This window comes from Filicampus tigris, chromosome 1 (assembly GCF_054856515.1).
Source record: "Filicampus tigris isolate MCC_2025a chromosome 1, RoL_Ftig_1.0, whole genome shotgun sequence".
Classification (NCBI taxonomy): domain Eukaryota; kingdom Metazoa; phylum Chordata; class Actinopteri; order Syngnathiformes; family Syngnathidae; genus Filicampus; species Filicampus tigris.
The window spans coordinates 37,433,711-37,577,346 of NC_141217.1; the positions used below are offsets into that span (position 1 = coordinate 37,433,711).

Sequence of the window (143,636 nt, forward strand, 5' to 3'; positions counted from 1 at the left end):
TTGGCCTAATTGAGGGCTCTGTGATGCGTTGCCCTGCTTGGCTGAATTATGATGTTAATAAGTCACCACTGGTTCATGCATTCACATGCAGACATTTTTTCTCGTTGGCCCAGTCACTGGTCGTGTTTTCAATGAGGCTTACATTTCAATCTTGTCAGCTTTCTGTCATTATTATCCTCAATGTTTTGTCTTTTTTTTTTGTGACAATATTTAAAGCATTCTCTATTGAAAATATAAACAGAAAATCATTTTTTAGTGCAAAGTAAAAAGGTTAAAAAGAAGAGGAAATGTCATGGGTGCGTGTTAGAGGACCCAGATGCAGGGAGGCAAGAGAAGCAGGGTGTACTGAAAAAAAGATGTATTAACAAAAGAACCAGCATAAACAAGTCTTGAAAAATCCCAAAACAAAGAAACACTAGGAAACAAAACACAACACCAGGAGAAACCCCCAAAAAACATGACGACGATCCGACAACGACTGAACGAAAACTAGGAACTTAAATACAGGCATACTGACAAGACAACAAGAAAACACCTGGACGAGACGCATAAGGTAGGAGGAAGCTGATTGGCTAATACTAGGGGGGAAAATGCACATGTGGACACAATAATGATTGAGGAGACAGAAACAGAAATACTGAGAAAACAAAACAAAAAAAAACAAAACAAACAAGCATAGACCAAACGTGACAGAAAAACAATTAAAAGAAACAACAGATGATCATCATTAAGCAATGTTTACATGTTCAGAAAAGAGTAGGAAGAAGTATCTGGTCCTACCCCTTCTTCTTAGTGTATTTTTACTTTCATATTTTATTTCATATTAATACAATACAAAGTCATTCATGTAGAATGTGCCAACAAGAAAAAAGAAAAATGTCAATATATAAACTTACTCATTAATACAACTGCACTTGCACTTATGCATACACATGCCTACATACATGCAGTACATAGGCACACACTCTGGCACATTTATCGTTATGCTCTTATACCCATAATCAATATTTTATTTCATTAAAATCAATCGGACAAATTCAAAAATGATGGAACAATTGAGTGACTTATAGCAGATTTATATATTTTTTTATACTCTACTTTTGAACCTGTTTTTGAACACAGCAAGTGATTCACACCTTTTCGTGTCAGTTCCAAAATAATTCCACAAATTAACACCCAGAGATGAGCATTTTTATTATAAATTGAGCATCTGTTATTCGTCATCCCTCTACAGCGTGGGTAACCTTCCGTTGTCATTCGCCTTTTTTTTCCGGGGAGGTAAAAATAGTACCCGTCTATAGGCCGGTCCGAGTGTAATTTTAAACGGCCGTCCAACTTTCACTTGTACTTTTGTAGTTTAAAAACAGGGAAAGTATTAGTTTTATAAATGTTTCCTCATATTTCCACACAATAGGTTAGGTATGAATAGTTTTGGGCTTAGCACAGATCCTTGAGGAACTCCATGAGTAATCTTTGGTTGATTTGATTTTGTGTTGTCGAACTGCGCATACTGATAACTGTTATCTAAACAACTATTTATCCATTTATATGCTACACCTCATATGCCATATCTCTCTAATTTATTCAGTAATATACCATGATCTATAGTATCAAATGATTTTTTTTCTTGATTATCAATACTAGTGGCTATTGCTTCCACACGCTCCATGACTGCCATTGAGATGGACCGTTTTTCTCTGAAGGCATATTGATTTTCACTGTCTTAGAATATGTTTCTGAATAAAGTTATGAGTACAGTATACATGAGAATAGTTTTTCTAAAATCTTTGAGAACTGTGGCGGTAGTGATATTGGTCTATAATTTGTGAATAGGTGTCTCTCTCCATTTTTATAGGTAGGAATGTATGAAGAAGTTCTTCACTTTTTTTGCTTATTTTTCGGCCATAGCCTCCATCATCAACAGTTTGTAATACATTTGTAGCCAAAAACCCATCTGCTAAATGATATGAATGTCATGCCACTAAAAGAAAAAGACAGGTAACATGATTGTACGTATGCAGGTGCATTTTGATGCATTCTGAATGGCCACAAGCATGTTGACTGAGGCCCGAAACAAAGAGTGAAGATGTGCCTTTTGTCTCGGTACTGATGTCCGTTGGCAAATGAGCAACAGCTACACAGAAGCCTGTCAATGTGAATAAATCAGAATAATACTCAATGAGAAACAAATATGCACAGCCACCAAACGGCCCTGAGCTTAATCATTCAGTACGTGTGTACGCTGTTAAAGTGGCAAGCGGAGTCCTCGCTGTGACGATGAGTTTGTCACACACTCTTTGCCAAATGCCAACTTACTGTATTGCGCTCTCTGCTTGTACATGTAGTATGCAGACAGTCAAATGACTATTGGTGCTTCAAATCATGATGTACTGTCAGCAGAATGTCGTCAGGATTTGTACTGGAGGAGCTGCATGGCCAACACTCACAAAAGTTGAGTTGGGAATACAGTATTCAGTCCTTTTAGGGAGAGTGTCAGAAGAACCTTTACAAGATCTTGATCTTCTCTAAAATGTTGAATGCCCAACTGTCCAATGTTTCAGTACATTTTGCACAACTTGTTGTTCTTTACAAGGTCACGAACGGCTAAATTCACAGCAAATGCCCCCCTGACAATGGCCCGGGTGAGATTTTGGGACGATTGCCTTATACTGCCGGTCAATAAATGCATACATTCAGTAGACGGAGGGCTAAAACAACCATTGGTGTAGAGTTTGCTGTCGGGGTACGAAGGTCCTGAAGTTGAATAATTGATGAAGATGGGTCGATGGTGATATGTATATCATTGTTTCTTAATAAGCGGCAGTATCATTTGAAGATAGCCCAAGAGAAAATCTACCAGTAAGAGTAGACTATTGATCAGTGCATACATCTTGTTGAAGGTTGTACAACTTGCACTGATAACAGTTCCATCCGTGTCGTTGCAATGCTCAGAACAATTTCACTCCTTATGAAAAATCAATGCGGAATCCTCATAAGCCCGGTTAAATGGGATCAAATTCTTCATTCATTATCCAAACAAAGAAAAAAAAAAAGCCGCATAGTTTTGAAGCTTTTTGCCACGTCAATCCACCAAACATTTTCACACATTGATGACGTTGGTCAACAGCAAATTTTAATCAGAGATGGCTTCGTGTCCCTAAACGTATCTGTGACACTGATTTCAAAATGGTCTTTATTTTTTTTCTCTAGCACATCAGGTTTGAGATATTTTTATTTTAAATTTGAACTCTAAAAGCTGATTTGAGCATGCGTTGCAATTTATAGAAATGACTATGTTTGTTGAGAGTTGTTTTTGGTTTTCTTTCATGTGATGCCTTGTTTTCTTGTGGTTCACGTCTTGTCCTATTCATTGGGTCTATTGTTTACACCTGTGCTTGGTCCCTTTAGTCAGCTCCCTCAACCACTTGCGTCTCGGCCAGGTGGTCCTCATTGTCTCGTCGGTTTGGTTGTATTTAGTTCTCTGCTCTCTTTGTCAGATCATTGTTGCCGTCTTGTACCCTTGTCCAGTTGTGTAACTTGTAGTGAAAAGTGCTTTTGTTTCCCAGTGTTTCTTTGAATTTTAATTTTTATTCAGACTTTATTGATTTTGCGCTTAGATCCTACCCCGTATTTTTGGTAATCCTTTTTGTTCCGTACACTCTGTACTGCTTCCGTGCAAGTGTCCTCAACCCCCACTAATTTTGGCAATGTTTCAGGGGGAAAAAAATGTACCTTTTGCCAAACCTAGCCCTTAATTCATAAATATTATTAAATGTTACTACCTGATGTGCTCGAGAAAAAACAAGGGCAGGTTTGTAGTTAGCACAAAAAAAATTGTCTTGCATCTTTGATTGACTTGCATCTCGATTAAACTTGCATCTTTGATTAAAAAAAACAAAGAATTGTAAAAAATGTGTCAATCAGTGCTATCGTTGAATTCCATCCACCCCAAGATGAGTGATCGTTGTCAAATGTCGGATTGCGAAATCCCAAATTGACACTAAAGTGCTACTGTTTGAAAAAAATGCTGAGATTTTTTTTTTTTTTTACTTCTTTCAGTGTACTTACAGACAAGTGTAAGTGCATGTTTAATTGTAGAAAGAGCTTGGGTCCAAGTTCGAACTGGTATATGCTGTTTTAATCAACTAGACATATTTTTTCCAACCTTTTGCTTTTCAAGCCTTCAAGGATTCTTCTTTTCTTTTTTTTTTAATTGTTATCCCTTGGCAAGAAGCGTGTTGATGTTATTGACCATACAATCAAACATGCTTGGAGGCTGCATTTAACGGTACCTCCAGCACATCTACAGCTGTTGTCATTACACTGCTTCCATTGTGTTTGATGTACAATTGCTATCAATCTATAAGGATAGCTTATGAACATTTTGATGCAGGCGACAAGGACAAGGGGTGATATGTAATCTACCAATACTGCTTGAATTAATGGCTACATAGTTCTTTTAAGAAAAGGTTTAGATCATCTATGTTGTTATTTTGAATGCCCAAGAGTCATTAAAAGCTAGAGTAATGCATTAAAATAGCAGACAATATGTCCCAGCGGTGGTTGTAGGAAGTAAATTGGAAGCAGAAATTTCGGGGGCCATCTGCTCCGTCAATAATGACCGGTTTGGGAAAGCGCTTTGGTGGAATCTGGCGCTACGAGCGTGTAGCCGCACACAACAACCTGCTGCCATCTGCGTGTTAAAACAAGTCTGATTATCAAAACACTTATTTGCAACACTCCAAAGACAAGGAACTGGGGGTACCGACTCACGGCTGAAATAGGAAAGTTTCTTTGTATTTTCTTTGGCGTTTTTGAAAAGTTCTGCTTTGCCGAAGAGAGTTTTGTCAAAACACCGACCTGCAGAAGTCACTGTTGTCACTGCCAGTATATGTATGTATATATGTATATATATGCATGTATGCATGTATACATATATATACACACAGAGCTGGGCATTTTACTAAAGATTTGCGGTCCATTTATCGCCCTCCGCTTTCAGACGGGGTACCCTTTTATCCGCCATTTTGTCCGACCGGACCAAATAGTAATCGCCGATAGGCCAGTCCAACTATCATTTCAATCGGGCTACCGTCAGCGTTTCCGACTACCAACTTCGACAGACTAAAGTTGGGCATTCAAAACAACCAGATATAGTACCCACATATTGGGAAATACTATAGATGTGCTAACGAGTAGCATCTACGTGCCGGTGGTATAATGCTTCCGGGACTGAATATTTGAACAAAAACAATGCAGCTACACATGTAGACTGACAATGTAACAACACTCACAGACATAGATTTATCTGTGTTAAAAAAAAAAATACTAATAAGACTGCAGATTAATGAGTGACTTACAATAGTTGAGTAAAACGTTTCTTCGGTTTTCTGTATGACTATATTATACTGCCTAACGATGGCCAAGTCATGCACGCCAGATGGAGCCGCGATGAATGAACTTTTGAATTCTCTACATTGTCTTGAATTGTTATTTGATATCTTTTCATAAAGCCCAATAGTATAAAGTGCTAATGAGATTTGTGTTTTGAGTTACGAACGCGGTGACAGAACGAATGAATGTCATTTGTCAAAGGACCACTGCATTCATGTACCCTCAGATGTGAGGTGTTGCGTTTCCTGCACATTAAACTCCTCCCTCAGATGGCAATTAGCTGAGCTTCATGGCACCTCGGAATAAAAAGGAGGCTGCTGTGCATCAGCGGCACAGCCCGGTCAACCATTTTCCTCTCTTCTCTAACTTCGTTACAGAAATATAAAATTGCAGGGCATTAGGGCAAACACATTCAGCATCCTTTTATTGAGAGATGCTTTTAGAGCAATCTAATTCCCCGTAAATGTTATAGCACTCTCACAGTAGGCATGCAGGCTGGCTTTTTCCAATGTGACTGGGCTGCGGCAGGAGAAGGAGATGTACGTGTGGCAGTGCGTTTCTGATAAAGTGGCTTCTCAAATGACTCCGTCTGGTCCCCCCCGCCCCCGCCTTATTAAACGCAAAGAAAGAGAGCGAAAAAGCAAGAGACAACTAAGATTGCCAAACAGACAAATTTGCACCTCACGCTCATTTTTCCTTTGCCCATCTTTCATCCCTCACTTGCTTCCCTCCTCTGGATGCGCACTTCCATCGCTCTCATCTCTGTGTGAATTATTAGGGATGAGAGGAAGTCATTCTCTGTGTGTGGTTATTAGTATTGATCGAAGCGCCATTCAGCGGACGTTTCTTGCTGATTTGCTCGCATTGGTTCTCCCTCCCCTGCTTATACACACACACACACATACGGTATATTCTGGAATATACCCCCCACGTAGCCCGGCTCATCCATCTTTGCTCTGCAGGCCCGCTCCGGTCAAGTTTGAACGTAGTGCTTTGTCTGCTCTGTCGGACTGATTTACTGATTATTGTGGCTACTACTAAAACTCGCACAGACACGCACACACACATACAAATCCGGTCAGTACAAGCAAGCGGCCAAGAAAATCACTATATTTAAGTCTGACTCGGCCAATGGATTTTATTGACGAATAAAAGACTCAAGACAAACATTGCATGTTATAAGCAGTGGGTCATACGTTGTCATTGAAAAGATCACTACTTAATACAGGGCTCGCTGACTGCTCACAATGGGTAAAAAAAAAAAAAAAAAAAACAATACTTGTGTTGTTTGCAGATTAACACAACAGAAAAACGCTAAACCGTCACATAAATGTCTGATCAAAGTGCCTTAATCTTCCTCTTACACCCTTGCTAGTGTTTTTTTTTTAAATAGGTAACACAAAAGAAGCTTTCTTCCACATAGTAAAAAACAGGCATGATGATTGAAATCAAGTGCAGCTGAGATAGCCTGCAGTTCACCCGTGACATGAACAGAATAAGCAGTAAAATGTGTACGAATGAATTTCTAACAATATTTTGGTCTTGTAATGCCCTTGCATGTGGGCAAGGAGAGCCACAGTCGCTTGAGGCGTTTCTTGAACGGGACAAGCAGTCAAAACAAAAACAAAAGGACTAGCAATTAGCTGCTGTCGGCCACAACTCACATTCACATGCAAACTAATTGGCCAACCCGACTCCAGTGCCTGATGGCCCGCACTAGGCCACGCCTCTTAAAGACACACATCCAACACTAATTCGACAGTACATACAGTTGTCTGATATATTTTACGTGTTTGCACAATACAGTGCTTTTATTTATTAAACACGTAACCAAAAACTGTGGCGATTTGGAGTGAGAGAATGCAACCGAATGACGCATCCAGAGCAAAGAAAGACTATCTCACTTTGTGCACACACAGTAAGTCTCTCTCAGGTTGCATTACATGAGATAAATCACCCCATAATGGGCTCCATTAGCCATTTTAATCGGACGTTTTGCAGGTCACTGTCTGTTATGGGCTCTGGTATCCCAGCGCTCGCTCATATTCTGCCCCACTGCGTAGAAATGGCAATGACATTCAGTTGCAGGTTCATCTGCTTTGGATATTAATTAACATTTAATAAATACTTCCTAGGTGGGTTTGCTGCTGTGGGAACTGGGGGCCTTATCAGAAATTAGGCCTTTAATTGGCCTTCCACTGCACAAATGGCTTTTTAATTAGTGTGTAGTTATCATGTCTGCAGCAACCGCGCGGCCCCGGTTGATCACTACACGCAGATGTGCCACTTTTTGCTGAATGAGGGCATCTTTAATGACCCGAGGTAGGCCACTCATTGCATAATATTTCATTCTCATAGCCGAAGGAGGCAATCTGTGGTCTGCTGGCTTCAGTCCAGCATCAAGTGACGACTCTATATGCTGGGAGTGGCGTTACAAACACAAAGGTCTCTGCACCTGCCTTGACAAAGAGCCTGCACAAGTACATATGGAGGAGTCAGCTCCTGAACTTGAAAGCTAGGGACACAAAGATTGTATTGTTGAAACCACCACCAACAGCAGACTTCAAGATCACAGCATCGGAAGTGTCAGTGCGGAGTCTGTTCTCCTCACAAATGCTATTATACACTAGTGCCTCATTTTTATTCAAGATCCGTGCATAATCCCAATACAAAACATGAAGGTGAGGTGCAGGTATTATTTTTCTCCACTTTCAGAGTTTACTTTCCTCTTTGCAGTGCAATTGTTCCTATCAACATAGTATACATGGCAGTTGAACCAAATAATGCATCAATGTAACCAGGCGATGTGTATTTTTTGTTTGGCCTGGTATCGAGACTTCTTGGTGTGTCCATCACAAACAGCATGGTCATTGAGTTAACATTTATCATTGAATTTCCATTTCATTTGTTTGCGTGATATCCGTATTAATAATGTTTGCACAATCATTAAAAGCACTAAGTTCCAAAAGAAAGTCATGTTTTGTGTAAATGCTGTAGTAAATGTTACTTGGTCCTTGCTTGAGCTTCCTTGTGGCATGTATGTGGAGAAAAGGAGAGGCCGCATGGTTCTGCTGCAGAAACGAGCAAAAACACAAACGCTTGGATGAAATACTGCTGGACAGTGACAAATTCTACTTTAGAAGGGGTAGAGCTCCCTCTAGAGGTTGACCTGAGTTTGTTCTAAACACAAGAGCCTGCTTTCCTTTTGGGATGATGCAAATGGGGACTGAGAGACGTAAACATTATTTTTGGCTCTAAAAAAAAAAAGAGGAGACCTTGACTAGACACATTACTTGATTAAAGCATGTAAAAAATGCTTACATCAGTAGACCATGGGTATTTGCACCCGTGTGATTTGTTTGCTCATTTAACTTTCATTCTTCCATCCATCCATGCATCCATTATCCATTTTTTTTCAAACATTCGTCCAACTCTGTTTTTGTTTTGCTGTTTGCCAAATGCACATATACAGTACATACATACACGTACACCACAATCTACTGTGCCTTCCTCACAGACATGTAATTATTGTATCTCACAAAAGTGAGTACACACCTCACATTTTTGAAAATATTTTTGTGAAATATTTTCATGGGAACAATGAAAAAATGACACTTTGCTTCAATGTAAAATAAGCATTGCACTTCTTGTATAACAGTGTCAATGTACTGTCCCCTCAAAATAATTCAACACAAAGCCCTTATGGTCTAAACTGCTGCCAACAAAAGTGTTAATATTTATTTATTTATTTATTTATTGCAAATTAATGCAAAATAACGCAATGTTATATTAGGAGGAGAACAAAAGACTTCCACTTCCGGTTTGTAGCTTTGAGTGTACTGCGCACAAGGACGGAAGCGCTTTAAAAGGACGAGGACGGACGGGGTCAGAGGACGATTCTTTTTATGAATAAGCATGGAGGGACGATAGCGGAAGGGTACCCAGGTCGCAGGTCGGAGGATGGAGGAAGGACCGGATATTAGCTCTGAGGGAAAGAGCAAGTTTGGGAATTTTTTTTTCTGCATCCTCTAAATCTGTTTCTCAAACTTTTATTGAGCAAAGACACATATTTCATATTTGAAATAATCTCACGACACAGCACTTAAAAAACGATTCGCAAAAACTGGCTATACAGGGTCATTATGTACGTTCTGTCATCAAGTGGAAGAACATTTTATTGTTTTGCCTGTTACGTGGTTGACAGAAAAAAATTAACAAAACATTTTCTTCATTAGAAAATATCTATATTTTGTCAAAATAATTGACATTAATTTAATTTAATTTCCCACGGCACACCTGATGATCTCTCACGGCACACTGTGTCACGGCACACTGGTTGAGAATTACTGCTCGAAGTAGTGGTGATGAGATGCACACACACACACACACACATATTTGAATTATTCACACCCCTTATTGGAGGCGCCAATAACATAGCTGCATTGCAGTTTATGTACATCCTGAATGATAATGGATGTGCATCCTGCAGTCCCAAAAGATAATAGCACCTCTTGTGGTATTACGCCAAGTGCAAACTCATTTTCAAGCACTTTCAAACTCCTCTGCACTCTTCTCCACACAGCCGTCTCCGAGTTCTGAATGTGTTCAATCTACTGTGTCCCTCTGCATTGCTCTCTACTGCTGTCCTCTATCGCTTTTCTTGTTCGCATATGTCCCCTCAATGCTTCTCAATCTATCCTGTAAGGGGCGGGAGGAGGCATCACATCTCAACGGTCATCATGACTTGCACGCCTCAGCTGAACACGCCTTCAATTTCACCCACCTATTTCTATGTTTTGAATCTTTAATGTAACAAAATTGATTCAGAAAAATAGGAGTGGGAGGTCATGTCGGGTCATTGTTACACATTTAATAATACACATGTACACAAATTTCCAGCGAGGGTGTGTTGTCACAGTTACTCTCTGCTCAGGCCTCTCAGTGGAGTACTCAAAGTCTCTATGCTTGTTCGGCTTTTCTCCAGGTAGTCCGCATTGCACCCACATTTTAAAATCATGCAGTTTAAGTGAAGTCAACTCAAGACTAAATTGTCGGTCTGTTTGTGCCCAGTGATAGACTGGCGACCAGTCAAGTGTATGCCCAGCCCCTTGCCCAAAGACAACTGGGATAACTCAAGTTCACTTATACTCCTAGTGTCTGTTTCACAAAGCAGGTTTGGTGAAAACTCAGATTGCTAACCCTGAAATGAGGGAAACTCAGACTTTTCCGTTTCAAAAAGGAAGGTAACTCAAACCAGAGAAAGAAGGGTAACTCTTGCCGGTTTCAGAGAGAGAGGTAACTTGGTCGGTTTCCGCAGTAACAGACTCTCTGAACCTAACCTGGTCGGGACCAGGTTTATCTCTTTGAACCTCGAGTTTCTCTCTGTCTCCGCCCTCTTTCAAAACCACACACTCCTATTCAATTCTTCATTCCTTCAGTTCGCCCAGGCGAGTTTTGTCGTAGCATAGTTCTGCCGTCTGTCATTAAAAAAAAATTGGAGTCAGTATTTGAGATGTCAATTAAGCACAGTATTACTGAAAAAGGTTTCTGCTGAATTTACTCAATTTTATTTCGTCAGGTGGTTGCATGAAATATAATCATCTGGATTCAGATACATTTTTGAGTAGACTATACATCTACTTAATAAATGTATCCATCTGGATCCAGATGATTTTAATTTGTGCAACTACTTGATGAAATAAAAGTGAGCAAATTCAACACACCATTTTTTCAGTGTAAGTGCAGACAAATGTGAGATTATGATAATGATCCCGTACGTGGATGAAGGTGCGGCATTACTACGCAGAGAATTAAATATTTGTCGGGAAATCAGACCACACAGTGACGTTTTAGCGTTTCCAGAAAACTTTATTTTTGAGCAGTACCGTTTCACGTGACAGTCCATCATCGACATACACTGAAATAAGTTTCTGTTGAATATTTACTCAATTTATTTCTTCAGTGTGGTTGCATGAAATATAATCATCTGAATCCAGATGTATTCTTTAAGTAGACTATACATCTACTTAAAAAATGTATCTGGCTCCGGATTATTTTATTTTGTGCAACCACCTGACGAAATATAATTCACTAAATTCAACCATGATTTTTTTTCAGTGTACCCCATGAGATTATGCCGAGGTCTTAACAGTTTGAAGAAGGTTTTTATATTTCATCAGCTGTTTAGTGCGCTTCTCCGCCGCGAGATTGTACCTGAATGAAATAAATAGGTGGAAGCAAGCAGTTGTCCTCTGTTATATTATTGTGATTGTAACTTGACTTGAAACTTCCACAAATATTGACCCGAGCAACAATGTTTTCCTACGCCCCGCCCTCGTTGCCATGGTGACTCAGCGAATCGGGGCTCCATTCATGCTGTCTTTTCATAGTTGGTTTGCACACGCTTAACTCCAGGTGAAAGAACTCCGAGTTGATCAACTCAGACTTCAGGATTAGACTCAGAGTTTGATGAACGTGTTTTGTGAAATAGACTCCGGAACAGGATAAGCGGTAAAAAATGAAAGGATGGATGGGATTTCTCGGTTAAGCCATTGAGCTGCTTTACTGGTATTAAATAGAAGTAAATAAACATTCACTTACAGAGACCTACATATAATTATCCATGTCCTAGGTGCAGAGGCCAGTAAAATTAGGACAGAAGGAAATTTACATGTAGTGTCACTTGACAGCATGAGAAATGTGGCCTGCAAAAATGTAAATATGAGTTGAATGGTGCCCCATCTACAGCATAGTAAGTCAACTGCACTGTGCACAGTGAAATTCACAACACAATACAGCTGTTGAGATGTAGAACTAAAATAAGGGGACTACTGTCTCGCACTGCACTCTCACTTGCAAGTTAATAACAATAAATCGTCGCTGTCATGTGAAAAACACTTATCTCCATTTTTTTTTTCATTTTCTTATTTTTACATGAATCATGTTTCTGCTTTACAGACATCGCATTAAAGTGAAAAATAAAAAAGTTTCCAAAATTGGAGATAAGCGTTTTTCACAGTACAGCGACGAAATGGTAATATCCACTGCAGGCTGAGAAAATTGATTTATTCAGACAGGTAATACACACAGTGGCTGTGTGTGGATGAAATGGGTTCCCGAGGATTTTTATTTCAAACAAAGCCAACATCTAGCTAAGAATGAGGTATTGATTTGTCATTTCCCAGAGCTGAACCTGGTAAACAGCCTCTGCAGTTGTTTTTCTGGGATATTTTTTTGTTTGTGGCCTCACCTAAACGTATAGTAGAGCCCTTATTAACAGGCATTAACCGACGCAGTAATAGTCGCAGTAGCAGTGCTAGTTATCGTTTGTATTTATGCATGTCTTTCAAAGTAGTTCATGTCAACCCATTTTTCCCTTTCATTGGTAAACTTGTGTTAATTGTACCACACAGTATTTATTTATTTCCACTTCTCACCCGAGTATACCTTAAGGTTCGCCCTTCTTTGCCATGATTTTGGATTTCTTAAAGGGATTGATGCTAATAAATATGGTTAATAGGAGGCCTTTCTCAATGCAAGACATGCGGGTACATGGAACAGGTGGGAGTTATCAACACACGTTACTTACTGTTATGCGTACGACAGGTGTCCACACATTTGACAAATATTGACGGATTTCATTTCTTTGTACTCACGCACACTCTGAATTTCAGTCATACAAACGAATTTACGACCTATTATACACGCTACTTTGATAATTGAGACAACCAGTACTGATCTTGGAAGTGTGTGGGGGGGAGGGGTCCCCGTCATGTGCCTTCTCAAGATTTCTACTGTTTTTCCCACGTATGGCGGTTTTTAGTTTTATCTTGCCCTCTTCAGATCAGTTTTGATAAAGTCATGACGTTTTAATATTTGTCCATTGTGGGCCATGAGTGAAGCCTTATGAGACTCTTTTGTGATTAGGGCTATGAATAAATTTGACTAACATTAGGTGGTGCTTGGCAATGTTGCTTTTGTGGTTGTTCAAATGAATAAACACGAATGAAATGAGTAACAAAATGAAATCTTTAACACATAAGAGCTGCATAAATGTCACGTGGGCAAAACAGCATGTATTTAATCAGGTAGTGTCACACACATTAAAGAAAATAAAACAATTACATATACATAAACCCAAATAACTAAACACAAAAGATGTTATTTCATTTCAAAACGATAGCTCGATGAGTAGCTGATTTTTAACAGCCACTAGATGTCACCAAAACCCGACAGCCAGTTATACAATACAGTGGAGTAATAATCATATTGTCCCATAGTTTACTCATCCACCCTCTGGATAGAAGCACACACTATGACTGCAAGAAAAAATACACATTACTTTTTAGCTTAAATTATAGCTAGCAGAAAGTATAAACGAACAAAACTGGAAAGCGTGAATAATTGTCTTGTTCTGCTTGTTAAATTTGAAGGTTTATGGTTGCAGTACTTAATTATGGTTGCATTTATTCAAAGATAAAGTATATTAATTTAAAAAAAATTAAAAAACTGTGAGCTGTTGATGACGTATGAGTTCATGAATACCGAGTACTGTTTGAGTGTAGGAACTACTGCATGTGTGAGATTGTGCTTGGTAATGGTAACTTCGATATTATTCTAATAGTGAAGCTATTAGGGATTTTAGGTTTGTTTGTTTGTTTGTTTGTTTGTTTGTCCGAAATAAAACCTCGATACCTTTTGTACCCCACTGTGTATACTTTTTGTGCCATTTTAGTTTGGTAATGTGCCGTGACTACTTTCTAAAGTAAAATATGTGCCTTGGCTTCTTAAAGGTCGGTAAATACAAACTGTTTTGCTCAGCGTGAACCCTGACGTCATCAGTTCCTTCCTAACATGGCCGCAGATATCGGCCTTCAAAGGCAATCACGTGGTTACGACTGAAACCAATCAGAGCACTCGCGCGGGGAGCACTTCCGGTAGCGTTTCCTGTCAGTGTTTGTAAACTGAGAAAAAAAATTGGAAGTGCGTCAAGTAATAATCCACAAAACTGTGAAAAATTTAAAGGTAAGTACTCGCTCCAGGTGCACAGTTTAGCTGTTCGTGCACAATCGTTTGACTGGTGGGCTGCTTTCGGGTTTGTGAAGGTTGCAGCGCAGCCTGCGGTCGTATTTTGTGTTACTCTGTGAGCCCGCACGCCCAGCTGCTGCCGCCTGCCTGCTTGCTGTGCCTTGTGTGCGCCTGACTCTTGTTGTGTCGTCTGGGGTGGGGGAGGGTGGGGGTCTTCTCTGTCCTGCAAGAGTTCCCCCCAAGCCGAACAACTAGCTAGCAAGCTAACCGTACGCCTTTTCGGTTTCGTTCAGGTCAGACTCTGTCTTTTAGCGTCCGACTTGTAGTCGTCGTCTTGAAAACAGAACTGGCGACCCACAAGCGCCCGTTTTGATACAGTTCCGCTCGGGCATTTATTAACGCCAACCTGTTCTCCGGTAAGTTGCTAGCTAGCGAACTTGCACAATTATAAGCTTCAGCAAAATCATCGATAGACAAAGGGATCTGTAGATAAAAGGGATGGCCGTGAATTATTCAGAGGACGTGTGCTTTTAGGAGATGATTTACCATTTGCTAATAATAGAACATGGTTTAATGAAGCACGATTGACACAATGTGGAATCAGACTAGTTTGGATTAAAACGGAAACTCTTGTAGGCATATTAGAGCATTTCTGGCGATAACGTGACTAACATTACTGTTGGAAGAAGTCTAGGAAGCTGTGCCTTTCTGAAAATTGGTACGAACATGTAATGTGCTGCATTAGAGGAGGGGAGAGAGAGAGAGAGAGCCCTCTTCTGGATAAGTAACCACTTTAAACTACGAGACTTCAGCTATCCATTCTCCTATGCAATATACTGTTGTCAAACACTCCGCATATGAGGCAAGTTGTCATGTACTTTTTCCTTGTGGATTGTTGACTTATTCTTAACATATGCAGTTCAATTGTGTTTGAGTTCAATAACCACCTTGTCTGATAGTTAGTCGTCGTTGTTGTTTTAGCTATCTTAAAGTGAAAGTCAACCCAAACAAATTGTTTTCAAGATGTTGAAAATGTTCTTTGCATGCACGCCCGCTAGTTGAAACAAGGCTCAGCTGAATAGTGGCTCAGCTTCAGAAAACAGGTGAGCCGTGGTTGGTCGTTACCTGAGACTTGAGCAACTGTGATGTCATTTTCAGTCGACAGAAGTGACCAAATGAGATGGCTAAAATAGGTGGATTTTGCTGCTTAACAAATATTCCACAAAGGCAATATTAATCAGAATGCCGCGTTTCGACTAGTGTTCCTACATAGAACAAATTCTTGGGGAAAAAAATGTTTGGGTTGACTTCTACTTCAAGCACAGCTGTTTTTTTTGTTTGTTTGTTTTTTAACCAAACACAAATTTCGACAAATTGTGAAAAAAATGTCCCTACTTTTCCTTTTGAAGCTCATAAGGATCACAGCAAGCACACAAGGCATTTATCATTTTGTGTAATGCAGTCATGACACTGTTATCATCATAGTACATTTGTATGTTGTACAACACAAGTTCTAAAAGCATGTATTTGAATTTATAAAACTGATTTTTGAGATCGGCTTGTTTTGACATTCACATCCAAACTTCCAACACAATTGTTTTCATTTGTACATGTCTATCTGTGTTCAAGTTCCTCTGAAATTCCTGTCCCTGTGTTTGGTTTACTTCGCTGTTGTGCTCTTCCAAGTGTACAAGGTGCAGCAATCGAAGCATTGGGGCTTTGTTGCCTGATTAGCCGCACATTTTAGTGCGAGAGCTCAATTTCATCGCTGTTGTGCGGGCCGAATTGATGAACTTGCACATGAAAGTAGAACGCTCCTGAGTGAAGCACGCAGCTTTATTTTGTCATGCCTCTACTTTCAGGCTTTGACCTCCATGATTTGGGTGCGTGCGGTCCCTTCTGTTAGCCCTCACCCTGACTGAGGTCAACTCTGCCCCCCCAACCCCCTCAAACACACACAAATTCAAAAGCACGGCGATGACACACCATTCAAACAACTCTGTTCGAGACCATATGAAATGGGTCAGTGGAAGTCTCTTCATCTGCAGAATCCAAATCATTTCAATTTGTGTCCCCAGCCAGAGGGCTGTCCTTTTCATTTTGTACCTCCCTCGTTCAGCCCCTTTAGCCTTCTTTCAAAGTCCCGACAAGGCGTCCCACGACCTGCTCTGACGTTGCTCTTTGTGTTGCCAGGCTGGCTTGCTGGGCTGCGAGGCGGTGCTGTCCAGCATGGCCCTGATGCAAGCCAACAACATTCCAGGTCAAAAGAAGATGATGTCCTCCCTGGGTCACGGGCACCGGGCAACTTCGGAGGGCCACCAAAGCCACTCGCACCACAGCCACAGCCACCATGGACACCAAAGTCACCATTCACAAGGCAACAGCCACGTGGGGCATCTGTCGACAGGGAGCTGTCCACCACTGGTGAGCGAAACCATTCGCTGGTACAATGATTTCATTGGAATGTAAGGGGGGCGGGGGGGGATGAAACATGAATGGAGGAATAAGAATCACCATTTTCTTTCTGTTTCAGCAGAATGTTTTTCATACCCTTTCTCGCAACAGACAAAATCCAGTTTAGTTGATTAGAATGCTGTAGGTCAGGGAGGGATTCTTGATTGGTGGCTCGCGACCGAAAAGTGGGTTGCGCAACCAGTAGAGGTGGGCCGCAGACTAGTAAAATCATGTAGAGTTTGACAGAAGTTGGCTTCCAGCTCTTGAAGTGGCTCAGGTGGACCTCGTGTTGTGGCCGGTGCAGTGATCTAATTTGTGCATTTACTTTCTCTCCAAGTTGATCCAAAAGGATGGGGATTACCACACCTCCAGAATATTGGACGGCAAGAGCATGCATAGCAGCCAGAGTATGCACAAGAAAAAGCACAAAAAATCTGTGAAAGTCAAGGAGGAAGTGCGGGTATGTTTGAGATTCTCAAGCGTGCGCAATAATATGGCACAATTTGAATAATCCACGACTGCGTGGGCTGGGGATGGGGAAAACTCCTCAATTTGTCATCCTTGGTAGCCTTTATTGCAGCAGCTCGACATGGATGACGACAGTTCTCTGAAAGTGCAGAAGAACTTCATCTGTGACCACTGCTACGGAGCTTTCCGGAGCAGCTACCACCTCAAGCGACACATACTGACACACACGGGTGAGGAAAATCAACCTGCTTTCCAAAAAAGAAAAAAGAAAAAGTTTGCACCTTCACTCCCTTAACTGCCCCATACAGTCGACAGCGCAGAATTATCCAAAATGTCTTTATAGGACAAAGATTCAAGTGGAAAAAAGATGATGCTCAAGATGGCTTTGTTGGTTGAGACAGTGATTCCCAGCCTTTATTGAGCCAATGCACATATTTGACATTAGAACAATATCAAGGCCCATAAAAAATCCAACACAAGTTGTTTCCCGTAAGAAAATATCGATCTCTACAATACTATATTTCATTAAGACATTATTAAATCAAATATAAAGGCATTCAACCGTGTTTGCTTAAATCAGTGGACATTTTTCTGTTCCTTCTGGTATATAATTCAAATAGACCTGGAGATGGTCTGAGTTCCTCACTATGTCACAAAAATAGTTGAGTGTAGTTTACTTTATTTGGGCATAGTACATTTCAGATAATGAGAAATCCTGGCGCCACACATTATGGATTTTTAGCATAACTGTTATTATGATGGTTATATTATTTATTTTAGTATGTTTTAACTCATTTACTGCCAGACATTTTCAGACCCTCGTTTACCCTAAGGTTTGAAAAAAAGTGGAAAAAAAGATATGAATAAATTGCTGGGATTGAATGGCTGAACTGTGGGGAAAAAAACAAATAAATTTGTCAATGGCAGTGAATGACTTAAAATACTTATGTAGTTTTAAAAATTAATTTATATTAGCAGCACTTTTTAAGTCATCATATAAACCATTCCATAAATTAACCGAACAATCCAAGATGTGGAGTGATTTTTGGTCTAGTAGGTGTCTACGTTTGCTCATTATAGCAATATTTTTAGCTAATTTGGAATAAATGCTGTTTATTTGAGGTCCCAAGATAATGTTGTGACTCAGAATCACTCCCAGTAACTTTATATTCTTTTACGCTCTCAATAACAACATTAGCAATTTTAATCTGGATGTGAATGTCCTCTTTGAATTTACCAGAATAAATAACTTTTGTTTTAAATAAATGTCATAATAGTTTATTTTTCACAAACCAATCTTTAGGTTGGTGAAGCTCTGCTGTGATCTCTGTCACAAGTAGCTGCAGATTTTGCCCGAGCCTAGTATCATAGTGTCGTCAGCAAATAGTATGTATTTAGATGGTCCGTGCAGAGGATCAAGAATCTATGCAAGAGTATTGTTATATTGTCTATCTACGGGTTGCTCCATTGTTCGTGTTCAAATATCCATTTCTTAAAGTTTGGCTGCTGTTTTGAAAGGAGTGTTTTAAGTAAGCTTCCCTGGAGTTAGACGGAAGCGTCTTGAAAACACAAATCAGCAGCAAAGTCTCATGTTTTCAAACGGTGGCGTACTTTATGCAAGCCATTGATTGGTCAGTCGTGGGAACTGTGCGCAAGTAACTGCGTGTTGTGGATGTGGGCAGGGGAAAAGCCTTACGCCTGTGACAGCTGCGACATGCGCTTCATTCAGCGCTACCACCTGGACCGACACAAGAGGGTGCACAGTGGCGAGAAGCCCTACCAGTGCGACCGATGCAATCAGGTGAGTCCGGCCACAACACGAGATACTACACCGCACAACTGCAAAGAGAATTGCATGGAAGGATCTGCATTTTCAAAATTAAGAATGCTCACTTTTGCTTGACAAGTTATCCATAAAAACTGTATGTGTGTTACTGCGGTTGTGGTCGTGTCTTCAAACTGCACTGCAAAGCTGCAACTTGAACAACAGGTGGTTAGCTTAACACTAACGCTAATCTCGAATATTTGTCCCGTGAAATCGTCCTTATTTATTGCCAGCTGTCTATAGTGTTCATTTTGTCGTGTTTTTCTCAGCCACACTATTTGTAACTTGCTCCAAGAGTGTGACAAGGGAGCCCCAAATGGAACCTGTGCAAGACCAGTTCAAAATGAGAAATGCTGTCAGTCAAACCTTCCTGCAGTGTGCTATGAAAAAATGAAGATAGTTCACACTTGCTTGGCAGGAGATTGTCGAATGTCGTGCGGACAACTCGTTTGTTACATGGACACCAAACTGAGCACTCAAGTGCTACATTTTTCTTTTAATTAATGTACTTATTTTCACACAGCTTCACTGCCGTCATACAAATATGCTGTATGGAGTTGAAACAGTTTCAAATAAATGATTCGCACAAAATGACAAAAACGGTCAAATAAATGATACATACAAAATGACCTCTGAATGGCGTTACTTTGGAGGCACGGCGGGCACCGTCAACCGATCCGCGCTTGCGCGGCAAAGGACAACATTTGTGCAGCTGACTTGCACGCTTTTGAAATCCTGCTGAGTCACGCTCAAGAATACGATAAAAAGCATTTTGCTGAGCAGGACGTATGTGATTACATGCCGTGTTGTCGGATAAATACTAATTCCGAAGTGCCCCACAGGATGTGCGAGGCACAGTCGCGTAACTGTTTGTGTGTAAGGTTGATGGTTCGTTATGTGACCAGTGTTTGGTAAGGCGCGAAAAGTTAACCCTAGCATGACTGACAGCCATCTTTGTCCACTGGGCCCGCAGACCTTCTCACGGACAGACCGGCTGCTGAGGCACCGCCGCTTGTGTACGGCCAGCATCAGCAAAGACGACAGCCAGTGTTGTGATAGCCGCTCATCGGCGTACTCGCAGGGCACGTCTGGCCACACGGCTTCCTGGAGCCCCTTACACCCTTCCAACAGCCGCCTGACTGTCTGACCCCGAAACGCCTGTCGCCCACCAAGACCCGATGGACAGTCGCTGACTCTGTAACGACGAGCCGCAACATTACCCAAACCTGAACACAACTCTGATTACACACCTAGCTAACACAACCAGATTACCTTAGTTCGGGCCTGGATTTTTTTTTTTTTTTTTATATACCTTTTTAACTTCTTCTCTTTGTTGTTGAGATCAGAGGGGAAAGGCAACTTCTTGTCATGTCAACAAGGCTCCGCTCTCTGCTCACAATATGATGGCAATAAGTGGATGATATGCTCTCACGTCTTCTCACACTGAAGACTAATAGCGCTGCTGCCGTGGGATACACTTTGGGTGTTTTGGACCGCATAGGCCACAGATGGTCAGGCAGCACATCTTTTCTTGTCCTGCTGAGCCCACAAATCAAGCCCCGCTTCTGCATTTGGACCTGTGGATCGGTCAAGATCGGCACGATTTGTTGTGTAACTGTCTCCGTCACGCAAGACTGCATTACCTTGCGTTAGTAATTAGCAGCCCATATAATCACGTAGTCGTCAGTGAAAGTCGCCGTACATTTGAATCTGTACAAATTGAAAGTCATTGTTACAATAAGCTGTTCAACACATTAAAACAAAACCATTTCAATGGCAAAACTTAAGGCTCCTATCAAATCCAAATATGCATTTAGTCCTCCACTCTGTTGTGACTTTTTATTCTGCCTTTTTTTTTTTTTTCTTTAATTCATTGTAACTCCTTGAAAGAACCTCTTTTAGCTCCAGTTCAGGATGTCTTGTGTTTGGATGGATGCTCCAGCTCATCGGGTCATCCTTTGCAGACATTTGGCAGGAAGCGGGCCAGGGCAACTGTTGGAAGTTGAGCCGTTTCGTTGTAGTTGTAGTGCGAGACCAGTAAGCAAGCGCTCGCCTCTGGCTCAACATGATTGAATGTGAAGAAACTGTGCCATGTCCTTTCATCTCTAGTTTCAGTTTAGCATCTTCAGTGAAGATGATATGTAAGTAGTGTTGTTTTTCTGTTTTTCTTATTGAGCAATATCCTACATGATACTCTGAGGCGTGTTTCAGTCCAGTCTTTAAACACTGGACTGAGGCAATTATTTGACTCGTAGAACACTTGATTTTTTTTCCCCCTTTTTTAATCTGTCTAGACAGTGTTTTTTCATTCAGTACTTTTCTGTTAGTTGCGTGGCTATTTTTAGACTACATGAAAGCAGTTGGGTGGGCCCATGAATGACATTTGCCTTTGCTCATTAAGTTAATATCTATTTAAATTGTATTTGAAGTACAAATTGTAATGGGTGGGACCTACATTCCCAAAAATCTCAAGATTTACAAAGATATGACGCATAGTCTGATTTCTTCTGTGAGGTGGATTATCCTTTCATTTGGAAACATAATTCAGAAGCAGCCACTAAAATTTCTCCCGTACATCAGCCGCGATTGTTGTTGTTTTTTTTTTTGTCTGCATTTATATAAATGTGTAAACCCCACCTTTTATGAGTAATTTCATTTTTAGGCATTAGGGTGAAATGCTGTATATTTTATAGCTGATTATAAAGCATTGTGCATGAAGTTTTAGGGCCCTAAGTCTCAATAAAAAGATTTTGTAATAAGTGCATGCTATATTTGTTTATTAGGACACATTTTAGCACTTTGTGCTGGTTCCGTTCCCACACAAAGACTATAGATAGATATACTGTGTATATATATACATATATATATATATATATATATATATATATATATATATATATATATATATATATACATACATATATATATATATATATATATATATATATATACATATATTAGTGGCAAATAATTTGAGTGTGTATAATAGTTTTCAAATGGTCAGTGATTTGTACCGGTTCCGTTCCCACGCGGTGACTTTAAATGTGAGTGAAAATGTTTCTCCCTCTCTTGATGTATTGTTGCATAGTTTCAAAATGAACAGTGTCAGATTCCGCTTACCTGTAGAAGTCATACGGTAGGAATATCTTTTGCCCTCTTTTCCTAACCCTAATATCTTTTGTTTGCCATTCACGAACTGTAACCTTGCACGACCACAAACTGCTCATACGCTATGTGACCAGCTACTCATTCTTAATAAGACTACTTGATACATTTCCACGCGTAAATGGCCTGTGCAGTAATAGAAAATCAAAGGTCACACCCGATAACCCAAAAGAGTAAAACAGCTAAGCAATACCCGATTTTGCCACAAGAGGGTAGTGTCTCTTAGGTTGTTGTTGTTGTTTTGGGGTTTTTTTCCTGTGGAGAAAGAAGCGGGTGTTCCATTGACGTCAGAAAAGCAAATATGGTAGTAGCTAGGCTGTGCAGCATTGTGATCACTCCTGCCAAGTAGTTCACATTTTAGAACATTTGAAGGAGATGGAGTCAGGGAGACTCATTTTGCAAAACCCGCGCAGCAGATGACATCAGATTCCTCGAAGGGCAGCAAAGCCTGCGTTCATCGCACATGGTTCGTAGCCTTGAGCACCTTCCCCTTACTATTGACCAATTCTTTAATTAAAGCACAAGGTTCAGCTGAATGAGATCAGCCCGAAGGCTGCTGGGAGTGTGCTGGCTCCCCCCATGGGAGACATCCCCTCCCTCCGCCGTCTGATTTACAGCACCCACAGGCCGCCGGCACTTAACAATGGACCTCTTTAAGTGAGGGAGATGGGGAGGAGATCAGAAAGGGGCTTATAACACTCCATCTTCATACACAAAGTGCAGAAATCATCCAGGTTGGAAATCATCTCCGCGAGACAGAGCGATCATGGAGTCGGCCCAGAGGTAAAATGTACGAGCGCTGCCTTGTGTGCAGGCTGCAGGAGACTGATGGCCGGCTCTCTACCTGCTCACCTCGCCTGTCAAAGTGGGGGGGAGAAATGGGCTCTTCAAAGAGAAATTCCACCCTAGGCGAGTAAATCTCAGCTGAGTGGAGACAGTGAGGCTCTGACCGCCTGTGTGTGTCTCCGAGGTTCACAGAAACAAGATCTCAGCTCCAGAAATATTTGAATGCCCCCCCCCCCCCCGCGCCACCACCACCAACCACCACCACCAAATGGATCACAAACATGCAAACAGACAAGTGAAAGCATGGTAGTCATAGCTGGGGCTATCTCTGTTGCCCAAGGTGTGGGCCAACCTTTCCATGGTGAGCTTTGATGAATCACCAAATGTGGCCGCAGCAAGCATCCATCACAGTGCTAATTAGGGATGATATTTAAGCTCCGCTGTGGCCGCCATTCTGCTTATCAGTCAATTTTGCATCACCCTCACCTTCCCTTCACACCTCAGTCAACACGTCCTCCAAAATCACACAAATGAAATGTTGTTGACAGTCACGCCACACTCATGTAACTGGTAAATGCAATGTTACTGCTTTCCCACCAACACCTCACGTGCATTTTCATGTGAAGCACTTCTTCATACATGCAAAGAAAATGACCTGCCACACTTAATCCGCAGTCATTTCAACTGCCTGGGAGATTTTCCATTAGTTCTTGTCAAACCTTTAGCACAAAGAACGTGAAGGCATTACTTATTAATGATTCCCAAATATTGTAATCTCTAACAGTAGGGACTATTATTCAGAGATGAATTATGGATGTGGTTCAATTGTGGCCTACATTCCAGCCAAAGGCAAAGTATGAGAAAGTCACAGGTACAATATTAAAGCAAAGTGAAGACATTTCTTTCCAAGTTGAACTCCATACGTTAGGTTATGTTGTTTCAACAAGGCACATTTTAAAAGGAAGAGTTTTCAGTGTTAAAACTGCAAGCAAGATTTGGATGTAACCTCACTCACAATCCCCCAGCCCCTGCATCCGACCAAAGCCATGGCTCTCGCTACAAATGAAAATGCCGTTCAGAATGTTTTTCGAAGCGCAAAGTTGTGATAACCACTCACGGAGAACACATATCCAGTTTGCAAGCAAATGCCCTGCCAATACTAAGTTAACATTAGCTCTGTAAACAAGCCGACGTTAGCCACGGGCGCTACTTTGGCTGTTGGCTGATGAGTTGTAATGGAGTATTACCAGAGCTGGCCATTTTGCAAAAATTTCACGATCCGTTTATCACCTTCACCCGGGGTACCCTTCCACGGTCCAACTAGCCTCTTTTTTGTCCGGAAGAAACAAATAGTAATCACCTATAGGCCGGTCCACCTATCATCTTAAACAGGCTTCCGTTAGCATTTCCGTTTACCAACTTTGACCAACTTCCACTAGCTAGCTTCCACTACTGAGTATTAACACCATTATCGGTTTAAAGTTGTATTTTTTTCAAAATGTCATTATCATCAATCTATCATTTGAAAATGAAAAGGAGGTGTTGATAAAATGGCCTGTCAAACAAAAACTTAGTCCGCTGATAGTGTAGTGGTACACACGCCTGAGTTGTGTGCGGGCAGCGTGGGATCGATTCCCGCTCAGTGACAGTGTCTATGTGTGCCCTGCGACTGGCTGGCGACCAGTTCGGGGTGTAGTCTGCCTTCGCCCATTGACGGCTGGGATAGGCTCCAGCAACTCCCCGCGACCCTATATAGGATAAGCGGTTTGGAAGATGACATGACATGACAAAAACTTTGCTAATTCCGATTTGCTTTTGAATCCTCAGCTGACTGAGGTCCCTTTGCTCTCCCTTTTGTTTGCTAGTCTTATGCCCAGTCATTAGCAAACAAGGGTTGGGGATTTCTTATTTTTTCCAGAGGTGGATTTTTCAACATAGGGTGCATTTGGAAAGTCACTCTGACGCCTGTGCAATACTCTCGTCTCGTAGTGTGTGAGTTCGCAGAGGCAAAGCACGCTCTACTCAAATTAATTTCCGAAGGCAGCCTATATGTTCTAAACCAATTAGCAACTCGTGCTTGAACTGTTTCCAACTGGACTGCCTGACGCACCGGCGCACTGTGTCCCCAGTCGAAGCAAGTCGGAGTCCTAAAGCATGCACCGGCACTCCGTTTTTGGGGCACTCTGAATAACCAAATGGCACATTTGAATAACACTCACAGGAAGCCGGCGCGCTCGGAGCGTATTTCCAAAGGCGCCCGTAGTTTCAACAAAGCCCCTCAAACCCAAACTAACAGATGAGTGCAAGGTTTTGGGGTGTGTCGGTGACCGGTTTGGTGCGTGCGTAACAAATTATAGACAATTTGTCGGCCATGCCTTCTGTCTCTGATATGTTGTTCCTCCTCGGGCGCAGTGGTTTGAGAACTGCAAACTCAAGACAATTACTTCAACGGAAGACTTGACCTGTGTACACAAACACACTGAAGTTGAAATGGAACTGTCGAATTTCTGCTTTTATGTAAGAAAAATATCACTTGCCTCATTTTATCAAGGCTCAAAATTATTAACTTTTAATCCTTGGATGCAAATCATATGCAGTCAAAAGCGTCCTGAATTCTAGGACCATGGACATCTCCAAATGTCATTTTTTCCCACTGCTGAGATGCTTTGCTTGGCCTTCACTGCTGTCACCTTGACCCGCTGCTTGGTTGTGGATCTTGCTGCCTTAACATCTGTCTTTCGTAAGTGAAAAACAGGATTGTGATCTGGCCACTGAAGAATATTCCATTCACTGGCTTAAAAAAACGGCTTGAGTTGCTCTCAGTGCAGTCTGTTTTGTGTCATCTGTTTGTGTGTTCCAATAAATAAAATGTAATTTTCTGAAACATGGATGGACTGCATGGATTTCATAAGCAACACACTATTTTACGTGTAAAGATACTGTATTTTACTGAGATACTGTAAAGATACTGTGTTTTCTTTGCCGTGGAAACCGGGTCAAAATGGCGCTTTGAGTGTTAGAGGTTGCCGACCCCTGCTCTAGATAAATTCCTCAAAATGCACACTAAACCATTGAATGTAAACGTTGACATTGCTGTTATACCGTACGCTTAACTTCTCCAGAATAATTGTGAGTTTTGTTGGCATCTTGATTTTCTTTTTGTTTTTTGTTTTTTTTTGTTTTAAGGAAAGCACTTTATCATGCACGTAAGTTTATGGAAGGCCCATAATTTGAATATTCCTCAGTGGCCTGAAGGCAAGCCAGTAGTCAGTAACCTGTTTTCACTTAGTGAAAACGGCAGCAACACCCCTGTCCCACGTGACAGGAGTGCATATCAGGGAGCCGTAGTGGCTTTGTCAAAATGCCTTTTCGAGAGAGGCGTGTTGTGCTTTATGAACCTCACACTGGCTTTACGCCACGCTTTGACACACTGCTGGTTTCGTTTGGACAGGTCAGCTTTTGTAGAGAACAGCAAGCCAGCCCCGACACGGGTGGCTGAGGGGGAGTACTCCGCCAAGCCAGCGCTCTACTCTAGCACTCACATTAGTAGTCAACTTGCAGGGGAGGACGTTTAGGCCAAATGCAATATCATCGAGGTGGACTTTTGGGTGATTAGCCACTTCATATTACAGGCTCAAAAGATGATCTGGCATGGGTCATGACGCTGCTTACACAGGGCACAGGCCATTTTATCACAAGTGCATTTTATTGGACGTCCTTCTAAAGTGAAAATAAATTGTCACACCACAGAGACGAGTGTTGTTAACAACGCTGCCAAGTGGGAAAGATTAACAGGCTGTGGGCGTGTTCACTAAATGTACCGAAACCACACCCTGCCTAACTGTCAATCAAACACCTCGACTACGAAGTGCAATTAATATGCATTGTAACAGAACTGAGGGGTGGCAGTGAATGAATGACACCAATGCTATTTGTTAGTCTGTCTAGATTTTTTTCCCACCGTGTCAGCATTCATCTAGCGGTGACACGTAAAGCAAATTTATGTGGTTATTTTAAAGAGCAGAGGTTATGTGAGGGAGGCTTTTTCTAGGTTTTTTTTTTAACTGATTCAGTATTTACTATTTACTGTCATACATATGTAATTATGTATGATATTGGATGTAAAAGTGTATTTTATTGTTTTTAACCCCCCCAAAAAAGCTTTACCTTTTACACTAATTTACATGTTCATTGTGCTTAAATGTAAGATCGTATCTAAATTGTTGTTCATATATTTGCATCAAATGAAGACTGAGGGCTGAGCTAAAATTCATTTCATGGTCTAAATGGAATTCCTTCACAGTAATGGTACCTATTGTGGTGTAAAATTAAGTGCAAAAAATTATAATGGAAGTATCAAGTTTTTTTTTATTCTTTTGGGGTTTTTTTTCATTTTTTTTCCTTTTAAAAGACTCAGAAAGAATCAAATGAATTTTTCTCTCTGTTCTTTTTACTCAAATTTTACATATTAGAAATATTTCATTTATCAATCAATATCCCTTTGACCTTCTCAGCACCTCGTCCTGGCTGACGTCACGGTTTTATTTCCGCTTTTGGGGTGGCGTGTGCTTGCACCGTGTTGCTGTGCTCATATTTTTTCTCTTGACAATTGACCTGCTCATTTGCTGTTCCTAGCTGTTTGCTCTCTGTTTCAATGCCGTTCTGACTTCTGTGAAAAGTCTACGGTACACCCAAGCACTTTTTCTGATGTTCGGCGACTCACTGTTAGCTGAGCGATGAGCATTGGCTTCATGCGCTCCTTGTCGATGTAGTGGTCACAATGCTTATTAGAAGTGCGTCTACTTTGCCGCAACGGAGGCAAGGATGAGTTACTTTGATGAGATCATCCACGTTTGTGGATGATCACATGAGCGTGTTGTCTGGAATCATGACTGTTCATCAAACTTGAACCGAGGGTAGCATTAAACAGCAATAAGCCTCAGTTTTGAAGATGAATTTCCTTTGAAATTTGTAATATGAGCGTTGCTTGGTTGCAGTGAACTCAACTCAGCCACTTCGGAACAGAGTCGAGTCATATCTCAAGACAAAGCTGTAGAAGACAATTCTATTCCATTTAGGTGCGGCACTAAATTCATTTAGAGCACTCATCTGTTGCTGCTAGCACCTCTGTCTCCTCAAGGCAAAAGCATGTGATGAACAACTTCACACTCTGAACGAACGCCCTTGTGGGGTAGCCAAGTAGGCTGATCTGTACTACCCCTGTCATACAAACGATTAAAAAAATCATCTTTTTCCATAATACGGCTCTTTTAAGTGCAATTGAAGTCACCAAAATCACACGATGGCTCACTCTCAAAGAGAAAGCTGATCATGTCGAGGAGCTCCAATGTTTTGTCACCGGCATGGTAGCCTCAAAGGTTCTCCTTTCTGACTTCATGCTTGCCTATCACAGTTTAACATCAACACTCCGGTTTATCTTGGAGTCACATAAGGATCCTATTGTGGGGTATATTTGTATATATTGTACCTTGAGGGACAGAAATAGGGGTCCTACCCTAGTGTGTACAGAACAGTTTTTTGTTGTTGTTGTTGTAATCTGTCTTAACGCGGCAGCACACTGGAGCAGCTGACCTTACGCCTAATGTGAAATAGCAAAGCGAAGGATGTGATATCCAAGGGAAACGCTGAGTGAATTCACCGGGCGGTTTGATAGACAGGGCAGGGGCAATCATGCTATTTACCCGATGGAAATTTCCACTGGTCAAGGTTGTTCACAAGGCCGGCTTCTTGTGAGGGCGGCCTGTCAGGCAGAGCGATGATTGTGTTGCACGGGGCTGAGTATTTCAGCACCTGAAACAAAAAGCCGTCTTCAGTTATACGGGATGAGCGGCGATGTGCTCGCCATTCAGATTGAGATCCAAGGTTGAGCTTTGGTGTGGGATCGTCCATCGCAAGTTTGATTTTTTTTTTTTTTTTTTTTTGGGACGCCTTCTCCATCCATCGCACATTTTTCTGCTCTTTCTCCCAGTGCACAAGGTCTCTTGTGCCCCTTCTGACGTCAGAGCTATTATGCTGGAGCACCACCTCCCTTCAGGGAGAAGACTTTACGATTGCAACCTGACACCGTTTCTGTGTCCTATAAGCCACTGAGCTGTAACTCACTTCAAAGGCAGGAGGCATCAAATCTCAGTGCGCCCATAAATTAGGATGTCAGCTTTTGGCCAATGAGAGGGGGACGTTAAATCACAGCTGTCACGCTGGCGGCCAATGGAAAGACGATGGTAGTAAATCTGTCATGGCCGTCTCTGTTAACAGTGTTGTGGTGTGGTTGGGGAATCCACGGGGAGGGAGGGAAAGTGGGCAGATGACAGAGGGAGGGAGGAAGGGAGGGAGGGGCCAGCAGGGGGCACAGAGGTATGCCAGACTATATGCTCCTCTTCACATTCTTTTGCTGCTGCTGCAAAAACATACATGCAGATTTGAGTCCCAACAGCAAAGGGCTCGTGGAGGATTTTTTTCTGTATAAAACAAGACTAAACACGTTAGGGGAAAAACTGAGTTGGGAAACCCTCGTAAAGCTTTACGGCCACAACCGTGTCTGTGTGTGTGTGGGGGGGGGGTATGCTGACTGTCTACAATGAAAATGACTGATTGTGGTTCTTTAGTACTGTTTTGCATCATCACTGCTCCAAAAGTGTTGATTGTTTGAGAACAGCAGTAAGCCAGGAAGCCCGGGCTGTCATGACACAGCACCAGCAGGATTATGGCCTGTGGGGGAAGGTGGGGGTCAGCAGAAGGGGCAAGGTCCATTCCAGATGTGCCCCAGTTGCACGTGTGACCATATATACTTGGCAACCTGGGACGCAAGGCTTGAAGAGTCTATTTGGCCAGCTCGGGTGGCTGGGGAGGGGGGGTGTTGAGCGCTTTTGCATCCCGAATGAATCCACGAGCATTCTTCCGAAGCGTGCATTCTGGAACGTACTGCAATGGGAAAAGGAAAATGGAGGGGAAACGCATCACGCCGAATATCTGCCGGATTAACAATGCCCTTGGTGGACCACTTTCATTTTCCTATCAAAGTTGGACATTTTCATGTCATAAATCTTACGAGTATCATAAAATAACTGATCTTGCGAAGGCAAAGCTATTCCCGTCCAAAAGGGGAGGGAGGGAAAAAGCTGTAACTTAACAAAGCCCCCCATTTTTTTTCACCAACCTGTAACGACATCCAATAAACCAAGCACACTCACGCTGACAGTTTTATCTGACGTCAACAAAAAATAAACATTAGCATCAAAATTTACAGTCATTTTTGTCATTACAATGAATGCTCTTTTTTTTCCGGCGGGAGCATAAACAGCTTGCTGAATTATGGCGAAGGCAGGCAAGAGTGCAGCGGCGAAGGTGTTGTTTTTGGCCTGCTTTTTCAGGAGTTGTCGTGATTCTCCGTTCTATGGGAATCCATAAAGAGACCTAGAGAGGCCAGCGGGGGCCATAAAGCACGTCAGGCTGCAGAGCTGCTGCATGCAGGCCCAGGCCCATTCCTCCTCCTCCTCCTCTTCCTCCTCCTCCTCCTCCTGCACAAGCACACATGCGCGAGCACGTGTACTCTCGCATAACCTTTAATGACCTCCTCTTTTTCCCCCCTTCGTTCACATTCAATTCCTCTTTATTCGTCCTCATTTAGTCATTTATTTGGAGTGAGGTTTGTCTCTTTATGTGGATGTTAGTGTTACCTACTGGACGGAAATGTCGGAGCGTAAAATAGCCTTGTTAATTTTAATACGGCACGCCATTAAATATCACGAGGGTCTTGCTCTTTGTCCTGCTCAGCCAATATAATGGCACCGGCTTTCACATATTTATCGCATGAGATCCAAAATGGTGTCATTGTTTATCCTCCGTTTTGTTTCTCTAGCCCGGACCACGTCGTCAGATGGCTGCTCACGCTCGCTGACTATGACATCAAGACTCTAAGCTCACCGATGATGATCATTTATTGACTAATTCGCACAGCGCACTCACGCACGCACTCACACATCACAGACACAAGAGCAAGAGAGAGGGACTCTCTCACTGTATGCATCGATCACGCGCAAGGCTCCAGCCCCTCACTCTCTGACAAGTTAACGGCTTGCTTATGTACAGCGTGTCAAGCCTTGGTCTTTCAAACTGTTCTGCCCATTCTTGTATAATTCATACAAGTTAGTTACCGCGCTTGCTTCTTTTTACGATGGTGCAAGTGTAATTAGCCGATGGAAGCAAGCCACCGAGCTCCCGGTGCTGCCGCAATTAGGCTCATCTAAATGAGGCCAAAGAGGCAAGTGGCTGCATGTGTACTTTTCGCTGCGATGCAGGGTTTCATCTCATCATATTTACTGCTCTCCCAACCTTCATGTCACCGCCCTCATACACAGGCGGGGACATAAGTTGTCCTCGTTCCGCTGGCAAACTGGTGCGCTAACAGTTAACCGCTGCGATTAATGGAGTCCATTTAGAATGATGAGCTCTCCCCTCGCACTGCTCTTTCTCCACTCAGAACACTTAGCATGTAGCAGTGGCAACATCGCGTCCATTCATGCTTTCATTGCAGCTCATAAAGAGGCTCTCATTCAAGGTTCTGAATCAGACTGGAGGTGAGCCAAGGAGGTAATAAGCCCCGCAGGTCAGAGCAGAGCCGATAAGACTTCCATTGACGACTTACTTACTTGTATGGTGCAAAAACATCAAGCCGGCCTTGTGAGTGCGTCTGGGCCTCTGCGTTGGCATCGGCAGCACAACACGCTGCATTGCAACGCGCTCCGGAGCAATCCTAATTAATAACAGGCAGACTGTTTATACACCTATTATATACAAATGCCTGCTCACCACATGTTCGCAACTATATAGTGAAACACTGGAAACCAAATGACAGAAATTGTGCGGGTCAAATAAAAGGGACGGCAATATTTTTGCTTATTTAAAAGATGGGAAACAGCCGTATTCATATTTATTTAACTCATTCACTGCCAAGGAGATATTTATGTGTCTTTTCACAGCCCAGCCATTCAATCCCAGGAATTTAAATATTTAATATTTCAAAATATTTTTCACACGTCAGGATAAAGACAGTCTGCAAATGTCTGGCAGTGCATGAGTTAAAGACAAAGTCAACCCCGCCAAATTCTTTGCAAGAATATGTTCCATGTGCCTTCACTAGTCTAAACACAGCATTCTGATTAATGTTGCGTTTGTGGAATAAGAGTTAATCCACCCGTTTTTAGCCATCTCAGGGGGGCGGCCATTTTGTCGCTTGGTGTCGAATGAAAATGACAGCACAGTTGCTCAGGGCTCAGATAATGACCAATCATGGCTAAGCTTCAGAAAACAGGTGATCCTAACCCCTTTATCCACACACTACCTATTTTACCAAGTCATTCTTCATTTAGTGTTTTTTTTATTCAAATAAATTATAGGATATCTTGTATTGGACCCCCCCCCCTCCAAAAATAAAAATAAAAAATAAAGAAAAATGCGATCTTGTCTAGTTTATTATTATAACTAGTGGGGGTAAGAAAAATATTTTTATAAGATTCCCCTGGAATCGAAACCTATTCGCAACCATAGAGGGTTACTTGTAGTTTTTTGATATAAGACCCTTTTTGGGAATTTTTGCCTAACCTCAACCAGTGGGAGGTATTATGGACTGTAGTATTCATCTTAAAACTTCCATGATATTGGATTTGTCTGTTTACTTTGACCTAATCTCAACCAATGTGATGAATTAGATTTTATAGTACCTAGCCTAAATCTTACACTAACCTCAACCATTGGGAGTGTTCTTTATGGGGGTACTGGTGCCTAAGCTCAACCAGGGGATAAACTAAATATTTCACTATATATAATCCTATTCTTAACCATAGATGGACATAAAAATATAGCTTGGCCCCAGCCTGTGACCTGTACTTATTTATTTATAAAAATAAAACAAAATTCTCCCCGTGGTTTTTGGCCCCAAAATGAATCAAATAGAAACCTATACTCATTATTCACTTGTAATGTAAAAAAGACTATATTTACAGTGAAAAAATGAAAAAGGATTAATAAGAAGAAAAGATGTGAAAGTAAAGAACAAAGTGTCACTTGTGCCAATGCAAAAAGACATTACAGATGTCTTTTTCTTTCTTAACCTAAGCCTGTGATGGCTAGAAACGGGTGGATTTTGCTTAACTCATATTCAACAAACACAATTGCAGTCAGAATGCCAGACTAGTGAAGGCGCAGAGAACATATTGAAGAGTTTTTTGGGGGGTGTTGACTTGCCCCTTAAAAGGCAACACTTCCGTAAACTTGATGTAGTCACTCTGCCACCGTGGGGTATACAAGTGGCTCAGTCTTCTCAATTAAATAAATAAATAAATAAATAAATAAATGAGCCGTTCAGTTCCTAAATGAGTTGGTATAGTGGCGTTTGTGAGCATATTTATATCTATTTCAGATTAGTGATTTATTAGCATAGTGTTTGGTTAGTTTATTGAGCATAGTTTGTCATATAGTGTACAAACAATTTAGGTCGTAGTATTGTAGTTTAGCCAGACCACGCCTAACCCTCTCCCACCCCCTCACCCCCCCACCCCCACCCCTTGCAAGCTCGACGGTCCTCCAGCAAACGCTTCGTTTGAGCGCCGTTTTCAAATATTAGTGAGGGGTGCCGCAAGAGTCTAGTGTGTGTGTGTGTGTGTGTGTGTGTGTGTGCGTGTTGAGTAGTGAAGACTTCTTTAAGCAAACGTGTCAGTGTCCTCTAGTGGACAAATTGGTCAAGACAGTTAAATGTTTCCCTTGTGCGTTTCAAATCAAAACGCCATTTTGTGCAGTTCATTACTGGCGTGTGCTTGGTAGCTTTCCTGCAATACTTGGAAGACTGTAATAGGATTCTGCCTGCCAGACATGAGTGAAAGATAAGCGCACAATATGTTCTTGACATCCATACTGCTGGAGACAATTAGCTTCATTCAAGGATATACAATTTCACGGTGGTGGGGAATGCCAACTTCAACTTTATTTGATCCTCTTAACCAGTGGAAGAGTTACAACATTTTTCCTTCCTTGGGCCATAAAGTTTTATTTCTCACATTTATTACTTGTTGCAGTCTAACATTACCAATAATGTGTTTAAGATGCTTTTGGTTACCTCTCCTGACCGTGCACATTTGTTTTATACCTTGACGTCTACACCAAATTGCCAGGTATAAAAAATAATGCCATGAAGCCGAGAATTTCCATAAGTACTGCTGACTACATGTACTGTATTATTTTTTTATTATGTCAAAGAACATGTTGAGACGCGTCAGTTACAATTTGAGGGAACAGTTTTGTGAATGAAAAGACATCAGAACCAAGGTAGAAGCTGCAATAATACGACGTGCTGACTGCCATGGTTGCAAATTTGGTGAGAACCATGACGTACTACTGCTTTATCAAGTCCAAGTTATCAGCAAGCATGCAATGTGTGGACACCGTTTGGAACAATGGATATCATCATTTCATCTGTCCCCTGTAATATTCATCACATACCATGATGTAGTGCCCATTCTTAATCCAATTCACTCTGCAAGCTGTCCTTCATTTGCATTCAAATGAGTTGTATGAAGCTAAAGTGTGAAGGTGGGGAAGCATTCATGGCCGCATACAATTTATGATGCATGTTGGAGGAGGAGGAATGAATCAATTAAGACTCCATAAAACATGCGCGCATGCATGAACACACTGGTGGAAACGAGCCTGATCATGGCGCATGAAGGGGGGCGTGTCCGTTGAACCGCAACTGTTGCACCGTGGTGAAAACAACAGCAGATGGAGCCCTGGCCTCTATCAAGGCTTGAAGGACAGAAGCCAGTGGAGGGAGCGCTACTTTCGCCAAACCAGCTCAACTACTCACCAGCGCATAGTAAGACTACACAGCGTGTGACAATTATATGTTGGACTGCATCAACAAACATTTATTCAAATTGACGGCAAGATGAAATTCACTTCCGCTCCCAGTGACGACATGACAGTACGTTTTGATCGAAGTATGATGAGAATCGAACGGCATGCGCGGAATGTTGTCACCATCTGAGGCTGGTGAGGGACCATGGAGCGATAACGCTGCTTTCATCATGAAAACATAGAAAGAGATCAGCTTAAGGGAATGTACAGTACACCTGATTTGAACCCGCTATTCTACACACAAGTGGACAGCTAAACAGAAAGGATTTTTTTTTTTTAAGGAAAAGCCTGCATGTGCCAGCTCACAGCGGTGATTGTAAGTGAGGAAGGGGGAGGATGTGGATCAGTGCCATGATGAGCGGGCTGTGCAGCGGCTCTTGTGCTGCGACTACCGTAGAAGCGACCACTTGATCTGTTCTTTGGCAGACTGAAGCACCTGCCAACAAAACATTGTTTGAATCAAACACAAACATATAAGACATTAGCTATCAGCTCTCATTTTACACATTCATTTGAGTTTATTCCTCAGGAAGAGTTTCCTTTAAATCATTTTGTTTTTGGTAAGCAGAATAAGGCATTCTTTTTCCTTTACAGGAGCACCAGGTATTCTATGTTTTAATCTGCAGTCAACTGTTGAGTGCACAATATAGAATACTACTGTCTTGAAAAAGTAGGACTCGTAGGCGATGGTGTTATCACCAACCTGGGTGACAGTCTGCTCAGTCAAAGGCACATCATCCCCCTAAAAGAACCAATCGATTTTAAGATCACAGCAACATCGCACAATGTGTGTGAACAAGCCAAGAGGAGAAGGAGAAGGCTTACTCTTAGGGCCACGCGGTGAACAACTTGCTGAGGGTCACTCTCTAGGATCACCCTGTAGGAGGCGGCACACACAAACTCAACACCACAATAATGTCAACAGTGGAGATGCAAAATCCTGAATAAGACACTCTCGGTTAACTTACCCTCCGTCGACGATTTCATCCACAGCAAGGAAGAGCCCCTCCATATTGTCCAACAAAGCTCTGCGCTCAACATTTTTTCTGTAGTTTCAGAAGAGAAAAAAATGCGTTTACACTTCTTCTGAACCACTTATAGAAAATGACTCATTTTGAATAGCATGAATAGCATACCTCAACATCTGACTGAGGGAGTCAAACAGGCAGTTTAGAACAGCCATGAGCATAAGCTGTTAAAATGAAAAACTCTTCAATTACATTTTTAAACGGAAGCTGCTTTCAAGTGATTCAACAAGAATAATAGATGGCTAATTACTACAAAAATTCGTGCATGTTTGTACTGATGTTATTTGGTGCCAAATCTAAAATGTCGGTTTTCTTTGTTGCAGCACAAATGCATGTAAAACAAACAAAACAAAAAAAGCCTCTCAATCGGTAAAATTGTGGTTGTGACAACAGAGCAGCTTAAGCTTACCTCATTTTCATGTGAACTTCCAATCACATAAAAGAAGAGGTCAATGTTACTCTTGTAGACAACAGTAAGGCCTTCCAGTAATGCTATCTCACCTTGGGACGCACAAAGTAAAAATATATTCTCAACGGAATCCAAAGAGACAAAATGTGCTTATTTTTTTTATTTGGGAGATAGTATGGCATCTCTTACTGTCTGTCCTATGTGTTTTGTTGAATATGTTCTTCTCAAATGCTTTCTGTTCCTTCACTGTGGGGTATGTGTCATCATAATACTGGAGATAAATGCAATTGGTTGTAATTAATGCACAAACAATAGAATTGTCAAATTGTAACTAAATCAAGGCTATAAATTGTTGATCTAAACGATCTCTCTCTCCCTACCATACCTTGGCATAAAGTCTGTCTCCATCATTGTCCAGAATGAGAATTGCCTTCACGGTGTACAAAGATGGTTCCTGTTCAAATAACACATCGTTACAAACAATAAAATACATTTGACAGTTTAACACCAGCTGGTTGTGTCACTTCTACTAGTGGAGATGTAAACAAATAGCCATAATTGCGTAACAGCAACGCAATGGAAAGTAGCGAAGGAAAAGGGAAACAAGTTTGGAATAACAGCATAAAATAGTAAATTGGAAGTCATTGTTTTGGGCGATGTTAAAGGTGAAACATGACACTTCCACATCACCATTAGCCACGAAAGCCAAGCTAACCTCGCGGGGAGATAGCTACTTTGCCAACACTTTGTTTCATTTAGCTCAATGTAAAGCTAACGAATAAACGCCGTCTCTATGCTGGCAATAACATAACGCGGCATGGTTAGAAACCGAAAGCATCTTCGACGCAGCTACGGTGATACATTAAGATGAGAAGCTCCATTACCAATATGGGAGTATCCATCTTGCTTCTTGTTAGCAAAGCCCCCGTACTGGAATCACGTGACACGTTCAAGGGAATGAGGCTCTTTGCCATTGGCTGGCGCGGCTTCCGCTACAAGCAGGAAACAAGAAGTCACCCCGGCGAACTAGCACTATTGTTGCTAGATCTAGCAACTTTTTACTTTCATACTACTTAACTTTTTTTTCTAAAATGCACGAGCAAGAAATGTAGCTATTAAAAAAACGGAAAGGCTAAAACGCATGCATTTCCTTCGAAATGACACTAAATAATTTTGTCTGTCACACATTCAGAATACCAGTCAGCCAGTCTGTCTTGCTGCAAAGGAGCATTGCTTATTGCTAAATATATTTGATACGTACATTTAAACAGTTCAAAAACCACAATCAAAACCAAACAAATATAAATATGAAAATAATATTTAACAATATAATTAATAAATGAATCAAACCTTTACATAAACAACTGAAAAACGTATTGATGAACAAACGGAACTAAATTACCACAAAATATATTTTCTAATCCTTTTTATACTAAATCATGTAACGCCACCTTGTAGTTACGTAATGATTTACGCAATGACATCATCACGTTATGGGTTCGTCATTTGGCCACTTTTGGCAACAAATAGACACGCCTTCATCAAAGTAGATGCTCATTCAGGACATTAGCCTGGTTGATGGTTTGAAATAGCCTCTCTTGTTCAGCCTGATAACATTTGATTAACTGTACGCATAGGAAATCTATTTTTCATATGGGGCAGGTTTTGGCTTACGATGTGAAATAAGAGTCTTTTCCAATTATAAATCAGCACTCAAAATGGATCCCAAGTCAATTGATAAACAAGTCACTGCAAGGATTCCCAACCACTGTGCCGTATTCATTTTCACTTATTTTGTCTGAAAATTATTATTTATTTACTGCAATAATGTATTTTTTTCATCTATCTGTGCCAGCGAATTACAGTTAAGGACAGGCAGAACAATTAAATGGCCTTCCTTCCACTGGATGGCAGAGAGTACAATTAACTGTGCTGCCATTTATACAACAGATTAGTGAGTTGGTGTTCAGATAAACAGGCCCGAAATTGTGAGTAAATTGAGACAAGGTCCTCTTTATTTCTATAAACAGTACAGACCTTTTTGTTTGTTACTTGTTTGTTTATTTGTTTATTTGTTTTTTTGTATGTTTGTTTGTTTGTTTGTTTGTTTGTTTGTTTGTTTGTTTGTTTGGTGGTGTGCTATGAGATTTACCTTTTTTCTACGGTAAAATATGTGCTTTGACTCAACAAAGGTCGTGAAATAGAGAGCTGTTGTGTTGATAAATAACAGGGATGAAAGAGAGACAAGTGAGTAAGATAACATTGTGAAAATTAACAGCAGTGCATCCTCACATGGCCTTTGTGTGAGTGTAATACAATTCTGTAGATGTGCAACAATGGTAAAAGCTAAAATATTTTCAACAATACAATGATTTCAACACAAAGGTTCATCGCTGGCATGTTTTCAATTTCCAAATAGGACAGGGACATTTTTGTGCGTGGAAAGTTTACATGTGGATCACTTTGGGTTTCTTTCTTTCTTTCTTTTTTTTTTTTTTTTTTACCCTCCTACATTCAACCAACTCCAATTATCCTACCTCCCTCTTCTGGGAAGCATTGGGAAAACCAGGCCAATGGGATTTTCCCTCTATCTCGGTCTATAAATGACATCACAGTTTGGCTTGACTAAGATATTTTCAGTTCAGAGTTTAAGAAAAACAAAAAAACAAAAAAAACACAAACATAGCTGTATATTGTGGTGAAGGCAACAGCATTGTTTAATTGTAGAGAACACATATGTATTTGAAGTCAAAACAACATTGCGGGTAACCATGATTGTTCACAATGTTTATAAAGTTAAACCAGGGGCGTCAAACTCATTTTTGGCACGGACCACATTGTTGTTAAGGTTTCTCTCAGGGGGCCGGTATGACTAAGAAAGCATAGAAATGTTTAAGCACTCTGTCCTATCATTACATATAAACAACAAATTCATGACAAGTTCTGAAATCAAAAGTCTAGGATAATAGTTTGTTCGACTTCAATTTGAAGTTCGTGTTCGTGAAGTTACTTTGAAAATGGGTTTGGTAACCAAAAAATGCTTGCAATATCTCAGTTATCATTCATTACAAAAGACAATTTGAAATTTGGTACGGATTTGGACAAGAATCATGGATGTTGACACACATGATTTGCTTTCGTGGGCCACCAAAAATGATGTGGCGGGCCAGATCTGGCCCCCGGGCCTTGAGTTTGACACCTGTGAGTTAAACCATGGATTTCAAATTTAGCTTTCAAAATGTGCGCCTGTGGGCCGAGAGTGTCTCAGAGCAACTCTCTGACCAATTACACAAATATAAATTACTGTAGTTGTTGCTGTCGCCAAGGAGATGATCAGTTACAATTCAGCTTCCTGCCACTAAGTGTCAATAAAGTGTCAGACTGTTATTTGCCTCTACATAAAAGTACTAGTAGAAGAAACCTCAAGTATTTAAATACGATAAATGGAAATCAGTCCTAGGTGATACCAAACCACACCAAAGGCAAAAACACGTGCAACCGTGACTTCATTAAATACGTCTTTGTGAACAGAGGTAACAAGGCAGATCTGAGAGCCTAGTCTGTGTCTGTAAAGTGTGGATTAACAACAGCACTAAGTGCTGAAGAACTTCAAAACTTCTGCAAACATTCAACACTTGGAGGAAAGTCTGTTGAATCCCTGAGAGAGAAAAGACAGTAGGCTGCAGCTTCAGAAAAAGTCCATGGTGACTCCGACTTATCAGCTGGAAAAGTGCTTTGCAAGCCAGCGCCCGCGTAACCGGACGTGTTGCTCCGAGTACGACATGAAGCGTTCACCATAGCGGAGAAGCTGATGCAACCTGCGGCTGTGGAGATGGACTGTGCGACCAGCGGACAGACAAATAGACATAATAAAAGTCAAGACAAATTAGAATTTGTTGCTCAGCCCTGAGCCACTCTGGACAGGAAAAGCTGGGCCGCAAGGTCAAAAAATCTACCTGCACCCGCTGATGAAGGAAAATACAGTATACATAATGTCAATTTAACATTTGCTCCGGCACGCCCGCGACCCTAGTAAGGAGGATAAGCGATTCGCAAAATGGATGGATATTCTTATGAATGCGTGGATTTAAAAAATATATATATCAGATTTAAGGTGATTGCACAATGGTGTGTGATCTTGCATACACTACATCTTTAAAACAATCACATGGTCCTGCAAGTATTTTGTGATTATTTAAACAGTTATGCTTGTTGTGGAAGAATATTAAATATAGAATGAAGTTAGCCTCTCTCTCATCACCTTAAGCCAACACAACCACAACAGTTGGTTAGTTCCCTTCCTTCGAGTCAAGTGTTCATTTTATCAGCATTCAGCAGAACTTCCGGTATGCAACATCCTCCTTTCCCTGCCTTCCCTCTTCATCTCTGCACACAATTATTCCACATGCATTATACTTATTCTATGACTGACACAAATACCTAATATGCAATTTGCAACGTATTTATTCTTTTTCCCATTAGTAATTCAACCCAGTCAAGTTGAGTCAAATTTTGCAGTGATCACATTTTTAATGATGTTGTCTTTATACACCAACAACATGTCTTAGAAATGAAATAAAATGAAATGTGATGATCGCAACTTATAGCTTTAAGTCAAGAGGTTTGCACTTTGCAGATATCAAAAAGGGAAAAGCAGCTGTCTTGGCCATTGGCATTTATAGTAGTTTCAAACAACATGCAGCATGCTTATCGACAACTTGATGCTTTCCTCTGGGAAGAAAACGTACACATCCCAGAAGTCAAGAATATTCTGCAAGGAAAAGGTCAATGTACCATTATAAGCTCTACAATCTAGATGCAAAGAAATGGTAACATTCAAGAATAGGAAAGCAAGAATCGACTTTAACAGAGAAAAAAAAATGTCGATACTTGAGATGAAACCAAGGTCAATTTGTATCAGAATAATGGCAAGTGAAAAGTATGGAGACAGTTCATGATCCAAAGCATACCACATCATCTGTCAAATATGGCAGCATGGGCATAATGTGGCTTCTAAGGTGACAATGTGACAAAACAAAGCAAGGTGTGTCAAGGGCTTTATTATTATTATTATTATTATTATTACCGGTATTATTGTTATTAGTATTATCATTATTATTATTATTATTAGCGGATTAGATAATGCATTGCAGCTTGATATCAAGGTATCATGCGTATTTACAATGATGTCCGTTGATCTACTTTGCAAAAAATCTAATTAATTCCCCAAGCGTAAATGGCATTTTTGGGCGGGAGACTTTTAAATCAAACCTGAAAGTCTAAACTCAAATAGCATATTGCCCGTTTTATTTCAGTTCCATTGGGTATAAGCACTCAAAAACATAACAATTGTGTTACTGTATTTGTAGATAAGATCAACCAACTATAAGAAAATAATTACGAAATCGAAAAGTTTGCAAGCCATTATCTTGATCGAAACACATTGAAATCGATGCAGGCTATCTTGTGACATTTGGCGAACTGTCTACGAAGGTTCCTCATTTGCTGCCACTGGAGTTGTGATGTGTGAAAACCACGCGTGACAGATATTCTCTGAAACAAAACAGAAAAAGCTACAGTAAACGTTGCATGTTGTTCATCAGCAAATTTGTACTGCAGTCAATTATTTTCAATCAACATAAGAGACATGCACTCTTTGTTCTCAGAATCAGATCAAATGTTAAAGAGGAAAAAACAAGCTGACAGACAAACGGGAAATCAGATGCAAAAAAATAATAATAATTGAAGCAAACAAACAAAAAGTCGGAGTGTGGGCGTTGACCTGCATGGAAATGTGTCGGTATCCAAAAGCGCTGAGTGAGGTCACAGTAATCATAAGGTTGTGTCGGCGGCTTGTGGTGTTGGTGGTTGAGTCAGGGGCTTGGTGCGAGGAAAGCTGGGAAGTACTTGCTGGAAGGACTTGGGAAGTCCCTTCCTTGATTCCTGGTAGATGTTCACCTTTCTTGACTCTGTCAGCCGCCTACATCGTAAAGCTTTGAACAAGTTTAAAAAAGCACAACAGTTATGTCTTCACTTTATTTCAGAGGACGAATATGCCACTTTCCTTGTGTGATTAGTAGTAGTAGTAGTAGTTGTATTTTATTTTTTTTATATTAGGCTTTGTGTTTTTTATATGTTGAAGCATTTATACACATTTACAGTTTGCTGTAATGTTATCAAGTACAATGTTTACTTTCTCTGTATTTGTCATAAAAGACCATGAGCGAGCAAACAAGAAAGTCTGAGAAAATAAGAAACAGATTTCATCTGTACTTGAATATTAAAGTACATCCATCCATCAATTCTCTTCCGGGTCGGAGGAGGGGGCAGCATCTTAAGCAGGGAAACCCAGACCTCCTTCTCCCTAGCCACTTCGTACAGCTCTTCGTGGAGCCCTGAACCCTAACCCTCCCGAAGTGTTCCCAAGCTAGCTGGACAGACGTTTCTCCAGCATGTTCTAGGATTTGCCCGGAACATCTCACCAGGGAGGCGTCCAGGAAGCATCCTAACAAGATGCCCGAGCCGCCTCATCTGGCTTCTCTCGATGCGCAAGAACAGCGGTTCAGCTCACTTGAACTCTCAGAGAGAGCTAGCCCGGGCACTCTGCAGAGGAATCGCATTTCAGCCATTTGTAACCAGGATCTTGTTCTTTGGGTCATGACTTTGAAAGTACATATTCTAGCATTTCTTGTTTTAAAATATCCTTGGATTTGCTGTTACCGCATACAGGCTGTGGTCACAAAAGTATGCGGTGAAATAAAAATCAACCAACCGAGATAATGTGGTTGCACAAGTGTACATAACCTCTTATAACTGTGTTCATAATTAATCATTCACATTCAAACTCGTGTTAAATGGTCGTCAGCAGACAACTGCCACCATTTTGAGTGCCTCTGATGAAGCCAAATGCTGGTCTAGTAGACTTTTCTGTACATTTTTGTGCTTTCTATTGCAGAATCCTTCATATTTTTTTACTGCCTGTGACAGATGGTGTCTCTTTTTGTCAATTGAGTTGCGCAGATTATAGATCACATTAACGGTGAGAAAAATGAAAAATGAAATGGTTTGTCTCGGGTCTTTTTATACTCACAAAATGACACGTGAACGGGGGTGTGTAGACTTTTTATATCCACTCTTTGTAACACATCCTCTCTTTTCGGGAGGGCTTGTCCTCCTTCTGTTTGAGCTGGAGCCCATCCCTGCTGACTTTGACGAGAAGCGGGGGTGTACACGCCGGACTTGGCAGGGCTCATATTGGCAAACAACAGTTGAACCATTGAGAATTTTCAGTGAACCTAACATGCCCGGAGTACCTGGAGAAAACTTTGCAAGCATGCTGAGACCTTGCAAACTCCACACAGGAGGTTTGAACGCAGAACCTCTAAATTGCAGGGCAGATGTTTTGACCTCTACTCCGCTAGTCATGTCCATCGTAATCACATGTGAGCGCTGTTACAGTGCAGTTCTGCTGAATGCCACAGACGCTGTGAGAGAGCACTGTGGCTCATGAGGTGATGAGGGGAAATTATTGTTTTGTTTTTGCTGACGGATTGGAATGGTTGCTCTGTAAGACACGCTGTCCCCCATTTTCTCCCTTCTCCTCACTCTCATTCGCCCTCCTTGATGCTTGCTTGCTCTGCCAGCTTGAGGAACAATGCGGCCATTCTTACCTGTCTCAGGGTGTACATTCCATTTGTACTCAACTCAGTCTCAATCCCACCCCTGCTCAAAGAAGTCTTCTTCTGACTCCAGGTGTTCCACCCCACACAACTCCTACCTTCCGTTTGGTAGGACTCGAAAGGACATATCTCTTCAGTCGCATTTGTTTTTGTCGTAGTTTTGTTGTCATCATATCAGCCGGAGTCTTATTGCTCACATATTTGGGAAGGATTTGCAAAGCTCTCTTGAGTGCAGACTGAGTGACTGAATCATTGACATGGTCCGTGCCAGACTGTTGGTTTGTGGTTTGTCATGTGGGCAAAGGGGAAATTTGGAGGTTGGGGTGCAAGCGTGCTATTAAGGATGCAAGACGTGCTTTAGGCGAACATTGCCTTTGAGTGCTCAGAGCCATCCCACTTATGCTCGTGGCACGGTGTTGTCGTCGAGCAAAGACAGACGGACAGTTTGGATAGGAAGTACCGCCACGAGGAGTTCGAGTTGGTGCTGATCCTCTGACATGTTCACCAGCTGAAGACATCCATGAACGCAATGTTGCTCAGGTATGTAGATTCACACATTTGACACACTTTCTGTTGAACAGTCACAATAAATGTGACATAGTGCCTGATGTGAGATGGCCAGACCTTTTGCGTACACAATTCATGGTCATTTGTATTGATTGCCGTTTTTACACAAATGATTAGAGCCACCAAGTAATTTCAATGCGACCCTGATTCCTTTTGTATTTGTTTCAGCATAACTTTCAGGGACTTTGTGGAAGCTGTTTTGCAATATGCAGCATTATCATTATTTATCATAAAGGAATGCTAATTGCATCATTTTAAAACACAATTTTGCTCACTTTCTTATTCAACCAGTCATGTGGTCTATGAAATATTCAAAGTTCATTCCATGAAGCTTTCCCAGTTTCATATTTTGTACAAATAGGAAAGCCCAAACAATTCAGCCGTTAAAGCATCAACAAATTTGAAACCTAAATATTGACAGCAAATGACCAACGACGGCAACTGATCATCAAATATAACTGTACTAACAACATGCAATTGAATAGGTGAGCGTGTCATTTCAATGCTACAGTTTTGGCAACGTGGTGGTCTATTACTAAATGTTTTAATCAAACGTACAGTAGACATAGATAGTATTATCTGGCAAGGCTCTGCAAAGTTGCAAAGCAACTACCAAAAATCTCCACATATTGAACATTCAGATGATAGTGTATAAGAGCGCCAGTGTTCCAAGAAACGTACACACTCTCCCATCAGACCTCCGCCAGTCTTGCAGAATACACTGTTTCCCTGCAGATTGCCTTATCACTGGTTGGCACAGCTGATGGGCGGAGTCAACTGTTCGGGAACCTTAATGTGTTCCAAAAAGCCTTCACAGAAATGAAACGGACAGAAATTAGCGTGCCTTGTCCCCAGAGAGTAAAATAAAGAGTACAAGTGTGATGACATGGCACTGCTGACTTTTCAGGTTTTTGACTCTATCCATGTCCTAACGCTGTAGTATGCATCGAGGCAGATTACTTGATGATCACTGGAAATGTAATGAGAGCTGAACTACTGCAACAAGAGCGCGTCCTAAATGTGTTCAACAGCCAACTACGTGTTCCCACCAAGCAGAACCTGTGAGGTAGGTTTGTCAGCGACTTTGGCTTGACAGCTTTGGCTTGCACCGTCCCGCATCATGCAATGATTTCCCATCTGTTTCAAGGTATTAGCCTGCCCCTCGAGCAGGGTGTGTGGGGGAGTCCCTGCTCATTTCCTCAGCGCTCGACCTCATGGAGCGCAACACTCAGACATGGACGCAGCTTGGCAGGAACTGATGGCCATAACAGAGCTGCAGGTATCTGCAGTAGCATTTTCACAGCCACGTTTATTTGTTGAATGTAGCTTTTGCTGGCGCATAATGCTTCCAGGTGAAAGTACATTTATTGGAAATCTGGCAGTTCTTTGGGTGTTGATTGAGAAAAGAAATATTTCAAAAAATGATTCAACCTTATCTGAGGTGTATTTTTGTATTTTCAAAGGAAACGACTTTCATCCCTTTTGCTGTCATTCTGTTATCCCACTTCATAGTCAGTCTTCATTCTTACTAGGAAAATACATTGTTTTCTTATGGATAGGATACTACACTACTCTCAAAAAGTTTTAGATATTCCGTTTTGTGTGAAGTTTCAGGATGAACCCAAAATGCACTGTAACCTTGACAGGGGAATCTATAATTTAAACTTTTCACGGTTGTGGTCCTTTTTGCCGAACTTGTTGTTGTCCAACAAGAAGCTGATCCACAAAATTCACAAGTGTTTGAGTCATCATTCGACATTTCCGAGGATGTCCACTTCTATGCCTTTCTGTGACTCTACCAGTCTCTCTGTTGCAAACAGCTGTCGACACACTGAGACCCTCTAAGCTCAGTGGATACTCCCCTTTGAGAGCAGATTAATCGTTAGGTGTCATATTTGTCTCACGATGTGAACAGAATGACGAAGATGACAGCTCGTAAATCAATTCTAATTGAAGCAGGAAAAGTATTGCACCATTCATTGGTCATTCCTGCTTTGAATTTGTCTCCTTGTTAGAAAACAGCAAATTGTGCAAAACCTAACAAAACACTGTTTTCAAAAACTTAGAGGTCAAAAAAAGTTTCCTGATAAGATTGTAGCCACCGCGGCACATTTTAGGACCATTTTCAAATTGTACGCAGGAGCCGAATATCCCAAATGTGAGACAAATACTTGATATGTGAGCAGCTCTCCAATGCAGTGGGGCACAAATGAGCAATTAAGGTGGAGCCATGGTATAAATCATTTTCAAAACACATTTTTCGGACACAATTTGATTGGGTTTGGAAACTATGCTTTCCGACAACTATGCAGAACACTCAGCTGTGCTCTCTCTCACACACGGTAAACAGCATTCGCTGCATGCATCACATATTTGAGGTTTCTCTGTTTTTCACTTCAGTATGGCCACCAAAAAAGTGAAAGGTACGAGTGATTGTGCCATTAAAAAGCCGATGGGCACAGTCGGTGGGCTACTGAAACATCAGTTTGGGGAATGGCTGTCTTGCTCAAGGACACCACAGCTTTGTGTCTGGTGGATGTTGGACGAGGATGGTCTTGAAGTTGGTTCCCCACAGTGGCAGGCAACGATTTGAATTACTAATCAGCCACGGTTGCCATTCTTCACAAGCGATTAATTGATTTCACATGGGAGGATCTGGGATATGAGTGGTTTGAGTTACGGGCAGAGTCGCAGAAGTAATGATGCTCATAAGTCAAGGCACCACTTTGTACTTTTATTATAGTTATGCTTAAGGGTTAAAGGTGATAAGGAAAATGGTTTATATTACATTACAAAAATATTTTGAGGATTTTGGGGTGGCTCACCACCGTGCATCCCAATAGAATAGATCCCACCCCATCTCTGAGCAACAGCTGAATTCTGAAACCTCCACATTCAGAACCAAGAGCAAACTGAAGCAGGCACATTGGTTCACAAATCAGACCCATATGGAGCAGAAAGTGAAGCAAACGATTTTTGCATATTAAACGGAATTATCTTTATTCACCATTACGCATTAGCAAAACAGTGCAACTATTTCAGTAGCTGTAATGGTTCTGTATGTCTCAGAGAGAGAGCGAGAGAATCAGAAATTCACAAAACCCTCATTATTGTTATATGACTGTTATTGTTGTTGCAGGGCTTAGAGACATCTGGTGAAAGCTCCTATGAAGCAACACAATATCAAAGCATTGAGCCAGTGACTTCCATGGGCGCCTACTGCCACCCTGAGCCTGCTCCGTTTGAGGGGGGCACGACCGATGCATATGATGGAGGTTACTCTGAAGAAGCTGTAGGCTGTCACCGCCGAGGCACCCACGCAGTGTCCCTCTATGAGCAGTCGGGAGCACAACTGGACCAGAGAATGGTGTCCATCTCATCACAAGCCCACCACTCGCTAGCGGTTCTCACGGAACAGATGAGCTCATCGGGTGGCAGTCAAGGCGACAGAAAGCCCAACAGCAGTCGTTCTCGGGCTACGGGGCCTCACATGATGTGGACGGCGCACGGCCAAAGTTCATTTGCTCATTCTGCAGATGATCTCGAGTCAGACTCTGGCCTCTCGCTTGGCTCCAGTCCACCTTTGGCCTCACCGGAAAACTCTGCCGCCGGTGTACCGGGTTACAGGAGCGTGGACGTGTCGACTGCATACAGTGATGGGGAACCAGAAGGCATGGCCGAACACGGCAGGAGAGCGCATAACTACCCGACAGATTACCAGAGCCAGTCCGACTCTTATCTGCAGACTGGAGCACAACCATCGTATTTCGCAAGCCAACACCACTTGAGCCATTCACAGTTCAACACACTGAATCTACGAGCAGCCAAACATCAGACTTTGGGTGAACTTTACAGCTCACAGTTCTCCAGCAGAGGGAGCTGGCAACACGTCGTACATTCAAAACCTCAAGGAAGCGTCCCGACACCAGCGAGCAGGGATGAGAGGCGGGCTATGGCACTGGAAATCCCCTTCCCCATGGAAAAGATCATCAATCTGCCAGTGGATGACTTCAACGAGCTCCTAACGCAGTACACCCTGACGGATGCCCAACTGGCGCTGATCAAGGACATCAGGCGCAGGGGCAAGAACAAGGTGGCAGCTCAAAACTGCCGCAAGCGCAAACTGGACAGCATCATTCATCTTGAAAGGGAGCTGGGTCAGCTGCAAGCTCAGAAAGACAGCCTGGTACAGCAGAGATTAGAATTCCAGCGCAGTTTGACATACATCAAGTGCCACCTCACTGAACTCTACGCCGAGGTGTTCTCTCACCTGAGAGATGAAACTGGACAACCCTATTCGATAGATGAGTACTACTTGCAACAGATGGCAGATGGTGAGACATATTTAGTGCCTCACAACAAAGAATGCTGAAATGTGGCAGCCAATTTGTATGGAAATGATTGTTCATGTCGGGTTGCCACCTATGGAGCTGTACCATTCAAAACATTGTATTGTACATTTCATGTTCAACAAGTAAAAACACCACTTTATGAAAATAAAATTTATTTTAAAAAAATAAATAAAAACTTTGGTCTCTTAAAAAAATAAAGTTCAAAAATAATTCTGCACCAGTCATTCTCCAGAACCCTGCAAGAAAAACACCAAGTCAGAGCATCAACTTTTGCTTATGAAGGGATTTTAAAAATCTGATTAAGGCCACTTAAATTCACAACAATTGGTGCAGGACCAATTTTCACATTGAAAAACAATTATATAGGCATACATGGATCTTGAATTTTTTTTTAACTCAAAACAATGTACAATTTGGTGCAAATACAAATAAAAACGGTTCTGGCTTCTGTGCATTACTTGCTGTACCTGATTTATCCATTGCCGGCTATGTGCAGTTGGTCCGCCGAGCACAAACTTGTCTGATACCTGAAATTAGAAATAGAAAGTCAAAATCCTCAACATTCACTTAAATTGATTCCCAGCATGCAAATATGATTAGGATGCCCATTTACCAACATTTTTGTGAAAAGACTTTAATCATTACTGTGCCACATCTGACTACCACAGCTACATGACAAAGCAAGTTGTACTATCAGGAGTTGAGAAGTCTGGTCTTACCTACAGGCAGCATTTTAGCCTTTGGTAGCTGCTGCCTTGCTAGCCTCAGGCTTCTGTTCTCACTCTCCCCTGCTTCAATGATCCTGGCGATGATTGCTACTTCTCTCCCTCAGCTGGCTTCCATGGCTAGCCTCAAAGACTGCATGTAAGCTAGCATCCCCCAGATGATCTGTGTTGCACTCTTGGGTGGCATTTTGTACATACTGCGTCCAACCCTTTTTGCATGGCACCTCTCATCCCTCAACCAGTCGAGGCCTACTGCATGGAGCTCAGTCATTCGGGTCTGCTCAAACCACACAGATGTATGCAGCAATTCTTACACCATCCCTCCGCCCAAAACCACTAAAGAAGGCTAACAAGAGTTTGTAAAAAGACTGAAAGGTTGTTTATTTCAGCTCAACTTTGATGCAGTTACAAATAAAACCAGAGATTAAGGACAAAATATCTACATAAAACCCTCATTGGAATGCTTTCTTTCCAGAAACAGATAAAAAAAATAAATCAAAAGACAAAAACGCTTAATTGGAGACCCTCCAAGTTTTTTTTGTTTGTTTTTTTTTTAAATCTAGTATACATCTCTTGCAGCAGCAGTAATCTGCCACGATTGGCTGAGCAGATTTAGGAGGTACACCTGCAGCTGCCCTGTCACTTCCTCTCCTTGCTCTCCTCTTGCTGTCACTTCCTCTCCTAAGTACTCAGCCCTGTTGAACAATACGGAACAACATTGTTAACTGTGCACTGACTTCATATGACCTGAGATCCAGTGATGTTTTTTTTTTTGGTTCGTTTCTTTAATGAGTATGAGCACTGAAAAACGAATCCCTGTGACTACAAAGACTGGAAAGTCAAGAGGCCTCAGTATCAAATACTCACCAATTGTGTCACTTCAAAACCGTCCTTGACGTCCATACCCACTGTTTGAGCTTCCTCCATAGCCACCTTTAAAACACAATGACCACGCATTCAGTTCCTATACATGACAAATAATGGATACATTGCACCTACCTACTTACCATAGTTTCTGCCACCACCGCCGCCACCGCCAAAGTTGTTCTTCATTGGGCCGAAGTTCGAGGACTGGGAATCGTAGTGACCCATGTTGTAGTTGCCACCTCCACCTCCTCCTCCACAGTGGCCTGCAATACACATTACATTAGAATTTCACAGTCCAAATGTATTGAGGTTCCACAAGAAAGAGTACTTACCGTAACCGTTGCTGTCGTAGTTATTTCCACCATAGCCTCCGCCGCCGCCTCCTCCCTGGTTGTAGCCCTGGTTATAACCGCGGCTCCCTCCATTGTTATATCCACCCCCAGGGCCACCGCCATAGCCTAAAAAGTTAAAACAAGTTGTCTTTTTAGTACAGTCGAAAGCTGTGTGGGTTAGGGTTAGTCTAAAATCAACAACTACACGCTTACCACCATCATTGCCGTTGTAATGGTTGTCTCCATATCTACCCCTGCTGCCTGGAAGGAGAGCAACAGGTTAACAAAAAGGACTCCACACAACATTCGCTGTGGTGCACACGGTGCTCACCCTGGTTATAACCTCTGTCATAGTCATAGGGTCTTCCACCGCCACCGCCACCACCACCACTCCGTCCACCTGAGAATCCTGTTGAAGTATTGCCCATAGGTTAGTTAGCAAGGCACACCACACCTAGATGATGCATGTTGTAGAAGCTGTGGGTACCTCCTCGCATTCCAGAAGACTGCATATCCTGCCGTGGGAGGGCCTTTCTGACTTCGCAGTTATGGGAGTTAATAGTGTGATATTTCTGAACTGCACAGACAAAAAACAAACAGGATTAGTGTGCATCCATTTTCATAGTCATTATCAGCTGCAGAAAACTGCACTTACTGACGATCCTGTCGACTGCATCGTGGTCATCAAAAGTCACAAAAGCAAAGCCTCTCTTCTTTCCGGTATTACGATCATTCATAATTTCAATTACTTCAATCTTGCCAAACTGATGGAAATAGTCACGCATGTGTTGTTCCTCAGTGTCCTCCTTAATACCCCCAACAAATATTTTCTTCACCGTTACATGAGCACCCGGTCGGTTTGAATCCTGCAATAGGAGACATCAATCAACCCAAATCCTCACCCCATCCACCCACCACACCAAAACCACAAACAATGTTACACTACAGTTTTTACCTCTCTGGAGACAGCACGCTTAGGTTCAACCACTCTTCCATCCACCTTATGTGGACGGGCAGACATAGCAGCATCAACCTCCTGCACGGATGAGTAGGTGACAAAGCCAAAACCCCTGGATCTCCTATTATTGGAATCTCTCATGACCTGCACGGAAAAAGAGATAGTTTAAAATACACCCTCGTGAAACCACGCACAAATTCATTACAATTCATTTACCTACCACACAATCGGTAAGACTACCCCATTGTTCGAAATGGGCCCGCAAGCTTTCGTCTGTGGTCTCGAAGCTCAATCCTCCGATGAACAGCTTGCGAAGCTGCTCTGGTTCACGAGGAATCTACACAATAGAGACACTAAGGCATTAGCGTCTACGTATTGCATGGCCACGGCGTTCTGCAAGATGCGTCCTGAGGGTAACATTGAGCCCCTGCGCGGTTTGATTTGAGCGAATAAAAACAGCAAGACGGAATAAACGGCGAAGGCTCCGCGTCGCAGTCTGGCGCTAGGTGGGGGAGGGCGACATCGCCGCCATTACGAAGGCAAGGTAGCATTAAGCAAATGTATCCATGACGAATCGTTACTGCCAACACATTTACCAGTGCAACTGCAGTGCTTGTAGTTAGTTAGGACACGGCAGAAACAATTGGTCAACATCGTCAATTACAGCCATTTCGAAATCGAAAGAACAATAGCCCACGCGGATCGGGCTCTTATAAAATGGCGGCGCTGCAGTTCGTGTCACGTACTTAAAATGAGTAAACACGCATAAAAAAATACGGATTGACAACAGATCTATTTTTAGCCTTCTGTGTGATATCAAAGAACGAGGTACTCACATCACACTTAGACATCTTGCTTGCAGAATAATTTGGACGACACGCTTGAATTTCACTGAAGAAGGTGAACTGCGTCAGGCAAGCAAAGACTGCCTCTCAACAGTACAATAAATAGTAACAGAGCCACCTCTTTGACTCCGCGATTGGTCTGTGGTTCCCGCTGCGGACTGCGTCACTCAAACAAGAGTTTTAATTGGACAAAACTCTGTCAATCATCAATAACCTCTAATCACAAAGGAGGTAGGCGTGGGCGCTTTTCCCATACGACCCAAATATGCTTCTCCTCAAGTACATTCACAATCAGTTTTGTAAAATGTATCATTTTAATCACAAACCACGCCAGTGAAAATATCTACACTTTTTTTTGTCCAATCGACTGAGTCAAATGTATTTCATTTGCGATGCATTGAACGTCACTCATTTCATTTGAGACATTTGGGTTGGGGTGGGGATAGGCTCACAGTTGTTGGGAATCTAACATTATCACTGTAATATGTAATGTGCGTGTTTTCCCCTTTATTTTAAATGATCATCAATCATCAGGTTTCGACTGACATTAACAACAAATGGGGGTGCAAAACGCTTGCAATCGGTGTGAAGGGGTGAGGACCGGAGCTGCCGGCGAATTTGGGTCACAAGCTGACTGATGGGCGGAGACGTTCATTGTGAGCTTTAAGGCGCGCTTTTTACGCACTGGGGCAAGCAAGCGAGTGAGTGCACGGTAGCTTTCTGTGGTCTCGGCTACATGCTAAGTTAACCTCCGGAAGCAAGCCTTCACGTTGCAATCAATCGGTCCAAACGGACGCTCGTCGCGTTCACAAGGTAAGCAAACGCGTCAGCATCGCAGCGGCGTGCAACTATCGCAAGGTTTCTCTGGCGCTTCGTTTGTTAGCTAAGCGCTAGCGAGCAGGCTACCTGGGTTAGCACGTTTGCCTTGTTGAGCCCATTGATTAGCTAGCTAGCTTGGATTAGCTTGGTAGCATTTTTATTATACGTCTTGGTGACGCCAATGCAGGCTATTGCTACTTTTGCTTCCGGTAATAAACAAAGTAATGTCGTTTTACCCAATGTTCGGATTGTTGTATTACTCAGATAAAACAAATGCACGTAATAGTTGTTGTCTCCGCAATGCTACACCAGAGTTGGCCTTTTTTCCCCCCCAACTTGGTGGTGTTTGTAAGTCATGTTTTTTTTTCTTTGCTTCTCACCTGGTTTATTTGGATACTAATTGTTGTTTCCACAGTCTTGCATATTATTGTTTGCTGCTTTAACCAGTGAATTTTCTAGCTGTGGGAGTAAGAAAGTCTTGTTCTCTTGTGGGAAACACAACAGCACGGGGGCCTTTTTTGTTTGGAAGCCACTCGCGGTGTTTCAAATTGAATTTTCATTTTCAGGAAGTGAACGTCGTCTAAAGATCTCTGCTAACCACCTTTGCAATGGGCAAAAAGTCTCGCGAAGACGACTCCTCATCATCGGATGAAGAAGAGTATGTCGTGGAGAAGGTGCTGGACCGGAGGGTGACGAAAGGAAGGGTCGAGTTCTTTCTCAAGTGGAAAGGATATTCAGAGTAAGTTTTGTTGCCACATCCGCACAAACAGACAGACACACACACACACCCACCCACCCACACACACACACACACACACACACACACACACGAACAACGGGACTGGGTTAAGGGGGCAATGTATGAGGAAAGAACCAGTTTAGGGCTGCAACCAGCGGTTACTACTGTCGACTAATTAATGAATCTGATTTTTAAAAATGTTTAAATTTCAATCCCTTTATTAAAAAAAAGACACCATTTCAAACATGAATTGATGGCTGGTGTGTTCCGTAAAACAAAAATAATTAGTCTGCTTTCGTAGGGGACTACAGAAATCTCAGAATATTTACTGCTCAGGCTAAAATTCCAAGGATATGGACAATTAAATCAAACAAGGTCGCGAATCGAGTAACCAATTCTCCAAATAACTATCAAATTTGTAGTTGATTAATTGTTACATCTCTAATCCTGTTTATGATGCGCTTATGGTTAGCCTAGTTATGTGCAAGTCGAGGATGAAGCTAACAAGTGTCCTTTTTTTGGAGCCCAGATGCTTGAATTACAACAATTTTTTTTGGGTGCTTACACCATTAATGAATTAGCACAAACTAGGGCATACAAAATAGCTTTCTATATGTTGTATCATTTTAAAAAATGCTTTCCTATATATTTGGGCCAATAAAGCAATAACTCCTTCATACCATACCGTTGTGTCAATTAAAGGCCCTGAGACATTTCTGCATGAAGTTTTTTTTTTTTTTTTCTCCCCGCCAGAACTATAAACCCATATCACACTAAGTGGCGAAGACTTGAGTGTTTGCGAACATAATGAATGTTGATTTATCATCAGAGTTCATTCAAGGCCGTAAACGGTCGTAAAGACGTTCACCTTGCAAGCCTTTGCCGCGCAGTGTGGTATGTGTTTCAGGGTTCCCTGGACCCCCAAAAGCTTGAAAACCTCTGTAGTACTTGTTGTTGTTGTTGTTGTTGTTGTGGTTGTGGGAGACATGGGTCGTTTCGTTCGATCCCTGGCCATTGTGACCATGGCAAAGTGTCCTTGAGCAAGATGCTGAACCCCCAGTTGCTTTTGCTGCTGTGTCATCAGTAGGTAAATGAGGTAACAGTGTGAAGCGCTTTGAGAACCAAACGTAGAAAAGGGCTATGCAAGGGACAGCCCCTTTACCAGCCCGTTGTTGTTTTGTTTTTTGCTTTGTTTTGTTTTTTGCCCCTGACTCACCCTGTTGTGATTTTGTTCTCAGCAAGCACAACACATGGGAACCAGAGAAGAACCTGGACTGCCCAGAGCTCATTTCTGAGTTTATGAAGACTTACAAAAAAAGTGGGAGCTCTACTCCAAGTAGTGCAGCCAGCAAGCCCAGCACAGCCCCCTCAGGACGTGCGAAAGACTCCGGTAGCTCAAAGAAAAGGAGCTCGGACGACGACGACGATGACGAAGGTGCAAGCAAAACTAAAAAGAAAAAGGAGGTAATAACGGCATCATCACAATTGTGACATTCGGCTCCGGTTCTGATTGCAAGTTTCTATTTAACTAGCTGTATTGTCACAAAAAAATGTCCATATTAAGTGTTTGTATTGCTTTATCTTTTAGGATGAAATTCTAGTGGCCCGTGGCTTTGAAAAGGGCCTTGAACCAGAGAAAATCATTGGAGCAACAGACTCGTGTGGTGATTTGATGTTCCTAATGAAGTGGTAAGTGTTAGTTTAGCATGCTCATCTCAGTACGTTTTTTTAGTCCATATTATCCACCCGCTTGCTCTGTTTAAACATGTTATGCCTTCATACTGTAAAAAGACATATCTAGCTATATTAATTGCTTGTGTTTTATTTTATAGTTTCATTTTGCCTCTGTATGCTAGCATTTTCAAACATTTGGTAAACTTTAGCAGTGGCGTGTTGTTTTGAACATTGCTGCCTTGGCCAATTATGGGTTACTAAGGCTGTCACAAGTGAAACGATTTATTCCATTGATTGCTCGAGTAATCTCTTGCACCCCACACTGCCCTTTTTAAAATGTTTGACAAAGATAAGCACGCATCTACAAGTAACTTTACGTTTGCCATAGTTGGTGTTACGATTTATTATTATTATTATTATTAACAACACCATTCTCGCTTAAAAGTAAACATTTTCATATCAGCCATTGTTTGCAGTTGTGCTCTCTCTTGCTCACAGCTGTTTAGTCTGCACCCATGGCCTGCTGTGGATGCGAGGCATGGGGAAAAAAAACTTATGGCTCACAAGCATGACATCAGGTGTTAGTTGTTTGTCTCAACCTTTATTATAAATCACAAACACGGCCACTGTGGGCCATAGCCTGTACAGCACTGTACATTCACAATCATCACTCTCACCACTCAGACATAGGCAGTAAGATATGCTAAGATAAATTAGCTGGAGAGGCTTTAACATCCATTGTACTGTGACCAAAATGTTTTTTCAGTGTTCATTGGCTTCAAAACACCAATTTAAAGCTGTGCTGCGGTTATTACTCCGAGCAGCCGTCGTCACGAGAGTCACGTTACCGCGTTCAAGTCTCCAAGCACCGCCTGTTCTGCGTTGCAGTAATACAAAAAAAACCCATATTTTTCCCAATTTACACTCTAAAGCGACAGCAAACTTTTGGGATCTTAATCTCTATTAATTTATATTGCCAGAAGACAGCATCCGCAGCTACAAATGTCCGTGCGGAAATGCCAACGTGGGCAAACATAGCTTCCGGGTATAACCAAAAAATAAACAGTTTTGAAGCATGCATTTTTGTTTCAGTCAATTTTTGTGGTCACCACAACGAAGTTGTTGTGTGTGTGTTTTTTCTTTTCCCTCCCAGTCCTACGGGTAATTCTTTGGTAAAGTTTGGTCAGGAGTAACCTATGCTAACGAGGGCTTCAAGGTTGAATGGAGGCCCCTTTCCCAAGCGCTTTTAGGATCTGGACAACCTCCTTCCAGGTCATCTTGCTCAGAAGAAAAAAAAAAAATAAAATGTGAAGCGGGCTCACATCTTATTAGTACACCGACAAAAGTTCCTTGTGAGCTTGAGCCTGTCCCAGACAAGTAGATGAGAGTTGGGCCACACCATGGACTGTTCAGCAGCCAGTTGCATCGCAAATAAAGACGCACTCCCGTTTTTGCTTTTCTCATGAATGAGACGTAATGAATTGTCAACTGGTTTTGTCTGCAACAGGAAAGATTCTGATGAGGCCGATCTTGTGCTGGCCAAGGACGCCAATCTCAAGTGCCCGCAGATTGTTATTGCCTTCTACGAGGAGCGCCTCACCTGGCACGAAGATGGCGACAAGAAGGAAAAGGACGCAGTCAGCGTGTGAGTTGCTCACCTCCACAGGAAAGGCAAACTTCACCTCGACACGGACAACCTTGAGTCAGACAGACATTTTTACCCCCCTAACCGCATCCCATACTCGACGTTCCATGTCCAACAAAGACACTAATACAGTGGACACAGACCGTCAGCCCTCTTTAGATCAATCTTTTTGTCAGCTGGTGTCCCTCCCACGCACACACAAGTCATTGCATCCTAATAAGAAGCTGCAGCATCTGTCACCTGCGCTTGTGGTCTGCCACCTTGTGGCCGGAAATGTCCAACTGCTTCATTTCTTGACTCTTGCCTTTGTTGATGGCAAGCCTGCAGTTTTCATTTTTGAAATATTCGTACTGAGATCATGTGACTTATAATGGGTGGATAATTAGTCGTTTTTACCAGAAGCTTGAGAATGTTGCCTGATCAGGTGGATCCTGGCTTCAAGGGAATCATTTGATGAGCAAATATTCTTCAGTGCTTCCTGTCATTTTATCTTTACAGATTAAAAAATGTTTTCAAAGATGGGTGACAATATTAAGTGGGTGTCATGTGTTCCAAAATAGTTTTTAGGGCCAAATATGTTTTTACTGAGCTTTATTTTACTTAGCAACAAAGCCTTCAATAGTTATGGTGTGACAGTCTTTTTACTTTTTTTTTTTTTTTTTTTTTTTTTTTTTTTTTTTTTTTTTTTTTTTTCCAAATATCATTGCAGACTTTTTTAAACAAAAAGTGAGTCGTTTCTTTGTGATGTTACAACAAAGTATGGAAACATACTTGAATAAATTGTTTCGATGTTGAATTTGCTGTTGGATATTTTTTTTAATCTCAATCATTCTTAAGATGCATTCAGCTGGAGGTTTTGGACTTTTCCAAATTCATAGTGCGATTGTGTGATAATGTGCCAAAAATGTCATAGTGATAGATAAATAATACATTTTATGGAACAGTCGACCAAAATGCAAAACAAACAAAGAAACCCAACTTCAGCACAATGATGCAGACGGTTTTACGAGAGGAAATGTATCACCAGCAGGTGTCACTGTAGGACAAAATAAAACATTCATTTTTCCCTGCACGGCTTTCTGGCTTAAATTGGACCCAAACAGCTACTATATAAATCACTGTCTTAGGTTTGAATGCTTTGTCAATATAGAATCACAAAGTGTCACAATAGCTGTCTATATAATATCAGTAGTACAGCGTGTGTATATGTGTGTGTGTGAATAATTTGAACCAGTGAGTACAGCCCGACCTACCTTAAATTCAAATTGGTGCTGTCTATTAGAATATAAATATGAATGTCCATGTCCAAGACTTACTTTTACTTTGTGCTTACATAAATAAACTGCAGCAACCTAAAACCCTTCAGTCTCTCAACAGCCCCCACGATTTTTCTGACTGCCCTTCTTTCATACTGAATCTTTTTCCCTCACACATGCATACAATGAGCTGCTCAACTACATCGAAAGTGATGGAATTTCCCAAGCAAAAAGCCTGTTATGCTGTAAGTATCATGCAAAGGTCAATAGTAAATTTGCAGCCCCAGGGACTATTAAGATGAGCACAGGGATGAAGCAGCAGGCTGTTTTATGGAGCTTGGAACGGAGCTGGCCAACCCTGGCTGGTAGGTTTGGTTGCAAAAACCACAGTGATGCTACTACTCATGTGCAGCAACACAGAGCGGGCATGCACAACCGATGGCTGCTTTATAGCCTGTCAAAATGAGGAAAATGTCACGTATGGCAAAGAAGCAGACGCTTCATTTGGCTTTACAAGGCACATTGATGCAGGTGAACTTTTTCATAGTCAGTCAAACATCGAATCCAAAGGACCTGTATTTTGGCAAAATTATGATAATCCATGGTTTTAGAAAAGAAAAATGAAATTGTTCGTGCGTGTGTGTGTGTGTGTGTTTGTGTGTGTGTATACATATGTAAAATTATGTATGTGTGCGTATAGAACGGGAGAAATAGTGTATATATTATCCACCAAAAAAAAAAATCATATCTGTAATTCAGGTTTGGCATTTTCAGATATCTGCAATGTTGTTTCACCTCGGACAAATGCCATCACTTCTATCATTCTTTTTTTTGGGGGGGGGGGGGGCGTGTCTCATGACAGCTACCTGTAATTAAGGTTCATATATCTACTGTGGGGTCCGCTGATAGTGTAGTGGTACACACGCCTGAGTTGTGTGCGGGCAGCGTGGGATCGATTCCCGCTCAGTGACAGTGTCTATGTGTGCCCTGCGACTGGCTGGCGACCAGTTCGGGGTGTAGTCTGCCTTCGCCCATTGACGGCTGGGATAGGCTCCAGCAACTCCCCGCGACCCTATATAGGATAAGCGGTTTGGAAGATGACATGACATGACATATCTACTGTGAAGTATGGATACGTATTTGCTAATGAAATGTACATGCCTGTAACTCCAGTTTGAGATCAACAACTTGATTGTGACTAGTTATCATTGCAGTTTAATTTTAATTTGCCTCAATTCAAGATATATCTATCTCTGTCCGTTTCAGAAATGAAGTTTTAAGAGGGCCAAAAGGTGCATTCCTTGACAGCTGTCGTGGAATTATGACCGGCAAATGGAAGATAACTCAAACTGGAGTTACAGCAACCTATAATTCAATTGCAGATATTTGTAATTCACTCGAGGATCTTTGCAAATGAATTGTAGGTAACTCAGAAATCCATACACGAGTGGCAAAAGTGACGTCATTAGTCCTCGGCGGTCAGATCGCTGTTGTGTCGCCATCGTCTTTTGAGTATCAAGCATGCCCTGCAGTTGCGCACCACAAAATAAGCAGCATAACGAATACGTTGTCAAATTACGTTCACTGTCAATATAGTACATCATTTTTCCAGAAAATATCCAGATTAAAAATACCGCTAATCGCCATCTGTGATTATTAGATTCTGTAAATGCACTTCCTGATGTGACCACCGAGTGGATTAAACCATCTGAAATTCTTGAATACACCAATAATGCTATAGAGGTCAGTCTTGCATCGCCCTTCGTAAATATCATTCAACTATGTCGGCAACGTCATCCACGGTGTCCTTGTGTTTTGGTGTGCATAATGAAAAGTGACATGCGTACACATGCTTCTTGTCTTCTATTCGATTTCACAGCAGTCTCTGCACTTCAAACACATTCCCGACTTGCAGTGCAAATGAGTTCCACAGGGCTTTGCCGACGGCAGAGGAGGCTCCCCCCAGCAGCACATTACACACCAAACGAGTGTTGGGGGAGCTACTGTGCAGCTGTGGTGAGGACAGCGATTGCTGCGCAGGGCCTAATCAGCGTTACGCGGCGTGTTAAAAAAGAAAAAAGAAAACAGACAATTCCAACCCTCACTGCGACGCACTGCAGCATTTTGTGTTGAAAGGGGCACACGGTGGTCAGTTTTGCTCTAAGCTTGTCAATGTATAAAGTGGCTTTCGTAATGCTGTGCTCAGGCAGGCGCATCTCACCCACAGCTGTGTGTGTCCATTACCTTGTTGCTTGCTGATATAAACCGCAGTGGCGATGACTGGTGCACTGATCTGTGCGAAGGTGATTGCTATGTGATTCTCTCATTTGGGCGGCTATCACACTTAATGTGCGCGAAAGCAGCCGAGACAAAGCTGGTTCATTCCAAATCACCCCCCCACCCCCCCCTCCCAACCGCTGCATCACGGCCAACCCACTTCTGGCTCTGTTCCCCCTTCAGCACCCCCGACCCACTCCAACACCACCCCCACTCCCTCATCTCCTCTCTCCACCAGGGGGAAAGAGTTATAGCTGCCATAAAAGGCAGGTAATGCATTGTTAACTAATTCTGCCTGCTCAGAGCTGATATATCCTCCGCTCTAAATCTCAGCACTTCCAATAAAATGCAAATGCTAATGCTTGCCCTCTATGAGCTGATATCATTTTTAACAGGCCAGAGGTAAATGCTTGAGACGGGCGGGATGGGCCTTGCTAGGTGGCTGCATGTGGAGGCTTTTGGGAACCTGGTCAGGAGACCAGCAGACCTGTGCTTGTGCGTTTAAGCGTGCAGATGTGGCTGAAAATGCTCATGTGAGACCGAAACGGCACATATTTTACAAGCCGGCTGTCCATGTGCGGCATATGTTCGAAACATGCAAAGTTTCAAAGATACTTGACGGTGTTTTTTTTCTTGCTCTTATAGTGCAAAGGCATCTTCAGCCACTACATCAAATGAGAGCAAGCGATTTGCCTGCGGATGTAATTCATCATATTTCCATTTTAATTGTAATGTCACACTTCATGTAACCTTGGGCTTCTAAATATTGATCCACTTCTAGATTTTCAATTATCCTGTGCCATTTTTCTGCCAACCAGTAAGGAGTGGTGATTTGTGTTCCTTCATATCTGGAGGCTTGTCCAGTAATTAGACCATAAATTCATTTGCAGAAATAGAGAGAGAGAGAAAAAAGATTGAGAGTATTAAGTAAGTCCACTCCAGCCATGGCACAGTCACAGCCAATCGCAGCAGTGTTTTATTCAGTAGGTAATAATTGGATTACAAATTCCAGCGCCATAACTTTTGTGTGCCCGCCTGTTTTTCTTTCAGCTCAAGCCAGGCTGTTTCTGCTAATGACAGTTGGTAAATCTACCCTTCAATACATGTCGAGAAATCATCCGCTGGCATAATTGGACCTAATTACTGGCAGGGCAGCAGCAAAGGGATCAGGAAGAATTGGCACGATTAGTGTCCAAATGTGTGAAATCTGCAGTGAAATGTGCTGTGAATCCTTGAAATGAGCCCCACATATGCACCCAGACGAAGACAACAATTGTCCCATCCAAATTTAACTCTTATTTACTGCACAGCTCGAGTGGCAGTCCGATAAAACGCAAAGGCATCTCGATTGGTTTTAAATTGCGGCCACGTGGTCTCCTGCAAGATTAGCTCATTGTCCCCCGCTGCCAAATTACACGTTGTGATTCAGTCTGTTGCCGCACCGTGTCTGACGACCGCCACTGCCTTTGGAAATGCCCATTAGACAAGCTCAACATCCTCACTCGGAGCAATTAGGAGTAAAAATGATGCAAAACAATGGCTTCCGCTTGGGGGTGGCAAATATTAAATCAGCAGGGTTTGCATTTAAAGCACACACGATAAAGCCTTGTTGCCACCGCAGGAGGACTGAATGAATGCAATTATTTGGATTTGCATTGGCAAAAATAACCTGTGCTCTTGGCTACCCTGACGCTGGTGTCCGTCTGCTGGTCAACAGAGAATAGGTCAAATGTGTCAGGAAGGAACAAAACAAAATGTGGCATTTCAAATAATGGTGTAGCATTACAAAGTTTTTTTTTTGTTTGTTTATTTTTGAACAGGGACAATGCACATTAATCAACATTTCTGTAAATGTACCAGTTTTAGCTAAAAAGCTAGTTTCCAACTGTAGTCCCTGCGCAAGGTGTCAAATGCGGCTGCTGGAAATAAAATTACATCTTGAATTATTATAAAATCACATAATCGTATACAGTTTTGAAAGTCTGTGCATTCTCAACGCAACTGGACTGCTCTTGTTTGTTGAAGACATTTGACCTTTAATCAGAATCAGTCTGGCCAAGTATATAAAACACACACGGTAGGTAGAAAAGCCCGTTTACTATTTTTCCTGCTCAACAAGTAGGAGAGTTTTCTTCAATTCACACTTTTAGTTGATGATAGATTGTAATATGAAAAATCATTAATGAGGAATGTTTTTCACTGGAAGAGGAACGTGACAGAACAGTTATGTAACTCAGTACTTGTGCTGTCACATTTTAAAAGAAAAAAAATTGTGTTGAGGTGAAAATGATAGAGTTTGCCTTGGGCCCCCAATTGAGCAGCAACAGTACACCCCTGTTAAACAACTCAAAGTCAAGACTGTCAAAGTGGCCCTTGCATCCTTTGAATTTTTTTTGTCTGCAGTCCTCAAAGCAAAACGTTTGGAAAACTGTGTTGTAGGTGGAAAACTGGAGTAGACGTCTACCTGCTTTGGATGACATCCTGCCTTTGACTGTGTAAGGCCACAGCTGCCAGCAAACTCTCCTCATACCTTGCAGGCCTTGAGAAACAAGGTCGGCCAACGTAGGGCCCACCTGCTCCCTCTTTCTCCATCACGTCGTCCCTCCCCGGAGTAAAGCCGGCGTCCAGGCTGACCGCCTCAGACGTCACGCGTCCCTGAATTTATGATGGCGACTTATTGGCGGCCTTTGCCGTTAAAAGTCGTCTTGAGTTTCCCCGTGCGGCCCTATGTGTGGCGAGCGCTAATCCATTAGCATTCGCAGCAGACACGTTCGCAGGCTGGCTTTCAGCCACGCTTGAGCCCCGACAAGACTTTGACCCACAGCTGACCAGCACTTTGTCCCGCCTCAACATCACACAATGCCGTAAACTCTCTAAACTTACGCTGTAAGTTTGTATTATACTTGCTCGGGGTCTAATATGCCTGGCAAAGAGCCGAGGGGGAAAAAAGTCCAGCTGCTTAAAAAGAGGGGAAAAGCACATCTGTTTACTGTAAAACCCGACACATGTAATATTTGGATCATACTGCATCACATGAATGAACATGACTTCTTTTTTTTTTTTTTTTTTTTTTTTTTAGCCATTTCCAACAAGGATTAGAGTTTAGAGAGCAGTGAAAGCCATCACACTCTCTCATTGCACTACTGATATTCTATATGAATAAGTGATACTGCAATGCTGGAGGCCACACAACAAACATCTCGACTTTATAATTTTTAGTGGCTTATAAAGGCTTGATAAATACTTTATAAAGCCACATTGCATAGCAAATCTACGACATAAAATATGGCCTGGCTGCTACAGCGCACAGGATAAGAGGATCTTGGCAGGTTCTTGAATGCGTTTTATATTTCAACATTACAACCACCATCCTTGTACAGGGCCTGTCATTACCAGGGGCTCAAGGATATATATAGAGTATATATAAATATATGTTAAAGACGTATTCGAGCGCTCACAGTCTAGTCCATTACGCTGATTAGAAGTAAACACATTTGTAATAAAACTCTGTGAAATAGAGGCAGACGATGATTCATGGCGGAATCTTGTTGTAGTGGAATGTCTCGTAGGTGTCGCACTTCTGAGGGCACACGGATGATGCAGAGCTTTACACTCAGGCTCTCTAGCGCATATGTGGCCATTTATCCAAACACTTGCTGTCTAAACATTCACTCCTTCATCTCAACTGCTGGACAGAAACAAACGCAGTGTGGCCCCCTTCCTGGAGATGTCCGGGCAACAAAGACAACCAGCTGTCTTTCCTTCTATGACACAATCCTCTTGGCTGCATTGGAGGAGGGAGTTCGATGTAAAACATGCAAACATCATGCAGCATATTTAGGGTTAAAACAACCACAGTGAATTCAAGTTGAGTTGTGCCGTGCAGCCCTCACTTCCTGAAAACTTCCAATCCCTGGAAAACGTGCACTGTTCATTGGAAAATGTTCAGGCCGGTATTTTGGGTGAAACTGCACAGAAACTTTACTCTTCCCAATCACACACCAAATGTATTGTGTATTATCATGTACTGTATGTAATATGCATTTCACTGTCACCATTTTCAATTGACCTTACAGTATGTGCAATGGTACATGAGCAAACAGGTGGGCGGAGTTCCTGTGTGCGCAGCAATAACTCGGCGAGCTTTGGGATAACGACACGATGCAGATGACGAGCTAACGTTAGAGGAGTAATGTTAGAGGAGTAATGTTAGAGGAGAAAAAGATGCTTTTGATCTAATTCTGTCAGCTCGGATTAGCTGCTTGTTTATCTACAGACACACATAGCATTCACTCTTTACTACTTTTAAATCATAGAAAATAAAATTTAGAACGCCAACACCTTGGTCAGACAAATGTAAAAGATGTAAAACTTTTGTCCACTTTCATGGAAGGAGTTTTCGATTTGGTCCTGCAACTGCGATGGACATGGCAAATTCTCATCTTTGGTAGCTTTTGAAGATGTTTTGTGTGAAACAAGGACACTGTAGGTGCTTTGTGCCTCTCTGATGCCATTGCGCTTTGCCAGTGACCTGAGCTGAAAGGAAGTGCTTTGTCTTGGTTTGTTGAATGTAGAAGTTCCTCGTCCATAAGCCCCACCAATTTTGAGTAAACATTGCTCATGCAGAGACATCTCTTTTTTTGTCACTTGTAAATTCCCTACAAGTCCAAATAAGATGGCTGCTTTACGGTGCATTTCATATTTTTTTATGCGGCTTGGGTAAGGAGTCGTTACTCGTTACGGGGACAAGAAGAAAGCGCTTGGTCATGCATTTCCACTTTTGACCCCTTCCACTGCAGCATGTGCACACCTGGTTCAGTTTAGAACATGCAAAGGAGTCGAGGACGACGCAGCCGGTGGACGTGTGCCTGCTTCAACTGCAAACATTTTCCCCCAAAATGGCAACTTGTGTGCCTGCTCACATGTTGTGATGTTGTTGTGATGGTTGAGGTGTCATGCAGTCTCAAAATAAACTACTCCTTGTGGAACCACAAGCCAGGCAGCCAGTGTGACTCCATGCTGAATTCTCAAGTGAGCTTTTCGTATTGTTGTTGTTATCAACTGGCCAAAATCATCAGCTCACAGAATTTCTAAAGCAAGAGTGCATTTCTTCCACCAGCTATGTGGAAATGTATGTCAGATGTGTTGCCTTGATGATGAGGAGCGCCAACATAGAATGCGAGCAGCTCATCTGTTTCTTATTGGGGTTGAGCAATTCTGGCAGGAAGGCATGGGCAGTAGATGAAGGCGGCCCACCTTGGGACGGCGCTCAAATGAGAGCAAAGGGGCAGAGAAACAGGAAATGACAGCGTGACCCACAGGGCCCACTTAGCGGCAGCTCAACAGAACCCCCTGGCCGCAGCCAGTCTACTGGGTCGACCGGTTTCCATCACCCGCTGCTTCTGGTGCCCCCTCCCGTATCAATCCTGGTGCTCCTGAATAAAGCTGTCCGGCTGTCAGAGCCACAAAAGGGAAAAGGACATTTGAACTTGTGCTTGTTGCAATCCAGTAATTGATTTTTTTTTCAAACACTGTATATAAAGTGGTGCCGGTTTCAATGATATACCAGACTGACTTACATAACAAAAAAAGAGAAGGAAAAAAATCACTGACCTACATTTACAATCTAAATTTCAATATATGCTCCATGAAATTGGATTCGTTTCAGCCAACATTCTTTTGTCTTCTTCTGGTCGCATTTCTCTTGGCTGTACTGCTTTTGTCCAATCATATTTCAGACTTTATGTGTTGCCATGTCAATCTAATCTGCCCTAGGCCTTCAGAATCAGGAACGCTGGCCCTAACCTCAACTATATTATCAACAGGACAGTTTCTTTAACCAATCAGATTTGACATTTTTCCAGCAAGATACTCCGCAATGAATTAAACATTTTCCTGTCGTCTGATTGGTTGGTCAAGGCAAAACTTGTTACAGCCAACTTCCATCCATCCATCCATTATCTGTACCGCTTATCCTCACAAGGGTCGCGGGGCGTGCTGGAGCCTATCCCAGCTGTCTTTGGGCAGTAGGCGGGGGACACAGAGACAAACATCCGCACTCACAATCACACCTAGGGGCAATTTAGAGTATCCAATCAACTTACCATGCATGTTTTTGGAATGTGGGAGGAAATCGGAGTGCCCGGAGAAAACCCACGCAGGCACGGGGAGAACATGCAAACTCCACACAGGGAGGCCGGAGCCGGGATCGAACCCACGACCTCTGAACTGTGAGGCGGACGTGCTAACCAGTCGACCACCGTGCCGCCGTTACAGCCAACTTCAACATGCAAATCATGTCTGCAATTTGCACACATTAATACATTTGCATTTTAAGTGAGTATGATGGATTTTAGAAACATTTTTTTACACTTTTTTTGTGACGATAGATGAATGAACTCCTCCAGTTGCTCGCATCATGTTTTTGAATAGCACTTAGACTTTTCACATCTTGCCACTTACAGTATTTATCCTTAATCCTGCTCCTTACTGCCCCTGGCATGCTGAACGAGCATTACAGTCGCCTTAAGATCAGAAATCATTCCTGTTTCCATCCATAGCGCTTTACAATACCTTCAGCGCTCCCTGGTGATGGATTAACGCACTGTTGTTGTCATTTTATTGCAATTTTATTGCCCTAGTGCAATTTAGCAGGCTTTATGTGCGTCTGCTGTCCGGTCGAGCAACGCGCAGGCGCAGGAGGTCAGCACATTCCTGGGACCGGCAGGCCTGAGCGATGCGCATGCGCAATGGATTGCCAGCACACACACAAACTCCCAACGCACGCACACACACACACGCACACGCACACACACGCACCCCCCCCCCCACACACACACTGAGGGTCTAAATCAAACACACAATTCATTGAAACACAAATGGGCCGCTATACAAGCAGGCAGATGAAAGCCCCAGTAGTGAATCTTTCAACTGGCTGATGGACTTGACGCTCTGCCGTGCTCCTCTCTCACCACCTGAGGGCAACATCACTCACATGGCTTGCAGCTGCAGCCCAATCCATGCATGCAACTTTTTAGAGCGTTTCTAAATTCCAGCTGGATTTTCCTTTTTCTCTGTCCCGCACAGCACTTTTCTCATGAAATAGGCCACAGAGTGTCATGCGCTGTTTGCAAACGTGCTTGCGATGTTCACAGTGATGGGTCAATGCAAAGGTCTCATTTCATCAGCGTATATATGTAAATCCACACAGACTTTCCAGAAGAAGACCCCATATGATCATTATTTTTTTTCACGCTTCTGCTTGCTGCTGAAAGTTCATAATAACAAGTGCTGCTTCATACTATACTACCTCTACTACTACTACTACTACTACTACTACTACTACTACTACCAATAATAATAATAATAAGGAAGAAGAAGAACTTTTATTATTATAGTAATAATAATAATAATAACAATAATAATAATAATGAAGAAGAACTATTATTATTATTGTTGTTATTATTATTATTATTGTTATTATTATTATCATTATTATTATTATTATTGTTGTTGTTGTTATTATTATTATTATTATTATTATTATTACTATTATTATTATTATTATTATTATTATACTCACTTCTACCCATCGATCCTATGAGATGCACCTGATCACCTCCTTTCTGGAGTGGCCTCTCACCACCTTTAAGGTTTCCTGAGTATGCCTTTGAAAAGGGACCTAGGAAAAAATATTTATAAAATGTATATAAAAAAATATATCGTGTCTAATTGCTCTGTAGTTTATTATATGATGCATTTGCAGTTGTTATTATTGTTATTATTGTAGTTGTCTTATCTAAATTAAAATACAATTCTTGGAATGATGAGGTTTGATTCAGAAATGGCATTTTTCCATCGGAACAATTTGTTTAAATAATAATATACTAATTTGATTTTTGATGTCACTGATGATTTAATAGCCGTAATTCTTTTCAGCCGATCTATATGGGAATGCTTCCAAACATAGCAAAACACACGAGATGTTTTGGAGTGTTCTGTGCAAACGCCCTCCCGCAGTTAAATCCACACCAGCATGTTGCTCATTTGAGCTGGCTGTTGTAACATGTGGAGAATATTTTGTCACATCCCTTGCCAAAGTGTTATCTCTACTTTGCGGTGGGACACAACGCCCAACTGCCAACTCCTTTCACTAAAAACAATGACAACAACAAAAAAACACTCTTGGTATGTATTCCGTTTTCCTGCCTTTATGTTTATACAGTGCTGCAAAATAGTCCATCATTCATGGCCATTTATATATGCATAAATTATGACAACTTTTATGACATGTATAATTAGAGTAATAGTAGGTTATGGGCATGATTGACAAAGGAAGGTACACTAAAAATAGTTGGGTTGAAAAGAACACCATTTTGGGTCAAAAATTGACCCAACTTTCTGGATTTGTTTTCTGCAAAAACAACCAAAAAATTGGGTAGTTTTGTACAAAACAACCCCCCAAAAATTGGCTGTTTTGTACAAAACAATACAAGAGGGTGGGTCAAATTGACCCAATCTGTCCCTTTTTGACCCAAAACGGAGTTATTTTTAACCCAGCTGTTTTTAGATTGTATGTCCGAGAACAGTTCAAATGTTTCCTGTTCATATCCACTAAGCTGAAAACATTCGAACAGTCCTCCTGACTTCTCAGCCCTGTGAATGAGGTCTCATGTAGTCGCCATAGCAGGAAGCCGCCACCAGAGGGAGCACAAACACTGTCTATTCCTGTTAGAATTCGCTCAAACTTGGCAAAAACTACTCAAACTACAATCGTTATTGCTGTAATAATATGAAACACAACCAAAACATATTTGAGTTCAAGTGCATATTTGAAATGATTTCAAAGCATCCCTGCCTTGACGAGTCTCATGTTACCTTTCATGTGTTGGAGCTGATGTGGATGTACCCTCATACCTGTCAACCTCAGCCAATTGCTCCCCTTATTAATGATTGCAATTCCCCTTATTAAGCGATAATAAACCTTACAAAGACAACGCGGCACCTATTTACTCACAGCAAGACAGACTATGTAGAATAAGAACAAAGATAATTTGTGCAAACAATTTTATTTTATTTACCAAATAACGTTGTCGTCTGCTACCAGTGACAGAGACGATCTGTATTAGAGCCGAAATGGGCAAGTCGAGATCTGTCTAACAAAAAAAACGATTAAAAAAATATATATATCCCGTACAAAAATTGTTTTATGGTGTACACAATTTGAAATGATCAAAAACGTATAAAATACGGGGATATAAAATACGTATAAGTTGACAGGTATGTAGCCTACACCTGTGTTGTGTGTATATTTCCGTCCCATTTGTACCATTTTTCTCGTCTTTTTTTTTAGCAAGGACCTGTAACCTCAGAGTGTCTTCTGCCCTGAGAGCTGCTGATCCATCACTCTTAATGGAAGAGGATACGTTTCAACCAGTGAAAGAGAGATCAGACAAAGGCAGGAGGATTTATGGCAGATGGAGAAGTGGAACTGGTTGTGGGCCTTGATCTGAGCTGAGCTGGGCTGGGCGAGGCGAGGCGAGGCGAGGCAAGGCAAGGCGAGGCGAGGCAAGGCAAGGCGAGGCGAGGCATTGCCTTGGGCCATGCTCAGTATCGTGCACGCTCACCCAACACACACACACTCTTGGGCAGACATTACATCAGGCCAACCTGGCCCTAATGTACACACCACATCACAAAATCCAAGCCATTTTTAGGCTTTTGAAGTCCCCCAACACACCCACACGCCCCCCCCCCCCACCCTATGCATGTTGCTCTTTCCCAATGAATGGCGAGATGTGTGTGGTGAAATATAGAGAGGGGACCTGTTACATGTTAGCTTAGGAGATGGCCACAGTGTAAATGATGTGGGAGTCCCTGGCCAGCCTTATTTATGAGCGGCCTGTCAGGTGTTTAGGTGTTGCAGTGAGATGTGCGGCTTAGCGCGTTTGCTTTGGTGTAAATCAGCTCGTACGGGCTGTGCCTGTGTTTACATGCGGCCATCTTTGAGGCGGTTTTGTGCAGTCACGGAGCTCTTGGCGTTAAGGCTTTGTTGCACACGCGTGTTTGTTGGCGCGCTTTGTCCGTAGGCCATCGGCGTTTACACAGATGGCTTGAAATACTAGCCCCAGTTATGACACTGTCAGGCGAACAAAGAATCTTTTTACGACACCTCCACCTGCCTTCGCCGGCGTACATTATGAGCACAACGAAAGCAAGACCCTTCCTGTTTCTTTTGTGTTTGCTTTTATGATGTATCCCCCCCTCCTACCTCCCAGACATATCATGTAGTGGTGTCCGTCTGTGAACGGAGCCCATCGGAGGACATCGGGTGTCACTCAGCGGGTAGTTAGAGCTCCGACTCCATGATTGTTCGGCGCTCTCAAGCACGGCAACTGCTGCAAAGCGGGTTGCACTGGCCTGTATTTGTTACAGCTCTGAGGGTGATGTGCGCCTTCCTCTTCTCTTCGCGCCATTGTCTCGCCCTCGTTGCCTGGACGAGGCCACCGGGCTGGGTTGGGTCTTTTTGTTCCTCCTAAGTGGGGGAGAGTATGGGGCCCGAAGTCGCCGATGGGAAAACGGAGCAACGTGGAGACGTGAACTGAGTTGTGGGTGAAAGAGGTTAAGAACATGAGACAATTGTGGAGAGAGATGGCCAGGGAAAAAAAACAAAAAAAAAACGCCAGGGTGGGAAGGGGGACCGAGGATGATGTGCTGCTGGAGGCAGGTACATCTGCATTCTCTCCAAACACAGCATTGGCCTGTCTTTGGTATCTCCATCCCAGCAGCACTCAGTGGCAGATTTACAGCTTCTCTTTTGTGCATGTGTGTCTATGTGTGGCTCTGTGTCGGAGCAGCCGGGATAAATGGAGAGCGTGGAGGGAGAGAGAGCATGCGAGTGGAGGTGAAGGGCAGCAAGCAAATAGCAACCATGTTGCATTCCATCGATATGGCAATCGCCCGATCGCCACCGTATTTCATCATTTCTGTCGGATGTGATCCACCCATCCTTTGCTGGCTCTCTTCTTCTTCTTCTTCTCCTTCTTCTTCTTCTTCTTCCTCTGCTTCTTCTGCTGCTGCTTCTGCTGCTGGCGCTCCCTGGCTGCTTCCATGGCTCAGCTGGCTCCCAGGCCGTAAAGCCCTCTCAGGGGGAAGGGTGTAAATCAGTCTCCCCGTCTCAGGAGATTTCCTGGAGCTCAGCAGACTCAACAAAGCCCGGCTGGTGTGCGAGAGCAAATGTTTGAACACGACACACACATTTATTTGTAGCTAAAGCGTGCGGTTATGTGCTCACATACTCGTTCTTGATGTGTTGCAAATATGAAAGAGGAACGCTATCAACGTTTGTTTGTATGTTTGTGTGCATCTACAAAGAATACCCCCTTACCCTCAGGCCTTTTGTCCAGAGGTGGGGGGTGGGGGGGTTGTCGTCCAGACAAGCTTGTTGTCTCCTCTCTCACCCCCTCTCCTTGCTTTTCTCCACTTCCCACTCTGGTTTATTGCACTTGATTGTAAGCGTGGCCATTCCTGAGATGGCTCAGATAGCAGCTGAAGCTAAATTGCCCGTCATAAAGTATCTGCAAACGCAATGTAGCTCAGCTGCAAAAGGGCTACGGGGCGGTGAGAGCTCGCTCTGAAAATACAAGGTCCTCCTTTTAATCTTTAAATGTGGAATATGAACTCTGTCTCAACATCCACAAATCAGGAGAATCTTCTTTAAACATTAAATGATTCGGTTGCATGATCGATTTCCTAAGTGGCTCCTAAATCACTTTTATGCATACAATTTTCAGGAACATTTGGCTCTTTGAGTGTGAGGCTTTTGGAGAAAAGTGACTGAAAATCAAAAGGGAAATGATCTAGCGGTATTTTGGGACATCAAAATGCTTCTGCATGATACTGCTAATTACTCAGACAAGACAGGCTGGTTAAAGTGAGATGCGATGATTTATGGGCCGGTCGTATATTCGGCCGTGCTATGTACCTGTCAGTTGGCTGACAGATGGATGACTGCTGGTCTGTAATTTCGCTTCCTGTTTGTCTCTATTCTTGTGGGACAACAAACGCACTTGCGGGCGTTTGACTGTAGAGGGGGCACATGGGAAGGTCTGCACGTAGCTAGCATGGCAACCGCAGACTTTTTGCAGCATGGCGGAGGTGCACTGCAGGACCAGAGTGCAAGTCAGGTAAGACAATTTGCAGGGAGGAACAGCAGGTCGGAACCGTTACAGTATGTTCCTGCAGGCCTCATTTACCTTGGCCTGATCGAAATTGTTGCCGTGTAGTGCCAAATGAATGGCAACAAAGATTGAGCACCGTCGTCAACACAACGCCGGCCAATAAAAGGAGATGTAGACTGTCATTTATTCAAGTGAGATCACTCCTCACTGCTGTTCGTTTGCCGAGCTTTACAAAGAGAAGTCGTTGATTGTGTTTAGTACCTAATAGCAATCTAATGGTGCTACAGTCATTTTTGGTTGTAAGTTCTATATCAAATTTGGCCGTGCTGATACAAATAATGCAACAATGCTAACCTACATTTATGTACATTTTGCACATCTATCTGTGTTCAACTGCACGCATGCTGCTAATAATTATTAAGTGTAGTTACACTGAACTTCCTAACTACAATACAGACAGTAAAATTGGTCGAGTAATTTTTACAGAGCCACATTTTTTTCCCCCTCTAATTGAGTTGTACTTAAACATTTTAGTACAATTGGCTCCCCTCAGGAGGGGTAGTAAATCTTCAAAATGGATCAAAATGTCTTCACTCAATAGCCTGCTCTCATCCGTGTGAAATGTGGGTGACTAACTTATGTTCTCATCAAATAAAAGTTGATTTTTATCATTTGGAATGCAATTAATCCACTACTTTGAGTAAAGGTTACTCTAAATATTTTACCATATTCCAAGTGTAAATTTGACTCTCTGTAAACTGCGACCACATACAGTCTTTTTCAGACTACAGAGTATAATTTTCCTCAATGAGAGTAAACTACTCCACAAAATTTACCGTGTAGTTTTAATTATTCATGTATTTATTTCAATAGTCTGTTATTCATTGTAACGCAACTGAAATCTTGCTTTAGCTATGGAGTAGATGCGACAGAGCCGTAGGTCAACACAGTTGTTTTCTTGTGTTCTTTTCCAGGCTGTTGGAATGGCAAAGTGCGTGAGGCTGTCAACTACGTGGCCCTGGACACGCAGCTAGCTCACAGGAACTGGAAGTCAGGCACACACTTAGAGACCCTGTCAAGTGAGTTTCAGTGCCAAGTGATGTACTTTGGAGTCTGCCATGACCTCCTCACCCTCCCTCCCTCACTCTATTAGAACTTGAGCGCTTTTGTTCTCCTCAGCAGTTAGGTAGCGCAATTGGGACGTGCAGTTCGCTAGTTTGCCATGCCTACCCCTAGGCACCTTCCCTTCGGATCATACTCTGGAATTGAGCAACCAAAACCAAAAGTTCACAGTTTGTTTAAAAAGAATTAAAACAGTCGGAACGTTGGCGCCACCGTCGTCTCAGAGCTGAGCCGGGCTGCTACTTGTTACAGCAATTGCAGCACTCGTGTTTTTGTAACAAGATAGCAGCTTGCTGATCACTGAAGTGAAAGAAAGTGGGTCACGTTAGCATTAGCATCTACTGTAGCTTCGTTACGTGAATGATCAGCGCATATGAACGCCTTTGATGGCTTCTTCTTCGTGCCTCCTTACTCCTCTACTGTAAGCTATGTGCGCTATTACGTGGGTGCCACCCAGTGTTCAGACTGAGACACCACAGTTGAATGAAACGTTGCCTCAGGACACAACAAGAAGACAAAGTTGTGTTGCCGTTTAAACGCTAGTAGTTCAAGAGATTCAATCACTATATTCCTGGAAAATAAGTTGTACAATCACATATTTTGATTGGGACTTTTTCTGTGTTTCATTTTATTTATGTATTTATTTCAATTCATGTTATTGTGTGTTCTATACAAAATATGTATTTATGAACAAATGGAAAAGATATAGTGGAAAAGTGCCATTAATTTCATACAATTTTGAGGAAAAATGCTATTTTGGGATATATTATTTATACTATAAAAAGCGTTTACAAATGATAAGCAAATCAGCAATACGACACATTTCGTTTCCTCACATTGATTTCACAATTTCATTGGCGCTCTGCATGACATGCACCATAATCGCTCAAAGGTAAGTAAGCCTAAATCACGCAATCATGGCGTGGTCTGACTGTGCCGGAGACAAACGTGCAGCGACATGAGCGGCCGTGTTGCGGTCATGTTGGCAGCAGGCACGAGGAGTGACACCCTTCACTCGTGCCCGCCTGCCTGCCTGCCTCCCAGCTAGTCTTGCCCCTTGACAGATGAGCCCAATGACAGCATAACGCGACAACCTGCAATTGAACATTCCCATGCCATCTATCATTGTCACTGTGGCGCTTCACTCACAGGAAATCGCACACACACTCAGCCATGCATCTTCACACACACCCTCGCATGAATTCACTCCGAAAGTATTAGAAGAATCAGGGCCTGAAACGCCCTCTCATACTTGGTAGAGGCCTCCGATAATTGTTGAAGTTTTTTTTTTAAAAGATCTGCATTTGCTAGCCTTGCTCTTGATCGCTAGTCGAGGCCGTTCATGTTGAGCAGTCGGCTGCAGTGCTTCTCAAAGTCTGTTGAATTGCCAAAGTGTGTTCAACTAAATTGTAGTTTGTACTTTATAATCTTTTATTCAGGTACAATTTGTATGCATTCTAATTGAATCCTTAGTTCAGTGCAATTTTTCTTTTTCCTTTATTTAAGAGCAACGTAAATTTTCAAACTGTGCATCGTGTTACTGTGGCTCGCGCTAACAACATTCGTCTGCAATAAGAAAAAGTAGCGGAAAACATTTTCTAGGGCCGTTTGGGATGTAGACTCCAAATATCTCATTAGTTTTTCTCCATGCTCCTGTCATTTTGTAGTTTGACATTTTTTCCATTAATTGCAAGAAAATGAAAATCTATTTTTTTATACAGTTGTAAGGCATATTAAAGCAGTGTAGCTAGGAGTCGAAGAGTACTTGTATTTACTTGGCATTCAGTAATGAAGATAATGGATCACTTAATTACTTGATGAAAGGGTGCACATGGACATTTACTCTGAGTTTTTCATGTAAACGACCGTTTGTTCATGCACTTGATACATGTACTGTGTATAATATACATACACTAATGCGAGGAAAAGGAAAGCTCCTAGCAAGCGTGTGAAAGAAAAATTGGAGCATATGGGGCAAAACGAATGGTGCCACTGTCTTCGGTGCAAAAAAGTGATCTTTAGAAAATATTCATGTCATTCTAGTTTATTTATTGATGCAGACCTGTGTCATCATAAACATTGTCACTGTCGGACGCAAATTTGGTCAATTTCATATCTATTCATATACTGTGTCAGTCTCCACGAGGCTCTGTTATTTTAGCAGTTTTCATCTCAAGTGTTGAAAATGGCTTGCTCTCTTTTGGTGTTTATATGGTAATGGCTGAACTATTTATTTATTTTTTTTGTTTCCTGAAAAGTGATGTTTTTGGTGATGATAATATGCGAGGACGCAAGCGATATACTAGCAGGGAACAAAACTCTGGTTTTTTTTTCTAATTGTTTACCTGTTCTGTTCAGCTGCATAGTCATACAGAATGCTGGCTCTGTACAGTATGTCTTCATGCTGGAAATGTTTTTTTCTGGGATGTTGAGCTAACGCCTCTATGGCTGTTTGTATGGTGGTACAGTATTCATTGGTTGTGCGGCAGGACCGGACTAGGTTTGTGATGGGACAGACAGTGAGAAAATAGAAAATGGACCAGAAATGGAAAAAATAACAACAGAGCAATAGCAGTTAAGAGTCACATTCTTGTGTCGTGTTTTTGATGAACACTTAGGCCTACTACGCAGATGTATTTTAAAGTTGCTCATGATGGAGGCAGATGGCCAGCCAAGTATTTGTAGGTGCTACTAGCTGTAAATAATTGGAGAACCTCTGGTCCAGTAAACCGTCGATGCGAAACCTGTCTCCCGCCCTTCTTACCCGTGTGGCGTGTGGGCTGGTTATCCTCTCGTCCTGCAGTTCTCCCCCTTGGCCACTAGGTGTCACCTCACTCACAAAGAGAGCAGAGCTTGTAGCCTGAAGGAGCCTCTATTTTCCGCTTAGGTGGCGGTGCTCTGGTGTAGAAGAGGAAAAATGAAAAGCAGCACCTCAATGTGTTTGCGCCACACCGACTTTAATGAAGTCAGCCTTGCCAGGACATTAGGAGCAAAGACAGCAGAGAGGAAGGCACTGAAGGACAACGCACAAACACTTCCAAAATGTATAAAAATGGGGATAACAGATGAACGGCGAGCCTGCTCGCTGAAAAGCAGCTCGCTGATTGTCATCGTGGAGATTGACTTGCAGTGCAACGAGCTTTTTATGGTCAAGCTTGTACACAATGGCGCTGGTTTGTAATGTGGCATGTAATAAATGGCACGCCAACAAGCAGTCTGCATTTGTCATATTTAAGCGGACAGAATAATGGCCATTGACCGTTTTGTGCTTGAGTTGCTCAAACTGGCTTATTTTTGTGTGCAAAATGCAGGATAAAGACAAATGGACGTCATTTGTGTCTTTTGCACTGTCCAAGCGATCATAACATAACTCAAAGCAAGAGCGGCTGCCTTAGCATGATGCTAAGCCTGAAGCATTAGCCTCTTCTTCTTTGTTGTATTCCAGCGGAAATTAGGAACCAAAATGAACCAGCTGTCCTCGGTCGCTTGTTGCAAAGTAATGATCGCTGGGCTTCGCAGACATAAAAGCATGTGCTAAAATGAATTGCTTCAATCAATCTGTTGGTCAATTTCAGAGCCATCAAGCTTTTCCCAAGATCATGTGCATTCTTCCGCCTTCTCCGTCAGGTTGGGCCTGGAATCTGCCACATGATTTATCACCGCTGTGTGTGTTGCATACATATACAAATACTACACACACATGATGACAAGCGCACTCACTCTGCGTTTTGCACATATCGTACGTGCGCACATTCCGAGAGGATGACACACAGCAGGGGAGTGCGTCATGTGAGGAAGCAGGATGAGCACAGGGGGGGAACTCTTCCGTGCATTCTGATCATGACGAGAAGCTGAACATAGCACAGGAAATGGAATGGCCGTAGTTGCCATAAGGACTATAGATGCCTCAGTCATGTAAACACGTGACCGGCTCCCTGCACACCGTGCATGTGTGGCGCAAGCTCATCTGCATACAAACCACAAACGCACACGTTTGCCTGTGTGCGGCGAGGGCCAAGTGCACTGGCTTGTTGTTAGCGTGTTGTTCCTGTGCTGTGGCTTGCGGACCTGTCTGCAGGGCTGATCGATGGTCCTTTACTGCTTCCCCAGGATTATCGGTCGAGTTCACCGGGAGGGGAAGGCAATTCATCAGAGCGCGGGGAGAGAGGAGAGGCGACGGGGAGAAAAAGAGCGAGGGATGTGAGGGGGCATCTTTGTGCAAATGGAAGGAGAGATAGGGGAAGGTAAAGGTGTGAGTTGGGGGGGGGGGGGGGGGGGGCACGATGGCAAGCAAGATGGGGGTGCAAGATGGAGACCAAAGGCTGGAAATGTGCTACAGCATCACCTGGAAATGTTTGTAAGAGCCAGAGGTGCAGACTGATGAATATAACAAGATAAGCTGATGGAATGTTAGCACAACCTCACACTGAACCCTCCGTATATTGTTTATTGGACATTCAACGTGACACAAGCTCCGGGAGGCAGTGCCACTTGTAGACAAGACAAGAGTTTTATTGGCGTTACAGTATTGCGCAAAAGTCTGGGGCCACCACGAGCTCTTTGAGGGCTTGAATGACTAAATATTGTTTGTAGTAAACACTAGTGTGATGAAAGTCAAGTCAAAGTTGATCAGTCGCTGACGTCATTGATATTTTTTTCACTACGGTACTGTGGTCCCTCACTGCCCAAGCCTTTTTGCCGCAGCCCGGTCATGTAAAGCCATTTGTTTGTGGGACTGGCACAGAAACAAAGAAAAACAAAGGGATACAAATTCAACAGACTGTTTCCAGGAATGTAGTTGTTGGAATTAATGAGAGAGCCATGCATGTTTCTCTTTAACGAGTCACTTTGTGATGGTGATTGCACCACATGACATGTGTAGCCATGCATTCTTAAAAAAAAAAAAAAAAAAAAATCAATGATTCCTCTCTTCCCCTGTTTCTGTTTCACTTGTGCTTTTATTGCGTTTGACGATAGTCTTGTGTGCCCTGGGAAAATATTTCCACACACTTGTAGCATAACACCGCTGTATGCTGCACTGTGACAAGTGACACAACTGGGCATGGGCTGGTGTCTCATTCTGATGGTCTGATCACCGTGAGCAAAAAAAATAAATAAAAAAATAAAATAAAATTGCAGTTTCACAATATTACTGTATTGCAATTACAGCTCTAAAAATATAATTGGGTAAAAAACTTTTTTCCAGACTCCATTTGTGAACATAAAAAAAAACAAAACCATTGATTTAAAAAATAAATAAATCCAAATTTAGTACAACCGTATTAAAGTGCTTATTCCTCACCAAAATGACCAAAATACCAAAATGAATCTCTTCTCATGTCCGCTTTGTGTGCCAGAGCAGTAAGGAACTGATGCCAGCCATGATAGTTAGCTAGTTAGATGGTGATCTGGCTCGGTAGCAAGACTCTAGTATTTATTTCACCAATTGCAAAAAAAAGTAGCTGGTTGCAATGGTTCATTTTCTAATATTAATACATTAACGTTTCCTTGAATTGTGGAAAAGTGGCGCTCTGCTAAATGTGATATGGTAGTGGATATATTGCCTCCTGTAGCGTTTGTATGCCCTTCCTCTAGAAAGCCGCAGTGCCCCAAAATGTTTCCAAAAGAGTTTTTCAACAAGCGGAGACCTTGCTTACTGACTGCTCGCACCAAAAACAGGGGGGGGGGATGTCGCTTTGCCTGAACTGGTGACTCAATTGAAAACAACAACAAAGAAAAATGAGCTCAAACCACTGATGTAAAGTTTTATGGGTTTCGAAAAAGTGACTTTTTCAAACCGCAGTGGACCGTGAAACTGTTAAGTGGCCCATGCCAAGTTACGACACAGTACCATAAAGTGACACAAGTACTGCAAGTTGGATCACACAACTTCTATGATGAATACTTCAGAATAATGAGAATCCTTCTCATTAGTTCGCAGTTGTTGTTGCGCAATATTGGACATCATTTTTGGATTGATGAACATGGACTAGCCCTGCAGTTCTGATGCTGGGAGTTAATCTTTAAAGACGACTACCAGGCCGTAGCCAAAGCTAGCGACGCGAGGCTAACCGCGATGCTAACCGAGATGCTTATCCACAACCAGCCTTCTTTTCGTACTTTCATACCCACTCAGACGTATGTAGACTGTCGCCTTTTAACCAAACATTTCGGTGCTCTTGTCACAGTTTAGGCAAGCAATTTGAAGGTTTGAAGGAGTAACAACTTTTCATTACTGACACAATTTAACATCCAACTTTAGGTCATTCACCCATTACACTTTAAATGTAGCCTGTAACACAAGGCATTTAGTAGTTTTAAAATAAAACAGTTGCAGGACGACTAAAGTGACACATCCTGACATGCGGCTGGCTCTGCACCGAGTGGGAGATGAGATGAGATGCCAAACTCATAATCGCTAGGCTCTTTTTCAATAATAGAGGCAGCAAAAATGCAAATATTTGAAAACCTGCAGCGATGTGGAGGTTCCTGCTACTGTACGTGCCTGTCCGAGTGTGTAGAAAATCTTTTAGCATGGCTACTGTATGCCGCACATGTTCCACCTCATTCAGCCCACAGGAAGGCAATGGAAAATGTGCAACGGCGATTGCACACGGCCGCCTCGAGCTCGAGTGCGGCCGACTGTGATGAGACAAACGGATGAAGTATGAAAGTGCTTTGCACTCCCTGCACATGCTTGTCAGCTCCAGCAGCAATCTGCCAGTCATCACTTAGCGCCAACAACGGCAATAAAAGGGATCTCCTGCAAACCGCACACAATGGAGAGCTGAAGGTATTTTCAAGTCGACTGTTTCCGTACAATCCGGTGGGATTGTTACATTTTGAACATTGTTGTCAGAAAATGCAAATGCTTGTTCCTTCGCGCTTCAAAGGACCTTCCATCCCAATTTGTCTGCCATTCCTCGCAGCTCTCTCTTTCCAAACAGTGCCGCTTCGCTCGCTCGCTCTCTCTCTCTCTCTCTCCATCTCGCCACTGATGGATGGACAGATCATGTCTATCCAATCTAGCAGTGTTGCTGATGCGGTTAGGGGCCGTGACAAGTCTCGGGGCGGGAGAACCGAGCGGAGCGCAGCGAAATGAGGGACCGGGGTGACGGAGAGGACACGACATCTGGCGCCTTCGCACAAGAAAGACAATGCAGCAGTGGCGGGGACTGCGCAAAGTGTCGGCATGCGGGCGTGTGCGTTTTTGTGTGGGCAAAAGTGGCCGCTCTCTGGGCCGCTGTACAGTGCTGGGGCTGAAGGTCCCAATGGATTGGCTGACACGTTGCAATAATGACAAGGTTGATCAAAGCATTGCCTTAATGGCCCGTCGCATGCCGAAAGAGGGAGAGAGCGGCCCTTCCCAAGCGACTGTATGGAGCAGTTGCAGTGTTTCAGATGGAGATGGATTGTGTGGGTGGCTGTTGATGCTCACTCATACCCCTGAGTTTAGAGTGCCCTTGCAAACATTGGCCACTAGAGGGTAGTGTTTTCTTCATGGAAGGTCAAAGCAGACTCAGCTCGCCATAAGGGGCTTCTTGTCAAGTGGACAGGCAGTAGATACAGTACCCTGGGTCTCACTGGCAGCAGAGAATGGCGGGTGCGCGCGGGCTCGTGTGTCTTTCTGTACAATCCCCATGGTGGTTGACGTCATATACGCCATATCTGTGTTGCCCAAACTTTTTCAAGGAATACAGAAAAGTCCAAGGATGCAGGAACCACTGATATTCTTGGGAAAAAAAAGGGGGAAAAAAGTATGTGTGTGTGTGTGTGTGTGTGTGTGTATATATACTGTGTGTGTGTATATATGTATATATGTATGTATACATATGTATATATATGTATATATATACATATACATATATATATACATATATATAGATATAGATAGATATATATCTCGTCGCTGTCATGTGAAAAACACTGATGTCCGTTTTTTTTTTCAATTTTCTTATTTTTACGTGAATGGTGTTTCCGCATTACAGACATTGCATTAACGTGAAAATTATTATTTTTTTCCCAAATTGTACATAAGTGTTTTTCACAGGACAGCGACAATGTATTTATTTATGTTATTAATAACAAATTGATCGAAGGTCATTGAACAGTGCAGAATTATTATTCTTATTTTTTTACAGGAGTTTGTTCAAATGCAAAGTAATTCATATCCCTTTGCATTAATTACTAATGAGACATAAGTGAAGGAGAAATTATTTTGTTTTATTTTGCATACCATGCATTTGGTAAGATGGGGAAAAACAAAGCCTAGAGTTTGTCACAATCATCGCAATCTAGGCGGCACTTTATGAGCAGAAGAAAACCTTTTTCCATCCTTTCATTTTCTAAACCCAACAAAAAAAAGTCATCTGGAAAAAAATGGTTCTTCAGTTACAAATAATATATTTCTTTTATAAATGGTAACACGCCATATACGAAATTAAAGCTTGGACCTTTGCCGAGCTAAATGTGGAACGAGCAAAGATGTATGCCTTCCATTTCTCGAGTTGAAGGCTATCAAAACAAGATAGGGGTCAAAGTAAAAAAATCACAAAATGTCACTGAGATATTGTCAACAATAAAAAGGCTACTAAACAGAAACAAGCACAATAACAATGACAATAGTCGAATGAGACTAATTATTGAGTCACCAAACCAGACTCAGTGTTTGGTTGGGCCGACTCGGCTACGAAAACGCGCTTTGCATCGTTGACGCCTACTCCAGATGAGTCACCAAATTCTTCTTTGACGTACGTATTCTGTCCCACTCTTCCTGTTTGGTAACGTGCAATGTTAGCCAGAGTCTCTCTGGGCTGGACTCGGGCTGGCCTGCCCCAGTTGGTCCCAGAAGTGCTCTGCGCCATTCATGTCGGGAGAACATGCAGGCTATGGCTCCATGCGCGCCCCCCTTGAGAGCTGGACAAGGCAGATGGTTGGAATTTTACATATTTTTATTTTGACCCCTGCCTTGTTTGTAAGCATTCAACTGGAGAAATGCAAGGCATACGTCTTTGCTCCTTTCATATTTAGCTCAGCAAATGTCCGAGCTATAATCTGATTCATGGCCCGTTGCCGTTATTTGTATCTGAGGAACCCGTTTTTTTTTTTTTTCCCAAAGACTTTTTGTTGTTGTTTGATTACACTTTTTGGGTCACGGGTGAGCTGGATCTAATCCCAGCTGACTTTGGGCAAGAGAAGGGATACACCCGGGACTGGTCACTTGCAGCCAATCTCAGGTCACACATAGACAAATAAGCATCGACAGTTCCACACTCACAATCACACCTAAGGACAATTGCGAGTCTCCAATTACAAGTATAATAAATTGAAATAGTGCTGCAAAGTGAAAGTGGTGTGCCACATAAAATGAATACAATTTTAACAGTGCCTACAAACGAGCTCGTCATAATAACTGACCAAAAGTATGATCGGTGTTACTAATTGGAATGTTTGTTGTGCAAAGTTAAGCGTTGCCTTAGCATAGGTTTCTGCAAAATGTGAAGAGTCAAAATGGATGTACTGGATATTTACCAAAGCTTGCTGTTGACGCAATACAATTGAGAAAGGCTAAATGGCTAAATTCATGAATCAGCAATTTTACAAGGCCTTGGTCTGGAATCTTAACTCTTCACCTTCATTTTCAGCATTTAAAAGTGGCGTGAAGTGGGTTGGGCTGCTTTGTTACTCTGTACAACTCTCATTAAATTTGTCTTTCCCATATAAAGTAATGATGGAACTCTCTGGAAGCGTAGAAATGAGGCCGGAGTCTCGCCCTTTTGAATGTAAGTTTGATGACTTAATGTACGTGCCTGTGGAAGAAGAACACACTCCTCTCTTTAACTCCCTGTGTTGCGGTTGATCCTCCTTTTGGAATTGGTGTTTTAAAAAAAAGAAAAACTTGCACAGAGCTAATCCTTTGGTCCTCACTGCATGATGTGTGTGTTGGATGTTTCAACTCTACATTGACATCGAATTTCCCCTACATGTGATTACAGAAAAAAACTCAACAGTCTCATTTTGTTTATGCAGTTGTCAGACATCATATTTGCCTAAAAGTGCAAATGTCAAATATGTGCCTGCACACAAGTGTTGAAGGTGAGGAAGTGGCGGTCTGAGCTAAGCTAAGACCGTCTGACCTCTCCGAGGCAAAAAGGTCGGGCTCATTTCACTTGACCCCCTCCTCCTCGGCCATATCAAGCCTTGCGACGGCACCAAACACTCAAATATCGCCGTCACACATGCCTTGGCGCACTTAAGCCAGTCAAGTCCAGCAACGCTTTCCCTTGCCAATGTGTGCTGCACGTAAACAAAAAGTGATTGAGCGTCGTCGAGCTCTCGTTGCAGCTTCCGTGCTACGCGCTGCCAATTTGTACAGCTGCTACGGCGGGGCGTTCACTCGTCTATATATTTTTAGCCAAACTTGGACATCATTTATACTTTAGTTTTCAACGTACTTCTCACATGCCGCTGTTTTGACCTTGCGTAGCCCGATGTTGCACCATAATTTCCTCAATAGTTCAATTTACATGTAGCTTCTACCTCATATTTTTCTATTCCCCTTTTCGTAGGCTGCCACTATAGACCCGCCTCTACTTGCATTTAGTTTCTTTTGCCTTGTATTATTTATCTTTCGATATTTCACAATACGTTGGCATGTATTTGGACGGCAAAGTACGAATTTCTTTGTCCAGGCCTCTTTTCATATCGTCACTGTCCAGTGAAAACCACCTATATGTCCAATTTTGGATTTTTTTTTTTTTATAATTTTCACATTAATGCGATGTCTGTAAGATGGAAACACCATTCACGTAAAAATAAGAAAATTGAAAAAATGGAGTCGTGTTTTTCACAGGACAGCGATGATATGCTCATCAACACTATGAATCTTGAATTAGTCCAACCGCCTCCCTCCTTGCCTTGACTATTCACCGCTTCAGCTCAGCAAACAGCCACGCAGACGTAAAACCAACAACTGCTGTTGGACGACACGAAAACACATATTCCGAATTCCACCAGTGCTTCACAGACAAAACAGCAGCCATTTTGTGCCCCCCCTCCTCTTGATAGCGATCAAATTTGTGCTCATCATTTCATTTTCTCATCTCTCCTCCCCATCTGTGTGGTGTAACTCCTCTCGTTCTCATTCTCTCCCTCGTCATCCCTCACTGTCAGTCGGCGGCTCTCAGCCATTGACCTCCGACCCCCAGGCAGGTTCACCGGCGGGTCAGAAGCCTAGTTGGCGGGGTGTGGGGGGGCTATGTTAGAGGGAGAGGAAGGGTTGGTGGCGGGTTCGAGGGGAATGCCAGCTTCCTGCTTTGACCATGGATACCGAGCCTTCGCTGCTGCTGCCATAGCAACTGGCCGAGATGGCAGAGAGAGCAGCTTGGATGGAGCGCTCGCTTCTGTAATATGCTTGTGAACCCACACACACACGCACACACACACATACACGTACACATACATTTAGGCAACGTGGCGCACACACACAATCTCATTTGTGCATGTTGAACCTAATCAAATTTCTTTTTTGGGCTGGCAGACTGTGCTAGAAAAGACTTTTGGAAGTTGGAAGATTGATGAGAATCCTGTTTGGGGCTGCAATTAATTGCTGCATAATTAGACCTACAAGTTATTTATTGTAGCAATTTGGGGAATACAAGAGCCTGGGGATGTATCAAAACATCAGTTTCATGCACTGGGAAGGCATCCCTGTGCAAGATTGTTTTTTTTTTTTCCTCTTTTGTTGACAGAAATGAAAGTTGTGCTCACAAAAACATCGGCAATGTGAAATCTGACATGCGTGACAACGTGCAAAAGCGCTCGAGGTCGAACGAAGGTGAGCGCGAGCGTTGTGCTGAATCAAGTGTAGTGATGGAGGAGGAGTTGCGAGTGTATTTGGGTACATTGGCGGCTGCACGCAGGTGTGTGAAGCTCTAAGGACTGCCCAAGGGCTTCGTGTTCACGCCAGGTGGTGTCCAACTACAAACAGACACCGCTCGCTATTAATTATCTCCCACATTTGACTCGAGCCTCCTTTCTGATCCACCTCTCCATTTTTTTTTGCTTCTATTTGTGTCCATTTCCTGCCTGCTTTGCTCATCCTTGCTCTTGCATGCTCTCTACGCCGGTGTTCTTTATTGTCATCTTATCTTTGGTTTGGCCTTTTTCTGACTTTTCCACTCAGTGCTCGCCGCTTTCTCTCTCTCGCTCTCGCCGTCTTGACTTGCCGTTCTCTGTCTCTTGTTGCTCAAACAAATATGATGAATGAGGCCATTTGTGTCTCAGAAAAATGAGCTGTGATCACAAAACCTTTGATGTTGGACAGCTTTAATGATACATGCTGATGAATCGATGTACAGTCGTTTTTACTGCATGAGAGACTCACTGTTCTGCCGTTTCGCCCTCAGACTGCCATCGTCGACTTTCTGTGAGCGTGTGCGCGTGTGTGTGTGTGTGCGCGCGTTTCCGTCCATTTTTCTGGACTTGCATTCCGCCGCCTTACATGCTCGGTGACAATGTCAGCACACTCAAGCCGGGAAGCTTATCTCAAGTGTTTCAAGAGGCTCTTATCAGTTTTCGGGGGTAGTAATAGGGTGGGATACTTTTGGTGGCACTTCAACACTCCACACTAACGTGCAGGTCGGCTGATGATGACTAATATGTATCGTGTGTGTCTGTGTGTGCTTGAAACCAAGAGAGCGAAATAGTCATTGTTCAAAATGATGTCAGATGTCATGAAGATAATTCTTTTGACATTTTTTTTATATTATTATTATTATTATTATCCATCCATCATCTCTACCGCTTGTCCTCACAAGGGTCACGGGGTTATTATTATATTTATGATATAAATCATATTTGAAGTACCTTAAATGATCTTTCCACATTTTTGCCCTTGCTCATTTGTGTATCATTCATGTGAGGTTACCTTTGTTTGAGACGAACTGTGACTGAGGGTGGGCAGAATGACACCGGCGCTGTTCTCCCATTCCAGCAATAGGTGGAGCTATTTGCATGAAACAGGCCACAAGGCTGCCTGGACCAAATGCCTTCCAGTGTAGGAAGAGCTAATCAAATAGCCGGTGCATCTGTGTCAATTACAGAGGGGTCAGCCTCACAAGCGGAAAGAGTCCTCACTCCCGTTTGCACGCGAATTGCTTCAGACGCTCGTGAGCGAGGAAGCCAGCCAGGACGACCGCGCCGTATGCCCGTGAGATATTTGCACTTGATAATCATATTGAAATGAAGGTTTTCATAAGCACACACACAATCTTGTGCGATATTGTGCATTCTTTAAAGCTGATAGATCAAATCTGGCTGAGGCTGGCACATGAGGGATGAGCTTTGCTATTTGTAGATCTTGGCCAGATGAATCGGGCGGTGCAGGCTGGTACTCTCAGAGTGCACGACCGCTATCTTATCGCTTGCTTTTATCGGCCTGATAAAGTAAATGAGTTCGCTATATGTGTGCAAACCTTCTGATTCATTATGAGCTTGCTCAGCCTGGAGACTATTTATTGACAAGGCCGAGGAGCGCGTGATGAATGGGAGGTGGTCTGCCGACATACAATATTACGTGTGCAGTGGTCCCTTTGCACACTCTGACGGGCGAGTGATAGGAAATGAAGAAGCTGCTGTGCTGTGAGCTTCAAGCGAGCCTCCTTGATTCAACTAAAACGCACATTTGGTGCAACGCGGCCTTCAACGATCATTTCCATGATGATATCGTTTACATAGCTAACCCACACAGGCACGGGGGAGAACTCCACACAGGAAGGCTGCAAACCGGATTCGAACCCTTGACCTCCGTACTGTCAAGTGGATGTGCAAAACCGTCGGACCCCATGCCACCGGAATTTAGAACAAAATGATGTTACAACCTCCAGTGCATTTTATTTTCTTCATATCAACAACATTGAAATACAATACTAATATACTATAATAAAACTACAATGCACAAAGTTGTGAAGTTTCTTCTTCACTATATTTATGGTCAAGGGTTCATTGATGAATTAAATTACATTTATGAATTACAGTTGTATAAATTAAAATATATGAAATGAATTACAATTAATTGTGAATGAATATACGTGCTCTCTAGGCCTATATGTATTATACACTACACATGAATACAGCCAACCAGTTGGGTTAGTCAAGTTTACTCTCTGTAGCCAATTTCAGTTGTTGCTTGGCTAACAGATAAAATTGGTAGTTCCGTACCCAACCGAATTGGTCGAATTCTATGACTAATATGAACTTAGCCAACAAGATTGGTAGTTTTTTTCAACCAATCCATTTTAGACTTTCAATTTGTTCTCATTTCAAAACAATGTCATATTTAAAGGTCTAGATTTATGTTTGTCACACATGCATAAAAATTAATGAGTAATTTGCTTTTGAAAACAAATCATATGAAACATATTTACTATTACTGATCAATGTCAATTGCACATCAGTGTTGACTTCACATGCACAAAGGATTACGCATGCAAGATGGCCTACAAGGTTATTCATGGCAGTGATTCCAACCTTTGTTGGGCCAAGGCAAATACAGTAGTTGAAGTTTGAAAAATCTCACGGCACCATCAAAGTAAATTGTCACAAAAAGCGCATACACGTCAATTATATTCTGACATCCAATAGAAGATTATTTAATGGTACTGTCTGTCACTGTAAGTTGCTGGCAAAGATAGATGGACAAAGATCAATTATTTATGAGTAAAGAATTTTCTGACCAATTCAGTGAAATTTGATCAGTTCACGCGGCACACCTTTAGATCTCATTCGTGGCACACTAATGAGTCCCGGCACTGGTTGGGAATCACTCATTTCTCCTATGACAGAAAAGTTGAACAACTTTCTGAAAAGGAGTGTTATGAAGAGGACAACAAGGATCTGAGTTCTTTCTGCGGAAGTGGAAACAGTGCTTCCTATCCTAAAGAGCACATATACACTCAACTCAGCTTTGAACACTGCATTGTGCTCAATGGTAGTTATCAGCAAAACAAATGAGTCAATAAAGTAGGTATGGAGTTGTCCCAGGAGGAGGATCCATCTTTGTGTTGAGTGGCAGCTCGGTCAATGAGCGCAAGCGTATGTAATGCACTGATATGTGAGTGTGTGTGTGTGTAGTGCGCACAGACATTTGGCTCCCAGAGTTGAGTGATGCTGTTCTCAATGATGCTGTTAAGCACGCAGGAGTCTACCTGGATGGTGCCCTCATCAGAGCTGCATCTCCTGCATGAGCGTTATCTGCAGCCCGCCCGGGTTCCTCCACTTGGCTTGTGCTGCATCAGGTGGACGAGGTCCCTCGCTCGTAAAAACGCTCCCATAATCACGGACGCGACCACCCGGCCGTCTTGGAGAGTTTACGCTAGTGACACGTACTAAGAGAGGCCATAATCCACCCTTCGGATCACTAAATCAGACATGTAACTTAAGTAGGTGATGGACCAAATGACCCCTACTTTTCTCAATTACCAGCGGCGAAAAGTGTCTGAGTTTAAGTTCCATTTTGAGCCCAAAATGTTTTAATGCCGGCATTTCATTGACTCGCTTAAGGGGAATAACGCGTGAGGGCAAAGAGCAAGATTAGCCTATCAGACTTTCCTTGTGGAATCATGATGAAAATAACAAAAAAAGACGACACTGTATGGAGTCACCGCTCACATTGGCAGTGTGCTTGCTCAAGGACACTTCAGCAGCTCTGATGCTTAATGACACAAAGCTTGAACCCATTTACTCGGCGCCAATCAATGCATTCTATCACACGTCCTTCAGGGATGCAACGAATGATTATTTCATTTATCAATTTGCAGCTTGTTGTTGAGATTTATCACTTAATCATTTAGGTGGGAAAATGGCAAGGGATTGCTTGAAAAATCTTTTTTCCTAATTATGTAGAACTCGGGATGGCATGTTGCAATTGCTTTGTGTGTGTGTGTGTGTGTGTGTGGTGGAGGGGGAGGGGGGGAGTCAGTCAGACCAACAAAGTCTGTCTCAAAGCTGCTCATATGAGACAAACTATTAATATCATCAATAAAAGAATGATGCCAGTGTCGTAATGTACGGAAGATGATTAGGTCCAGGGGGGGTGGGCGGATGCGCGGGGGGGATTGTTTATTTTAGGTCAGAATTCTGACTGTAGAATTCTGACTTTATTCTCAGAATTCAGACTTTGAAGTCAGAATTGGTCTTTAAAGTCAGAATTCCGACTTTAAAGTGAGAATTCTGAGAATAAAGTCAGAATTCTGAGATAAAAGTGAGAATCTTGCCGACCTTTTTTTTCCCCACTGGCCCTAATCCTCTTCCATAGTAATGAGTAGACCACCCGGAGGATCATATAGTGGCGGACTTGCGGACTTAGCTGAACTTTCCATCGCTGACATCATGTCGTCTTTCTAGTGTACTACATTTTGCTTTAATTTCTTGAAGAAATTACTTATCAAAAATCAATTCTCCCACAATTGACTGCATTATTAATGACAAATGAATCGATCACTATGCCCATTCATCAGTTTTGACAGGTCCTTGTTAGAGGATGCTATTTGTGGAATTTGTAGACATTTCAATTTTCCTTCCATTTGCCTCCTCGCGTGAGGGAGTTGGCTAATTATGTGATGCCATTAGCAAAGGCTGGAGCCAACAAGTCCTGCTTCAGGTGTACTTTTTTCTTTGACAACTCTGTTATGATGAGAGTCGGGCCAGCTCTCAGACATCAGGAGCCCTGTGCCCACAGCAGAATTTTAAGAGTGGAAGTCCCAGCCAGCTTCCTGCATTAGGAGACCTACTTTGGCCCCCGGCTCCACTCGGGGAGCGCTTGGAGACAGACTTGGCCGTGGCTTGTTCGCAACTGTCTGCAGGCCACAGCCGCACGCTCGCCGTATAGATGCTGATACTTGCCAATTAGCGACTGAGCAGGAGACATTAGTGTGCTGGCAGACACATAAATGGCATGGAGATTAGATCAATTAGACTTAGAGAGGAAAGTTGGGAGGCCCCCGAATGGCGGCTGGGTGCTCAAAGTGAGTTGTCAGCTGTTGGCGTGCACGTGAGTGACGTGGACAGCGCATGCGGGTGTCTCGCCGTCCGCGCTTGGAAGTTAAATGTTAGCCCGAGGTGCACGCTTGTCGCGAGACGTGTAACGCTCCGCGGGGTCAAAGCCGCTACGATGCCTTGCCGCGTTCGCGTCCCCTGGGCCGCGTCGCCGGCTTATGAGTAATCGTGCTGCCTTTGTGTATGCCTTAGCATTGATTTTGTCTGGGCTCCCAGCTCCCCAAATTACCTCCTACTACAGGCTGCCAGTCGGGGGTTGGGCGGCAGGAAACAGGCGCCTCGGCGAGCTGTTTGTTTACACTGCTAATTGCTCCTGTTGCTTCCTTTCATTAGCTCAGACTGAGCTATTGGGCTGCCTCACACAACTAAGTGCTCTCAGCCAGACTCGGGTAAATATTGGCGATGTTTGCAACGCCGCCTAACATATTGCTGCAAACTGGAGACTTTTACAAAGAGGACTGCCCTCTTCTAATAAAAATGGTGTTTCCACCGGTTCTATGTGGCACTGTCTAGTTTGGAATGGTTAACATTTAACGCTGATCTGTTTACTTCCTCCATGCACGGAGTGTCTCAGCGGGATGGTGATAGCTGCGTAAATAGCATCATGCTATTTCAGTGAAGCATCCACTTATTATCCATAAAGAAAGCTGCCAAACAAACAATAATGGGGGGCATTCATTGTTTTGCCTTCTTCCTGGATTGAATCTGTTTATTACAAGGAAAAGGCAAGCTTTTGCCTCATCTCAGTCAACCCGTTGGTGTTTTGTAGCACCACCCTTTAAAGGGGAAGTTTGCAATTCTTCTGTTGCCTGACAGTAGTACGCGAAAAAAAAATCTGCCCTCTCCAGGCCCATCTTGCGCCTTTGATTTGATTCACAAAATATCACTGCGCCTGAGGACAAACGACCAATTAGAGAGAAACGACGCTACTAACTTGCTTGTTTACAGTGCTAATGCTAGCTTATTATTTCCAGTGCTGCTATTTTGTTGAAGCTGGACTTTGCACTTCCCAAATCACATGTCATGAATGGTCATGTTTGAGAATCACGCTCATGCACATCGAAATAAGGGGCGTGGCTTTGCTCAGAGACTTGTGAAGTGAGGCTACATTCAAATCTTGCTAGCACTTTTGACACCGCAAACTCCACCTTTATGTACTGTATTACGACAGTTGGTAGCCCAAAAGTGGTCCAGTAGGGACCACTCATTTGGATGAACAACTTTTGCTCTTTAAAAAAAAAAAAAAAAAAAGCTCTTTATACTCATCAATGTTTTCGTCCATTGTGTTCTCTACCCTGGTGGACCCCTGCACGCATTCAAGTTGCTCCTTTCTTCCCCAGTAAACCACGCCAAGTGCGTTTGTGTGTGCATTTGTCTTTGTCTAACTCCCTAAAGGTGTGCGCTTGTGAGTGTGTGTCCTTTTGTGAGGTATGAATCGAAGGGTTGCACGCCTGGGTGAGTCCCTGTGCCTGCGGTGTCCCCTCCCCAACACCCTCACACACACACACCCTCGCATGCACACATCCTTTGAAACTCGCGTGGAGAAGACCACAGCATCTCTGCACACGCAGCCGTGGCTTCTTAATGAGCGCCATCCCTCTCTGTGCCACGTTATTAATTAGCTCAATGGTCCTTGCCGATGGGACCTGCACCACAGATTAGAGCCCTCAAACACCCGCAGCCCTGCTTGCTTGCTGCCGCTTGGCAAGGAGGGAGGGGGGAGGGGGCGCTTGGGTGGTGCACAGCACGGGTGGAAGTGGGGAGGCATACAGTAGGTGCACATGTATGCGTGATGGATGTCCATTTGCAGTTTTCCAGTTAACCCTTTGGAAGGCACCTAATGGGATGCTACATAGAGGAACTTGTCAAGGTCCTTTATGCTTGCATGACGTCTGCTGATGTCACTGTGACGTCAGGCACGGTAGTGGTCGGAAAGCCAAAGTTTTGATCCTGAGAATGTGAGGAGGATTCTGATTCATTGCATTCAGTCAGCGCCACGTGAGGTCATACATGCGCACTAGTTGTATTGTGCAGCGTGCGTTCATGCAGTTATGCAAGCGATATTTGCCGTGTTCCTAGAAGTACACTTGTACTTCCTTTGACTTGGCTTTATTTGCAATGGGCACACCAAGTCGGAAGAGTGCCATCTAACAATGTATTCGTACTTTCCTTCTTCGTCTCTGTTCTCCTTCGTGTTCTCAATGACCTCCTGATGTGTGCGTGTGTGTGTGTGTTCTCCGTAGTGCCTCTATTGGTGGAACCAATACCCACAATATTGTCCATCCAAAGAATTCTCAGTAGTCCATTTAGAAATAAATGATTGTTATTTTTATCGTAGGTAGTTCATTTTGACTTGGTCAAGTAGCTCACATGCTGAAAAAGTGTGGGCGCCCGTGCTCTACGTATTTTTTTCTCGGCTATTTGTAGCCCTGGCAGTGACTCCAACGTTTCCAATAAATGCTGTGCCGTAATGCTACATAATGACGTTTCATGCGCCCTTTAGCTGTTCGAATGCTGCGGCAGGGGTGGGCGATTCTGGTCCCCGAGGGCCGCTATCCTGGATGTATTTGATGTCTCCCTCCTCCAACAACACACCTGATTCAAATGATCAGATCATCAGCAAGCTCTGTAGAAGCTGGATAACGATCCTGATCCTTTGAATCGGGTGTGTTGTAGCAGCGAGACATATAATCCATCCAGGAGCAGTCCTCCAGGACCGGAGTCTCCACATTCTGGACTGCAACTAGAAGATAAACCAACAGAGAGAGTGTGAGGGGGGTGGATAAAAACAGCAAAGTAAAGTTTAGTTGTAAACTAAAGTTTACAATAAAACATAATGGTAAGTGGCCGTCACACGGACTTGAGACACCAAATATGCTTCCTCTGTCATGTTTTTTGGTTTTGGTTTTGATTCGATTTCAGTTTTGTCCATGTTTTCCTTGTGTCCCTTTTTGTTCATGTCTGTCTTATTCGGTTATTGCGTTGTGTAATCCTGTGCTGGTCAGCCTGGCCCCTTGGCTCGTCCAATCAGCTCCCTCGGCCACTTTCCAGGTGTTTCTCGTTGTCTCGTCACTTGCTTGTATTCCAAGTTTCCTGGTTTGGCTCTGTCCTTGTCAGTTGCTTGTTTGCTAGCTGGCCTTGTTGTAGTCAAGTCAAGTCTTTTTCCTTGTGTCTGTTTATGTACTTGAACCTTTTATTTTTTTGCACCTCTGTTGATTTTGTGTTTTTTCTTTAATCAATCAAAGCGCCTTATTTGCATCGTTGTTCTTTTGAAATGAATTCGTTTTTTGAGCGCCTCACCTCCCCGCCTCCCATCATTTGGGTTCTCAACCCTACCACTCCAAACATCCTCTCCCAATGAATGGCTGCTATAAACGTGGCTGCCGCCTGGCCCAGGGCTCAACAACACAACCATGATAACGATCATGCACAACATGGTGCATGGTCCTTGTCCTTGCTCTGCATTATCTCCACTCACGTAGTCAAATATGTGCACTCCATCGCAACCCTCATCCCTCCTTTTTTTTTTTTTTTTTTCAGCCCTCCTTCCATTGTGCTCGTGCTGTAGTTATGTTTTCTTCTACCCGGTTTCCGCAATTCTTGTTCAGGCCCTTCATCAGGGGCTCCGTCACGGTGGCTTGCAAATCTACATTAATAATTATTGCCAGGAGAGAAAAAGAGGAGGGGGGGAAAGGTGAGGGAGGGGAAGTGGGGGAAGGCGGCCACTCCAGATGCCTCACAATTGCCGAGTAAATGAACATAAATGTCACTGTCAAGCCCAAATGAAGAAAGAATGTGTCACGGCGCTACGGCAGCAAAGTGCTCCGGAGTCTGAGGACAGCAGGACATGTTTTGCATAAGAAGAGCCGAGAGCTTCCCCTTGAAAGAGCAAGTCGCCACAGCAAAGTAATGTGGTGAAGTGACGGCCCAACATGAAGCTCGGGGTTGTAGGCGGTGCATTTTTGACGTCGCAGGACCGAATGACTTGATGGTGGTTTATGGAAGTGGAGCCCCGCTCTCGTTCGTTTGATGGCGTGAACATGCCATACGAAGCACGCCGTGGGCACTCTCGCATGCGCGCGCATCGATATGCAGGCCGTGCCGTCGCTCCAAGGTGACAGAGGTGCCTTGTGATTATTGACTGCGTGACCTCGCCGTGACCCCGGCTGGGAATCGAGTAAAGGCCAGAGAGTTAGTGTGCGCCGCAGCACCTGTCATGCCCGTCAATACGCTGATGAATGGATCTGGCGGTTATTAAAGCAGAATTAGAACGGGGGAGGGGGGGAGCGGGATAAATGATGGCGCAAATGCTTGCGCAGTGGAGACTGTGGAGCCGGATGGCACAGCATCACTGTCATCAGTCTTTATTACCCTCCAGGGAACAGAGGAGAGGGACGGGCAACGGTCAGCGCCACGAAAGCACTCCGCCCTCAGCCCGAGCACCCACCTAGCGAGCCAGCAAGGCAGCGCGCCTACGGTTGTGATGTCCACGCATCAAAATGATATGACCAATGTGATTCTCCCACAAGTCGCCAAATCTGAGCTTTTTACATACCTCGACAAAAGTGTGTTGCGAACAAACGTCAGCTCTATTTGATTGTTATTTCTGCAGAGTTTGTGCTCTGCGGGCTTCTCTGCATTCCCCTCACTCCTCCTCCATTTTCCCTCTCACCAAGGGAGTAGAGGACCCCCGCTACTATCAATCACGGCCAAGTCACCGAGCGGCACACTCAGGGCAGCGTACAGATAAGCTGCTCAGAAGAGGAGAGGCGAGGCGGCTCAGGCAGGGGAGGCTGCGCTGGGTTCACTGCACAGTCAAGAGCGGGCACGCTCGCCGCTGGGGCGGCTCGGCAACGCACGGGCGAGCCAATTCCATTGGCAAAGCCCACGTGAGGCCCGCCCCCTCACCAGAGAGACGTGCGTGCGTGTGCCATTGATATTCTCCCTGCTGCCGCTGCGCACTGCCGCACGCTGCTGCACACTGCTCCTTTTTTTCCTAATTAGAGGTTTATTTATTGATACCCCCCGTTAATGTCTCCACTAATCCTGCAATAGTTCCGTCTCCATTACCCGGCAAAGCCGCAGCATTTGGAATAGGGCCCCTCGTTTGCGGGCGGCTCCAAGCTCACCTTTCTCCCTGAATATCTCACCTCGCCCTGTTTGGCATCAAGTCATAAACGTTCTTCCAAAAAGGCTGCAATCGTGTACTACTCTGCACTATTTGCCCTGAAAGTAAGCTGGAGTGGTGAAAGTGTCGCTTCATATGCTTTGTTTTGATATGTGAAAGACAGACGTCCTTGCGTTTGAAGCGCTCCAAACAAAATGCGGATCAATTGCATTCAAAAGACGTGATTGATGACAACAGCGCTCTTGTCAGGAGGCGCAGCGCAATATGTTTAAGTACACCCGACGTTTTATCATATAAGTTGATTGTATTACCGGGAGAGAGACAAACTCATCTTTGAATAATTCCATCTCTTTGCATTCTGGTGAGAAATAGCTGCTGCAATGCCACAAACTCTCTGGCATATTAAAAGCGTGGAGGCTCTCTTTGCAAGGGAAATAGTCCTTCCAGCAACTTCAAGGTTGCTTGGCAAATCATTAATTTGTATTACACCACAGTACGTGTCATGCATAAATTATGAATTCATTATTCTCCTGGAGGATTCCATGCTCATGCTGTTTTTGGGTTAGCTGCAACGCACAACCGTGAATGCAGCTGCTTGCGCTTGACGGGAGAATTTTGCAGCGTATATTCGTTATTGGCTAAATATGTTCATGTACGCTCAATCCGTTTACCAGCTTGTCATGCTTACCGGCTTTTCATGTCAACTTCTCGGGCCGAAGGCAAAACAAAGACGAGAACTAGCCGCGTGCGATACTGCATATTTTGGTGTCGATCCAATACCAAATAAATGCAGATTCAGTACCGCCGATACCGCTACCTTTGAAAAGTGAAGGTCGAAGCATCATCAAATTGTGAAATCTCAAATCATTTCCATGACCTTTTAGTGTTTTTGTGAACTTTCCTTTTTTATTATTAAACAGGGAAAAGCATGAACATAATTAAGACGTTTATTGGTCAATAGAAAATTCGACTTTCTCCCCATACGTTGTCAATGTCTGGATTCTTTTGTTTTTTTTACTCACATAAACAAAGCGCACAAAGTGATCACCACAAAACAATTTTTTTTCCCAGGTACTGTTCAAAAACCACAATAGAAAAATGTAATTAAAAAAATTCCCTTCATTGGACTTCTTTTCTTAATTGTTTGGTTACTTAAATCAACAAGTTGTTCAACATTACCACTCAAGAATTCTAAAACATTGAAGAAACCTTCTTTGAAGAAACCATTTCTTTTTCCAAGTACACATTGTGTGTTCAATGCTTCTCCCTTTCCATGCACTTAACTCATTCACTGCCATTGAGGAATTTATTTGTCTTTTCACAGTCCAGCCATTCAATCCCAGGAACTTGTTTATATTTTTTCCAAAGTGTTTTTACTATTAGGGTAAAAGACGGTCTCGCAGTGAATGAGCTAAAATAAAATCGCTGTAAACAATTCAACAATCCCCAAAGTCGTTAGTTAAAAAGCAAGCCCCATGTGATTTGGTTCCAGGCATTTGTGAGAAAGTCCAATGAGCTGCTCCGTACGCGCCCTATGAATGCAAAGAAATATTTACTATCTGATTGTGGGTCCGAATATGTTGGCGCAAACGCTTAGTGCCAATGAGGGCCTGGCGAGCATGGTTAGCTCATCGCTCCCGTTCCGGACCTGCGCGGTGTCACAGCCTCTCGTAGCTGCTTTTGTCTAAGCTCAGTTGCTTTTGCTGCCGCACCGACTGTCTCATGGATCACAATCCAACATCCTCGCTCAAGCCGCCGACATCCCTGTCAGTGTTCCCATGTCTCCCCAGGGCTCAGTCTGATCCCATTCCAGCCGTCACACCGACGACAGCCGCCCCCGGCGCCGCAGTCCAGTTGGAAGGTCATGTGACTGGCGCAAACGCTCGATAAATGTCCCTTCCAATGGACACCAGACAATGAAACCTTGATCAACCTCTTGGAGGTGACTTTCACTCATGGTTGATTAGACTAAAGTAGCAAAATATCTCATTTTAGCCCACGATAAATGCCCTGGAACGGAACCATGCACAGATTCGGAAAATAGTGGCAGGATTTTCAAAGATTTGAATGACTTCTGAGCTAATTGATTCCGTGACCAGTCTTGTAACTCAAATCGCTCTTTCGTGGCAACAAAGCTTCCTCGGCCACTTCGTCACCCGTGTATAAAGTTTCTGAGTCGTGCTTTCCGGCGATAAGCTATGCATAATTCAACAATAACAGCCACAGAGGCCTATGACAACAGAAGAAAATCGATTTATTTTCACTTTTGTCCTGTTCATTTGAAAGGTTATGGAAATAAATTGCATGATAACAACATCAGAACTGTGGTTGCTCCATGCCAACTTATTCTCACTCAGCCTCTCCCCACACATGTCAAAACAGTGAAGTTATTTGTGCTTTATGAGAGTCAGAAAGCAGGACAATGTCATTTCCAAAGCGAAGCTATTTGCCTTCATGAAAAATGTGCAACAAAAGACTAGGTGACAAGCCAAGGTGTTTTTTTTTCGGGGGCTGGAACAAATTAATGGCATTTCCATTCATTTCAATGAGGAAAACTGATTTGAGATACAGGTGTTTTATAGAGCTAGAGGAAAGATCTGCTCAATCTCTCATGTTTTCATGGACCAGTAACAGGCAATTTAAATTTGTTGAATGTTGAATATCCCCGATTTGAAGTTGGACGTCCTTCCGAGTGGCCAGGATCAGGCTGAGCACACCACACACGGCAGGATTATCTAAGATTATTTTTGGAGCCATTACGAGAGTTGTCAAGAGGGGAGATTCTGGGCTAAAATTGGCCCGATTATCGTGTGAACCAGGCTTTAGCAATTTGTGTTATGGCTTGTGAGATTGAGCAGATGACATCTGTACTGCAGGGATGAATCTTATGTTTATTTCTACTGCATGTGACATTTTTGTTTTGCATTTTAATATGTGTTTCTCTGTGAAGAAAGTTTGGATACAGTACCACTGATATACTCTATTATGGGTGGTGGGTAGACATTTACAAGCTTCTGCTTCAGCCTACTCCTTTTGGGCTCTTATTCCTGTACTGAATATTGTATGTAAATACATAAACTGGAATGTACTCTGCCCAAATGAAGTAAACTAAACTCAACAAAAAATATATCGGGGTATCCAGTTACAGGGAAATGAGACTTTGTCTATGTTGCAACACGCGATGCAGAAACATCTTTTGTATCATGTAATCAGATCTCTAATGACCATGACATCAATGACATCATATATCATTTGTATTATTTCACTCCTCACCCGTTGCGAATCGATAAGGAATTGGATCAATTAACACTATCAATAATGGAATCGGAATCGCAACATTGTCAATTCCCATCCCTGCCGTCAAGTCACCTGTTGGGACTCTGAAATGATTTTTGTTTATGGCCGCTAGTCTTCAACCAATACTACCTAAGTTTTTTGTTGTTGTTGAAGAAATTTTGGGGTACCAAGACAACCATAAACATTCCAGCTTGGCAAATGAAAAATAAAAAAAGCTGGCATTGCACTTCAGAGCCGTAGAAGGAGAATGACGGACGAAAACTCGCCCTCACTGAAACGAAAAAGTCCTCACTTCCATGCTGGTTGAGCAAAGGCCTCTAACGACAAGCAATCAAAGTTCACATGGGAGTGGAGTTATGCAAATGTCTAATGACCTTCAAATAGGGAGGATGAGCTTTTGTGTGTCAGGCAGCGACACCATTGCTTCCTCTAATGACCGTGTGTATGCGAGCGTGTGTGTTGGGGTGAACGGGTGTGCCACAGTGTCCCTGCGCTATCATTTGTGTGTCTCTGCCTTTCACAGGTGATCAGTCAAGGCTATCCACTCAGCCCTTTTCCTGCAGCCCCCTCATTACATGCCACTATCTCCTCCAAACACCTGCAGCCCCCACAGCCCACCTTCAGCTCGCCTGGCCTGCGCACGGCCACCTTTTTGTGCCAGCATACAAGTAGCTGCCCATCACATCAATCTGCGCCGTTGTTTATATTTATGTACAGCTGAGAGGCTAAAAAAGGCCCCTCTTACTCTGGGCTTTATTGACTAGGCATTAAGAGGACATTATCAGACCATAGCCAAGTTATTTATGAGGCGGTGATAAAGGCTGCGCGCCTGAGTGATGTGAGAACTCGGACCAGGATGAAAGCTGCTCATACGGCGGCTCGGATACGTGACACTTGCTTCTCACTGCCCGTGGGAGCAGGAGCGCCGCAAACGCCGGAGCTGAAACGTGCCAGGATTTATGGATGTTAAATTTATGCCGTCCATAGGTCAAACGGGGGGCTGTTTATCTGGGCGTCATTGTCGCTGTCCTCGCGGTACTGAGCCGCAGGTGCCGACATTTTCAGACTTGACTTGGGAGTGGAGCCAAAGATGTGGGCCGGGAATTCCCAGGGAAGGCATTCCAGAAACTTTGGCTATGTCGATGCATGCTGACAGGTCAATTTTCTCTCCTGTGGTGTCCAATATGAATGACACCAGTCCGTCTGCAACAGCTGGCGCTATATTCATCGCTATCCATCCATCCTAATCCAATTTAGAATAAGCTAATATTGTCTATCCAATGCCATATTGGACCTGACCATATGCAGGATCCATATCTTATCCAATCTCTGAGCATCTGACAGTTCCTGGCTAAGAAGAGCTTCACCGTGCTGGCTTCATGTGCTTGTTTCCACTTTGCGTTTCCACCTGTCATTCTTGACAATTTGTAGGCCCCCTCAGGGCTGCGGTCAATCAGGCAATGGTTTTTGTTTGCCTGAGGGTGACTGCGGTGCGCACTAAGTTTGTGCTGAACTTGTGTGCCTGTTTTGACCTCTTGCGTGCTCCAACAAGTAACGTGACCAGCATCACATGCGCACTGCCTGCATCGCAAACGCGCGCTGTTCCGTGCCCGGTGTTGCACGCCTCATCTTAACTGAGCAAAGGCATCTTTCTGCGCAATAAAGCAGGTCAACAAACAAAAAGCAATTATGTTGGGCAGCTGCCGCCTGGGAGCGGGTAATTACAGTGTGGCGTGGACAGCTTCATTCTAAACAGGTACTAAAAGCATCATTCATCATCCTCCCTCTGACGCCTCGCCCTGGTCATGTGATGGAAGCTGCGGATGAGCTCGGGAGGTTGAGTGGGGCGGGGGGGGGAGCTGGGGGGGTTCTGCCGTAGGAGGGGAAGAAGCAAAATCTAATTGGCCCTTTCTTCCAGATGTCCTTTTAGAGGTCAGCCAGTCGGCAGAGATGACCTGCCTATGACCTTGTATGACTTGACCCCTGAGGAACTGGAGAGGGGGGGGGGGGGGCGTCGTCGGCTCATATCAGTTGGAGAGCCAGCAGCAAGGTGAGGAACATTTCGGAATGAAGACCATGTGCACTTGTTGTGCTTTGAATGGGAGAATTGGAGTGAGATGAATAGGAACACACAGTCAACTTGTCACGTCACGAGCTTCGCTGATTGGCTGATATTATTTGAAGCTAGTTGGCTCAAAAGAGGGGCTTTATATTGTAGTGCGTATTTCGGTTCACGCCTCTTGATGGATCATTTATCTTAATTTATGGTAATGGCAAAGAGCAGGATTTACTGAAAATATGTTTGACTTTTTCCTATTCTCCTTTCGGACAAGCAATGTTTCAGTTAAAGGTACCTATATGCATGACTGTAAATGGTTTAGGAGGTTTTTTTTTAAATTAATTCCATGTAGGAAATAAATATTTACTCAGTCAAAAAAAAACAAATTCAGCATGTAAATGTAACAGTAAGCACTGTGGCACACAGTCGAGCAGCACCAGACAGCGTGACAATCAATTGTGTCTGTCCTCGGTGAGATGCAGCCAAGATGGCGGCTGACAGGAATCTGATTGCGAAAAGTTCACGAACTGTTGCCTGATGCTGCTGGCTGACAGATGAGACAAGAAAGACACATCAGCGCGCCCTCGCGCTCACGCGCATCTCAGCCTTTCTCCTCCACCTGCACCCCTTCCACGCCGCTCCCCTTTCCTCCTCTGCTCTCCTCCCATATGTCTATGAATCTGTCGCCATGGCAACCGCGCTCCGGGGGCAGAAGAGGGAGACGACGACGACGAGGGGGAGGGTGTGTTGCTTTCGCTCGGACAAATAAGCATGCAGGGCTCATTTATGCTGGTTTGCTTAGAGATAATAACATGCTGTTCGAGGTCAGATGGCATCTTGTACATGATGAGCTTGTGTTGAGCAAAAGCAGAGTCAACATTGGGGAAGAAATGCTTAGTCCAGTCTCTAGTTTAGCGCATGCCTCCAATGGCGTGACTGGATCTGCAATTCGGATCCGAGTTGTGCCATTTTTTTTAAGGGCAAGCCAAAGACGGCCAGGTGCACGTGCAAGTCACGAATGCGCACAAGGTATGCCAGATTTGCATGTGAGGGAATTGATAAGGCTGCGGCGCGGGCAACGGACGCGCGACCTTGACACACTTTCACCTCTGCTTGCACCCCTTCACAGACCTCGTCGCGAGAGCTCGCATTAACTCGGCGGCCTCCCCCATCAAGCGCGCGCGCGCGCGCGCGCACATTGGTGAGCAGATTTCTCTGGCTGCGGCCAGAAGTGCTGAGTGCTGCTGTTTGCTTTGCACGCGGAAATGTGCTGAGGCTGTAAGCTGTCCCCAAACATCTGCTCCCTGGAGTGGAGAGAGGCGAACGAGTCGTTCCGAGGTGGCTGCTTGGGCGCCCTGTTCGTCGGCGCTTTGCAGGCAGGCAGGCAGGCAGGCAGGCAGCCACCATTTCTTATGGGTGGACTCCAACCACCACGAGTCCAATGAGGTCCTTTGTATGGGAGGAAAGCGCACATTGTTTCGCGGGCGCACAGGTGCATAGCGTTTCAACGTTGAGTTACAATTTGTTTGGCAGAATCGGAGAAATATCAATAAGACAATGCAGCAAAATCTGGCAAGAGTGAAAAATTCGAATGACTGCATGCGCTATTACGACAATAATTTAGTGTCTTGCATTAATATGCGGGAAGCTTTACGTGATCAATTCATTAAATTCCGCTTGTTTACCACGGAGGATATTACATGCATATCATGCAGTATACGTTCATTTGACTCTGACACGACGTATTAATTACAATCACTTTCCAGATAAGGTTGTGCGTGTGCCTTCATTTAAAATGTACGTTCAGGCAAAGTTCTGCAAAATGGGTCTGTTTTGCGCACATATTTGACTCCCAGTCAAGGACAAAACTGCAGTCGAGAGATTCAGTCGCAAATGGTACACACATCTCAACGGGACTGACGTCATAATATACAGCCTCACGTCAACAAATCTTGTCTGAATGATTGCACTTATGTTTCCAATTGATACATTCAATTAAAAGACTTTGCGTGGGCATTTCAGTATGGCAAGTATGCAATAAAATTAAGGCAGATATAACCAATTGTTCAATATGCCAGTGCTTCAACTATTTTAATTTGACTTTCCCTTTCATCCGTGCACCTTTCCTCGTGTGTGCGTGTGTTGTGTGCGCGTACTTGCGTGTGCGCGCGCCTGTGTGTGTGAGAGCAGAGCTGTCAGTCTCGTGGGCTGGGCATCCATCTTCACACACACAAATTACACAAGTGCAAAAATTCATCAGAGCGACGTCACACTCAAATGCGTTGGAAGTAAATGTCAGGTCTGAGCAAACAATGCGCTTCATCAATTTAAGTGCTACGGCTGCCACACAATGAAATGAAAGTGATAGTTCACCACAACTCCTCTTTTCACTTTCATCTCACTTTTATCACTCACAAACTACGAAAACACTCTTTGTTTAGCAGCAACTCTTGAAATAAGGTCGACTGCTTCGTTCCCAGCGCTTCTAACGGTCTCGTGACTCGCTTTCGAACAATGAGAATGCTAATTTTGCCTAAAAACCCATTATATATATATATATATATATATATATATATATATATATATATATATATATATATATATATATATATATATATATATATATATATATATATATATATATATATATATATATATATAACTACAAAATCCACAAAATTAGGCACACTTGCAGTCATACAATATGCAGCCTTATATAAATTCTGTATCAGAAATTCTACGTTGACAAAGATAACAATGTTGACTTTTGCTTACCACCATTCCCTTTAATCACGTTTATTATTTGTGATAACATATCATTTCAAAGATTTTGCCACTTGTGCAATTATTGATATAAAGTTCACAAAGGGGAACACTTGATGCACAACCGCAACGCTAAACCATGTCCAAAAAAGCGAATACATATTTTACAACAAATGTTTCAGCTCTCGTGTATTCTGCCTGTGTACCTAATGAAGTGTCCAGGGAGTGCACATGAACAGCGAACATAAAATGAATAGATGCTCCTCGTGTTTACTGTTGCTGCTGCATGGCGAATCCTAGTCAATATTATAAAACATTCTATACGTAAGTTACATTTGTCAGTGTTGCTATTCCAAGTGGGTCCGGCCTCCCCGAACCTATTGGCACTTTCATCCGCAGGTAATAAAGTCAGACATCATATTTTTCGGTTGATCAAAATAAGAGATGAAGCCAAAAAGGAGGTTAGCTGCAAGTGATCCGTCCTGCTATAGGAAATTATCATATGAGCCATCATCACATGGCCGTCCGGGTCTCCCTTTTTGGCAGCGGGGTGAAATATTAGCGCGCGCGCGGGTGCGTGGACTCAGAGAGCAAAAGCAAAGGGAACGAGCTCAGCCGTTGAGCTCAGCCCCAAGAAGAAATAGGCTAGCGCGTCTTTGCCGGTGACCGGGTCATCGTTGTCCCGAGGCTGGGCGCGGGTCAGGAGGTTAAAGGTGAACTCTGGTTTAGCTGCATGCATTCAAGTGGCCTGGACTGGTCGGCACGCTTGCGCGCACGCATTTGTCCTGCACGTGCAAACGGAAGATTTGATTTGCAAGCGACGGTTTTGTCATCACCGATGCTGTTTAGAAACGCCGCCGCGTCGCAGCTAAAAACAAAACACTCCATTCCGTTCAGCGAAAGCGGCTGATGGGCCATTTCGCGATATTAAAATAGACATGAACATGATAGAAGCGCATTGCATTTGGCGCCAACGCGACGGCGTTTAAGGGCCGCGAGTTGACGATCATTTGTTCTCTATGAGATGTAAATCTGGGAGGAATACACTTTGCGCTTTATTGGTGGATGTGCAAAGCAGCCCGGACAGCCTGTTATTGTCTTCCAAGTCTCATTTTGTGCCGCACTAGGAGGCGCAATAAAGACACGCACAAAGTCCCCCTCGACGTCTTTTGACACAACATTAACGTGCACTTACACGTGCGCGTAAATGCGCCTTTATTAATTATTAGGACCTCAAAACGATGGAGCACGGCTTTTACTTAAATGAATTCATTGTCACGTGACGGCCTTTTATAATCCGTGAAATATGCGCAAATACTACGAGGAGAAATGTAAAGGAATTCAAAGTCAACGGTGTCACTTTTTTTTTCTTTTGTCGGACTTGATTTTTCGCGAGAGAGAGAAAGAGAGGGAGAGGCGGGGGCAGAAAGGGGCACTTTTCCGTTCACATGGCAATTCATTTAAAGTTTTTTTTACCATACGTTATTTTAAAAGCAGCGTGCAGATGTCAGATGAACATATTATTGATAAATGAAAGAAATAATCACCGCGTGTGGTTTCTGTGAGCATCATTTGGAATAGTCCTTCACATTGTGTTGATCACACTTAGATTCACATTCAAATGAGAGCCGCACATGCATATGAAGCCGTGCACGATGACAAAATCTATAAGAATGCCTTCTGCGCATCAATAAGCAATTATATCAAATCTTGCAATCGATGCACGTCCTGCAGTTCAGGGTTCCACGTGCGTTGGAGTGAGTGGGGTGTGGGTGTGTGTGGGGGTCGTGGACAAGACTTCTTATGGGTTTTCCTGCTTGGGGTTCGGGAACCAAATTTGAAACGCGTGTGTCTTTGATTCAGGTTCCCGGCCTCTCTGGAGCGACTTGTTGAGGTGGACCCCCTTCCTTTCTCCAACTCCGTCCTCGTGTCGGGCTGGTGACCCCGGAAGTGGATCCATAGTGACGCTGATGGTCATGTGAGTCCTGACTGCAGACGAGAGACCAAAAAAAGACGGTTATGAGGCAAGCACGTAATGCTGAATCGAGTCTCATTTCAGATTAAAAATGTATGAAAATGTTTTTCTTGTGTTCAAGCAAGAACAACATAGTGATTCCCAAACAACATTGTGCTTTAACAGATCAGCAGGGGTGTCATGGGAAATTAACCAGTTTCACTTCTTTTATCTGACAATAATTTTTCCATTAATTACAATTTTTTTTCAACTCGATGCCAGTGGAGAATAAACTGAAAAACACACACGCACGCACGCACCCCCCCCCCCCACACACACACACCCACACACACACACACACACACACACACACACAACTGTGGGGCTAAAACGGTCATTTAAGTTGGAACATCTTTGAAATATAAATCATTGACCATTATGGCAACAATGTTAGTTAGCACACAACAAAGCAAGCAATTTGTTTGCTTCAAAACAATTTACGGAGTTGTTTGACTTGAGGCAAAATACAAGGGACAGTAAGTTCAATAAACTTGTATTTCTTTTGTTGGAAATGCGGGAAAGCCACTTTTCACATGAGAATAACTTCAACTATTTTGTTGAACTGCCCAACTTAAAATGTTCAAGGCCAAAAAGCTTGAAGCCATTCATATAACAGAGAGAGTTCCAGGCAGGCTTCATGTGAGTCTATCAGCTTTGTGTTCAATTAAACAGGCCCACATCGCGCTCGGAGTGCAAATTGAAAGCAGCTCATCAATTCATTCGGCATTTTAATTCAATTGGGGGGGGGGGGGTCATGAGATTTTTCTCATGTAAAATGACTGCCTTGGCCCCTTAAAGGTTGGGAAATTCGGATCATAGGAATAAATTGAATGGAGCCAAAGTTGTAGCCAAACATAACATTTAACTTGACAACACAATACACAGTCAATTTCGTACAGTACATTTTACCTTAAAAAGATGATATTTGGTGACAGTAAGCAGAGTAAAATTTGAGAGTAAAATATTCTGCGTAAAATCTACTCTGAGAATTTGACGCTGAATAATTAAATATAATTAAATAATTAAAATATTCAGTGTAAAATTTACTCTGAGAATTTGACGCTGAATAATTAAATATAATTACATAATTAAACTATTCAGTGTAAAATTTACTCTGACAATTCTACGCAGAATATTTTACTCTCGAATTTGGCCGCCACCAAAAAATAGTCACTCTCCAAAATTTACTGTGTACAAGTCAGAGGTTCTTGAAAACGTATTAAAAGGTAATAAAAAGCTCTTGTCAACTAAGCAAGCAAGAAAATTGAGCACAATTTTATGAGGTGCTGCATGTTGTGATAATGAGCACGACTAATGAATTTTCACAGGCTTGTTTTATACAACAAGGAAAAGAAATAACATCCTCATCGGCGCCAAGAAAATGCTTTCATCAAATGTTGCCCGAGACAATCGGTTGTAGTGTTCATCCAGGAGCTGTTTTTCTGTCTGCATAATAGAGACGAATCTTGCTAAGTTTAGCAGCGGCCTGCGGGCGTGTAGCAAATCTTTTGCTGTTGTAAGCAGGCGGCTGGACAATTTGTGTTTTATCTACAAGCCTCGTCTCGGCAAAGGAGCGTCACAAGAGGTAGCGGATGCTCATGGCGCCCTCAGACTGGGAGGCCTTTCAACACATCGGCGGCGGGAAGTGCCACAGGTGCTGCAGCCACAAAATGGCTCCCGCACGGCTTTGCTGACTTGAGGAATGTGCAGCTGTGGACTCACAGCTGTTTGCTGATTTAAGGCAACTTTGCAGCTTTTCACAGATGTATTCATCAGAATTCTTGCTCGTGTGCTTCAAGGCCTTAGTGTGTCAATCACACTTGAACAGTTTGCACTTCCTCGCCAATGCTGCGCTGATGACAAATGTCTCCATTCTCTTCCCGCTGAGGTTTCTGGGTTAGGCATGAAAGTATCATCTTGTGCTGCTTATTGCAATGAATGACAGCAAGCGCAGCTCAATCTTGCTTTTTTTTTTGTGCTCGCCGTTTGGCCGGTGAGAAAATTTGCCGTCGGCGTGCCAGGCGTCGTGCGACGCCTCGCGCCACGATTCATCGCCGGGAAGGTTAACAGGCCTCGAGCCACTTGGAAAAGCATAGCAGACGGAAAGGTCGCTTCTAGGATAAATGTCGACGTCTGGGTTTTAAGAAAATGAATGTCAAGGTAAGTGAGTTGGAGAATTAGAGGGCAGCGACTATGAAGAACCAATCCTGGGAAGGAGCTGCGCGTAATTAAGAACTTCAGCTTCCAGGAGTGCAAATCACGCACCCCTGCTGATGAATGGCTGCAAAGATAATAGAAGTGATGCCGGCCAGACGGCAAAAAAAGAATCAAGCTAAATGTTTGAGCAATGAGCGGTTTGCTTGAAAAGAGCCAGCCAAGCGCAGGGGACGCCGAGGCCTCAGCCAGCCGTAGCCAGTCCAGAAGCAAAAAGGACGGATCGATGCGCGTTGCCTCAGTCATCTGGGCATGCGGCCCACAGTAATTCAGCTGCTGTCAGAGCATAATTGAAGAATGACGCACGGGGAGCTGCTATATTGGAGATCAGGTTACGGCACGTCTGCCCTGCCCTGCCGTGCCGCGCCGCGCCAAAATCAACACAACCTCCTCAAGAAAAGCCACTGCTGACCCTTTTCCAAGTTGGCGCTAATGAGCGAGTCCTCATCATGGTCGCAAGGAGGTTAGCGGCGGCCCGAGCCCGAGGAGTGCGCCCACTTCTGACTTTTGGTCCGCTTCACGGCGAGCCATGTGTTGCCTCATACAGCTTGCGCATCACAGAAGACGGCGGTCAAGCGCTGCATCGGCAAACGAGCAAATATTACCAATGCACATATTTTTGGGAGGCAAAACCTCCATTGTCGCACGGCGCTTGTGACACTGCGATGTTTTCTTTACTTGATTAGGTTTTTAGCACGAGTCATTTTGCGAGAAGGGTTATACCCTACTTTTGGTAGCAATATTTGACGGGCAGGAGCGGTTCGGCGACCCGAGTCAAATTTCTCCAAGCCAGTTGGCAAAGGAAACTAGTAAAGACGACATTTTATGATTGCTTTGACTGGGGAGGGACGGAACGAAAATCAACCGTCTTCATCCTTCTTCAGATGTCACGTTTCAGTCTTCTTATTGTTGGTTTGAAATTGAATTCATGTTGCAGATATTCAAATGAGAGCCTTTCTGGGGGTTAGACGGAGTGCATCTGCAAAAGGTGGCGGTGCGGGGCCTTCGAGGAGCTCGGCACTGGACTGAGTGTCCTTGTTAGTTGACTTTTGGCATCTCGTCCGTCTGCTTGGCGCCGTGCTGTCTGTCACGGTGGCGTCACTGAGCCTGAAATGGCAGCTCTTGACTCGCAACTGCTTTTGACTACAACTGTGTTGTGACAAAAAAAGACGGGGCCGCCATTGCTCTCCCATATCATATTTATGAGATGATAGCATCCAGTCACTCACCTGACAATACTGATCAAGTGAGGAATTTGATTGAGGCATGGGAAGTCCAATCAAATGAGGGCTTGATGAGCATGTTTATTTTATTTTATTTTTTACATGGGTGCTACTTTTAAAGCATGCACGGAATATGTATTCTTGTTGTGGCTCTGTGCCCAGGATTGATCGGCGAGGAGAATGATGATCTGTGACAGCAATGATGTTAAAAAGGTGGACACGTGTAAAAGGTGCTGCAAACTGAAATCAATACGCAAAGGCTTTCAGTACAAACAGACAAGCAATCAATACCCGGGGAGCACTCCGACTTAACTTTTACTCAACTTTCTGTGGCTTGATGCATTATTCAAAGGCTAATGAGAGAGAGCCGGGGCAAAGAATTGATCACGTTCTGTCTTGAATATACTTAAGATGGCCTCCTACTGTAGTGCATTCCTCTTTCATGGAAGAGCAGTTGGAGTCAAGATGTTGCTCAGTCACATAAAACAAACACACGACTGCCATGCTAACTTTTAGATGTGTCTGCGAGTGTTGAAAAGGGAGAAACTTGACCCACAGTTCACTTCTATGAACCTTCATAATCTGTTTATAAGATGTTAAAATTATGATATTATCTTCATGAACTATATTAATATATATACAATGTTTATTATTGAGTAATGGTGCAGCTGCTAGTATTTGGGAAGCGTTCATGTAAAGCAAAGTAATAAAATCATTAATTTGATACTGGAAACATTTCTCATGAATTGAATATTTACACCACATTTACACCACTCCAAACAACAAAATCATGTTGTACAATTAATACTTAACTCATTCAAAACTGATTTCATTTTTGTTTTTGGAGCAGATTTTTCTTTTTTCGGTAATGCAACTCTTGGCAGGCATTGGTGAGTGGTGCACCAAATGAAGTGATTCCACTTTTTTTTTTTCATTCATTTATTTCGTGCCAAATATAATTCAGTACCAGACTTTTTCAGACCCTTTGTGAAATGACATATAAATATGCCATTGGGATAGAATCAGTTAAGTCTGTGAAAATAGAAATATTTTCGTGCAACTTGAACTTACTAAAGTTGCTATTTTGTTTTGCATCAGAGACTTCATTTGGTGAACAACAATTTTTCATGTAGGGGATCAAGTCAGCAATTAAGTGATCATCTTTTATGGAGCATGTCATAAGATCATGCAAGTTTACACAACCAAATTGCTTGCTGGGTTATATACAATTGCACGTGTACCTAATCAAGTGGCTGGCGAGTGACGACGACAAAGACATGCACGTCACTACACACGTCAACTACTCTTTAAGTCAAAGTTTCGAGCACATTTTGATTGTATTGCTTTTTCAAGCCAGCGAATGCGCCTCACACTCAAACTCGTCTCAGCGACAACTTACCCGCACTTTGATCCACTCCAAAGTTTTTCTCCTGCCATGCACGTCCCCCTACACGTACACGCTCCGCGTCTGCCTCCGCAAACTTCTCACGGGCTCGCTCGTCAGACACTTTCAACGTCCGTAAAATCACAATGTCGTTGTGGCGTCACGGTGCATCTTGACGTGCGTCCTCCAGGCCCTGCGCCCGGCACGATCGGGGGACACGCCACGAGCTGGGGGGCAGATATGTGTGGTCGAAGAGCCCCCCTGAGACTATCGCACGGCGGAGGAGAGGCGGTGCGCCGATCCAAGCCGCGTGAGACAGTTGAAGAACGGAGGAGGTTGCTGAACGAGGAACGCGGCCCCTTCCCACGCTGCAGAGTTCGGGGCGAGTCTCTCCGCCGTGGACCCGCGCTGTGACCTCTCTGGCTGGGGCTGGAGCCGATCCACTCTGGCCGTCCACTCCAGATAGGAAGTCATTGTCAGCTCTGCCCTGCATAATCATTGGACCTCGTGGCCGGCCTCTCGTGCACGCAGTCACGCGTGGCCGAGGAAAGGGGACATTTTCTCCCAGGATGGATGAAGATGACGTGCCCCCCACACCCACTCGCTCCAGTCTCCGCCAATAGCTGGACTTGTGTGTCATCAACACTCTGCAAGCTGCGGGGAACTTGGAGAAACTCGAGCAGGGTCAAGCAACACGGATGAGGTCTGTGCTCAACTCGTGGGGACCTTCGAACCCCCCCCCCCCCCACCACCACCACCACCCGCCCCCCTTTAGGGATGAAAAAGGCAAGATTATTTTTCACTGCAACAATGCCAACTTTCATTTGCATCATACAGGCCCACATTGATGCAACTAATGGTTTATGGAAATCAGCGGAGGCTCCTCAGCTTGCGTGGGTCATGTGAAAGGCACACTTAATGGGTTCAGAGGTCATGACAGCTGGCATTAAGAAGCACTTAGAAGTTCAGCAGTAGCAGATTTGTAATTAGTCCCGGACAAATACACAAACATGCAGAGATGAAGAAGTTGGAAGTGACCGAGTTTGTCCTTCAGGCGTTTTATTTAGAGCACAAACAATCAGAGCAGGAGTGGAATCAAAATACATCATTTATTCAACTACAGTTCCGGGGTAGAGCATCACACACACACACACACACACACACACACACTCACACACACCCACAACCACCGACACACACACACACACACGCAAACATACAGGCACACACGGGCACATTGTCTGAGGCCTACACACAAACATCAGCCTGTGTACAGTACATCTGCACAATTCTGCTTTATTTATAGAGCACTTTAAAAGCAATCACAGCTGCATGCCAAGTGCTGTACGTAAAGTCAAAATCAGGCTTATAAAAACAGACAGTGAAAACAAGAAATTAATAACCGAAAAACAATAAACACAGTAAAACACTAAAACAATGTTGAGTCTGCAGAGTTGAAAGGAAAAGGGTCAAAACGTTCCAAGATACGTTTTAAAGTATTGCAATACTTTATGAGCAATGAAACACAAACTTTAACTATAAGGTTTCATACATTTAGAGCAAAGGCTGCGTCTAATATCTCAGGGTCCTAATTGACTTTCTTCCTCAGTTAAGTGAATTTATTTCCAAGCAGTATAATTTCAAAAACTGTAACTCTAATATAGGAAAGCATGTTCTAGTGAAATGTTTTGTTTAAAATAATAATAATTATAATTGTTACACAAAATGACGACTTTAATACGGGCTCCAGACTGCCGCTAAATGCATGATCGCCCCTAAAATTTGAGCCAGGGAGTAAATTAAACATCTACTCGTGAATGTGTAATTAATACATTTGCTGTATTATTATTATTATTATTATTATTATTATTATTATTATTATTATTATTATTATTATTGCCAAACGTTTGCTCGACACTTAATGCAAATGTTGCACAAATAAATGTCCTGCATTATGATTGGCCTGTATTTGAAAAGAGGCGGGTCGACTGACACATTAACGTAACTCTTGTAAACAAGCCAAAAGAGCAAACTAGCAGTTTACATTCTCCCCACGAAACCTGTGTGAGCTGACAAAATCCTGATATTGTGTCTGACTTGTTTGGTGAGGAAAGACTCATGGCGAGAAAAAGGCAGGAAATTCTTTATTATTATTATTATTGCTGTTGTTATTATTTCCTGCAGGGAGACAAATTCAGTGAGCTGCAAATTCTGCTGTCAATACCCACAACACACACAACATTTGTTGCGAAACAACAATTGGACCTTTTTAGTATTCAAGCTGCATAACTTGATTGTTTGTTTTGTCAAAACGTGTACAGTCAAATGTGAGTTTTGGTCTGAAGTTTTTTCTTTTTTGGTCTTAGTATTTATTAGTAATGCAGTGAACATGAGAGGAAATGTGAACATTTAATTTACAAGTCAATTTACAGATTGCAACCCTAAATTTTTCCACCTGTGCCCTGAAAATTTAAGTTAGGGCCTTTTTGTGCTCCTATTAAAAAATAAAAATCAGTGTCAAGTGTGACTTTGTGTCAAACATGAACGCATTGATGTATTATTCAAATCAAATAAAGTATAATTCACACATGTGCAATTTGTCACGGGGTGGGGTGGGGGGCTTGTATGTTGTATGTAGCCTCCTGTATGCTTGCATTTGTGTCTAACAGTCAGCAGTTTGTTGTTTGTGTTATGAAAGGCTGATCGTAAAACATCAAACGAATGGTGACATGTTTCTCTGAAATGGACCATTTTCTTTCAATAACATTTCTTGGATGGCCTTCAGGTGCTGAGCAATTCCCAAATTCTTCCATTGGTAATGAACACCTTGCTAAGTGTGTCCTCCGCGCCTGGAAAGATGGCCTCAGCTGTGGGACTTAATGGGATTCTAGCGGCCGCGATGCGCTGAATGACGGAGTGCAAGAGATGCATTTGCATGGGGCGCTGATCCATCTTCACGTCAGCGCCGAGGTTACTCAGGGTTCACACGCTCGCTTCTTACTCTCCTGCACACTCGATAAATAAATCTCTGCTGCGCTCTGTTTACCGCCTGAATATAAATTTGTTTGCAGTCGATCGAAGGCCTGTGCGGAGGTATTAGAAATTGTATTTCTGTAATGGCTTTCAGCAGAGGGTGGAGAGAGGAGGCGGTGCAGGGGGGGCGGGGGGGGGGGCAAGATGGGCTGCATAGAGGAAGGAGAGGAGAGAAAAACAGGTGTAAGCAATCTCCAGTCTCTCTTATGCAAACAATTGGGAAAATAAAACGCAAGAGCCTCAGACGCCGAAGGGGGCAGGATGCATTCCAATGACGTTTCAAAGGAAGTCACCTTTTTATCTCGTAGGACGACAACAGCAATGGCTGTTTGCTCTCCAGCTCCATATGCTCCATTAGCATATTTGAAGTGCACCTTTCCACAACATAAGCTATAATGTCACATTTAAACTGAGAATCTTTCCGCACGACAGCTTGCCTGCCCCCGAAAAAAACATTGAGCAAGTCAAGGCGACAAAACACCCGATGAAGTTGCTTCCGTTATTCTGATTGTGCTCAAAGTTCACATTTAAGCCGAGCTGGGCATTTTACAAAAAATTCACAGTCCGTTGATCACCTTCCGCCTACAGCCGGGGTACCCTTCCGCCGTTCGTTTATCCGCCATTTTGTCCAGCCGGACCAAATAGTAATCGTATATAGGCCGGTCCGACTATCATTTTAAACAGGCTCCCATTAGTGTTTTCCGACTATAACTTCAATGTATTTCCAGTGGATGCTGAAAGCAGAGAAGTGGAGCTTACTGTCGTTACGGGGGTCGGTGAGGGGGTCGGGGATATGATACACGATTACATTGATGGGACAAAATGGGCTTCCCACTGTGCTTAGTCCGACTATTTTTTAAAGTTTCCCGTTTATCGCCTAAAAAATGGGCGTCCGTCATAGGTGGACCGGTCCGTCACATAGCCGGAATGCCCAGCTGTGCATATAAGCCCCCCCCCCCCGAAGTAATTATATAATTAATATTATTTGGTGGCATAATGGGCTAGTTGCCTCATTTCTGAGGTTGGGCCCCTTGCCCAAAGTCAGCTTGCTCACCTACAAAGTTAATGAGGATAATCACAATGGAAAATTGTTGGATGGCTCAAGCAGCAAGCTCTTTATAGTCTATGAATGAAACGTGGCTGCACTTGTGTGGCAGCATCAGGAACAAGGGGGAATGGAGCCAATAGTGACTGGTCCAAATGTATTTTGCCTTTATGCTCTGATGTGCGTCAATAGGCACTTGAAGTCCCGGGGCTGCGCTCGGATGACAGCCCCAAACTGAATTGAACCATGGCAGGGGCGCACACAGGCAGACCTCATCACATGTCGGCTTTTGACCCTCACAAGACTGAGAATGAAGCCGTGTAGACGGACCACCATCACGGGCAGCCACACAGCTCAAGCGCTGTTCGTGCGCTTCCAGCAACGGGAACATGACAGCTAAATGTGCACAATGAAAAGCCCGTCAGCCAGACGTCAGCACAAAGCGGCAACACATTGCAGGCACGAGAAGGGCTCAAACGGGCACAAATAGAGAGAAACGGTCCGAGCGGCGCTCGGACGCCATGCGGCGGATCGTCAAGTGTGCCATTGACCGCTGGAGACGTGACCGTGTGTGATTGATGGAGCGCAGTCAGTCTTTTTCTAATATTGACATTTGTGAGTAATAGTCATGTCAGAGGGAAGGTGTGGTGAGCCCACACGCAATCACGCACCACCAAAACCACCTGAAAGCAACAATAATACTGCAACGGGCTCATTTAAACAGATTGGAAATATTATGAGAGTCGTTAGATTGGTTGTTATACCGCATCCAGCCATTTTCTATATCCTCAGCTGGGTCACAGGTCCCAGCTGACATGGTTGAGAGGCGGGATACACCCTGGACTGGTCGTCAGCCAACCACAGCTCTCCTAGAGCTGCACAAACTGTCATCCATAAATGACAATTTAGTCTTCACGTAATTTATCATGCAAGTCTCTGCAAGGTGTGAGGAAACTGCCTGGAGGAAACCCACGCAAGGCTTGTAAGAGCACGCAAAGTAAACACAGGAAGGCCAAAGATTTTATTGTGTGCAAGCACTTGACGAAATAAAATGGAGGAAATTCAATACACGTTTTTTTTCAGTGTTGTGATGATGTGTGTGGAATATGAATTAAGTAACAAAATCCACCCGGGTTTATCAATCTCATGGGCGGCAATTTTGTCACTTAGTGTCGACTGAAAATGACATAACAGTTGCCCAGGTTTCAGGTAACGACCAATCACGGCTCACCTGTTTTCTGAAACTGAGCCATGATTGGCTATTATCTGAACCTTGAGCAACCTTGATGTCATTGTCAGTTGACAACAGGCCGGCAAAATGGCCGCCGCCTGAAATGGGCAAAAACTGGTAGATTTGACTGTGTAACTCATATTCCACAAATGTAACATCAATCAGAATGCCGTGTTTAGACTGGTGGGACTATATAGAACATAATATTGAAAAGAAAATCTAACATATTTTTTTTCAAGAATATGTTCCCAGCAGGCCCACTAGTTGAAACACGGCATTCTTATTAATTTTGCGTTTGTGGAATATAAGTTAAGCAGCAAAATGCACTCGTTTTTAGCCATCTCCGGGGGCGGCCATTTTATCTTCAGTCGACTGAAAATGACATCACAACTGCTCACAACGACCAATCACGGCTCAGATTCAGAAAACAGGTCAGCTGTGATTGGTCGTTGTGAGCAGCTGTGATGTCATTTTCAGTTGACAGCCTGAAGGGCCAACGGAGGCATTTAGTCAGACATGTTTGTTGACTTCCCTGTACTGGCACATCTGAGTGGAGTTTTGGGCCGTGTATATGGGAACGTAACGGCGGAGTTGTATTCTACTTTTCCACTCTGGAGGGTGGTTTCAAATGTTTGCGTATTCAAGTCCCCAAAATGCCATCACCGTCTAAACAAAAGGAACTTCTGATAGAAAATGTTTGAGTTTTTACTTGCAAGCATATAAACAGGCCCTAAGACTTGGAGTCTTTGTCTCTTCCCTCGTTGTTGACTGGAGACCGCCACGTTTCGTAAGGCCGAAGCATCAATGCAGCCCACGAGCGCACGTGCTCAGGAAGCAGCGGCGGGCAAACGCCGCCATCTTGCCACAATCGCCTGCCGCGCTCCACGGCCTGAGAGAGCCAAGATGAGGCTCGATCGGAGTCGGCGCGGTCCCAAACCTGATGACAAGCTGCCATCAGTCATGTTCCCCCCGAGCTGCTGGCTGTTTCCGGGCTTCTGACTGTGGGAAATGAGCAGGGTTAAACATGAAACGGGAGGAAATGTTCATCATTGCAGCGTGTGTTGTTTCTCGCCGCAGGGAAAGCCAGGGAGAGCGTTTGTTTGTTTTGCTGCATGCTCACTGCGCACATCAGTGCTCCGCTGGGTATGCAAAGTTAATATGCTGCTGGATAATGAGACTATTAATTAGCTGCAGCCTTTAACTTCAAATAAGACTTTACTGAGCATCATTCTTCTATTATTTGTGCAGGTAGAGAAAAAAAATGAACATCATATTTACCCCATGTTTTTTTTAACATATCTTTTTTTTTTTTAATATCCAAAACCTTGTTCAACTACCGGCATATTTGTTCTCGTACCACGGGTTACACTAATTGTTCCCATGGAAATGCATATAATTTCATAATAATTTCCCTTGAAGTTCATTTTTATTTATTTGGCATCATTGCTAAGAAATCTCTCTTAAAGTGGAAGTCAACACTAACATATTTTTTTCAAGAATCGGTTCTATGCAGGCCCACTCGTTAAAACAAGGCATTCTGATAAATATTGCATTTGTGGAATAAGTTGTGCACAATGAGTTAATCCTCCCATTTTTATCCATCTCTGGTGGTGGCCATTTTGCCCCTTCTGTCACCTGAAAATGATATCACAACTACTCCGAGCTCAGGTAACGAACAATCACAGCTTCCCTATTTTCTGAAGCTGAGCCATGATTGGCTGTTAACTGAGCCCTGAGCATCTGTGATGTCATTTTCAGTCGACATTAGTGACAAAATGGCCGCACCCTGAGATGGCTCATGTCATGTTTCAACTAGAGGCCTACATAGAGCATATTCTTGAAAAAAATCTGTTTAGGTTGACTTCCACTTTAAAACGTGTCATGTTTTCGTTTTGAGCAGCACCGAATAGATTTAATAACTGGCTACCAGACAACCCGCAGCAGGATTAAAGTCTGCGAAATATTGAACAAAAAGTAAATAGCACAAATAGTGTCGCCAAAAAAACTCTTTAACCACAAATGGCATTTATAAGGCTACGTTCACACTGCAAATCAATTACGATTTTTTTGGGGCCCATTTACGTATCTGATTGTTTTCATGCAGAACAGTGCAATTCTGATTTATTTCAAATCCGACCTGGGCCCCTTATGTATCGGATACGTATACGACGCATCTGCAGTATGAATGCTCAGTCGCATACCGTACATCCGACCTCTACGTTATCAAATGCCCAATATACGCTCCGCGCGGGCGGGCGGGCAAGCTTGCTCGGGAGACGACTGTCAATCGTCCGTGAATCTATAAAGTTGTTTTGAGTAAGAGTTGTTGTCTTTCCATTTGACTTGAATTGAATCCTACTTGAAACATAAAGCATAAAAGGGACAGTTGTGCTGATAGTCGTCATTCAGCCTTGTAGACGCTTCCTTTATTACGCGCCGCAATGACGTGACATCATCTTGAGTAGACGTCGCCATTCTATAAGGTGATCGGGGATCGTTGTCTCATATCCCAAAAATATTTCTACCTCCTCTTGCATCGCTGCTCCGGCGATTTGAGCTGATAAAATGAGCCCCTACTCTCAGGACCATCTTTATTTCCATACACACTGGGCCACGTGACGTCGCTTTTTGATGGGCGCACGTCACTCGATGTCGTGCTTTGTGTGTCGCTTCACGGACATGTTGCCTTCAAATTAAAAGTCGCATTTGTTTTTGTAACGTGAACGACTACATAAAAAGATGGGATTTAACAAAAAAATCCGAATTGGGCATCAGGCCCTCGCAACGTGAACGTAGACTTCGTTCGTCTTGTGAAGTCTCTGCGTGGTAAGCCTTTCCACGGCCTTTTTATGGAAACTCACCAGAAATGTTGACACTATTTTTGTATGACACATTTACAAATCGAAAACAGATTCATTCTGTTGTGGTCAGCCCGTCAATCAGCTCCCTCCTGCTACTCGTGTCCTGTCCGGTCGTGACTCATTGTCTCATGGCTTGGCTTGTGTTTAGTGCCCCACTTTTGTTCACTCGGCCTGCTTGCGCTTTGTGATGCTGTCATGTATCATGTTAATCGCCCCCCTCTAGTTGGGAGCTTGTTACTTTGAACCTTGTTTTTGGACTTTTACTAATTGAGTGTCTTGATTCTTCCCATTGTCTTGTTTTGCCAATTTGTTTTTCATCAATGAAGTCCCTTTTATTTTGTTTAGTGTCATCCTGCTTTGTGTCCACATTTTGCTCCCATCACCAATGCCACCGACACTAAGATTTCATATGACAGTCATAATGACGACAAGCCACGCTTGTCTTGCGCATTATGATTTCAAATATAAGCAGTGTTTTTCCCCAAACGCAATTCCGCGTGCAATGCGTCGCGTGATGAAGCCATTGACTGTTGAGCAATTCCGGGGAGATCAATATCGGTCAGCGAGTGACATTTAGCAGGATGATTGTTGCGATTGCAAGTTCATTCATTAAAATGACTTCCTCAGAGGGAAAAGTGGAAAGAAAAAGAAGCTGGGTGGTGTGCGAGCTGAGGCGCTTTCATGACCAACTTTTCTTTAAGTGTCACCGATCGGGCTGATCACAGACCACTGGCAAGCGCTTCAAATGTCATTGATCTTGATCACACTGCTCCATAATATGACAGTAACCGCTCGCGATATAAGATGGAGGAAGTCAAATTTGCCGGATTGATGAGTGGCATCATTTGAGTTATCATCCATCTAGCTGAGCGATACCCTCGACGTTGTTGCACATGGCCGAGCAGACAAATAAAAGTCATAAAGGTGACAAAAGGAATTGATACGTAACAAGGAGTCGCTGCTAAGACAGGTGGCCACGTCTAACTTACGACGGCTGCCTGTGGGCAAAAGAAGGTTATCGGGTCATAAAAGGGGGGGAAAAATATCTCCCTTCATGTCGTGATTGTGTGTTAAGTTTTGACTTCCTTCTTTGCCTTTTGAATATGCACATTTGCACAGACAGATGTAACTTAGTTCAACACGGTTGTTTTGTTAAATGTTCAATCAATAAATGCTGATTAGGGAAAAGTGTGTTTGTATTTTTATGGAATATCTGAAACAACATGGCCACACGCAAACACTCTTGATGGGCCTCCATTCTCAAAATGTTGCTCTTAAATCACACTTGCTGGCTTTTCCCAGATGAAAGCCAGCTTTTCTTCCCGTGCACATCTTTTAGTAGCTCATCGTCATTATAACAATTGGATGCGTTGCTTTCCACCAAAGAGCTGACAGGTGGACCGTTTTTTTGCATTTCTTGAACTCTTCAACTCTGATGACGACTTTGAAAGACGACAACAGAGCATTCATTCGTCTGTGGAAGCATCGCGGTGAATGAGTAGCTAGCGGCATCTCTCCAGCTTGGGAACCTCCGTTCTTATGTAATGAACGATGTCTATTTATAGGCACTATTAGTGGCGTTTAAGTTGCTATCTCCGCCACACAGCCGCAGGTGATTTCTTACTTGTTGCATTCTGGTGAGGACTTCATGGTCCAAATAGATCAGCATTATAGCTTCGATGGTAAACTGAAGCCGCGGTGCTGAGAGATCTTTTACGAGTATTTGACGACAACACTGTGAATAGTGATGGCGTTGTAAAATGCTCAAATGAAACAAGCAACGAGACGACGAGCACGAATCATATAGAAGGCGAGAGATTGAGTGGCTTGAATGACGCTAAAAGAATCGAAATGCTTGGAGCAAAACATTTGGAGTTGAGAGTTTAGCATTATTATTTTTATATTATTATATTATATATATTAGCATTATATCCTTTTCTAGTGAAAAATGCATGAATGGTAGCATGGCTATTTGGCACCCTTGCTGGTGATACAAAATGTGACTTTGTCACTTTCTAATGTCTCAAGACAAAGACGTGTATGCAGGAGAACTACAGCAGGTGAAATTAAAATATAGGGGGGAATAAATAAATCAATCAAATATGGCGGAAGGAGTGACAGCTAAAGTTGCCTTCCAGTAGTGTGGGTTGCACTAATGTGAGTGAGACAAGGAGATGATGATACCTTGCCCACCGTCTTTTACAGAGACACACACAAACATTGAAGAAGGGAAAGGTGGAGCGGCGTTTTCAGGCCAGAGCTAAAAACATCGAGTCCCAGCCAGTAACGTTCTCCACCATGACTGATGATCGTTTGCAAGTGTGCTTGCGGCTCGCTATCAGCAGCTAATGTCCAGATTGTGCATCACTGGCTCATTGCATTCAGTGCATGTCATTAAAATAAAATGAGAAAAAAATGGACACTAGTTGTATTGTGCAATATGGGTCATGCAAGCTACACCAACATATTTTCACGTGCGGGGCAGGATTTGGACCCACACGCAGACATGACACAGAAGTTGAAGAGTAAAAAGTTTTTATGAACGAAAATACAAAGGAACTACAGAGAGCAGGACTGGAGGGCTTCCGACTGGAAGAAAAATTGCATCCTCACTCGAAGACATTTTGTTGTGTATTAGAGTAACTCAATCTTATAAACTATAAGACATCAGGCCTATATGACATAATAAAGACCAAAGGCATAAAAGGAGCATAGCAACTGCATAGCAACTGATACATCAACCGGGCACAACATCTCTGACTTTATTTTCCAGAGTCTTTGAAATCAAGCAACTTTTTCATTGTTCTGGGGGAGGTGTGCCTTGTTGCAAGCACTGCTGTGTTTGTGTCTATCTGGCAGGAGAATGTGATGAGGAAGCGGAGGTAAACCTCCAGCAGCAGTGGCGTCATAAATCAGCCGACACATCCAAGAATCCCAGGAATGCAACACTGTCTTCATCTTACTCGCACTACCCCCACCGCGCCACCCCCATTTCTCGGTCTCTTTAGCCAGCAGACATATTTGGAAGAGCCGGGGAACTTCTCCGCACTCTTTTTCCACTCCCTCTTTGCCTTGAACGCTTTTGCCCTCCAATAATGGCGCGCCTCGGTGAACGCTCAGGTGGTGCCGCTGCCGAGCCGGCCGGCCTCATGTTTTGCATCATTTGCGCGCCTCTACAGGTCCCCCGACACCCTGGCAGACGTGTTGCTCTGGGTGTCAAATATCTGCGCAATGACAGCCGATCCAAGCGCTGATCAGCTCATGAATTAAGAGAGAGGCAAGTCATTGCAGCCGGCAGGGCTTCCTCATTACCGCCCTCATTTCGTAGCTGTCACTATTCCTCCGTGGCAGCTCATTCACCGCAAGGCCACACACATAAAACTGTCAGCAACAGAAAAAAAAAATGCCTACTTTTGTTTCCTGTATGGATCCTAGCGTTATCAATACCCAGTGCTCCTTTGTCTTGGCTGTGAAAGTAGGCCTACCTACTATATTTGGACAAAAGTAGTGGGACACACAAGGGTTGGTCTACAGCGCCTCTGAATCTTCCTCCAGCAGCTCAAGATACTTCGGACGGTTGTAAGCGTCCGACGTTGGGGAAGAGCATTTCGTGTTCCACAGCGACAGCGCGGCAACGCACAAATGTGCACAATGGCGGGCTTGTATGAGTTTGGCATTCAAAGAGCACTGACCTAACCCACTTAAACACGTTTTGCATGAACCTGACCAAGAACGTCCACCGACAGTCAGTCCCATTGACATTCTTCACCTTTCATGTATTTACACCAACATTGCACACTGAGCATATTGTATATATTGTCTTTATAAGGTCTGCAGGATTTTTTTTTCCCATACAGAGTACAAGCATTTACATTTGAGTACTCACGGTACCGAGTACCAACACTGCTACTTGATATTATACCAATAACAATAATGATTATTATATCATGCATTTATGTCTTGCAATTTTGGTGAAAATGTATTTTATTTGAATACAATATCGTTAGAAAATACACACTTTGATTGAACATGGGATGAATCCACTCCCATTTGACTATTTTGTGTTCTTCTGTTCTTTATTGGATGTTCACTCTTTATCAGAATAGTAAAGTACCTACAGTGTATGACAGGATAGGACCAGGTGCCATAGTATCAGTGCATTGCTGGATTTGTTTTGTTTTGTTTTGTTTTTTTACGATTATGAGTACAGACGTAGACTACAGGCATCGGTATTTATGGATTCATTAAAAATATATATTTAAAAAAAACAGGTCAAGTAAGTCGAGTATATATTTTTTGCAATGATAGGCTCCTCTAACCAATGTATTTCTAGTCAAGTCAAGTCAAATTTATTTATATAGCCCTTAATCAAAGAAGGGCTTCACATGCCCATAGTTGACAAAATATTAACTAGTAATAATAGTCGTAGTCGTGGTACACTGGGAAAAAAAAGGGTTGTGTTGAATTTACTGAATTTTATGTCAAGTGGTTTCACGAAATAAAGTGTTAGGGTTAGATCCAAATACATTTTGAAGTAGACTATACATTCACCTAAAAATGATACGGATCCAGATTATTTTTATTTTGTGCAACACTTGATGAAATAAAATGGAGTAAATTCAACACACCATTTGTTTTCAGCATATTTGCAAATGGTCCTCGGGTCATCGTTTGGACACGGCTGACCTAGACCATAAATTGGGAGTCAGGCTTTGGCAAGTTCCCAGTTGACTGGGAGAGAAATTCCAACAACCACAGGAAGAAATCTTGTTGGAAGTCTTCCCCAAAAAGTGCAAGTGGAAGTCCTGGGTCACGCTTTGCTGTCGACGTGACGCTCATCCAGTCAGTGTGTCAACAACCTCTTGCAAATGTGTCCAAGGCTGCCTTGGCTGCGGCACATCTGAACTCGCGTCCGTTGTTACGTTTGCACTCATTGTGATAGCCAAGTAGATGTCACGCTTGTTCACCTCCAATATGGAGGATGTCATTGTTGTGTAAGATGAGTACAACCTGCTCAATTGCGTCTCTCTCAAAGAAATTCTCTCAAAGAAATAACTTTTTTTTTTAAATTATTATTATTATTATTCATTTCACAATTTGAAGCAATTAGGCAATATCTCAAGACATTTCATCGGTAACACTAATGTCAAAAGCTAATTGTAAGTGGAGATGGCAAACATTTTTTTGACGCTGATTTCAAAAATGTATTATTTTCTATCACTTCAGGTTGTTTTTTTAGATCTTTTCATTGTTTGTTTTGAAATTTGACATATAAAAGCTTGCGCAATACAGACTTTAGCAGGCGTTGAAAAAATACAACCACTGCTGAACTTAATCCTTCATTCATAAATATCACAAAATATATTCATGTTATCATTACTATTATTATTATTATTATTATAATTATTATTATTGAAACATGATATGCTAGGGAAAAATGAGAGCAGATTCAGAATCAATGCAAAAAATCAATTTTGTGTGAATGTGTACTTGCATCTCTGATTAGAAAATGCAGTAAAAATGTTAAAAATCATCACCTCAAATTAAATCTGTACTCTGTGTAGGCAACTTGAGGGAATAAAGTCATCATGTTATGATGGTGTTTTGTTTGTCAAGGAAATAGTTTTTCACAACTGCAAGTGTAGAAGACCCCGAACAAGCCCGTCTTATCACATATATGCTGATGCTCAGAATATTACTTTGCTTCTGTTAATGTCATACTTTGGCTCTTGCTGAAATATCACGTTTTATCCCCGTCTTACAACTTTTTTTTCCTCATAGACTCACTCATTTTTAATCATGTGCTATTTTCAATAAGAGCCGAACTCTCCATACTGTGTAAGTAACGATCTGTTGGTGAAAAGTTTAGCATTGAAAACTTTGCTTTGATTTCCACAGCCTGACAGCCCAGACAACCTGCACCAGTTTCTTTGGGCCTCCATTTGGATTTTCTTTTTCTCATTTGTAGTCTGTGAGCATTCCAAGTCAATCGACTTTCTACATCGAATCGCTTTGCAAACTGAAACATGTTGAGACTGAAAAACTGTGACCCACTTCTTTCAAATAGACGTGTGTATTTGCATATATAATGCCCCATATGCAGCATTTAGCTCCCAAAGAGTTTTAATTCAACTTCTTAAATATTGAAAGTATATATATAAATAGGCGGCACGGTGGTCGACTGGTTAGCACGTCCGCCTCACAGTTCAGAGGTCGTGGGTTCGATCCCGGCTCCGGCCTCCCTGTGTGGAGTTTGCATGTTCTCCCCGTGCCTGCGTGGGTTTTCTCCGGGCACTCCGGTTTCCTCCCACATTCCAAAAAAAAAACATGCATGGTAAGTTGATTGGATACTCTAAATTACCCCTAGGTGTGATTGTGAGTGCGGATGTTTGTCTCTGTGTGCCCTGCGATTGGCTGGCAACCAGTTCAGGGTGTCCCCCGCCTACTGCCCAAAGACAGCTGGGATAGGCTCCAGCACGCCCCGCGACCCTTGTGAGGAGAAGCGGTACAGATAATGGATGGATGGATATATATAAATAACAATCCCAATGATGAAACTGCCATGGTTTCAGTAGATGTGATTGAGCCTGTCTGGTTTGTTGTGGCGTCCGAGCTGCAAAGCTAACAGGTCACCCCCCCTGCCCCCCAACCCCTCTCCAGAGAGAGGCCAGTCCTGACTTGCAGCACCTCAATTTGGCTTTTGTAAAGGAGAAGGCGAGGCCTCCTGTCATGCTGCCCACTGGGTTTAGAACTCGTGCTTGGAGTGCTCCAAAGGCTGCGTGATTAATGGTGGGGAACGCGGAGGGGCCAGCCTGCAGGGAGACACTTTGCCTTGGAAAGACTCTGCAACTTGAATGCACAATTGGGGGGGGGGGGCTTTGGCCAAAGCAGCCTTTCGCCTGAGCCATCTTCTACTTTGTCCAGTGCAACCTAGCAATTGTCCGGTGCATGTGAAATAACCATTGAATCACAAGTCCTTCCAAGCAGGGATTGTTTTTATTAAGCATGGACCGTATGTGACAATCAGTCGAGGACTGTATCAAGGGATTGTTTCTTTTGAAAAAATATTTGACATCATTCAATATGAGCACCGTCCTGTTTGTTCCACAGTCAATTGCGTTATTTTTTACAGAGCAAGAAAAGAGGCCTAGAACATGCAACAACACTCTTGACATCCACAAAACCTTTTTTTTTTCGAAATGCTGTATAGCCTTCTGCAGTGCAGTAATTCAGCCTTAAACACGACTGGTTCACGTACTGTAGTTTCCCGAAAACGTGTGACAGTTGAGTGCCGTGGGATTCAAGATGAGCGATGCTAATGAGTGTTACTAAACGCGTGATTGAGATGAAGATGGCGGCTAATGAGCCCGGGGGCCACTTTGGAATGTGCTGATGACCATCTGGGCCAAGCAAGTCCAATACTGCCTTCACATACCAGCGACCCCACTTTGGAGTTGGGGGAGACGCGAGCCAGAATTCCACAAGTTTGTTTTGTTTTTCTTTGACTTGCGAGCGCAAAGTTGAGATTGGAGCTCAATATGGTGGCAGGAGAATGACTCAAACCACCACAAAGATGCCTTTAGTCTGCTAGCTTTATGCTAATGCTAACACATAATGGGAAAGGCTTATAGAAGAACTCTTTCAGCAACTCAACTGAACTCAAACGCTGCAGCAACATATTTAAACATTCAATGTAACAGTACTCACAGTCATGTATTGTTTATCTTCTGCAAGGAGCTGAGACAAGCTGAAAGTATGTTCTCTACAGAAGTCTATTTACAGTATACACCTCTGTGCATAGAAAGTTAATTTTTTTGCATTCTGTTTAAATATGTTATTGCTGTTATGTTTTTGTGCAGCACAGTATAATAACACTGGCCAACAAATGCTTACAAATTTTTTAAAGTTAAATTTTCTTGATTTTTGTTTGTGCTGATTCATAATCAGCGCTCATTTTTTTCTCTGGCACATCAGGTTTTCATAATAATAATAAAAAAAATAATAATAACATGCATTTTGTAGTACTACTTTTAGTCATATTCATGAATTATTCCGCAAGATTTTATGTCAAATCTAAAAACAAAAAACAAACATGACATGCTAGAAAAAAAAGGAGATTTTTTTAATATAAAGCCATCTTGAATTTAAATTTGCTCTTGACCAGTGTAATTCATTAAAAAAAAAAAAAAATACATCACAATTTATTTTTTGTGAGGAGGCTGGAACAGATTAATAACCTTTTCATATCTTTCAATGGGGAAAGGCGATTTGAGACACAAGTGATTTCCGTTAAGAGCATGGTAATGCAAGGAATTGAACTTGTATGTCAAGGCACCACCGCATACGTTTCGTGCATATGCGAGTCACAGTTAGAACCGAATGAGGACAGAGGGGAATATGCGTCAATGAAGTGTGAGGATGAGCCACTGGGACACGGCGAGGAGAAACACGACGACAACTGGGCTGCGCATGACTCCTTTTGGCTTCTGCGCTGCCTCTTGCGCCTCAGCGTGCCGTTCTGGAACCAGATCTTGACTTGGTCGCCATCTCCACTCGGCGAGGACCACGCAGGCACAAGCTGGTGAAGGTCACCCGCCGCTTCCCTGGAAGACGAGCCCGTACAGCCCGTCCCTGTGTTGAAAGCGCACACAAGAGCAACTTGTAACAAGTCTAGACCGCCCCCCAGCCCATGATGAGCGTCTGAGACAAGCACACGGCCCGGGTCTCTTCACGGGTCTTCAGTCACACTTGAGACGTACAGCGAGTCAACCTGTCGTCTCTGTCGTACGCTCGGGCAAGGTTGCCTCCTGAAGCAAAGAGTCTGAGGGAAACACCTGACGCCAGCACGGCCGCCTGACAGGCCACATTCATCACGCCGACACGCACGGAAACACCTGCCACCACCCCATCTCAGTCTCTTAAATGCTACCTTGGGACATCCACGGCAAATAATCACCATGTTGATAGCGATATCGCATGCAGGGCTTAATAGGGACTTAATAAGCCCTGAGCGACATGACACGAAGAAGTGAACATCTTAGAAACAGCTGATGGCAGAGGAGCTAAGAACATCTCGTTATTCGACGTAAGCTAATTTGTCTCCAGCACGCGATGCAAGCTCTGCAGCATCTGATAGTCGCCCTTTAGCATCTCGTGTCAAACAACATCGGGACAAAATTGGCTGCCAAATGGAAACCTAACTTCTGGACGTCACGATTCACCGCACCGAGATAATCGACTCCGAATGGTCAATGCAACAGTGAAGTTGGTTCTGGCGTGAAACACGCACTGCTAACAATGTTAAAAACATAGCCCAAGTTGTCATTCAGAGAGGCAATGCAAGATGGCTGCCCTCTGGCTTCAGTCACCAGAAGGCAGGCTGACTGTCTTTGCTGTGCTCGATGGGATATTTAATGCCTTCGAAGTTCTTTCAGAGTTTTTTTCAGATCCCTCTGATACTTTGAAAGCCCTAAGAAAATGACTGGGAAAAGCCTACTAGAACATCTTAACTTAATTTGGGGTTAACCAGAGGCACTTAAAATGGTGGTGCGTGATGGCTCAGATTGGTTTAATTCCGAAACACAGCCACATCTCCAGTTAGACTGGGGTGTGCATACTTATGCAACCACATTATCTCACTTGTTTATTTTTACTTGCCCTGTTGATAAGTTTTTTTAATCCACTCACCCGCCGTGGTGCTGCAGAAATAACAAATTCTAAAGACTTAATGCATATAGACTTTTTCAATCTGAAAAATATTGATCCAACTTTTTGGCTTTCAAAGTTTTCAGTATACTTCTTGACTTCCATGTTATTGCGAAAGATTGACAAAAAAGCTTTTAACAATCATCATGCTCGATATTTTGACCAAAAGGAATATTTACCCGATGGCTCCGAGGCGCTTGTCTGTGGATTCATCCAGTCATGGCAATTTTGCTCGTGAATGACAAGAAGGCACAGAAGTGCCTAGGTGGTTCTGAGCTGCATCTCAGCCTGCACAGAGTCCAGCCAGCTGCAACGTGCACATCTTTGCCTCCGCCAGATTCCAGCTGCAAGTCACAAAATAACACGAGCTCATGTTCTTCTCTTTCATGTAGACGGGGACACTTTTGCCAGCCTGTGCCCCGCAAGTAGTGCCCTGTAGCTGCAGGGTGGGGTGGGGGCGGGGCAGCATGGATGTCCCACCTCATCAAATAAATAAATTCAAGCCGCTACAAATGGGGAGAACTCATGTCTGTGTGGCCAAATGCAAGATTGAAATGTAAACGTGTAAAGCACGCATTTGGAATAGCAATGTGGAACACAATGTTTACCAGGAGGCAGCCGCGGTCACGTGCTCGCGAGCCGTCCAATGGCTGAGCAAAGTCAACTTGAAGCTTCTCGGCGACTTTTTCTACACAACATCGTCACCGAAGAGCAGCTGCAGCAACACACTTTGTTCATCTGTTAGGATATTAGAAAAAAAAATACATTTTCAAATAAAAAGGGAGGTGCCGTTAGTTAAGTAAGTTAGGAAATATAATGAGTGGAGAAGGAAAATGAGTGACGTCACCGCTAAATGACAGAGAGGCGAGACAAACGTGCATATGGCGTCTGATTCTACCAGTCCTTCGTCGTTCTTTATTTACGGAATGTTGTGTTCATTAAAAGGAGATTTCGCTTGTGGCTGCACAACCTCAACCTTCGTTGTGGTGGTATGTTTTTGTTTTTCTTTTCTTTTGTTTTTCGTTCGGCGCGTCGTCAGGATTTAAACGTCAGACGAGGGCAATTTGCTGAACGCCGCCACAATAATTTAATTGCAAATCTTATATGCTGAAAAGGTCTACGTGCCGGGTGCTGCGATTCGTTTTAATCAGTTAAATAAATGCGTTATAGTGAAAGGACACCCTCCTCCCCGCGTTGTCTTTTATTTCAAATAAACTTTAAAATAAATTGATCGTTTTGAAATGTGGTAGGTTATATAGTTCTTAAGACCATTTTAGGTTGTTGTTTTTATTTTTCTGTTGTTGTGAAACAGCACCCAAGTGGTCATGGGCTTCCCTGCATGGGAGTGGCCTGTCGAAGCTCAGCTTGCAAGCCTGCCAGCGCGCAAACACAAAAGAGACAATCAGCTCTTACGTTCTCTGAGCATAAATCCATATTGACTATACAGCAAATAGACACCGCATATTTGCAAGTGGCCCTGCCTACCTGCCCGCCTGCCTGTGGTGCAAGTGAACCAGTCTGATTGCTCGATTTGAGTGCAATTACATAAATCCAAAATATCGGTATTCCAATCGCACAGACACTGCGATTTGTATGTTTATTTATTTATTTATTTGTTTGTTTGTTTGTTTGTGTATCCCGCAAAAAAACGTGCAGACGTTTTTGTTCTTGTGTTTCTCGCATGCGCGCACAATGGCGTGGACAGAGGCAAATGTTTCCACACTGAAAAGTATTATGGTTGAATTTACTCAATTACATTTCGTCAGGTGGTTGCACAAAATAAAATCATCTGGATCCAAGTACATTTGTTTCGTAAATGTATAGTCGACTTAAAAAAATGTCTGCATTCACGTGATCATATTTCGTGCAACTACTTGAAGAAATCAAATTGAGTGAGTGATGCACAGCATTTGTTTTCAGTGTATGCACGCCTCTGCCAATGATGGATCTTGCACTCTTGCTTGCAAATTGCAGGAGCCTTCTTCCTCCCTCTTCATCTTCACCTCACTTTCACCTGAACCTCCTGCATGGCTTCACTCGCCTCTTTTGAAATTGTGCCCAACTTGGCCAGCTTTCCCAATTATTTTTCATAATGAATTGAAAAAAAATGGAATGTCAAATGTACTCAATTGTATTTCATAAGGTGGTTGCACAAAATAAAATCATCTGGATCCAGATACACCTTTTAAGGGGTCTACTTACGAAATCGACGATTATATTTTGTGCAACCACTTGAACACTTGAATTTACTTGTTGTAAATTCAACAACAAATGAATTTCAGTGTAATTTGATGCATTTGGAATTATTAACGAAACTATATTTTTATTGGGCAGAATTCAGATTTTACACTTAAATGTCCTCTTATTTTTGTTATAAAATAAAATAAAACACAATTTTAAATCAGTTTTTGTTATTATTTGGAGATATACACGGGGGGAAATGGTGTGTTGAATTTACTCAATTTTAATTTGTCAAATGGTTGCACGAAATAAAATCATCTGCGCCCGGATACATTTTCGAAGTGATTTAATTGTGTGCAAGCACTTGACAAAATAAAATGGAATGAATTCAGATTAGCTTTGTGTCATTACGGGAAATACTGTCAAATTCAGAATTTGCTCATTCGCTTCAGAACAAAAACTACACTTCCGTGTACTGACGCAAGGGCAAACAAAGCATTCCTGCTGCATGGTGGTTGTCCTTATTATCGTTTTTACTGATATCTGTTTTCGCTACCAGCGATGGGAAGGAGGCACTGAAGTCACGCAACTGCTGCAGGTCTGCATGTTCTTTCCCTTCTACCTTACATGCACCCTTGAACAGAACACGCGCTCTGCATTGGCCATATAGGAAGTGTTTGGCAGCCTCCAAGCTCAGCAAGGCCATCATTTAGATCCTACGCCTGCACCACGATTCTCCCTGAACTCTGTTTGAACCGCCTGGGTGGCAATAAATCATTTTTCTCCCTCGCTCACGCACGCACGCACGCACGCACGCGCACATGCGCGTCGGTCGCTCTGGGTGTCACCCCCTTAACAACTTCTCTTAACGTGCCCCTTTTCTCTTTCGCGCTCCTGCTGCCATAACAACAACCAAGAAATGTTCAGTTCATGATTCAATAACACTTTGTAGAAAACGCTGCTTGAAACTTGACGTTTGCATGTTAAATCTTGAAAATGCTGTACATTTGGAGAGAGAAAAAAAAAAAAAAACAACCTCCTGTTCTTTTGCAGAGATGGCGTGTGGGTGTGCGCTTGTGTGCGTGCGCATGCGCAGGCAGTCTGGCCAGATAAGATGAGACGGAGGGAGGAGGCGTTAATGGGCAGAGAGAGGATGCTGCCGGTTAAAACGCTGCATATAAATGGCGCTGTCCTGGCACACGGGCAAGATTGATGGCTCCGGTGCCCTATATTGCTGTAAACAATGCAGGGCCAAATGAAAGGACTTCGGTTTGCTCGCCACACTTCCTAAGTGAGACCAAAACACACAATACAAACACGGACAGTGTCGGTCGCACAAGCCCGTCTTGACTTTTGCATGCAAGCATGCGCGCAAAAGCACGCGCGCTTTCATTTGGGGATGCGTGCACTGGCCGTTGTGCAAGCAGACATCAATCAGGCTGCTGTGAGCACATGAAAAAAAGCAATCAGGGTTTGGATTTGGCCAAATGTGCTATTATGTTGTTTGACGTTGAAAAATATATGAAATGCAAATACGCTGAGTGTATGTGCATGCGCGTTGTGGTCTTTAAAAATAAGTCGCGAAATATTGAAGTATAAATGTTCGTCACTGCATTGAACTCCGTGGAGCTGTTCCTAATATTTTGGACACATGCAGGGGCCAACGTTTGTCGCCACATCTCTCATGCATGTTATTGCAAATTACAACTATAAAACAGTAATAACCAATTGGCGTCTATCAAAAATGATGGTCAATAGAGTTTTTGCTAAAGCTCTTCCCTTAGTGCTGCATTGGTTGTACCCAATGCTGTGGTCACCTAAGTTACAAATAAAAACTCTTATTAAAAGAGACCAAATGTGGAACGTTCAATTCAAACTGAGAATAAAGCAAATTACATTATGATGCAACTCTAAAATCTGTAAAACTGTCAGAGACGTATTCATGAAAGACTTTTGTGCAGTGCAGCATCACAGTGAGAGCTGCCCCGAACATTTTTGTTAACTATTTTAGCTCAACCTGTGAGTCAAAATATTCATCAATAATTCTCCGTGCAATAAACAAAAACCTGCATCCAAACTATTCATTTAGACCACAGGTGGCAAATTCAAGGCCCGGGGGCCAGATGTGGCCCTCCACATCATTTAGCTATGTGGCCCGCGAAATCAAACAAGCATGTCATAATGCTTGCTAAAATCTGTACTTAAATTTAAGATAGTCATATATGAAATGCATAATTACATATATTGCTAGCATATTATTGTTACCAAATCCCTTATTGCAGTAATTTAAACAATAGTTGAAAAAAAAACATTATTCTTGATTTCTGATTTCAGAATTAGTTATCCACCAATTTTTTGTGCACTGAATATGTAATAATATGAGGTGCTGATTATACATTTATATGTTTTCACTGTCAAAACGGCCCTCCAAGGGAAACTGCAACTACAGTTTGGACCGTGACAAAAATTAGTTTGACACCCATGATATAGGCCATCTTCTGACAGTGTCAATTAAAAAAATGCATGAAAACAGATGGAAATGGCACGTCTATCAAAGTTATAATTATTATTGATATCATTGATAACATTACTGTTTTTTTTATGGCGCTCATTAAACCGAACAGCCTCAAAAATGCCAATAGAATTTTTGCCCGCCACAAGTCCTTCAAGTTGACTTAGGTCATCGTTCCCTATGCGATGCGGCGTTCAAGTGCATTTGGGATATTTGAGTGTTGCTTGCAAATCAATCGGCTGCTGGCGTTTTCAAATGGGAGTTTTATGGAAATGAATTGAGCACAAAATGGACGCAGTGCATCTGCTGCTGGCCGCCGAAAAGGAGATTTACGCATCGCTGACACGCCCAGTGGTGCTGTCACTGGTCAGCGCACACACACTAGTCAGCAGCGTGACCCTTGTTTCAACTCGTAGCTTTTATGCAGCTGCCACCTCTGCACACACAATAACAATGAGACGCTTTTCATCAGCTAGCAAAGTGTCTGCTCACCTGAGCGAGGGCACCACGTTTGTGTTGTGTGCCAGTAAAAACGTCAGCTAGTTAACTATATATAGATGTTTTTGTTGTTATTATGATTATTTTCACTCCCATTCAAACATTTTGATAGCTGTTCATGTAAATATTTTCCTGCGTCTTGCAAGATAAAAGCCCGAGGCGAGCATAAATCAGTGCGAGTTGCCAGAGTGCAATTGGAGCTGGAAATCCACTGGAGGGGTTACAAAAGTAACGCGGTACTGTAATGTATTTAGGCAGTATCAAAGTTATATAACGAGTTACTCTCATTTTTGGTAAGACTATTACAGATACTGAGTCTGATAACGCGTCACTAGTTTCAGGACCACGATACGAATGTATTCACTTAATTTTGATAGAAGGGCATCTTATTAATCAGTCACACGAAGCTATTAAATAAAGCAACCATCACAATCAGGAGTATCTTATCACTCTGTGAATTTCACGCAATAAAGTTAAGGAGTACACATTTAGACTCTCCCTTTCAATCATTTCGTTGGCTTTCACACAATTCACAAAAATATTTAATGGCTGAAAAATTATTATTTGTGACGCCAATCACTGTCATGCATGGTTTCATAAAATTAAAATGCAAAACTCAAAATACAAGCAGGATAAAAAGTAAAAAGCAATAAGTAAGTAATAAGAGTCATTGTGCTTTTTAGATGTTAATGGTCATTCTGATTGGCTGTTCGCAATTAAAATGCAAATCGTCTGCCCCGCAGCCACTCGGTAGTCGATGACGTCACGCTACGGCAACCGCAATCGGACAAACTACAATACGCGCCATTAGAGTCTGATGAGCTCGTTTATCATTTCTTTTTTGTTTCAATTCATGTCGAATCTTTGTCTCCATGTGGTAAAGATATTAACAAATAACCGAACTTTGAAATCTCATAATTATAGTTTCATGAAAAAGGAAAAAAATTGTAATTCGGTCAGTTTTGACTTTCTCAATGCGTATTTTTGCTTTTATTACACATGCTATCCATCTATCTAGCGTAAATTAATTTGAGTATGCTGATAATTTCATTTATGGTTTACAGTCTGGGATTATTTATTTATTGGACATTTATCAGTGTATTTATATTAAAAAAATAAATTTTACTGATACAAATATTGATCAAAGGTAGTGATCTCCCACCATAGTTGAAACATTGAATATTATAGCCCACACTATAGAGTTAAATATGCTCATTACAAGTTAACTTAGCAAACTACAAATTTTGCATTTTCCTTTTATATTGTCGAAATCATTATTAAATAAATGAATCCCAGATTTTTAAAAAGTAACTCAAAAGTAACTTAAACTTTAGTAACGGATTTCGCTACAAATACAGTAATAATGTAAAGAAATGTATTACTTTCACACGCAAGTAATTAGTAATATGTAATATATTACATTTTGGAAGTAACTTGCCTAACACTGTTCAGCAGTCAGAAGACACGCATAAAAAATGTTTTGGAGCTGAGTCAGTGTTTAGGCATTTAAAGGAGTGAAGCTCAGACGTCCAGAGTGACTTTAGGCTGCCTTGCCTCACCTGCAGCACATGCAGGTCTGTTTCATTGACTCTCAGAAAAGACTTTTCAACGTGAAGGATTTCAGGGACGACGAGATGACATTATGACATTAATGGGGATCTTCTGACAGGTACGACGCAAGGCGATTTATTCAATCACAGGAGGCTGAACCGATTTCAAAATTTCCCACGGCTATTGTGCCAAGTCACACTGCGTTGAACATTTGAATGCACCTTCAAATATCATCAATAGGCTACGTGACTCATCCAAGTAAAAAGTTAGAAATGCCCCAATTATTACTATAGTGAAAATTAAAAATGTAGAAGTAATCCCTTGAATTTTTTTCTGTTATTTACTGGAGTAAAATACTGGTCTTGATCCCAAATAGGAGAGGCGAATATTTCATCTAGAAATGTACTTACCTTCATTTTGCAATATTGGAATTTGGGGGGCAAATATGAGTGAACAGTAAGCGTCACTTTAGTTTATTTAATGCTATATGTTTTTTTTAATGATTGTGCTATGTGCTAAATGCCAGAAAGTAGGCTAAAGTTTTCGTTGAACTGTATTTCATGGAAAAAAAATGTTTTGCCTGACTGCTGATTTTTAAATAAATAAAAAATTACATATCTTGCTAATTCTGCACGGCTAAAAAGAACCCAAAAGACACAGAAAAAAACTCTCAAGAACACAACTGTTACAATAACAACAAAAGAATCATCATCGTCATACTTGATGATTTTTCTGCTGCTATCGGGCCAAATGTTCATATTGGATTTGGATTCGTGTTTCAAAAACACCACACACAGGCTTGCTTGCATTGCAAAAACTTCAAGCAAAACTTCCACCAAAACTGGATGGGTGGGCTCACCTTTGAATTTCTCAAGTAACATGCGGGCCACGTGACATAGCATTGTTACCGCCCACCCTCCTCGTCACTATTCTGACAATGCAAGCTAACATTTCTACACAGCACTTCCCTTTCCCTGCACCAACGTTCCCAGAACACGGTAGAAGAAAACAATTTTGAGCAAATTGTAACTTTAGTTTTGGCTCATGGTGACTCCAACGTAGAGAGCTGCAGGTCAAACGCACTCGCGAAGCTCACCTCCACATGATGCCAAAAACGAAGTAAGACAAGGAGTCGTGAGTCTTGACCCGCGCCTGCAGGCAGAGAAAGCCGAGGCCAAGGGGACCCGAGCCCGAGCGGGTCACGGGGCGGGAGGGGGTCGAGCACCCAGCTTGAAACGAGCCTAATGGGACAGAAAATGTGTCCTCGGCGTGAACTCGGCCTTCTCCCATGCACCCCCCCCCCCCAAACTTCCATCAAGCACCTTTTGAGCGTGGCGACACGGAGGCGAGGAAAAAAGGCCAGTGGAGGGATGCTGCATGCTGACTGTGGCCAGCAGCAGCACACATCCATTTCTCCAACGTGTCCGCCAACATAAAGGCCCCTGCGCTCATTTTTCAGCCGCGTCTCATCGCTATTCTGCAGAGGGGGCAACCTCCCGCCACATGCACCACTTCACGCTTTTGCTCCAGTCTCCAAAATTCCGCTTAATTCCCACCCATGCACACGCATTTTCTCAGGTTATATTCACCATTTCAAACTGTCAACCGGATCATTTTTTGCTGTGCACAGAGAGATTGGTGGTGGAGAATGGCGCTTCCTTTTATGCGTTTTATGCGCCCACCATGCACCCCCTCCCCTTAAAAGGAAAGGCAATTTGATTTATATACTCATGTCACAATTTCACAAATTCATCAAATTCGTGTTTTTTTAATATCTTAAGTGATGTTTGCATCCATTTTACCGTAAAGGTGTGCATACCAAAATAACTGAATATTTAAACGTAGACTCGTTTGGAAGTATTTTTTTGCAGTGGCCAGTTTTGCTTTTAAGTCACATCACAACAACAAAAAGCAGGGTGGGGGGAAACGCGCCCTCCGCAAGCTTCAGGCTGATCCCGTGGTGCTGCTATTTTCCCTTAACTAACACCACATTGACATTTAATTATTTTATCCAGTTTTATTTTTGCACATGTGGAAATGTGGTGGATGGACGAGAAGAGCAGGCGAACTATCGTGGGTTGCACAAAAGCAATACAACGATTTTCCAAAACAATGTCGACCCCCCAAACACACTGCAAATGTCCTCTAAATTGATTCGCATGCAGCTTTGTGTTCAAGTCACGCACGCGCACGCACACGCACGCATTGAAATGCGCAGCAATAGCTGAAGGGTTCAGAGAGACATGCAGCTTAAAAAAAAAATAAGAAAAATAATTATTCTCGTTTGCTTCACATTCAAATATCCACACTCGAGAGGGGCAAATTCCACTTGCAATGAGCCAACGAGTCAGCAAACGTCTAGAAAACTAGAAGACACTCATTGTTTTATTGAGCAATATGATTAGCACAAGTACACTAAACTCCGTTTATTGCATTTCACAATAATCAGTTTTAAAAGGTCCTAAACACAACACCGACACCACGAAACCAAACTGTAAATAAAAAAAATCCTGTTTCTGAAATACACGAGGTAATTGTCACATTTTTATCCTAAACATACAAGTTCAAGATCAATGGTGTGTTTCAGCTTTTGTTTTGTTTTTCTAATCCTCCCCTAATACCAAAAATAATTATATTGATGTCCTTCCAGTGTTGTTTGAAATAAATAGATTGTGCATTTTACCTGGGCAGCAGGGCGAAAGAATGGCCCATAATAATATTTGGAATAGATGTGTAATCATCTGCATTTTCCCCTTCATTCAAAACAGAATAAAAACACAATTTCAAACGAGTCTCAAATAAATTAAACCCTGTATCACGTATAAAAGAATGCATCGGTATTCGCAGTCATCCATGCTATATAACATGCATTTGATAGAACGTCGGAACACCGCACACGATGGCTACGAAAAAAAACAAAATAGATCGTCATTCTATAAATAAGCAGTTCTCTTCTCTTTTCTTCTGTTCTGTTCTGTTCTGTTCTGTTCTGTTGTGTTGTGTTCTCCGCCCGCAGTGGTTTTATAACCTGGTCATGTCGTCGCCGTGCTGCGCCGCGCTCAGTTCATCGGAGGCCGCTGCGGCGCCGGTGGCCGCGGAAGACGCCGCCGCGCCGGCTGCCGACGCGGCGCTGGAGCCCGACGACGACGACGACGATGACGACGACGACGAGCGCACTTTGGTGTTGGGCAGCCGGTGGTCCTTTTTCCATTTCATCCTGCGGTTCTGAAACCAGATTTTGATCTGGCGCTCGGACAGGACCAGCGTGTGGGCGATCTCGATGCGCCTCCTCCGAGTCAAATAGCGGTTATAGTGGAACTCCTTCTCCAGTTCCAAGACTTGCTGGCGGGTATATGCTGTCCGAGACCGCTTGGGCTCCGTCCCGTTGTAGCCCGAGTTCACTGGGCGAGGGTGCAGGGGGAGAAGAAAAGAAGAAGAAGAAGAAAAGAAGAAGAGGAAGAAGAAGAAGGACAAGACGGGATAAAGGAGGGCTATAAACATGGATGTGACTTGAAAGATTTATGGGCACGTTTGGGATATTGAAAAGGCAACTTTAGGAAGTTGTGCTGGGGACACTCGCCGCAGCCAACGAAACTAAATTATTAATGCAAGATTACAAAGCAGATTTTTTTTTTTTTTTCTCGCCCCTTCTCTTCCCGGCCAGCCCTTCTTATTCATATGTGCCCCTCGCTCGCTCTCTCCCTTTGCATGGCGCAATACATAACAGCAGAAGCCACATGGTGATACGGCTGCCCTGAGTATACCTCGGCTATAAAATTTATGGCGGGTGTAATTACCAATGCCGAGTCGTAAATCCGCCTCAATTGTGCCATTTCAAAAGGCTCGCCTGCTATCGGAGCAGGGGCTGGCAACGAGATGGGAGTCGGGGGCTGATCAAGGGGGGAGAGGGCGGACATAAACACGCAGCTTTTGCCTACCGGTGCTGACGTGAATCTTCTTCATCCACGGGTAGACCACGGGCTGCTTGGACGAGGCGGCGGCGCTGTTGGGGTGCTCCGGGAGGGCTTGGTTGCAGGCGGAGGCTGCGGCCGGCGGGGTGGCGGGGGACATGGACAACTGGGGGGTCTCGCACGAGGCGGGCTGGCCCTTGGCCGCCAGCAGGTGCGCGGAGTGGGCTATTCCCGCGTGTCCCCTCGGCGTGTCGGGCTCGGGGATGCTTGCGCAGTTGAACTGGCGCTCTTGGTAGCCGGCCCGCGATGCAGCGTACAAGTCCTGCTGCTGCTGCTGCTGCTGCTGCTGCTGCTGCTGGTGGTGGTGGTGATGCTGCTGCTGGTAGCCCGGGTCCCTGGCGCGGCCGTAATATTCGGGGCTATGCTCGGGGATGTAGTTGTTTTGCGAATATTCCTCGCATGGAGGAAATTTCGGATCAATGTAGTTGGACTCCATCAAATACGAGCTCATGATCATTAATTTGGCGAGTGCTAAATAATTTTTCTAGCTTTGTCGTTTTTCTGCTCCATAAAGCCCTCCTACTTGCGAGCAGCCCTGTAAAGTTACTTTTACCACGTGAGCCGGCCGGCCAATGGCAGCCGACCTGGAGGTGCCCGGATGAGGAACCAGAGGTGTTTAGCATACCTCCAGTCGACTCGCCATGCATGGCGTCCTCACTCCAAGCTGCCTCGCGCTCGCTCGCTTGCTCGCTCTCGCTCGCTCTCTCTCTTTCTCTCTTCGCCTTATTCTCGTCCTCGCTCGCTCTCAGCTTGCCTAAGCAAAGCCATTGATCTTGACGACAAAACTAGTAGCTTACTTGCTGACCAAGGAGGAAGAACAAAACCCGCCACGGTCCCAATTATACATGGAACAACGTTGCAAGGACAACAACAACAACAATAGCTAACAAGGAGTAGGCAGCCTGCACAAAGCTCACGAACGAAGCCAGCAGCATTCAATTCTGAAACCGATGACAAAACACGGACAAAAAAGCAACGGCTTGTGCTTCAGATGGGCAAGATGTTGTGCTCGATTTTGAATTCAGAAAGATGGGTCAACACATTCCAAGAAGAGGACAAGATAAACATATTTCCAAACGTATAAATGCTTTATAATCGCAATTAACCTCCTTTGAATTTCCCATTTTATAAAATCATTAAATCATACTTAATTAACTAATTATTTCATGAACTCAAGAAGCAAGTTTTTAGGGGGGAAAAAATGTAAACAATTATTTGACCATGCATCCATCCATGTTCTTCACCGCTTCTCCTTTTGACCTTTTATTGAGGTCCATTTTTATTTATCTTTTATGTGCAAATACATTTCAATGAAGTCATTATTTCAATACATTTTTTCCACAGTGAAGCACAGGGTTATTGTTTGAACCGTGCATAATGTTACAGAGGTTTAGAATATCATGTTAAATTAGCTTTGTACCGGATTGTTTTTTTGTTAAACACTTAAGGCCTACTAAGCAAGTGAATGTGAATTTTCCAGCTCAATCTCTTTTTTAAGGTGCTACTTGCTGCAAGACAACACTCGAGAGCCACTATTTAGAGCAAGAGTGCCCATCATGGTAGTCCAGATGAGTAGCTGCCACACCTGTAAGCCTCCAGTGAGCTTCATCAAACGTCTTGAGTTGCCATTCTGTTTTAAATCACCCAATTTGGAAATTACCATATTTTCTTTCAATAGTACAGTTCAAAGGTCAGCGACGGCAGTGAACAGATGATTTACCCCCAAATATTTTGAGCAAAATTCTTATTTCAGGAGTGTGTAACTAGTGCCCTCAGCATGAATCCATGGCCAAGAAGTAGCTCTCACTTTGCAAAAGGTTGTTGACAGATGAGCATTCATGCCCTCACTGAACCGGAAATGAACCCAGGCCAGGCCAATGGACGACTACACCATCGGCAAATACGGAATCAAATGCATTTGGGAAAAAAAAACATATGAAATCAATGAATGTATTTGAAATTTTAACAAGAACTAAGAAATAATAGGACAAATATTACGGGAGTCTTGATCATGTAAATGGCTGACAGAGCCCTTCAAGAACAAAGCGGGCTGTGATTGACCCCCAAGCCATGGTTTGCCCACCTTGCTCTGTGGTGTTTATGTTTGTCGAGCATGAAAACGTCAGATGTGATTCTGTGACGGCTGTGGGGAGGGGGGCGAATTTTCAGCTGATACAGGCCTGCTCATTTACAACAAATTACTGCCTGCCTACATGGGTCACAGCTTCATCGGATGAGGCCATATTGGCTTGTTTTGCCAATTTAGGAAAAGGGAACAAGCACAAACCACAAGGATTTGTACGCCTTTTATTTTTATCAATTGAGCGCTGTAACATCACTAAGCACATAACACACAAACGTTACAGTGTCATTGTGTTGCCACGTGTCATTGCAGCCCATGAAGCATCTTATCAAGTCACAAACTTGATTAGATAAGCATTCCTACACTGAAAAAAAAAATTTTTGTATTAATTTTATTTCGGCAAGTCATTGCAAGAAACAAAATCTGGATCCAGATACATTGTCTAAGTACATCTTACATCTTATATCTTATATCTACTTAAGAAAAATGTAAATCCAGATGATACTGTTGTGTGCAGCCACTTGTATGTATATATATATATATATATATATCCCTGTGTGGATTTGAATGTTTTCTCCGTGCCTGCGTGGGTTTTCTTCGGGTACTCTGGTTTCTTCCCACATTCCAAAAACATGCATGGTAAGTTGATTGGACTCTCTAAATTGCCCCTAGGTTTGATTGTGAGTGCGAATGTTTGTCTCTGTGTGCCCTGCGATTGGCTGGCAACCAATTCGGGGTGTCCCCCGCCTACTGCTCGAAGGCAGCTGGGATAGGCTCCGGCACGCCCCGCGACCCTTGAGAGGATAAGCGGCATCGGTAATGGCTCACATAAGCCATATACGGCCCAAATTAAAACATAAGACCATAGACAGCAAATGGGTGGTCCAGAAGACACCTTCCTCAATGCAAACCTACTTGCAGTAAAACGAGGTTTTGCTTATTCCAGTGGGCCTGGGACAACATTGATTTTGGTGCCGCTGCCATTTGGAAATCCATCCAGCTCCAACATCTGAAGCACTGAGCAAGTTAGCTCTGCTTTTTTTTTTTCTTTTTCTTTTTAATCGCGATGCATGGAAACTTGTCATGTGAATGTTGTGCACTTTCTTATCTGGGGGTCAACTGCATCCGGCACAACAAGAGCCTCTCTGTCACTTCCATGTGGCCTATAGGCTACTACTTTTTTGCCTTCAATTACTACTACTACTAATAATAATAATAATAATAATAATAATAATAATAATAATAATAATAATAATAATAATAATAATAATAATAATAATAATAATGTCTGATGGGGAAGAGGGTGAT

At 43.0% G+C, this 143,636-nt stretch overlaps 6 protein-coding genes and 4 long non-coding RNA genes across 18 annotated transcripts in view; 4 read left to right on the forward strand and 6 right to left on the reverse strand.

The window, feature by feature from the left end:
• The first annotated feature begins 14,304 nt into the window (after window positions 1-14,304).
• Window positions 14,305-21,937, forward strand: znf740b (zinc finger protein 740b). 4 transcript variants are annotated; one of them, XM_086038135.1, is made up of 7 exons: window positions 14,305-14,418; window positions 16,284-16,443; window positions 16,615-16,845; window positions 17,213-17,335; window positions 17,444-17,573; window positions 19,026-19,144; window positions 20,142-21,937. In XM_086038135.1, exons 2-7 carry the CDS (start codon window positions 16,399-16,401, stop codon window positions 20,313-20,315), a joined length of 822 nt encoding a protein of 273 aa, XP_085894261.1. In that variant the 5' UTR covers window positions 14,305-14,418; window positions 16,284-16,398; the 3' UTR covers window positions 20,316-21,937. The 4 variants fall into 4 exon arrangements, with proteins under 4 accessions (XP_085894261.1, XP_085894278.1, XP_085894269.1 ...); XM_086038143.1 differs by lacking the exon at window positions 14,305-14,418 and adding an exon at window positions 14,442-14,837; XM_086038152.1 differs by lacking the exon at window positions 16,284-16,443.
• A 12,159-nt stretch (window positions 21,938-34,096) lies between these two features.
• Window positions 34,097-37,483, reverse strand: copz1 (COPI coat complex subunit zeta 1). The gene is made up of 9 exons (XM_086038173.1): window positions 37,369-37,483; window positions 36,870-36,938; window positions 36,674-36,755; window positions 36,485-36,576; window positions 36,184-36,239; window positions 36,016-36,093; window positions 35,873-35,924; window positions 35,751-35,789; window positions 34,097-35,483 (listed from the first exon to the last, which is right to left on the reverse strand). Exons 1-9 carry the CDS (start codon window positions 37,456-37,458, stop codon window positions 35,436-35,438), a joined length of 606 nt encoding a protein of 201 aa, XP_085894299.1. The 5' UTR covers window positions 37,459-37,483; the 3' UTR covers window positions 34,097-35,435.
• Window positions 37,484-41,142: 3,659 nt separating this feature from the next.
• Window positions 41,143-43,737, reverse strand: LOC147153943 (uncharacterized). Its single transcript, XR_015088630.1, has 2 exons — window positions 43,575-43,737; window positions 41,143-42,477 (listed from the first exon to the last, which is right to left on the reverse strand). It is a non-coding gene; the product is annotated as an uncharacterized LOC147153943 (long non-coding RNA).
• A 792-nt stretch (window positions 43,738-44,529) lies between these two features.
• nfe2 (nuclear factor, erythroid 2) lies at window positions 44,530-49,680 on the forward strand. Of its 4 annotated transcripts, none has more exons than XM_086038195.1 (4): window positions 44,530-44,703; window positions 45,638-45,796; window positions 45,878-46,009; window positions 47,870-49,680. In XM_086038195.1, exons 2-4 carry the CDS (start codon window positions 45,749-45,751, stop codon window positions 49,100-49,102), a joined length of 1,413 nt encoding a protein of 470 aa, XP_085894321.1. In that variant the 5' UTR covers window positions 44,530-44,703; window positions 45,638-45,748; the 3' UTR covers window positions 49,103-49,680. The 4 variants fall into 4 exon arrangements, with proteins under 4 accessions (XP_085894321.1, XP_085894339.1, XP_085894312.1 ...); XM_086038213.1 differs by having other exon boundaries at window positions 45,686-45,796; XM_086038186.1 differs by having other exon boundaries at window positions 45,671-45,796; window positions 47,870-49,679.
• Window positions 49,681-50,163: 483 nt separating this feature from the next.
• On the reverse strand, window positions 50,164-52,967 carry LOC147153945 (heterogeneous nuclear ribonucleoprotein A1-like). The gene is made up of 11 exons (XM_086038226.1): window positions 52,801-52,967; window positions 52,185-52,301; window positions 51,962-52,108; window positions 51,662-51,872; window positions 51,494-51,583; window positions 51,338-51,415; window positions 51,220-51,267; window positions 51,007-51,132; window positions 50,815-50,937; window positions 50,675-50,740; window positions 50,164-50,502 (listed from the first exon to the last, which is right to left on the reverse strand). The coding sequence occupies exons 1-10, from the start codon at window positions 52,813-52,815 to the stop codon at window positions 50,688-50,690; spliced, it is 1,008 nt and encodes a 335-aa protein (XP_085894352.1). The 5' UTR covers window positions 52,816-52,967; the 3' UTR covers window positions 50,164-50,502; window positions 50,675-50,687.
• Window positions 52,968-53,310: 343 nt separating this feature from the next.
• cbx5 (chromobox homolog 5 (HP1 alpha homolog, Drosophila)) lies at window positions 53,311-58,207 on the forward strand. Its single transcript, XM_086038240.1, has 5 exons — window positions 53,311-53,622; window positions 54,195-54,367; window positions 55,606-55,831; window positions 55,956-56,056; window positions 57,549-58,207. The coding sequence occupies exons 2-5, from the start codon at window positions 54,237-54,239 to the stop codon at window positions 57,688-57,690; spliced, it is 600 nt and encodes a 199-aa protein (XP_085894366.1). The 5' UTR covers window positions 53,311-53,622; window positions 54,195-54,236; the 3' UTR covers window positions 57,691-58,207.
• Window positions 58,208-73,234: 15,027 nt separating this feature from the next.
• LOC147153947 (uncharacterized) lies at window positions 73,235-106,835 on the forward strand. 2 transcript variants are annotated; one of them, XR_015088635.1, is made up of 3 exons: window positions 73,235-73,404; window positions 74,373-74,477; window positions 106,686-106,835. It is a non-coding gene; the product is annotated as an uncharacterized LOC147153947 (long non-coding RNA). The 2 variants fall into 2 exon arrangements; XR_015088636.1 differs by lacking the exon at window positions 106,686-106,835 and adding an exon at window positions 100,524-100,620.
• On the reverse strand, window positions 104,825-112,521 carry LOC147153948 (uncharacterized). Its single transcript, XR_015088640.1, has 2 exons — window positions 111,673-112,521; window positions 104,825-106,811 (listed from the first exon to the last, which is right to left on the reverse strand). It is a non-coding gene; the product is annotated as an uncharacterized LOC147153948 (long non-coding RNA).
• Window positions 112,522-126,825: 14,304 nt separating this feature from the next.
• LOC147153949 (uncharacterized) overlaps window positions 126,826-143,636 on the reverse strand; it is a 50,176-nt gene continuing 33,365 nt past the window's right edge. For both annotated transcript variants that reach the window (XR_015087849.1, XR_015087848.1), the window contains exons 3-5: window positions 130,141-130,270; window positions 129,712-129,876; window positions 126,826-128,458 (exon numbers count right to left, since the gene is read on the reverse strand). This is a non-coding gene — a long non-coding RNA (uncharacterized LOC147153949). The remainder of the gene's footprint in view (window positions 128,459-129,711; window positions 129,877-130,140; window positions 130,271-143,636) is intronic.
• On the reverse strand, window positions 138,741-142,552 carry hoxc4a (homeobox C4a). The gene is made up of 2 exons (XM_086045165.1): window positions 140,213-142,552; window positions 138,741-139,675 (listed from the first exon to the last, which is right to left on the reverse strand). Exons 1-2 carry the CDS (start codon window positions 140,700-140,702, stop codon window positions 139,296-139,298), a joined length of 870 nt encoding a protein of 289 aa, XP_085901291.1. The 5' UTR covers window positions 140,703-142,552; the 3' UTR covers window positions 138,741-139,295.

Bases quoted from the DNA above. Each gene is read 5' to 3' on its own strand.
- hoxc4a (XM_086045165.1), bottom strand. From the start codon at position 140,702: ATGATCATGAGCTCGTATTTGATGGAGTCCAACTACATTGATCCGAAA. The intron at 139,676-140,212 runs GTAGGCAAAAGC...ACCCTCGCCCAG, and splicing joins GAAGATTCACGTCAGCACCG to TGAACTCGGGCTACAACGGG.
- znf740b (XM_086038135.1), top strand. From the start codon at position 16,399: ATGACACACCATTCAAACAACTCTGTTCGAGACCATATGAAATGG. The intron at 17,574-19,025 runs GTGAGGAAAATC...GGATGTGGGCAG, and splicing joins ACACATACTGACACACACGG to GGGAAAAGCCTTACGCCTGT. The intron at 19,145-20,141 runs GTGAGTCCGGCC...CTGGGCCCGCAG, and splicing joins AGTGCGACCGATGCAATCAG to ACCTTCTCACGGACAGACCG.
- copz1 (XM_086038173.1), bottom strand. From the start codon at position 37,458: ATGGCAAAGAGCCTCATTCCCTTGAACGTGTCACGTGATTCCAGTACG. The intron at 36,240-36,484 runs GTAAGCTTAAGC...TCATTTTAACAG, and splicing joins GAAGTTCACATGAAAATGAG to CTTATGCTCATGGCTGTTCT. The intron at 35,925-36,015 runs GTAAGTTAACCG...CGCCTCCTACAG, and splicing joins GATGAAATCGTCGACGGAGG to GGTGATCCTAGAGAGTGACC.
- nfe2 (XM_086038195.1), top strand. From the start codon at position 45,749: ATGTGTTCAACAGCCAACTACGTGTTCCCACCAAGCAGAACCTGTGAG. The intron at 45,797-45,877 runs GTAGGTTTGTCA...ATCTGTTTCAAG, and splicing joins CACCAAGCAGAACCTGTGAG to GTATTAGCCTGCCCCTCGAG. The intron at 46,010-47,869 runs GTATCTGCAGTA...TTGTTGTTGCAG, and splicing joins TGGCCATAACAGAGCTGCAG to GGCTTAGAGACATCTGGTGA.
- cbx5 (XM_086038240.1), top strand. From the start codon at position 54,237: ATGGGCAAAAAGTCTCGCGAAGACGACTCCTCATCATCGGATGAAGAA. The intron at 55,832-55,955 runs GTAATAACGGCA...TTTATCTTTTAG, and splicing joins AAACTAAAAAGAAAAAGGAG to GATGAAATTCTAGTGGCCCG. The intron at 56,057-57,548 runs GTAAGTGTTAGT...TGTCTGCAACAG, and splicing joins TTGATGTTCCTAATGAAGTG to GAAAGATTCTGATGAGGCCG.
- LOC147153945 (XM_086038226.1), bottom strand. The intron at 51,584-51,661 runs GTAAGTGCAGTT...TTGTCTGTGCAG, and splicing joins TGCAGTCGACAGGATCGTCA to TTCAGAAATATCACACTATT. The intron at 50,938-51,006 runs GTAAGTACTCTT...TGTGTATTGCAG, and splicing joins CTACGACAGCAACGGTTACG to GCCACTGTGGAGGAGGAGGT.